This window comes from Petromyzon marinus, chromosome 31, assembly GCF_048934315.1.
Source record: "Petromyzon marinus isolate PM22_M1 ecotype Great Lakes invasive population chromosome 31, UKy_Petmar_22M1.pri1.0, whole genome shotgun sequence".
NCBI lineage: Eukaryota > Metazoa > Chordata > Hyperoartia > Petromyzontiformes > Petromyzontidae > Petromyzon > Petromyzon marinus.
The window spans coordinates 15,967,367-16,110,106 of NC_133697.1; the positions used below are offsets into that span (position 1 = coordinate 15,967,367).

Genomic DNA, 142,740 nt, shown 5'->3' on the forward strand with positions numbered 1-142,740 from the left:
AGTGTCACGTTGACAAAAGACAAATAGTTCACTACTTTAGCCCACCGGTGTGTTGAAGAGTGAATCCACAACATTTACAGTTTGAGTACGCCGTTTCGCTGGTAATTACATCCAGCATCATCGGGCAATTCGCCAGAATGGTCTCAAACTGTAAATGTTGTGGATTCACTCAACACACCGGTGGGCTAAAGTATTGAACTATTTGTCTTTTGTCACCGTGACATTTTTTGCTGATTGGCCGTGTCGGGTGGTGGAGGGTTACAACACATTTATAAATAACGCGATCCAACCCAAAAAAACCTTATGAATTTTATTGGTCGCGAAAGCCTACGTGTTAAACTGTATTGTATCCTCCATCAAGTTTTATGTAAATGTTTCAGTTGACGTTTCAGACATTTTACACTCAACTTTACATTTTGTAGCAGGTGAGAAGTTACTTTCACATTTAGCCAAAATGCTGTAATTTAAAATGAACCACAATCCATGGTTTCAGCGTCACACGTTTCCTGGTGACTATATTAACGTGAGGAAGATAACCTGGGCACATTGAACATGTTTACAAATCGCTGCACGGGTCAAAGCACTCAATATGATCGGTCTATGAAGCCATCATTTCAAAAGCTTTTTATTCCGCTGCCAAAACACTCCACATGTCGAGCCAAATGTTATTTGCCACTAGCCAGTGAAATGCTTGGATCTTCGGGAGACATCTTCCTTGGGTGGCCTTCCCCTCATGTGGAGGAGCGCACACTTTATTTCTGGGTGATGGGGAATGAGTTCTGGTCCATGAGCTCGCCCACTCGCTCCTGCAGAATGGGCACCACCTCAGACGCGATGAAAAGATGCGTCTCGTCCAGGTCGTGAATCACAAACTTCTTCCCCAGAGCATTGGTTTCATCCAGAAAGAGCAGGAACTGCTTCATGGGAGGATCACTGAAAAAACAAAACGCAGGTGAATCTACTGCATCGCAAAGTGCCAAAGGAAACCTCATCTACACTGTAGTTACAGCAGAATGTCATTTACCCAAAACTCAAATGAGCATTTGGTGGTGCTCATATCTCCATTGGTAGAAATTCCACGTTGCTCTGGATATGTCCCCCGATAAAATAGGCCAAACATTATGGACCCCTCGATACACTAAACTATTTAAACTAAATATACAATTACATTTTGATTTAAAGCTTTCGTGACTGCAGGGATTCATATTCAATATATATTTATATTTGTATTATTTTATTGTTTCCCTTCTACGTGACTTTACCGAAAGAACCAAGAATATAAATATACATTTTTTTATTTTACCGGGGAAGGACCAGTCAGCTATATAGGCGTTTTTCAGAAGCGACCCGGCCACAAATGATATCTCACCTTAGTGGCGTATCATGTGGAAATGTATCGCAGCCAAATTCTAAAAACGCATATTTCTAAATGTGGAGGGTAGGACCCGGAGAAAAAATCCACGCGACTACGGGGAGAACATGCAAACTCCAAATATACAACAGGCGTTCGAACCCACGACCTCCTGCACACCAGGCGATGTAGCTAACATCTCGCCACCGTGGCGCGTTGACGTAAACTGGTGGACTTCTCACCGCGGGTGAGTTCAGGCAACACACAGCAGTGTCAGATACCCACGTCGGATCATTCAGTGGCATTGCCCAGGGCTCCAGGCCTCGCCGCTGGACTCGCGATGGAGACCGCGGGGCGCTGCGCCCCTGACGCCACCCCATCCCCTGTCCCCTACCCATGCCCAGTGCCTCTCTCACCACGCCACGATCACGCCCTTCAGCACGTTCACCATCGCGGATCAACGGGCAGCTCCGGCTGCCGCAGGCAGAAGCAGCAGCGTGAGGCGAGAGACGACGCTCAGCGCAACCCGGCAGGCGAAGGGCGGAGCTCGGCGGCGGACATCTTTGGGCGGGACACGGCCCCACGCGCGTGACGTCACCCCACGCGACACCCGCCATGCTGGGTGGGGGCCGCGCACCAGCGACGATTCCTCACGCAACATGGCGGCTGTGCGTGACGTCACTGCGCGGCACACCGACGGCCGCACTCTCGCGACAGTCCGCAGTTGTGCCACGAGGGGCTCGATGGCTCCGCTGCTGACTCTCCAACCTTTATCGTCCGTGCCGGTCGTTGTGGGATGAATGACGTGAGATGATGTGAGATGACGTGAGATGATGTGAGAGTGAACGCAGCGAGTACACCCCGCTCTGGAGCACGAGGAGCTGTTAAGTCAAACTCATTACCCGCCTTGCACTCACGCTTGACGAATTTCAGTTTAAAAATGAGCACAAATGTTTGACAATTAAATGACAAAACAGATGCGTCATAATAGTATTTTCATTTTATTTCAAAGAGTAGATGTTAAGGCGAAATTCCGGACAGATTTTGCTAATTTGTGAACTACCAAATGATTATACAGGATTGATACGTTCATCCAAAATCATTTCTAACAACTTCATATAATCAGATGAAAGTCGTGCACGGTTAACTCTGGATTATCTGTATTGCGATTAACCGCGTGCCAAATTCATAGCACAGTGTACGAACCGCGAAAAAAACTGATAAACACGGCAAGTAACAGGAAACATTTAAAATAATCAACTCATGAACTGGCTCACGACACCAATAACGGAATTCTTTAAATCTCAAGTGACTCGAAACAAATCTTGACTTAAAGCTTTCGTGACTGCAGGAATTCATATTCGTTGGGTCTTTCGGTAAAGTCACGTAAATAGATTCCAAGAAAATAACAAAAAACTACGTTTTCCTGATGACGGCCGCTCGTAAGCGGCGTCTCGTTGTTATCGTGCGATGCAGACCTCGTTAAAACATTGTATCAACCACACGTGTTTGCATAGCATTCGTCAAAAGCCAGGATCGATCCAATGCTGGATGTAACGTTCTTACCCCCCCTCCCTACTGGACATGTGATAAAGAGCGTTATAGCTCATCAGATTCCTCCAATATAAATATTCTGATTCTGATTGTGTCGTAGTTTTTTTGTTGTCTTTGAACCTATCTACGTGACTTTACCGAAAGACCCAAAGAGTAAGATGACCCTAATCACCCTAAAGCACACGCCTCAAGGGGGTGCTGACGAAGCGGCTTCAGCGCTTCGCTCGTGGCGCTGCTGCCCCTCTCCTCACGAGCCCCGTCAGCTCCCTTCTCGTCACGTCAGTAATGTTGCCATCCCACCGCGTCTCGCGAGCTTCTAAAACTACTCCGTTCCCCTCCATTTATGTAATTTCCATTCCAAACTGTTGCTGTATTTTAAAACGTTAATTGCAGTGTGTGCAGGTTTCCTGTGGGGATCCTGTCATCATGTATGTTGAACTTCTTTCGCACCATACGTAGCCAACCGTGCGAATCGAATGTGGTGTCAGAGGCAGTGAGCATTATAGAAAAGAATCGCAGAAAGCGTGATGTATATGTACTATTCCATAGTCATCCCCTCGGCCGACAAGGGCAATGCTACTGTCATTATGGATAAAAAAAAACTAAATCCAGGACCTTCTTAATGATGGCAGTTACACCAAAATCAACAAAGATCCTACTAACCGCCTGGCTACAAAAACCAACAATATCATTACCAGTTCGACTTCTCGAATCGAACCATTCAAAAGGCTCTCCCTAAAACCTTCTGCTGCTAGACCACCCAGATTCTATGGTCTTCCTAAAATCCAGAAAGAAGGTACTCCACTTAGGCCCATCGTTTCCACTATCAACTCACCTACCTACAAGCTGGCCTGTTTTCTGTCTGACACCTTGCTTCCATTCACGGGCAAAACTACCTCAGTACGTAACTCAGCTCACTTGGTCTCTCTAATCAAGGGCATTTCACTGTCCCCAGATGATTTTCTCGTCAGCTTTCATGTAGTTTCTCTGTTCACAAAGGTTCATGTGCCTGACACCTTAGCAATAATTGAAGATTTAGTCCAACATGAACTGAATCCTGATGTTCCTACTCTGGTTAGGCACTGCCTTACCAACACTTACTTCACCTGGAATGGTACAATCTACAAACAAAATAAATGTACCTCCATGGGTTCCCCCTTATCACCAGTGATAGCGAATGTTTTCATGGAGAAATTTGAAACAGATGCCATCCAGACATCCACCCTACGTCCTTCCTTGTGGAAGAGATATGTAGATGACACTTTCGTCATTTGGCCACATGGCCTGCCAGCATTGAACCAATTTCTCAACCACATTAATTCCATACACCCATCCATTAAATTCACCATGGAAGTGGAGAAGGATTTTAAGCTACCATTCCTGGATGTTTTGTTTGAGAAGAGACCTGACGGCTCGTTGGGACACTGTCTACAGGAAATACACCCACACAGATTCCTATCTGAAACCTGATTCCCACCACCATATGGCACAGAAGAATTCCCTCATCAAAACACTACACCATAGAGTCCACTGCATTTCTGACCAACACTACCTAGCCAGTGAACTGGAACACGTACACCAGGCCCTCAAGATGAATGGGTACTTGGACCGCATTATTCGCAAAGCTGTTTCTCCAACCATGGAGAAACAACCCCCTGAGATGCCGATCAAAACCATCACGTTACCATACATAGCACGTGTTAGCAAAAAGATTTCCAAAATATTAAACACAAGATCCAGGTTCGATTCAATACAGTACACAAAATCCGTGATCTAATCCCATCTGTGAAGGATGTCATCCTGACATGCAATATCCTGGAGTCTACAAAGTTGCACCTGTGGTGGCTGTTACATTGTGGAAACTAAACGACATATCTCGGACCGTGTTCTTGAACACAGGGCAGATCTGAAACACGGCAGAACCAATACCTTTGCCGTGGCTGACAATTGTTATAATGCTGTGGGCTCGCATGATATTGTTTTTTTCTGATACCAAGGTACTCTGCAAACCTTCGGGCTACTATCAAAGGTTTGTTCATGAAGCCATCCAGATATATAAGCATAGACATAACTTCAACCGAGAAGATGGATACAAATTGAGCAATAATTGGAAGGATGTTATTAACCAGGTAAAACCCTAACTGCTTTGTAGTGGTTGTCGTCTATCATATCTGCCGGGTACTACTACACCACGCAGCGCTTGCCCTCCCCTTACCCCACACCCCCACCCCTCCCTCTCCCCCTTGCTCCTCCCCCTTTCTTGCCTATATAACCTCTTACCACGGCAACTCTCCCTCCCACTTCAGCAAAAAAATTATTGCTGTGGTTTTCCCACCTGATGATGATTGCTTGTGTTGCAATCGAAACGTCGTGATTTAATTTAATTTCTACCTACGTGACTTTACCGAAAGAACCAAAGAGTATGGATTTCTGAAGTCACAAATGCTTCAAATCAAGTTAGATTCGTGATGTATATGCTTTCTACGTTTTCCTGAATTAAAAATTATTATTTTCGATTTTCTATAAGAATATTCGATCATATTTTCATTGGTATTCGCCGATAATTATATAACCTCGTGTCATGGCAGCTCTCGCCTACTTCAGCAGTTTTCTTACTGTAGTTGTCTCACCTGATGACGATTGCTTGTGTTGTGATCGAAACGTCGTGATCTATTCTTTTTTATACCTACGTGACTTTACCGAAAGAACCAAAGAGAATGGATTCCTGCAGTCACGAAAACTTCAAATCAAGATAGATTCGTTCATAGTGATTCTTGACTCGGACTTTGAGTGACCTGCAATCTCTATTATCTGGAATGCTATCACCGCCTTATGGCACAAACCTCGTAGCGAAAGGGATTCCAAACTATGCCTGACTTTGGGGTAAGGTCAGGCATAGGGTGTCCTGGCTGTCCCTGAAATGAGAAACGTTGTAGAAGAGCTGTGAAGAAGAGGAAGACTTCCATCCTGGCCAGGTTCTTCCCGAGACAAATTCGGGGCCCTAGTGTCATAAACACACAAACACGTGGCATTATTTGTAAGAGGAGGTCATTGTGTCAAAACCTGAATTGTAATTATTTTCACATGTCTTATTTGCAAATTATATATAACTGGGCTTTTATTTGGGTACATTGATGACAAGACCTTGGATTTATTTTAAAAGGTGTCTTTTCATGTTTTGGAAGCTGTAGATTGTATTGCTATTGTTTTATTTTACAATTTGACCAATGGTGTATCAACCTCACTGTGTGAACTTCAAATATCCATCATCATCCTACAGTGACTGATGAAAGCCGTATCCAGACAGGTTGATTAATAAAAAAACATTACCTGCAGAGAACGCCATAAAATCATTTCGGTTATAGAAGTTTCCATCGATGTCCAGGAAATGGCCTGGGTTGAACTGCTCGGGTGCTTCCCACAGTGACTTTTCTCTCAGCGCCGAGTGGATGAGAGCAATCACTTGTGTGCCCTGAAAGTAACAGATTTTATTGAGAAAATTTAGATTACAGCACACTTTGCACATATAAATATATGGAGGAGACTTGCAAGATTTGATTATGGGGAAAAAACAGAGACGCTAAATCAGGTGAATACACAAACTCCATCGTCGAACGAGAAAAAGTAAACAAGGCTGTCGGCTGGGAACATCACGTGTGCGAGGTCAGATGATAGTTGAGATCGGAATTTCTGCTCAGAACAGGGTTGAGTTGTTTCAAGGTGATGATGAACGAATGTGATATTACTGTTAATACCCTCGATGTTGCAGAAATTTATAGAAAAATATGTATGATGATTGGCAGTGGAAGCCTTCATGTGTGCCGCAGTAGAGCAATTAACATTATTTTTCAATACAGAATCAGATTAGAAGGAAAGATAATTGAAGGACATTTCACCCGAATTAACTATTCTAGTAGAACCAGTACACCTACAGGCAATGGCCACTCTTCTGGCCTCACCAATACCCCCGATGTCATCGACTTTTGAGTTCCCTCTGATCACCAAACGCATAAAGATGACCCATGCTTACTCATTGACCTTGCTTAGTAGTGTGCTACATTACTGCACTGTTGTAATCTGACTGTGCCATTTTTGCATTGGATTAATTGACTAAATGCTTGCATTTTTACTTTCTTCAAAATTTTCTGTTTCCGAACTTTTGGTGTCCAACTTTGCGGCTCTACCGGCAGGTCAATGACACTTAAAAACAATTTGCTGACTGTATCAGTTACGTATAGTATATGGCCTCAGAATGTTTATCTCATGCAGATCAGAACAACTCTCTTTTTCAGACTCTGCACTATTGTCGTTGAATGGGCAACTGGGTTAAAAATACATAAATGATGTTTTTACACATTCCAGTCTGCTCGTGCATCTGCAATACCGTATTCTGAACCTTCTGATAATGCGTCCGGCCAGGTGGATCAAGTGGTATAGCCAGTGGCTCGCACTCGGACGTTTGCGAGTTCAAATCCTCTTTGAGGGTTGACTCATCCCTTAACGGTTGGCTACGTACGGTGTGAAAGAAGTTCAATATAATAAAAAAATATTCTGGGTTCAATGAAACAAGTACCATTATGTGGGGCAGTCAACGGTGATTTTCTTATAAACTAACCCCTGCCATATGAATGTGGAATTTAAACCACTGGTTCAGACTGTAAACAGATGAGCACCGCCTCACTGTTCACTTGAGCAGGGAATCACTCCGATGTTTGTTTTCATATAGAATGTGTTAGCCAATCATCGTTTGTGACAGTTCACGTTACGTGGACACACCTTGGGCAAGAAATAACCGCGCAGTTTTGTGTCGCAGGTGGTAGCGTGTGGAAATGCCATCGGCAGGATGTTGGCGTAGCGCTGAATCTCATGAACCGTGGCGTTGGTGTAGGGCATGCATGCTCGATCGGCACAAGCCGGCCGGCGATTGGATCCAACAACGCGATCTATTTCTTCCTGAACTTGTTCTGCAGGTAGAGAAAATGGAAACATAGCCAGTGAATACCGCGTGTACATAATGATATAAACTAAAAGAAGATGAATCATTGCAGTCACGAAAGCTTTAAATCGATGGTTGTTACATAAACTCGTGCTACGTCAATTGAGATAAGGATTATGAAAAATGACTACTGTACTTTATAAACATGTCTCTGCTACAAAGAATACATTCTCGAACATTAATCAATCGAGCCATTAGTTTCATCAGCCAGATTGCATGCAGCGTAATTTTTCTTAACTGATTTTGGAGCAGTTTTTAATGCATTGAAGGGACAGCACGAATACCATCTCAAGGGAAGTTTTGTAACTGGGAGATCCTTCTGCTGGGGGAAGCATGTTCCACATATTGCTGCACAACTCTGGCACGGAACGACAATGGGCTCCAGTAAACGTGGAGGATTCCTCCACTGGCAATGCACACGCACGCTCTGTTGCTACACGTGGCGCACTGCGGGATGTTTGACTCTGTTGTCATGTAAATTGACACGTCAGAAGATTGTCATACACTGCAGCTACTTTTCATTGAGTGAAGGTTTCAATAGTGATATGAACATTCTCTACAGTCACTACTGGACCACCACCAAAGACAATTCAGTCAGGATGACATGCACACAGTACAGTAAATCCTCGCTATGCATTAGTTCTGGATTCGCGAGTTTCGCATATTCGGGAGTTACTCAAGTATCGCAGTAATCCTGCTTTGAACTCGCTATTGTATATTTTTACATTATACGTATTTTCAGTCAACTCGTTTATATATTTAGGTATAAACCAAGCGACTGTGAGGTCCATTCAAGATGACATGAGTGCAATCAGGGGAAGTGTTGCGGCGAGCGCTCCCCAGAGGTCTAGAATGAGAACTCCTGCATCTCCCGAGGAGTAGTCCTCCTGAATTCCTCACCACCACCTCCATCGTTATCAGATCATCATCAAAGGTAAAAATATGCATTGTTCTTTATAATTCATTATTTATCATTCAATATTATTTTACCATTTCCCCCCCTATGTTCACTTGTACCAGAAACGTAACCCCATTTTTAAAAATTATTTTGGAACAAGTTTACTGCATTCGCAAATTCTGCATTCGGGAGCATTTTCAAGAACGTAACCCTTGCGGATAGAGAGGGTTTACTGCATATGATTCCTAACTGATTGTTGGGTTAAGTGACTTACTGACCTGGCCATATCATAAGGTCCCTCTACCATCTGACACAGCCAAGCAAATTGAACCGTCACATGTACAAGCATTTAACACGCCAACTGTTACTGTTTCAGCTCACTCACCGGTAGATTGAAGAATGCTTACAACCAAATTAGCAACTAGATACGATGTTACACCAAGCATGTTCAGGACAGAACCCAAACTTGGTTGTGAGGATTGTTTTCAAATTACTGGTGATCTTAATGACTGGCTTGCTAAACACTTATAAACGTGACAATTTTGTATGGCTGTGTTGGGTGGTGGATGGTCTTTAATTTAACCAGATTATTAAGTGGCCTAACACAACAATCATGAACAATATTGTGTGCGAGTACTCATGTACTCACCTTGTACTTTGGGATATGTAAGCATGAGCAGGATACCCCATTTAAGTGTGGCGGAGGTGGTCTCAGATCCAGCCACAAACAGGTTAGCTGTCGTGTTAATAAGGGCTATGTCAGAGAAGGCTGTGTCTGGATTCATTGAATCCTACAAGAGCAATGGAAGAAAGTTATTTAAAAAATCAAACACCTTGACAAGAGGAATATAGCAGCACTCTTATCATTGAGTAATATGCATACGTTGTCTGTGCTTCAGGATTTAATCCTGTAAGGTTTGGTTATTGCTATATTTCCATTCAAAATGGTGAGAAGAGGTGATCTTTGACACAAGATCGAGGAAACACCAATTGTAAAATGAAATGTAATGAGGCTAAAACCATACAAACAGATGGTGCAAGATTCCAATGTGTGATATTCTACTGGATCATTAATGAAGACCTAAAACATGTTTGATGTCAACATTTTATTAGATATGACATATGATGTATACATCTTTATACTGACATTAAGGAAAGAATCCTACTGAAAATCAGACTATAAATGTGGAATGTTTTATCGAAATCCAGTCTGTGTTTTTCAGACAAACACTACCAGTTTACCGTTACATTTTACACCAGCAATGCAATCAATGAGATGATAATCTAATCTCATGCGCATGCTGCTAAAAGACAATTTTAAAGTACCTAGTAAAGCATTAGCAAGTCCTTTATTTACGTTCCTCCTATTTACGTTGCACGACAACGTCGCCAACAAATTAATACTATGTAAAAGCGGTGATTCGCTACGTTGTTTTTAATTTAAAGAACGCAGTAGTTTGGGCAGCGTGTGTGATGACGCACTACGACACCACCGTGTCCCCAAGGGGGCTGTCCAGCCTCAGTGTTTACAACATCGCCATACTGGACTCGGTACCACCCTCACGTGAGGTACACAAAGTCTGTATTTACTTTTATTATTTATCTAAACTTGTATTATATAATATATTTTTGAGTATCTTGCGTTAACCTTTTTAGTATTTATTTAATATTTTTTCAGCAAAATTTTACCGAAAAATTACTGTCAGGAACGTAACCTACATTTATAGCATTAAATCAGTGGTAAAATTTTTCGACTTAAGTGATTTTGTCGAAAGTTTCATTTTCCAGGGAGCAATGCCCAACGTAGATAATTTTTAGTGCTGCATGTTTGATATGGATTGTTTCAATATATCGAAAAGAACCTCAATCCTCTTGTCAATGAAGGCGTCCAAATAATCTCGGGGCTCTCCTTGAATGCGTGCCATGTCATGCTCTTCAATCCTAGCTTGAATAAACGCATTCAAGACAACTTTATTCTTGTTTATTCGTTGGTGGGGTCCTGGGAAATACTTCAGCACAGGAAAAGAATTGAAAATCTGTGGAAAGAAAATAAAACGCAGAGAATAATTATTGAAAACGAATACTAAGATCTGTTAACATCGCCATTTAAACCTCAATAAAATTTACTTATCGTCCCACCAACACTGCTAAAATGAGCACCTACTTGGTGTGAGGTAGTAATCATATTTACTCAGGAAGGTGGAATGTCCACCACTGACTCAGGGCCACAGAAAATGTGTACTGCACAAATGTTTGAGATTGAAGTATTGGAGTAAATACATTTTTAGACTTAAAACTTTCGTGACTGCAGGAATTAATATTCTTGATTCTTTCGGTAAAGTCACTACAAATACATATTTTCCACTTTTCGTGTTAAACAAACTTATTCTAAACTTTCCACCATCAAGTTTTCTCCATTTGCATGCAGAACATGCAGGTTATATGGCATCACTTCTTCATTCTATATGTTTAACTGTTCCTTTCAAGGCTTGTAATATGGAATAGAAATTCTGTGTAATGTCCATGTTGCCATCACACTACTTCGAATACAAATAGCTGTGGAAATGAGACCTAGGTGTGTAAATACTTCCACTGTGGCAGACAGAACAATGATCCAGACCATACCCACTGCAGCCTTGCTGATATAAGCAAGACGAGCAACATAAAACATAACATTGGCAGTGTGGTTGAGTTTTTTTTAATTTGGTAGCCTTAGTTATTACTGTAAATTCCCTGAGAGCATCCGAGAGTGTGATTAGGAATACAAGGTTGCAAGAATTCTCACACAATGGTATTTAATTTATCAACCCCAGAAAATGAGGGACTGAGTCATCCCCAGAACCGGAATGAAGCCCTCAAACTTGCGACTGCTCGCCACTCAAGCAGATCGCTACATCCATGCATACATCATAGTGCCATGTCTCCGGATACTGCAGTAACATTGCCTATTTCGCTTAAAGTTCTCGTGACATCACTTAAACTAACTTTGAGTCGTAAAGTGGCCTGAAACCCTGTCTCATGGTTTCCAGAATTTGATGTCACTGGTCCAGAAATGTAGCTTTGTTGCCATAGTTGAGTGTCATGAAAAGCTCCACCCTCTGATTTCCAGATGTCACTCTTCAAACTAATTGAAATCAAATGACCGAGTTCAAATTGCACACACTTGACCGTCTCCTATCATGGTGCAGCGCTTCTGTATTTAGTGCTGTTGTGGTAAAAACAGTCCAGGATCCAGTCATAACCCCCATCTTGTTTACAAACCAAATAATAGAGCAATACATATACTACCAGAGCATGTTTTTGCTTGCATGTTCACCACAAGTATATGTGGCTTATGCAGACAAGATTCCTTGCACGAGGTTTCAGTTTGGTGTTTTAACATCTCAACACCTGTTTTATTGCCAGAAAGGGTTAAACCTATTCTTATATAGAGCATATTTGTCCACACAGAAACATATATAGATGCAATGATTTTAAACATGGATTCGTGATTGCAATAACACTACTCACCTGGGACCAATCATTACCAGACAGTTCTACATTCTCAGTGATAATATCCATAAGCTTGACAAATGTTTTATTATTCCAGTCATAGCGGTCTCCAAATGTGATGGAGCATATTACATTTGCCGCTGATTTGTTGATTTCGGAATGTGCATCAAAAGGTTTTTCTAGTGCATAGGAAGAAGTTGGGAGAAGTAGTACAGTCAAAATAATATATAGACATCATTACCATAATAAACACCTTCTCAACTACTAGATGAAGACTTTTCCATGCAAACACCACAACACCACATTCTCCTAACGTTGATGAGGTAGAGGACTTTGTGTAGTGATGCGGTGAGGTCCACAATGCAGGGTGCTGTGAGGAGGTACATTGCTTTAGCAAGCAGGTGTTTGATGGGCTACGGAAACCACTTCGTAAGAGAAGAGAGGTGAGTCTGAGTGTGGTATTGGAGCCACACGAGTGCTCTATCCGTGTTACTGTGCGGATCAGAGAGGAGCAGGACGCTCAGCGGCTCAAAAATAAGTTGTCGGCGTCCGAGGGCAGGAGTCCGACACGGATGCTGGGAATTCCGTGACAGTGCAGGAGGAGCGACACAGAGTCCGGAGGAGAAGAGGGCAGGCGACTGCTGTGGATGTGATTCGGCGTGGACGGTTGCGCTGGGCGGGACGCGTGCAGGGTGGGGGAGGGACAATTGCCGAGACGGACAACAAGTGGCGAACGCGCGCTACGGCTGGACCACGTCACCACCTCTAATTTACGAATACGCACCTCAGCACGATTATAATGCTGTCAGAAACAAACGCAACAACCACTGAAATACACTCGATATTAATGCTGACATTCGCCCATGAAGGTTTTATACAGGTACAACATTCCTTTATTGCGGTCGTGCTTTTGATACCTTGTTTGTTTTCTATAGCTCGCACAAGAAACTCGGCCTCCTCAGCGATCTTCTCCTCAATGCTCTTCGTGCCCATCCCAAAGTTTCTCAGCATCATAAGGGTGAAGCGCCTCCTCGCCCTCCACTGCCACCCATGACTCAGCAGCAGCCCTGTCGCCAGTGAGCGGAGAGTGTTGAGAGATCACGATCGCGTTATAACAACCCTTAGCTTTAGTATTTGTATGATCATTGTATATGCAGAGCCCATCATATGATGTGTGAATAAAATGAATCTTAGTTACGACTATTACACAAGATAATCATGTATGATTAAGATGTATGTAGCAGACAATGCACTACCTGAAATCAACCTATAAATGTTCTCTTATCCATGTTTCTGTCTTTCAATTTTATTATAGGCATGCACCTTTGCACACTTTGTCAGTTTTTGTTGCATGTTGTTTGTTAATGGCCATGTTTCTGACCCGTGCGTACATCACAGGTTAGCCGGTACGCACATCACAGGGTGGCCCATACGTGCTTCACAGGGCGACCCGTACGTGCGTCACAGGGTGGCCCGTGCGTGCGTCACAGGGTGGTCCTTGCGTGCGTCGCAGGGTGGTATCCGTGCAAGCGTCACAGGGTGGCCTGTACGTGCGTCACAGGGTGGCCCGTGCGTGCGTCACAGGGTGGCCTGTACGTGCATCACAGGGTGGTCCTTGCGTGCGTCACAGGGTGGTCCTTGCGTGCGTCACAGGGTGGTCCTTGCGTGCGTCACAGGGTGGCCTGTACGTGCGTCACAGGGTGGCCCGTGCGTGCGTCACAGGGTGGTCCTTGCGTGCGTCGCAGGGTGGTATCCGTGCGTGCGTCACAGGGTGGTCCTTGCGTGCGTCACAGGGTGGCCCGTGCGTGCGTCACAGGGTGGCCCGTGCGTGCGTCACAGGGTGGTCCTTGCGTGCGTCGCAGGGTGGTATCCGTGCGTGCGTCACAGGGTGGTCCTTGCGTGCGTCACAGGGTGGTCCTTGCGTGCGTCACAGGGTGGCCTGTACGTGCGTCACAGGGTGGTCCTTGCGTGCGTCACAGGGTGGTCCTTGCGTGCGTCACAGGGTGGTCCGTGCGTGCATCACAGGGTGGTCCTTGCGTGCATCACAGGGTGGTCCGTGCGTGCATCAGAGGGTGGCCCGTGCGTGTGTCACAAGGTGCTCCTTGCGTGCGTCACAGGGTGGCCCGTGCGTGCGTCACAGGGTGGTCCTTGCGTGCATCAGAGGGTGGCCCGTGCGTGCGTCACAGGGTGGTCCTTGCGTGCGTCACAGGGCGGTCCTTGCGTGCGTCACAGGGTGGTCCGTGCGTGCATCAGAGGGTGGCCCGTGCGTGCGTCACAAGGTGCTCCTTGCGTGCGTCACAGGGTGGCCCGTGCGTGCGTCACAGGGTGGTCCTTGCGTGCGTCACAGGGTGGCCCGTGCGTACGTCACAGGGTGGTCCGTGCGTGCGTCACAGGGTGGTCCTTGCGTGCGTCACAGGGTGGTCCGTGCGTGCGTCACAGGGTCGCCCATGCGTGCATCAGAGGGTGGCCCGTGCGTGCGTCACAGGGTGGCCCGTGCCTGCGTCACAGGGTAGTCCGTACGTGCGTCACAAGGTGGTCCGTGCGTGCGTCACAGGGTGGTCCGTGCGTGCGTCACAGGGTGGTCCTTGTGTGCGTCACAGGGTGGTCCGTGCGTGCATCAGAGGGTGGCCCGTGCGTGCGTCACAAGGTGCTCCTTGCATGTGTCACAGGGTGGCCCGTGCGTGCGTCACAGGGTGGTCCTTGCGTGCGTCACAGGGTGGTCCTTGCGTGCGTCACAGGGTGGTCCTTGCGTGCATCACAGGGTCGCCCGTGCGTGCATCAGAGGGTGGCCCGTGCGTCACAGGGTGGCCCGTGCCTGCATCACAGGGTAGTCCGTACATGCGTCACAGGGTCGCCCGTGCATGCGTCACAGGGTGGCCCGTGCGTGCGTCACAGGGTGGTCTGTGCGTGCGTCACAGGGTGGCCCGTACGTGCATCACAGGGTGGCCCATGCGTGCGTCACAGGGTGGCCCGTGCGTGCGTCACAGGGTGGTCCGTGCGTGCGTCACAGGGTGGCCCATGCGTGCGTCACAGGGTGGCCCGTGCGTGCATCACAGGGTGGCCCGTACGTGCGTCACAGGGTGGCCCGTGCGTGCGTCACAGGTTGGCCCGTGCCCTCTGCGTATCCTTCCTTAGGCCGTGATCGTCACCCAGGTCACGTGTCTGGTGTAAGGGGCGGTTCCAAACGTACTGCCCATTCGCCCTAAGCCAATGGCAACCCAGCGCTCTACGCGCCACAAATTTAATGAGGTACAAAGAATGCCTTACCTTCGTAATTTCCCAAAGACTTTTTGAAGACGGGTATTTCAGGGCGGTCAATAAACATCTCAGCTTGGGTAACGAGAGCTTCCTTTATGATTTCATTGCCGACTAAAACCACAACTCGCGTCTGTCCTAAAGATACACTGTAAATTGGACCATAGGTCTCTGAGAGCTGAGAGCCAATGGGAGGGACGGCACAATGAGACCAAAGGAAGCATTAGACTCTTTTTTTGTCAGAAACGATTATTGAACATAAAATAATAAACATAATAAGTTTAAACATCGTAATTTCCAGATGGTATGTGAACTGGTATGTGGACATATCTCATTGATTAGCACCTACGATTAGCACGATTGGCTATATACGGTGCGAAATTTTAAACATGCATACATTTATAGCAACTCAGCTAGGCTGGTGATTAAGTGATGGGAGTTGTAAAATGTTTGGGCAAAATTAGAAATACGAAATTGGAAATATATTATTTAAATTGGTGAGGTAGGTGGGTCATGGGGTTTACAAATGCACAGCAGTATTGCTTTCCAGGCCATGAAATTACATATTTTAAGTATGGAGCTTCATTGCACTTTAGGCTCCTGGATTTAGGGCCAAGGATATAGGTTTATGCAGTGGGGTCGACTGAGTGAAAAGCAGCCTCGATAACGATAACGTAAGCTACCCACAGTGAACCCCTTGTCTTGTTTGAATAATAGCAAATGTACAATCCATATATCTGTTTGTGTGCAAGTATTTGTGATGAGAGCGAGGCTATCAACGAACTGCACTTGAGAACCCGGGTGAAGCGTGGGTCGTTGGCCTGATATGACCCCAGAATCTCAGCACTTTAACTTCTGGGCCGCCAAGCCACTCGAGATACACATTTTTTGCTCAACCGAAGCCTACAGAAGTTTGTAACTTGACCATTCGAAGGTTGCTCATTGAAATATGACAAATATTTTCAAGTCGGAAAACTATATTTTACTTTGTTCCTCCACATATTAGGGCTCCCAAAATGCATGAACCAGAAAGCTAAAATGTTAACATTTATAACTGTTATGCCGAAAAACATCCTGAAACGACGTTTTTTGAAGCGTTCCAACAGCATCTGAAGACAAAAAAAATACATTTTTGAATAAAGTCGATGCCACATTTGGAGCGTTTTGAATGATGCTAAATACGTATTTGAGACCCTTGAATATTGCGGGGAGTTACATTCTCGGAAAGTGCCACGAAAGCTAAACCGCAATATTCAATACTTAAGCCGTACCTCAATAATGGCAACCAAAAATAGACATTTTACAATTGAAATATGTATTGTATGCCAAATAAACTAAAAAATAATTGAAATAAAGTAAAAGCCCTTTACAAAAACATTACTAGACAATAAATAGCAGTATAAATACTGAATAAATATTGTACTTACCGATTATGATCCAAAGCGGGTGTTTGTCCGCAAGTGGGGAGCGGCAGGGCTACGGTGATCGTGCAACGCTCCGAACGCGGCGACCCGAGTTCAATTCCGGCTCACGGCCACCACCAGTGACGATTATCTGAATCGGTCCTGGGCCTCCCCTAAGTCGACCCGGCCTCAAATGAGTACCTGGTGCGATGTGTAAACATCGCCACTGGGGAGACAAAGGCGGCCGGGCGTGGTGCTGCCCACCCACCCCCTCGTGTGCAGTTCCGGCCTTAATAGGTCCTCGTGAACAGCATGGTTGGCTACGTACGGTGCGAAAGAAGTTCAACATACCCCAACAATCTGTGAAGCCTTTTCGGGGGATCTTTGTTTTTGCGAGATGCTTGTGAGGTGCCACTGACTGCCTCGCCCCCGTCGCTCCAAGGTATCCGCCACTGACACTACTTTCGGGTACAATGTACCCGCGAAAGGCCAAACCGAACCCCCACGATAGCTAAATTGGTACAAGGAGGTTGCCGTCTTTAGGTCGAAACCGCGAACGATAAACCCGCGATATTCAAGGGTCTGTATTTAAGGTGAATTTTTTTTACTAAAGAACGGAAACCAGAAATGTGCAACGTAGTTGAATTTCTCTCAAACATTTACACTCATACGGGTCCGATCGTGACAAATTGAACGAGATGGAATGGATACAAATACACATTTAAATTTGTAGAAAAAAAAGTGTTTTTATACCATTAAGTTACCAAAGTATCTCTAGAGACATTGAACGTGCATCCACTCGCAGTGCTGACCGAGGCGAGTGTCGGGGAGCTCAATGTGTGTATGTAGTTTTGACTTTTTTAGCACCGTACGTAGCCAACCGTGCGAGGAAGGACAAAAAATAAACACGTACCTTGTCTAAGGACGCGGGCAAGGCTTTGAGGTCCAACTGGAAGAGGTTCCCCACAAGCGGCAGCCCTCTGGGACCAGGCGGGAAACCGCGTTGCTCCCTCCGAAGCCACCAGAATCCCAGCCACAGAAACAGCACGGCCACCACGCGCAGCAGCACCCACGTGGGCATCTTGCTCGTCGACAGCTGTGAGCCAAGAGCCATAAAATCTATCCACTCCCACGATAGCATTGTTGCCAGCCTATGGGACTCGATATTAATACAACTACAGCAGCACTGTGCAATTACCGTGATGTAGCTGCAGTCCTCTTTTACAACTGAGCTCAGATCTGCGTAACTTCTTGCCCTCGGGCAAATATGCAGTGTTTCGATTCAACAGGAGACGATCATTCCCAGTGCCCGCTGCGAGTGACGTCACAAAGATAGCCCCCTCTCGCTGTAACGCGCGCGTGCGTGACGTCATTTAGCGTATTTGGTTGGTGACGTCACGGGGATGAGGCGGCTGCGCGGTCGCCATGGAGGGCGAGGAGGAGGCTCCGCCACCGCTGTGGCTTCCCGTGGGCGCCGCGCTGCTCGTGGTCGCCCTTGCGGCTCTGGCTGCCAGGGTGATGGCGCGGTGAGGGCAGCGACCGACCTCTGTGCGTGCTCAATGCGCGTGTGGATCGTGCCGGGCGCCGTGTGCGTTGCGTACGCTGTGTGGTGTGGTGCATCTTGCCAGTCATCTCGGGCAGTCAACCCATGGGACCTGAGTCTGACGTGTCGGCGACCCTCCCACGCTTCACCTGGCTTCAAAGTGCACCTAGCCAGGCACAGGCGCCGTGGTGACGTTACCGCCACTTCGTTCGGGAACGGCGTGTGTGTTTACGATTGATGGGGCAGTTGTGTAGGGAGTGGAGGAATTCCCAAAGCTTTGCAGTGTGCTTATGATTAATCTTGATTTGAAGCTTTCGTGACTGCAGGAATGCATACTCTTTGGTTCTTTCGGTAAAGTCGCGTAGGTATCAAATAAAATTGATTTATTTTATTTTATACCTACGTAACTTTATCGAAAGAACCAAAGAGTATGATTTTGATTAGTTCCGGGTTGGCAGCAGTGGCTTCCGAATCAGTTGAGCAGCGTTATATTTGCATCGGCTGCCTAACGCTACGTGGAAGCTACCTGGCCTGTCGCTCCAATCGATGCTCCGGGTCTTCTCGGCCACAGTTATGCCCTCTACGCTTGCGAAACGTGAACCCCTCTGAAGGAACATTGGCACCGGGTTGAAACATTCAGGCAGGCCTGCCTACGATTCTTCCTGGGTTTAACCAGACTTGATTGTGTGAGCTCACAGATCCTTAAAGGATCTGAACAGTCCCATCATTGAGCTCCTCCAGCAGGCGAGGCTTCGTTGGCTGGGTCACGTAGCCCGCATGCCCAGCTACCGCATGCCCAAGAAGCGGCTATTTAGCTGGATAGAGAGGACTAAATGGTGTGGCACGGGCAAGATAAAAGATGGACTGATCTGGTACAGAAGATGTGGAGCTGAGTGAACTTGCCGATTGTACCAGCGGTGTCGAGATCTGCATCTAAGGAGGAGGCTGGTGACGGACACTACTGGTCAGTTGGAGGCGGTCGCCCTCCAACAACGGAAGGCAGAGGAGCGACGCTCACAACAACGAGCGGAGTGCCGGGCGGCTAAAATTCAGAAAGTTGGCACAGTAAGGAGCACAGGTGGTGCATTATGCCAGGCACCTCAGTCAACCTATAACACCTAGGTCTGCCCCGTGACCTGTCAGCAAATCTTCGGCACTTCACGTGGCTCCAAAGTGCACCTAGCCTGACACAAGGACTTGTGTCAGTGGTGACGCTGCTTAGTGCCAAATGGCAGCTGTTGTTGGTGTGTGTAATTGTATTTGAATGCCATCGCATCCCAAAGTGCCTTGCAAGACAATATAAAACAATTATTTGGTGCTTTGTTCCTGTGTGCCTGTAGGAAGCTATATCTTGTAACATGATTGTGTGTGTGTATGCACGTGTGTTTGTAGGCTGTATGGGATAGAAACGCCATAGGCAGGATAGTCCTACCAGTGATGGCATCCTCTTAATGTGGGAGCCCATTTTAAGGGAGGGGGTGGCAGTGGACGCCGTTTTGTATCAATTCCCTTCACGTTGCGGTGGAATGGACACTGGAATGCCTCCAATAGCACCAAATGCGCCGCCAGACCCACTTCAGAGGAACCTGGAATATTATATTCGCTGTGACCTTGCCCCATCCACTTTGCACCAATTTGCAAAGTGAGATGCAGTAGAACGCAGTCCGCTAGTTGTGGACATTGCCCTGTATGATTCCAGGGCCAACCTGGTGCAAAGTTAGCCAGCATAAGCTGAAGTAGAGGCTAATGATGGCAGAAACCCTTTATTATTAAAAATATCCTAATTTATACGTAAACATTTAAAAGTTGACTTGGTGTGGCACGGGCTAGATAAAAGATGGACTGATCTGGTACAGAAGATGTGGAGCTGAGTGAACTTGCCGATTGTACCAGCGGTGTCGAGATCTGCATCTAAGGAGGAGGCTGGTGACGGACACTACTGGTCAGTTGGAGGCGGTCGCCCTCCAACAACGGAAGGCAGAGGAGCGACGCTCACAACAACGAGCGGAGTGCCGGGCGGCTAAAATTCAGAAAGTTGGCACAGTAAGGAGCACAGGTGGTGCATTATGCCAGGCACCTCAGTCAACCTATAACACCTAGGTTTGCCCCGTGACCTGTCAGCAAATCTTCGGCACTTCACGTGGCTCCAAAGTGCACCTAGCCTGACACAAGGACTTGACACAAGGACTTGTGTCAGTGGTGACGCTGCTTAGTGCCAAATGGCAGCTGTTGTTGGTGTGTGTAATTGTATTTGAATGCCATCGCATCCCAAAGTGCCTTGCAAGACAATATAAAACAATTATTTGGTGCTTTGTTCCTGTGTGCCTGTAGGAAGCTATATCTTGTATCATGATTGTGTGTGTGTATGCACGTGTGTTTGTAGGCTGCATGGGATAGAAACCCCATAGGCAGGATAGTCCTACCAGTGATGGCATCCTCTTAATGTGGGAGCCCATTTTAAGGGAGGGGGTGGCAGTGGACGCCGTTTTGTATCAATTCCCTTCACGTTGCGGTGGAATGGACACTGGAATGCCTCCAATAGCACCAAATGCGCCGCCAGACCCACTTCAGAGGAACCTGGAATCTCTAAGATACCCTGGGTTCTTCATATTTAGAGCTACAAGATATTGAAGGATGAGTGGAGCACTCTAACGTGTCGCATATGTACCCGTCAGGCTGGGGTGGCACTGGGGTCTCCCTGTCATTCTCGAGCATCATTCAGGAGATCTTGGCGCCTGGCCCGTTGTACCCGAGACGAGCATGCAGCGGGTCTCCAGCGTGTTTGCCCTGGACATAGCAGATTCAAATACGGCCTCCCTCGCAGGTGAGTTGCAACGTGTTTGCACCCTAGAGGACAACACATACATGTTTTGCTAAAGCATATATGCACAATATTTTACAATACATCTCAAATTTTAGGACTTTTTTTTGAACTTCTATCTACTCCAACATTGTGGCATGAATCGAGCGTCAGTCATGGGTCAACGAATAGTAACACGCCACTTCTGTCACACAATAGATATCCGTGCTGTGTTGCTGCTACTCTCGCGTCACACATCTACACTGCTGTCTCTACCTCTCCCGGCTCTGCACACATCTACAATCTGTATCCATCTTCTGCCTCCTTCCACGTAGTGTGATGGTTGCTAATGCTGCATCGTGGCTTCTCTGTGCTGTGCTTCTCTCAATCGGTGCATCTCCCACACTGTGCTGTCTCCGCCTCTCACCGCAGACTTATGTGGTCACTGTGACATGTCTAGTACCGTGCCACATAGAGAACCAGTGGAGACAAGTGCAGTTTGGGAATGTGTAAAGTGAGCAGTATAAAATGCATACATTGAGAAGCATGCAGATGATGCATAGAGAAAGGGAGGCAGAGATGGCCAGAGCGAGAGATGTGTGGATTGGACGAAGCAAAGACATGGCATAGAGAGAAGTGGAGATGGGTTCCGCATGGATATACGTGGAGCTGACATGGCACAAGGGATATTTGGAGTGAGAGAAGCAGATTGCATGGGAGGTGCATGAGTACAGCAAGCGGAGAGGCACGGCATGGAGTGACTTGTTGGGAGAGAACGCAGTTCCATTGTTTGGGCAGCCACTGGGCTGGCTACTATCAGTGGTCAAATGAGTCTGCGTGAAGGGCACAGCGTAGGTTGCGCTGTTATGCCCCACAACATCAATCATGTCCTATATCTTGTTGTTTATCTGATCTGTTGTGTTTCCCATGTCCTCGTAAGTCACGTGGATAGTCTGTGGCACGTAATTGATGAATGGACACAACCCCCATTGTGTTTGGCTTGGTGCAGGTGGCGTGACGCTGTCCGTGCACTGCCTGGTGCCGTGCGTCCTCACCTGCTACTGGGGCTGCGCGCTGGGCGCCGTGCACGCCGTGCTGCAGGGCCACGCGCGCCGCCTCCCAACGCTCCGCTCCCCGCAGCAGATGGAGATGGCGCTGGGAGGTGATTACCTCCACAGGGAGCAATTTGCGTATCCTTCAGCGAGATTCAATCTCACCTGGTCACGTTGCTCATTTCACAGCTCCTCCCGCTGTTATATAGAATGTTGTTTGTATATTTATTTTTTTATTTTTACAGCATGATCTTTCCTACACGTCACAAAATGTCTTGGGTTTTTACACAGAAAATACATTTATCCTGTGTTGATGGCCAATCTGATGCGTATTGCTACAAAATGCCATGAGTTGCTTGCTGATGACTCATGCCACATGATTTACATATGGTATAAAACACCTTTCCATTTCCAAATTAATTAATTTGCAGGTTATTTTTAATAATGGGAATCTTTGGCAAATACCAGTTGCAATACATGTTTTTTTTGTTTGTGACGGGAGGAACTCCTGGAGGATACCAATGCAGAATAGGGGTAGAACATACAAACTCCACAAAGGCACCCAAGTTGAGAATCGAACCTGGGCCCTTCTTGTTGTGACACACAAGTATTACCAGAGATTGAATTAATAGGCATGTTTTAACTGATAAAGACAAATAACAGTGTTTTGCAAGTCTCCTTAATGCCTTTTGTCAGAATATCAAAAGATGAGAAGGTGCTGCAGAGAGTGGAGCTGCCTGACGCTCTGCGGGGGGGAGACCTGGGCGGCGTGCCCAGACTCCGCTACCCGCTCGTCGTGCTGCTCACCCACGCCGAGCACCGGCCACAACCGCGGGCTCCGGACATGGTAATGGAGATGGCAAATTCCAGATACCTCGCACACAGCGTACTTGCAGTCATTTGCCTGGAGTCATTTAATTTGAATCTGTAAATAACGAGATCCATCACAATAGAAACAAATGCAGATGGTTGTGCTGGATTTTCTCATAATTTACAGATTTTAATTATCATTTCTGTAGCAAGTGCTAATAGGTGTTCCCATAATGTAAAAGTACAAGTCCTCTCTATATATGGGGCTCTAAGAGGCATTTTTCAGCAGTGAACAATGATGACTGTACTGTGCTGATCAGGACAAAACCGATCTACATTTGTCTTCACTACTCCTTGTTGGGATGACCATATTTTCTCAGCTCTTTGAGTTGGTAGTCAAAATGAGAACAAGGTCACACATTCAGTTGAGCTGGTGGTCTGGATAATTGTAGATGCAGTTCTGTACACCTCTGTGTTGTTGAATCTATTTGAGTAACTTGCAGGTGAAATGCGTTATTATGGAAAGGAGAATTCCAAACCACATAGGCAAGCATAGTTGCATATTTCTCTTATGGATGAATCAGAACCAGGGAGTATGGTATCCCACTGTCGCATGTATGAAAAAAGACTTAGAGAATGAAAGACAACACATTCATAGTACAAGTGTACCGCTAGATCGAGGCCGGAAACCTGAACCAGGTCTGAACACAGCACAGAGCCTCTTCGCAATACCGAGAGCGTAAGGCGGTGGTCCTCGGGCAGTCATGTAAGATACCGATGTGACGGGTGTGCACAGTGTGAGGAAGCTGTGCATAGACATTCTGTGCGGTGTCTTTTGTGTGGTTTTAACGGTGCCACTGCATTACAGGTGGCCTTGCTGACATGCGTGCACCTGCCAGACCCTGTACATAGCGTGTCCTGCCGGGTGCTGCACCAGCTGTTGCTCACACACTCTGGGCTCTCGTATGATCTGAAAGTAAGTAGTAAAATAGATGAGCAGCAGACCATGTATCCTGCATATATCCATCTTCACATAAAAATAAAAGTATTTCGTCCACGACCCATCAGCTTCATGGGCTTCGATTTAAAGCTTCCGTGACTGCAGGGATTCATTTTCTTGGTTCTTTCGGTAAAGTCACGTAGAATGGAAATACTATACAATACTAGTGTATAGTAGTCCAGTTTATAGCATAGTTATAACGCAACACAGGACAGAGCAGCGCACCGTGGCTGTTTCCTCCTCTTCCCCCCCCCGCCCCTGCTCCGTTCCGAACATAGATGGACTCGTCCGTCTGAACACAAGCTTGTCCCTCATACTAACATGCTAATTGATGTGTTAACTCCTTTGTCAAGGCGCTCTGTTCCTCCCTCACTGCTTAAAAAACGCTGTCCATGCTTGGCAGTGTTCACTCAAGCGCTGTCTTCTGGACAGTCCTGTTTCTTCACCTGAGGAAGGCTACTTGTGTTGTGGCCGAAACGTCGTGAGAATTTTATTTAATTTTGTTTTATTTTTATTGTTTTATTTCCATTCTACGTGACTTTACCGAAAGAACCAAGAAGACTTCACCGAAAGAACCAAGAAGGCTTCATGGGCTTCTTAATTAATTCAGCAAAAGCATACTCTGGACCAGTCAGGCTTGCAAGAATCAATGCTTTTAAACTATCAGATGTTACAGCAAGAACCCTCTTTAAGAAATGTTTACAAGTTCAATACAAAATCATATACATAATACAAAATAATGATGTGGAGACATATGAAGGATAAATTGTCTGGTTATCCATATTGCTACTCTTTGGTTCTTTCGGTAAAGTCACGTAGTTAGAAATATAATCAAATAAAACAAATCACGACGTTTCGTATTGTATTTGTTTTATTTGATTTCTAACTACAGTGACTTTACCGGACGAACCAAAAAGTATGGATTCCTGCAGTCACGAAAGCATCAAATCCATATTGCTATTTCCATGATTATTTTGAAAACATTCTATGCTGATTACACACAAAACACATAGAGAATATGCCATCATGAAACCATGTCTCTTCAATGTTGCCACCGTGTCGAATTTCCTCCAAGGTATTGCTGAGGTACAGTGGTACCTCGGTATACGTCGTTAATTCGTTCCAGAAGGTCGGACTTATACCGAAAATGACGAATACCAAACGAATTTTTCCATAATAAATAAAGGGAATGGAAATAATCCGTTCCAGAGTATAATAAATGATATTTTATATGGCATATTATACATTAATGGGGTTGTATAACATAATGGAGACACTACTTATTACTAAAATGCATACATACATTAAATAAATGCATAAATAAATTAATATAAATTGAAATAAAAATAAAATGTAACATCACTTTACCTTGCTGAGGAGTTAATAGCCTACGAGGATGGTGGTGAGGAATGGGATGAGGAGATGTTATTTTTCGGAAGGAGAGTCCCCTTCCATTAAAACTTCAGGAAGCTGACATTCTGGGTTTTTTTCTCTTTTCTGTCTTTTTTCTTGACTTGGACCTGGTTGAGGCTCACCAGGTTTGAGTTTTACGAAAAACTTGTCCATTGAAGTTTGTTTTTGCCTTCTTCTAAGAATGTTCCTGAAGTGTGACATTGTCTGGTCATTCCACACAATACTGTTACGGCTTGTTAGAACCGTAACAGTATTGTGTACGCGGGTACTGTACGCGGTGACTCATCCCGACCCATACAAGTTCTAGCAAGCGCGTCGTATCCCAAGCAAGACGTCGTATCCCAAGACATTTTTTTCCTCGTCAAAACACGACGTATACCAAATTCGACGTATTCCAAAGCGGCCGTATACCGAGGTATGATTATATTCATGTCTCTGCTGTAGAGTCTCTGTATACAATCTCTCTTCAAGTTTCTTTACAATTCTGTAGCAAACAGGCTTCATGGTTCTAACTTTCCTCTTCAAAAGCTATTATTTGTGATTTACTAAGAAGATAACCTAATGAACGTCTGCCATGCACCTATATTGTGACCTCTTAATCAATCTTTTGTGTATTCCCTGATGGGTGTTCTCATTGTTTCGTGATTTATTTTACAAAGGTCTGTTTTATTTTAACTTGTTTGCGATTTTCATCCCCTTTTAATTTTCCTCATTTTCCTAATTTTCATTATCGTGATTTTATATTCTAAAATATCAAGACGTAACCTTTTTGTTATTCCATTTACAGAGGCTGTTCATGTCAACAGATGCGCCCGAGGATTCGCAAAGCGATGAGGGCGTGACCTCACAGGTGTTGCCCGAGGTCAGGGCGGAGGGGCAAGTCGCTGCCCAGGACGAGGAGGACGGTGATGGACGGGGAGGCGCATGTCGAGACTGCGTGGTTTGCCAGAATGCCAAAGTGAACCGGGTGCTCCTGCCTTGTCGGCACACGTGCTTGTGCGATCACTGTGTGCAATATTTCAGGCAGTGCCCAATGTGTAGACAAATGATACAGTTTTCCTTCCCTTTAAACCCTGATTAATAACAAGAGATGTTCTGCTCAGTGGACCGGCATCGAAATCGTGAAAGAAAGAGGTGAATGAGAGCAGGTACTTTTGGAAAGATGAACGATTTTAATCAGTGCGTGATAACCGTGGTGACGTACGGATCAGAAACACATTAACGATAAAATTGAATAAAAATTGAAAAGTCCCCCAATAGGCCAGGAGAGATGTAAGGTTACAATTACATTGAGGAACGAAGGTGGAATGCGTGGATTAGAGAACAGAGGTTAATGACGTTGGTTAGCACGATTGGCTACTAACAGTGCAAAATAAGTTCAACATACATTGACACCGTGAAGAAAAGTGAGTGGAGGTGGGCTTGGCCAGAACACTCTGGGAGAACAGATGATGGCTCATGGTCAAGAATAATAATGGGGTTGCAACCAATGAAATGTGTCTAAGAGCATGTCCACAGAGGAGATGGGAGTAGTAAAAAGTATGTGCAGGTATTATCCTCATTCTTACATTGCAGGATCGTGAGAGGTGGTGGCGACTTGGAGAGTCCTTCATCCAGCAGCTAATTGGCCATGGCTGACGATCATATTAGATTTTACGACTAATGCACGCAAAGGTTTTGTTTCTCATTCAACCGACTTGCCCTAGATTATGTTATCCCCTCCTAGAAACTGGCATGCCTTCTGGTACGAGTATATTGTTTTAACCAGGTGAGAACTCAAGGGACAATGAAGGTATAATTTGCAAGAGTGAATTAGTCTTACGTGGATACACAGGGTCTTGAAATTGAACTTACAACCGAGTTGATGCCAAGTAAGATTTTTCTCAGGAACGTTGCTGTATTTCAAGGTGTTGTGTTTTTTGTGACATCTAAACGAGCAATTTTGCACAGAAGCATCAGCCACCGCTCCTTGCAGCTGAAGCACAAGCACGAAGCGACCCCGGTCGCCATTCACATCCTCCTCCCCCACTTGGCGTTGAAGGTTTGAGAGTCCTATTGGTTTGTTTACCTCTTTATGCCATCTATCTCGACTCATTTTCCCCTGGCACGTATCTACCATTTTAAAATAATGTATTCCATTAGGGGCCGTCCATAAATGACGTCACGTGATTTTGGACGATTTTTGACCCCCCCCCCTCGTCACACGGCGTCACAAAAAGTCAGACCCCCCCCTCAAATATGATGTCACAAAGCTCTGCCCCCCCCCCCCCAAAACCATATTTCCATTTTAAAAATAAAACATGCTTCAAATCGCTTTACACTATTGTGTATTTAATGTGGCGCTGTACTCTGTTGTATGAGAAAACATTTATTAAAAAGTCTATTTAATTAAGTAGAACGTGTTGTCTATATTTTTTTAAAGTTGCACATTTTGATGTGGCGTCACATTTCTCAAACCCCCCCCCTCTCGTCACACATCATCACAAATGTCTGACCCCCCCTCCTAGGTGCGTGACGTCATTTATGGACGGTCCCTTAAGAACATTGCATTGATGTTGTTTAGACATGTAAACCATCACCCAGTAACACGTGTTGCATGTGATGCTTTATTAAATCAAAGAAGATTAGCACATGCTTACCAATGTTTTAATTGAAAATCTAAGTTAAAATGTAAAGTACAGGTATTCCGAAGCAGATTTCCATGGAGTGGAGTTAAAAATTTAAAGGAATATGCGAAACCAAACTCTTATGCGCAGGGGCGGAGCCAGGATTTTGACTCTGGGGGGGCTGACTTCAATATTCTGAGATATCCAGTGTATGTTTTCCAATGGGCGCCACAAATGTATAAAACAAATTTTATTGGATGTGAACGTGGAGTTTATTAATAGGTCGGAGCCGCTGATGTGCCTAATAAGTTCGATAAGTTCGAAAGCTCAAGCAGCCTGCAGCATTTTGCAGCCCCCCCTGTGGCTCTGCCCCTGCTTCTGCGTGTCCCATCCTCTTAGAACGTAGGAGAGTTGGTCTGCTTTGAAAGGGGAAGAACTGTAATGATTGGCAGAATCATTGAGAGCTACGGGGAAGCAGTGAAACGGTAATTTGTACGAGGGAGAGAGACGTAATCCCAGCATGCACTTAGTGTGGCGCAGGACAGTTTACTGGTGATGCTCGTGGAGACTGCTTCACCCTGGCCAGGTTAGATTGTGAAAGAGCTGAGGGGACATGCTGGAGGAATCAAAAAACAATGAAGTTTCAGATAATAAGGAAGAGTTGCCACAGAGCTATTGAAGGATGTGTTGTGAATTGTACAAGTCATTTTGTAGAACATTACATTTGTCTTGCAATCATTTTATATTAAAACTGCATTTTAAAACAATTAGAAAAATGCATTCCAGTTTAAAACACCATGAGAAACAAATGTGAAGTCGTATGCAACACCTAAAATGCTAAAATTACATGCAACCTACAGCCCAAAAAAGACAGTATTTTATGTATTATTTTCTTCCTAGATTTGAACCTTTCGTGACTGCAAGGATTCACTGTTTTTTTTTTCGGTAAAGTCACGTAGGTAAAATAAAATAAAACAATTAAATCACGACGTTTCGGAGGCAACACAAGCTTCCGTCTTCAGGTGGAACAGTCACAGCAAGATCTTGATGCAGCGATCTTGCTGTGACTGTTCCACCTGCAGACGGAAGCTTGTGTTGCCTCCGAAACGTCGTGATTTAATTGTTTTCTTTTTTATTTTACCTACGTGACTTTACTGAAAAAAAAAACAAAGAGTATTTTCTTCCTGTTCAGTGATATTTTTTTTAAGATGAGAGAATTGTAGAATGTTTCAGGCCTGGACCACATGGTCACCTTGTTTTTTGTTATCAAAACGTTTTAGGTAGTGATACTTTATTACTGGTAAATACTTATCGTATTTCACTCGACGCAAGTTCTTACATACTGATGGATTTTGTCATGTGAATGTGTTGCACTTATTAAGTATTTCAGCAGACAAAATGTTATAAATAAACATTTACTAACAAGTAACAGTCTCATACCTTTGTAATTGTACATTTTTCTGGAATTCAGATTTTGGCAGGTAATTAAAATGGTTGTTGGCTAAAATGGTTGTTAGGAATGGTTTTTTACACTTTAAGAGTGATCACATCATTGAAACAATCCAATACTTGTCAACATTTCCAAACACGGCTATCAGACCAGCTGCATACATATCAATACATCGACAATGTCTGGAAGTCATCTTCTTGGTTCTTTCGGTAAAGTCACGTAGAATGGAAATAAATAATAAAAATAAAACATAAATAAAATTCTCACGACGTTGCGGTCACAACACAAGTAGCCTTCTTCAGGTAAAGGAACAGAACTGTCGAGACGACAGTGCTTCAATGAACACAGCTAAGCTTCGCAACATCTTTCAAGCTGGGTGGGAGGAGCAAAGCGCCTTGACAAAGCAGTTTACATGTCAACAGGAATTTAGCATTGAAATAGCTGTGTTAAAGTGTTGGATTAGCAATATGTTAAAGTCAGAAATTAGCATGTAACTGGGAGATTAGCATGATGTTAGTGTGAGGGATTATCATGTAATTGGTCACGGAAGTAGCTATGTTAAAGTCAGAGTTTACATATCAACAGAGGCATTTAACAGTGACGCTAAAGAACTGCAACTACCCAACTAGCATACAATAAGCCGATGTGAAACACTAAGTATAAACTACATCAATACAATAAATGTACTCAATATATTCAATAAGTTGAGCTATTAACATAAAGTAACTGGGTATACACTACACTATATAATGAATACCATATAGTAAACTGATAAAAAACTAAAATATAAACTACATTAATGTTATCAATAAACTCAATATACTCTCCAATCAGCTGAGCTACTAACAATAAGTCGTTATACATTACAATTCTATGTCGAAAAAAGTGGCGTTTTTTTTTTCTTTTCAACGTTAGCACCACGGAAAGCGACGAGCTTTGTTCAGACGGACGAGTCCATCTATGATCGGAACGGAGGAGGGGGGAGAAACAGCCACGATGTGCTGCCTGTCCTGTGTTCCGTTACAACTATGTTATAAACTAGACTACTATACATTACAATGTTATACCTTCCAATCTAAACTACATTGTATAATATCGTATACACAGCCCAATGTAAGCTCTAACATTATGCATTATATTGATATTTTAGTTTTTTTATCAGTTTACTATATGGTATTCATTATATAGTGTAGTGTATACCCAGTTACTTTATGTTAATAGCTCAACTTATTGAAGACGATATTGAGTACATTTATTATATTGATGTAGTTTATACTTAGTTTTTCACATCGGCTTATTGTATGATAGTTGGGTAGTTGCAGTTCTTTAGCGTCACTATGTTAAATGCCTCTGTTGATATGTAAACTCTGACTTTAACATAGCTACTTCCGTGACCAGTTACATGCTAATCCCTCACACTAACATCATGAGCTGCCGTTTTGTATTTACAAGAGGTGGTCCTTTTTTGAGCTGCCGTTTTGTATGTGTAAGATGTGCGTGTTTGAGCTGCCGCTCTCGCTCTGGCCCCTCCCCCCCTCCAACCGTATTTCCTATTTAAGCTTCTGTTCATCCCTCCGCCCCCCCCCCCCTCTCTCTGCCTCCCTGTTCGTCTTTCCTCCCTCCTTACCTCTTGGTGGACTTGTATATGTATTTCTACTGACCGTGTACCTCGTATTTTTCATTCTATCTATGCTGGTATGTGCAATCCAAAGGTTGAACACGAAAATTAACACTCCTGAAATTCGTGGTCCGCCAGGAAGTGTCTAACTGTGTTGTTGGCCTGACTGGATGTGCTTCACGTAATGTTTTTTCAGGTTTGTTGAATTCTCGTCTCTCATCTTTTTGTTGTATTTACCTCCGTGATTTGTTCTTGACACCTGATGAAGATCGCTTGCATTGTGATCGAAAGGTCGTGATTGATTTATTTTAATATAATTTTATTGTATTTCTACATACGTGACTTTACCGAAAAAACCAATGAGTAATCATGCTAATCTCCCAGTTACATGCTAATTTCTGACTTTAACACAGCTATTTCAATGGTAAATTCTTCTGTTGATATGTAAACTCCTTTGTCAAGGCGCTCTGCTCCTCCCACCCAGCTTAAAAGATGCTGCGAAGCTTAGCAGTGTTCATTGAAGCGCTGTCGTCCCGACAGTTCTGTTCCTTCACCTGAAGAAGGCTACTTGTGTTGTGGCCGAAACGTCGTGATAATTTTATTTTATTATGTTTTATTTTTATTATTTTATTTCCATTCTATGTGACTTTACCGAAACAGCCAAGAAGATGAATCCTTGCAGTCACGAAAGCTTTAAATCGAAATGTCTGGAAGATGTTGCCAAACAATGTTACTACTCTTCCACAATGAGGTAAAACAAAAATGACGGCATATCATTTTCAAAATTTTCCAAATATTTAAAAACCCACACTTGAGTTTTTGTCTATTACGAAAACACAAAAATCCATACACAGGGCACTTTGAAAAATTAAAACCCATGGCGGCAATTATTATGCGTATTTACCCAAAAAAGCCTCACTTAGTCTCAAGACTTTCAGGTTTTGTAGTAGGGGGTGATATTGCTCTGTGTAATCCCAATTGAATGTTTGGTCAACATTAAGCTATGGATTTTTCGCTATGGAAGGAAACCGGAAACCCATGCAGGACATGAAGAGAACATAGAAACTCCACACAGAAAGGTGCCTGAATAAGGAATTTAACCCAGGTTCTTCTTGCTGCGAATCATGAGCATTACCACTACATCACCCTGCCGTGAAAATGGCTTTTGATAGTGTTAAAGTTACGAAGTTATCCTGCACACCAAAGAACAGCTGCGGTTGCGGATTGAAAAGCGTGTTGGTATCGACGTCGCTGTTCTAAACACAAGCCAGCATTGCCGTCCGTGCTTCCCAAAGCAGGCGAGCAAGGGTGTCGCCGCTTGTCAGGCTCGCACGGCCCAGGGCACAGAGCCAGCTTCTTCCTCCTGGGGAACCTGCAAAATAAAGACGTTCAACAGAGGGCATTGAATACTAAATTACGGTGGCATCCCCATGGTGCTCGTGCCCAAATAGCTGCACTTTGAGGTCACGTGATAAGCCTCTCCCCTAAGTTATGACTGGCTGTCTGATTTGGTGCAGATGGCATCACACTCTACTTCGGGACAAAATCGATGATAAATTGCTAATGAATTGGGCGGAATAACTTTTATGGAAGATTTGCTGCTAGCAGATTTTATGGAAAGGTCATACAAAAGTTAATACATTTGGCTTTTGAGTATGAAAATCTAAGTAGTTTTCGCATTTGAAGTTAAATATGGCAGTGAACAGGATAACAATTTACTCAAAAAAGCCACACCGAGTTCAAACCCTAATTTTCAGCAGAGTTCTATGTGGAGATGTTTGGTTAACACAAACTGCATTGCTTCATAACGGCTCTTTTTGGTTCGACCAAGAAGTAATCTGGCCAGATTTTCATCATGAAACTCTACCACCTGAAACAGGCAAACAAATTAAATTGTCACGTGCTATGTTTAATACGTTATTCATTGCTTCAAATATGCTTGACGTAGTTTGAAGTGTTGACACACTGCACACAGCTGTGAGAATTGTTCTCCAAATTACCAGTGAGTGAGCTGACAACAGCAATTGGAGCATTAAATTATCGTACGCATGTCAATTTATCTACGTGGGGCGGAGGGTCTCGAGACCGCTACATGGCATGACCCAAAATCCATAGTGAACTGATGTGTGTGTGTGATGGCACCATTTTGGTGAAGCGGTCGGGGCAGGCCATCCGAACACGCTCGGGGCTGGCCGGACTGTCCAGGCAGAAGGGCCCCGCCAGGCCTGCATCAGCTCGGGCGGCGCGGACTGCGTCCTTGATGGCGTAGAACACGGAGGCGGCGAGGAACAGGGGTGGCTCGCCCACGGCCTGCGTGCCGCACATGGGACACGGCACGCCCGGCAATGCGCTCGCGAAACAGGCACGGAATGAGCTTTCTTGCTATGCGCTCGCGAAACAGGCACGGAATGAGCTTTCTTGCTATGAAAATGCATCAATGCCCAGACAGGGCAACTACTCGTGGATTTGCCAGATTGGCATTTGCTGCGTAATGTATGTATGTAAGGTTGCATGCACGGTGTAAGAGATCTCTATGTTTTGTGTGTGCTCTACGTATGACGTATCGTATGGGAATATCACGCATCTCTCGGGAAGTGTTTCATGGAACGTCTGTCGTGCTGAAGAGACAGGGTTCCGTCAGAGTACAATGTACTCTTAGAATTCTGGACCCTATCTTGTTTATCTCGCCCACGTGAAATCGCTCTTAATGTGCTGACACACTGCACACAGCTCCTCTCGTGTTTAGTGCAGGCGTCGCGTGCGGGCCGTGCATCTTCGCTGTACCTTGGACGAGTACACGGCGCGTTTGTTGGGCGCGCTTCGCAGGAGCGACACGTAAAGGCGCTCGGGGGCGTCCCCGAAGGCAGGTATCTTGTAGGAGCCGGGCCCCCGTGTGAGCAGCGCCCCCTCGGGAGAGTAGCGCAGCTCCTCCAGCACAAAGAGGCCCAGACCCTGCATGAAGCCGCCCTCGATCTGCATACACGCCCATGAATAGGGGAATGGCTCTCACGCGGTAGGGAATGTCCAAGAAGCGTTTCATCAAAACTACTCCATACTATGTTGCCCTTTGCTACCCCCACAAGCAACTTCTGAGCAATTCAGGAGGTGCTCCAGTAATGAAGAAGTTCTGCATGAGATTTCGGCACCATGCGTGCAGTGTCGGTGCAGAATGCTGATTCATGTCCTGCGAGCGAGTAGATCAGACTGCGTGTAGTGCTCTGAGGAAATATAAAATAAGAACTGATGCAGGATGGACGCAAACCTGGCCGATATCAATGGCTGGATTCAAGCTGTTGCCAACATCCATGACGATGTCGGTGCGGAGAGTCTGCAGAGAGAGACGAGCTTGAGTGTGACTGCAGCACACAGAGTACAATGCTAAACAGAGACCTCACACATCAAAGCAGCCACGGGGCAACACTGTTGTGTCCTTGTGATAGCAGGCTGTACTTTGCTACTTTCCCACGGAGAAGGCAAGGTGCCCATGGACATTGAACTATATTGCCGTGTGTCTGGTCCCATGGTGAGTCCACAAAACCTTAAAGTGCTCACACCCTGGACTCGGCTTGTTTGGGTCTTGTTACACGATAACTAGTAAACCTCAGAACTGATAACCAGAAGTTGTTCTGTGATAAAATCTTTACTTAAAGCTTTCGTGACTGCAGGAATTCATACTCTTTTGGTCTTTCGGTAAAGTCATGTAGATAGAAAAATAATGAAGAAAATAAAAAAAATCACGACGTTTCGATCGCAACACAAGCAATCGTCTGCACGTGAAAAAAGATAGCAGTTCGAACTGCTGAGGCAGGAGAAATTTTTCTCCTGCGTCAGCAGTTCGCCTGTGATATCTGCTTCCGTGGGCTGTTCTCTAACAGGAAGGGTTGCGGGTGCTTTGGGAGATTCTTACAAATTATTTGCCTAATGATCCCAATAGCATGATCGGGGCACAGTTGGAGAAAGAGATAGAACTGTTTTAAACTGAGTTCTCGAACCTCACCTGGGAGGCTCCGGTGAGGCAGTCCACTTCCACCTCCGAGCAGGCCACGCCGATTGTGAAGTAGTTGAATGGCTTGCCTTCGTTCTTCTCCCAGTCATAATAAATGTCTGGAGTCCTGTGAATGCAGCGCACGCAGTGTGCATTGTCATCAGTCCTGTTCTCTCCACGTCTGGATGAGAGTTGGCATCCCTCATGGTCCTACGACATCTGTCGTGCTCCTGCAACATGGGCCGATCTTATCACTCAATCTCCACGGTGGTCATTCTCTTTTGTGTGAATACACTGTGTGCGTGACTGCAATGTTTTTCTTTCAAACAGAACTCCCATTGTAACAATATCAGGAAGTAACGCAGTCACTTAAGGTATCTGACTTCATACCTGTAGAAGCCAGTTGCGGACAGGCTTATGCGGTTCATGTAGGCCTTATTCACCTGTGAGCACAAGCCAACCACATTACATAATTCAGTAAAATGCCAATTGGGGTACAGTATGACTTATAAGGTACATAAATAATAATTCACAGTCAACATTTTGATTACAATAATCACTTAAAACCGACCACATCATGGTCAAAGATGAATACTAATAGCCAAGGGTTTGTGTGGCAGTTTGTTAAAAGACGCATGCTCCACGTTCGTTTTTTGTTTTGTTAAATATTTCACGTAAATTACATTACTTTAATGATGTGTCAATAACTGGTTTTGTGATCAACATTGGTGTTGCACAGCACTGTTACTGACAAATAGTTGACTATCAGTGGATTGAGCAACTCGATTGTGGCAGTGTTAGGGTAAGGAACTCAGACCCAGTCACGCCAGGAGCCTGAAGGGTTCTCTTCTTTGAATACGGCCAAGCGCTCGAGCAGGGTTGAGCAAGCGATCTGCACAGGAGACACAGCCACTCAGATTCTACAGCAGCTGCACACAGTTAACCGGCATGGGCAACAACGTCCAGAGTTGCAGTTTGCTGCGTCTTAATTCTTGATATTTCACCTGTCAACAGAGAGGACAAGTTGGTTGTACAACCAAAAGAGAATAGGCATTATGAGACCTGGATTAAGCACAACATTTTTATCTTACTGAGCAGTTGTCCAAGCAGTAGATAGAGCATGCCGTGCTGTAGAACACCCTCTGCAGTAAAGCATCACTGGGTGCCACGGCTCCACGGCCACTGCCCACCGAGCCGACCCCGCTCATAGACCGAGCAAGGGGCTCGGTCTGGATTCCCACTCCAGTCTCACAACCGGGACCGAATGTGTGGCCACCTTGCCTGAGGGAGCTGCACGGTTAATTGCTGCTTAGGCCGATTCCAGTGCCACGTTTTTGAAAAAACAAAAAGAACCTGGTAAAGAGTTTTATTAAAGAATTAAAGCTTTCGTGACTGCATAAATGACTTATTTGTTTTTCGGTAAAGTCACGTATGTAGAAATACTATATTATATTAAAATAAATCAATCACGACGTTTCGAAAAGCAATGAATAATTTATGCAGCCACGAAAGCTTTAATTCTTTATTAACACACTTCTACGGGGAAGTTACCTTTACAATTCTGTCCTAAACTTATTGCACCCCTTGTTTTCTCCTACCCCTCCCCCCTCTTCTGCTGCCGTGCCCCTTGCTCTCTTCGGCCCCTCCCCCCACCTCTACTGCTTATTTTAAGCCTCTGTCTGTTCATCCCTCCGGCCCTTTTTCTTGCTTCTCTGTCCGTCTTTCCTCTTCTTGCCTCTTGGTGTCCCTGTATATGTATTTCTGCTGCCTTGTACCTCGTATTTGTTCACTCTGTCTATGCTGGTATGTTCAACCCAGAGGATGAACACGAAATTTAGCACTCTTCTGAAATTCGTGGTCTGCCAGGCAAGTGTCTAACTGTGTTGTTGGCCTGACTGGTTTTGCATCACATAATTTTTTCTTAGGTTTGTTGAATTCTCATCTCTCATCTTCTTGTTGTATTTACCTCCGTGCAGTTTAACGCTCTCTATGTGTTGCGTTGATGTCACCCTATATGCTCCCTCGCTATTTTTTTTTTTACACCTGATGAAGATCGCTCGTGTTCATCTTCTTTGGTTCTTTCGGTAAAGTCACGTAGAATGAGAATAAAATAATAAAATAAAATAAGACAATAAAATTCTCACGACGTTTCGGCCACAACACAAGCAGCCTTCTTCAGGTGAAAGAACAGAACTGTCAGGACGAGCTTGAAGCTCTGTCGTCCCGAAGAACAGAACTGTCATCCCGAAATTTAATCGCTTGTGTTGCGGTCGAAATGTCGTGATTGATTTATTTTAATATAATTGTATGCTATTTCTACATACGTGACTTTACCGAAAAACCAATGAGTAAAGAGTTTTATCTTTGGGGAGCCTAAATATAAATTTGTATAAATTTCCAAATAAGGTTCAACACCTGCAGTCAAGATTTAAGGTTCAAAACATTAACCTTATTAAGCCTGCCCATCTCTTTGTCTAAAATATGAGGGGAGTACATAACTCGATGAAGAAAACTTGAGTTTTAAGTTGTGTTGCTATGAGGGACTTTCCCTAGAGACAATAGCCACTTTGATGATCAAAGGATCGCTCAAGGCCAGGACACAAAAACCAGCGCTAGAAGCATTTGCCTCGGTCTTGGCTCTATAATGGCTGAGGCGTTCTGGCCTCCCCTCCATCTTCCCTCTCCTCCTAGTAGCATCACTGTGCGTTACATTATCTCGCACCGTCACGCTTCATGAGCTCCGTGAAATTGTCTCGTTATGTGGCTTGAAACGTAAGATAAATACTTCCGAGGACAAATGAAGGATGGAAAGCGTGACAGAAGCCATGCATTAAGCGTGATTTTCTTCCTTTACAATCTTCCCTCTGGCCATGAAGGGAAGAAGAGGGGTCTTGGAGAGGTCCGGGAGGCTTCAATGCCACAGGGCAGCCTGGCTCTTGAAGCGTTGGTTTTAGCGATAAGCCGTGTTGCTGGGCCATTCTCACAACACCCCACTGTGACTTGGGTCTACTTAATGACCACTAGTTTGCATGCATTCAAAGTGACAACAGCCATACAATCGTGTATTATTACATGCCATACCTTCACAGCCATCCCATTGAGATCCGAGCTGACAGAGGCTGCCGTAGGGGATGTGTTGGGAACGGTGTTTGTGCTCGTCTCGCTGATATGAATATCAGAAATCGGGATACCCAGGCAGTGGCTGGCTACCTGTGATACATGTACACACATGCACGCATAAATGAGCACAACAATGATACAGGTAACTTTACAGTGCGATCACAACTACATTGCGATCACAACTATCAGCATAGCAATGTATTGCAACAAAGTGTAATAGGTAAATTATGAACAGAGACACCCCTTCTTATTATTTTGCTCCTTGCAAACTTCTGTGTCATTTCCACCGGCAGTGGCAGCCATGCTGGCACTATGCTGGGCGGTGCCGTTCCCATGGCAGACTGATCCTCGTTGGGACTCTACGCTGCCCTTGGCTACTTTTACGAGTAACAACGACTGCGGACCAGTCGTGATGATGCAAGGGTCAAATCAGAAGCGAGGCGCAAGTCTCACAGCGTTGCCATGTCACTTGGCTCAACATCTCATGAGAGCGTCACAGTTCCTGGGCGAACGATTGTACAGAAAATAACCCCTCCACATTCAACCGTCGCTCCCCTTGGTTGAATGTATAGCCCCTGCCAAGGAGGAGCAGTTGTAGGCCACATACCTGAAGCATCTTGGTGTGCAGGCCCTGTCCCATCTCTGTGCCTCCGTGCGCCACCAGCACCGATCCGTCTTTGTACACGTGGACCAGCGCGCCGGCCTGCACGGAGCACACAGAGGCACTGTGAGAGGACAGCAGCGCACCGTTGTGACGGAGTCTAGCACTGTGAAGGGGCCACCTTACCGTGTGCGCTATACATCCATGGTGGTTCGTGCACACGTTCAACCGCGACCCTTTACCACGCGTCGCCATGAATGCTACCAGTGCCACGTGATACACACCTGGTTCAAGAACTTGGCGGTGAAACTGATGCCGAACTTGGTCGGTATGACTGCGATGCCACGCTTCCTCCACCGGTTCTGCCTGCCAAACACGAAGTCTGTCATCCTGAGACTGTCAAATTCTTTACAATCATTACAGGAATGGTTGCACTTTGTTACATTGACTAAATACTCTCAAGATGCAATTATGTTTTCAAGCTTCATTCCATTGTCTCTTTCTAACCATGTGCTGGCTGAGATTCATGGTCTCTTCAGCAAGGCAGACATGGGAAAAAAGAAATGGAGTCGGGATCATTTGTTAATATTATTCTTGTTTACCCAGGAGTCTTGGAGGGTCCTGCCAGGTTTTTGCAGGCAGGGGGAAATGTTGCCGTGTGTAATCCCATTGCAGTGAATTTCCAGCATTTGGATGCTTGGGCAATACCGGAAGAAACCGAAGAACCGAGAGGAAACCCACTGCAGAAGAGAAAATAAAAACTCCACACATAGAGGTGCCCGAGTCAGGTATCGAACCCAGGCGCATTTCCCCACTGCGCTATCCTGCCATCCCATGGTTACCTCGTGACACCAATAAATGCACTGCTGTGCTTTGCTTGTCAGTGGCGTTGCTGCTGCTGATGAAGCTGGGTGGCAGCCTGCCGTGCTATGCCTACCACACAGCAGCAACGTCAAACGCGCTCATATTCGTCATTTCTAAATTTTGTTTGGATTGAAAAGTCATCCTTGCTGCTTAAAAAAATGGTCATGAATAAATCAGACAAATGCTCAATGTTAAAATGGCGTGGCGATCTGTAATAGCTGGTGTTAATTTGGGATCGCAGGTTTCTTGGTGTGTATGTGGTGCGCCGTGCATCACGAGAGTAACACGTGGCTGTGGCTTGAGCGTCAGACGGGAGGTACCTGTTAAAGTCTTCTATGTCCACACAGCACTGCGTGTAGTTCGCTTGCTTCAGGCACTCATTCCAGCAGCGGTCCAGCGTGAAGTCCGTCAAGTGCTGATTAAAGTGCGTCAAGTCCCCATCTTTGTACATGTTCACTTGCCGCACCTAGAGGCCAATTGCCAGGATGTTTTGATGGGATCAAGGGTGATCACGAGCCGACATTCGTATTCATGACTTGACACTTGAACCAAGCACGGGCCCAGCTTCTATCGGATTGGGGGCTACCATATAAGTTATTCACGGCTATGGAAGGGAGAGACCTTGGGTCGTGCCAAGAGACATTTGGTGATGCAGGGCCCACCCCAGTACCTCCTAGTGCCGACCCTAAGTGGAAATCCTCGTATTAGTGGCCCCTTGTCCTTTTGCCCGGGCCGTTACACGAGTCCTCTGACGATATGCAGGATATCTATTCCAATTACCTGTGTGTTGTTAACACCTCCCATCTAGGGTTGAATTAAATAACACATCAACTTTGTTTATCTGTGACTGTAGTGGATACTCAATAACTCCCTTAAAGATGCTCAAATGGCAATTAAATGCCTTGTTAAGTTGTTTTTCTACTAGGGGCTTAGCATTGGGTGGGACTCTCCTTTAATTATCGTAAAAAAGACAGCCATTTCTGATGGAATTGTGGGATTTCCACACGGCAGTTTCTCTATGAGTACGAGTATAGGGGCACCAAATGTGCTCAATCGTAAAGTCATGTTGAAGCTTTACACAATGATTAAAATCCAGAATTTTAGCTTCTCCACTGACCTCATGGGGTGGCAGACTGAGGGTCATGGCCACGTCCGTGATCCAGTTCTCCGCGATCAACATTCCCTGCGGGGCCCCGAAGCCACGGAAGGCCGTATTGGACGGGAGGTTCGTACGACAAATGATGCCTCTGCCACGGATGTTTGGGATGCGGTAAACGTTGTCCATGTGAAACAGAGCGCGTTCCATCACCTGCCACGCAGAGCACTCGCACCGCTCAGCACAGCCAGGACACAGCTTGCATTGTGGATTTAGAGACATTGTCTTGTCTGAATTGGTACAGTAACTCTGACACTTTTCTAATATATGAATGAGGAGAGTGGCAAGGGGAGAGTGATAAGCAGCAGTATCAGTGGTGCATTGACCATCGTGTAGCCAAGTCACAGCAATATACAGCAGTAGACATGACGCACAATAATACATAATTCCGGGAGGGGAAGGACCCAAAGTGATGTTTTGAAAAATATTCCATTTGTATACCCAGGAAAACCTCACTGAGTGTCAAGACTCTTTTCATGAGGGTCCTGCCAAGTTTTCATAGCAGCAGGCGATGTCGCTGCTGTGTGTAATCTCAATTTGCAGATATTGATTTGACATTGGGATATTTGGCCAATACCAATTACATTGTATGTATGCAAGCCCTTCTTGCATTGATCCACAAGGGTTACCAATGTCCCACATCCTGGTGGCCAATTTTCCAAGGAAATATTATTTTTAGAAGCCACTAAACTCCACATACACACACACACTAACACTCTCACTCACACACCCTGCAGAACAGAGGGAGAACAAACTCCACAGGAAGGTAACTGCATCAGGGATCGAACCCAGGACCTTCTTGCCACGAGGAAAAAGTGTTACCACGATGCCACCCTGCCACCCAGGATGACTGGGGATGTTGATATGCTACCTTGATTGATTTCTGGAAAGGTGCGCAGAGTGACTGGGCAGGGACCGGTTAAGACTCAAGCCGTCTTAACTGTAATCTACTGTTAGATTTAGAGCCAGCGAAAATATTCAAGATAAAAAAAATCCACATTTATGGATGGTCACTCAATTCTATTTTGGATTATTTAGATTTTTTAGGTGCGAGGTTTGAGAAAACCATGTATGTACATTATATATTGAACTTTCTTCGCACCGTACATAGCCAACCATGTTAATGGGAGCAGTGGGAGTTACATTTGGCAGCACGAGAGGTGATGGAATCATTCCCAGCAGTGAAAGAGGCAAGAACTCGAGAATGAGGTTCCTTGCTTTATATAAAAACCAAAGGTGGTGTGAAGATGGCACCATGCAGAGTTGGGATACGTACGGAAGCTGACAGATCCAGGCTGTTGCCGCCATTGCTGTACATAACCACATCCAGTGCGACCACTCGACCATCGTTCATGAACCCCACCTGCAACACAGCCATGAAAAATAGACTCTGTCCTCTTTCCACTTTGGATCTGTGCAGTAACTATAATGAGATACAATGTAGCAAAGCAGCAGAGGATCTGCACGGCGGCACCTTATACTTCCCCAGGAATGGGTGGCGGCCCCCGGTGATGAGCATGTCCTCGTCGCGGTCCAGCATGCAGCGCACCGGTCGGCCCAGCCTGCGCCACGCACAGCAGCACAAAGCACAGTGGATTCATGGCTCATGCTCGCTCGTGTTTCACCGTGGGCGTCCTGGTGCCGGGGAGAGTTTGAGACGCAACGTCACGTGGGCGCGCTAAACCCCAGCTTTTGAAAAGATCGCCACTGAAGAGCTGAGAGATTTAAATCCGCATGTGACGAGAAAACCTTTCCCAATGGAAAAATAAATGCGGGCTCCACAACTTTGTGTGTCGTAAACTCTAAGGGGCCGTCCATAAATGATGTCAAGCACCTGGGGGGGGGGGGGGGGGGTCAGACATTTGTGACGATGTGTGACGAGGGGGGGTTTGAGAAATATGACGTCACATCAAATGCGCAACTTTAAAAAAATATAGACAACACGTTCTACTTAATTAAATAGACTTTTTAATAAATGTTTTCTCCTAGAACATCAGAGTGCAGCGCCACATTAAATACGCACTATAATGACAATAGCTTAAAGCGATTTGAAGCATCTTTTATTTTTTTTCGGGGGGGGGGGGCAGAGCTTTGTGACGTCATATTTGAGGGGGGGGTCTGACTTTTTGTGACACCGTGTGACAAACGGGGGGGGGGGGGAGTAAAAAATCGTCCAAAATCGCGTGACGTCATTTATGAACGGCTCCTAATCGCAAAAGCCGAGTGTTCAGTCAAACAAGCAGAACAAGCTCAAGTGAAGGCATGAAACAAAAGGTAAGAGATGTGTGGCGACGTTGCTGATACCCACCACTCTGGAGGAGTCCCCATGTGTCCGAGCCTGGACGTGAGATCGCTATCTTGAGCTGCCATCTCTTGGCGTCAGTGTCTCACGTGACGCTGGGAGGAACTAGAATCTCAATTTCCACTACATATGATGAAGCACAGATGTTGTATGCGAGATATAACCCTTGTGCTCAAGTGAATTTCCTCATGTGTGCCGGGTGTAATTCTCAATGTAATACTTTGTGCATATTCCTGTTATCCAGCACTGTGGAGGCAGTGAGGGTTGGTGAATCATTGACATTTTGTCAAACTTCCTTCCCCTGTCTTCTTTGGTTCTTTCGGTAAAGTCACGTAGAATGAGAATAAAATTGATAAAATAAAATAACACAATAATATTCTCATGACGATGTGTATGCTCTGACTTTAAACATAGCTATTTCTGTGACCAGTTACAAGCTAATCACTCAGCTATTTCAATGCTAAATTCTATGCTAATTCCTTTGTCAAGGGGTGCCTCTGCGGATGTGTATGCTTTAACTTAGCTATTTCAATGCTAAATTCTATGCTAATTCCTTTGTCAAGGGGTGCCTCTGCGGATGTGTATGCTTTAACTTTACATAGCCATTTCTGTGACCAGTCACAAGCTAATCACTCGGCCATTTCAATGCTAAATTATATGCTAATTCCTTTGTCAAGGCGCTTTGTTTCTTCTGACACAGCTTAAAGGTCGTGATCTGAACGTGGCTTTTTTCACTCCAGCGCTGTCCTACCAGACAGTCTCGTCCCTTCACCTGATGAAGGCCGCTTGTGTTGTGGCCGAAACGTCGTGAGAATATTATTGTGTTATTTTATTTTATCAATTTATTATTTTATTCTCATTCTACGTAACTTTACCGAAAGAACCAAAGAAGATGAATCCTTGCAGTCACGAAAGCTTTAAATCGAGATTCCTTCCCCTGGGCTTTGAGGAGGAGCCGTACCTTAGCTCGCCAGGAGAAGGCAGGAGAGACGAAATGTGGCTTCCACCTGTTTTGTCCGTAAGGGATAAAGCGTTGCCCCCTCTGGGTACTCTGGTGTCCTCTACAAATACTTTAATTTAGAGGAGCGCAGAGCTTTGGCAATACTTGCTACCACCTCCTGATCGCCCGGCTACTGCTGCCTTCCTGCTCGTCTGTGGATCCTCCTCCTTGCGCCTCTGAGTTCTCCTCTCTCTCTTCGAGAGCGAGCGAATGCCGTGCAGCGGCACCACTCACCGCACCGCTGCCACCGCCACGGCGTTGGAGAGCATGCAGGTACGGCTCTCCTTGCCGCCGAAGCCACCGCCTAAGCGGCGCACGCGGCAAGTGACGCGGTTCGCCGGCACCCCCAGCACCTCCGCCGCCTCCAGCTGCACACCCCACCCCCCCAGCCAGCACGATTGTTTAAAATCACTGTTGTTAATGTTGTTATTGTTGCGAGTCTGCTTGTTTACCCAGGGAAGCCAGGCTTTCGTAGTAGGATGTCACGGTATGTTATGTCAACTGAATAGTCTGCAAGTAATTTGTTAGCATTGGGACGTTTGGCCAACGCTAGTTGCATTGAACAATTTTAGCTGTGGGAGGAAACCAGAGAACCTGGAGGAAACCCGCGTAAAATTGGGGGAGAACGAGTTGGGGATCCAATGCAGGCACAGTGGTAACACTCGTGCCTCATAGCAAGAACCCCCTGGGTTAAATTACACGTAGAAACATCGACCCGTACTGTGAACATGTGGCAGGACCCTCATGAAAATGAGTCTTGAAACTCGGTGAGGCTGTGCAGGCAATCTTTCCTGTGTGAATGTGTAAATGTGTATGTGCACACGAGGGCAGGACACACCTGTGTGGTGGTGGGCGATTGAGAAGAAGAGAAGATCTCTATCTCCCCATTTTCGCCCTTGGGAACGACCAGCGAGCACTGCGTTTCCAGGTAGAAATGCTCTTGCCCCCCGATGTGTATCTCTCCTGCGAGGGGAAGCCAGCACGTCAGACCAACCATGTGCACAGATCGGCTCCTCGGGGCAAATACTTGCACGGATGTGGCTACATTGCAAAACCTCCACATTGTTTATAATTTTATGCAATACTCAATTATAGTAAAATTACAGGTAGCTTTATTACTCCAGAATAAAATGCGATATTCGTCCGATCCACACGCCACACGAGAACACTGTCCATCGGTATTCACCACAGCACCAACACCGCACGTCAATTTTCACCACGGTACCGACACCGTATGTGAACATTCACTATGGCACCAACACCGCACGTCAATATTCACCACGGCACCTACACCGCACGTCAATATTCACCACGGCACCTACACCGCACGTCAATATTCACCACGGCACCTACACCGCACGTCAATATTCACCACGGCACCTACACCGCACGTCAATATTCACCACGGCACCAACACCGCACGTCAGTATTCACCACGGCACCTACACCACACGTCAATATTCACCACGGCACCTACACCGCACGTCAATATTCATCACGGCACCAACACCGCACGTCAATATTCACCACGGCACCTACACCGCACGTCAATATTCACCACGGCACCTACACCGCACGTCAATATTCACCACGGCACCAACACCGCACGTCAATATTCACCACAGTACCTACACCGCACGTCAATATTCACCACGGCACCTACACCGCACGTCAATATTCATCACGGCACCTACACCGCACGTCAATATTCACCATGGCACCTACACCGCACGTCAATATTCACCACGGCACCAACACCACACGTTAATATTAACCACGGCACCTACACCGCACGTCAATATTCACCACGGCACCTACACCACACGTCAAGATTCACCACGGCACCAACACAGCACGTCAATAATCACCACGGCACCTACACCGCAAGTCAATATTCACTACGGCACCAACACCGCACGTCAATATTCACTACGGCACCTACACCGCACGTAATATATTCACCACGGCACCTACACCACACGTCAATATTCACCACGGCACCTACACCGCACGTCAATATTCACCACGGCACCTACACCGCACGTCAATATTCACCACGGCACCTACACCGCACGTCAATATTCACCACGGCACCAGCACCGCACGTCAATATTCACCACGGCACCTACACCACACGTCAATATTCACCACGGCACCTACACCACACGTCAATATTCACCACGGCACCTACACCGCACGTCAATATTCACTACGGCACCAACACCGCACGTCAATATTCACCATGGCACCTACACCGCACGTCAATATTCACCATGGCACCTACACCGCACGTCAATATTCACTACGGCACCTACACCGCACGTCAATATTCACCACGGCACCAACACTGCACTGGTTTTTCAGGAGACACGGGAGCACATGTCACCCTGTACTGCGGTTGTGTGGGTATACTGGTCAGGCTGTCAATGGAAAATTTAATATTACGCTTGTTTACTTGGGAAAGGGGCCGTCCATAAATGACGTCACGCGATTTGACGATTTTTTACCCCCCCCTCACCCTTTGTCACATGGCGTCACAAAAAGTCAGACCCCCCCCTCAAATATGACGTCACAAAGCTCTGCCCCCCCCCCCCAAAAAAAACATGCTTCAAATCGCTTTAAACTATTGTCATTGTAGTGCGTATTTAATGTGGCCCTGCGCTCTGATGTTGGAGAATATTTTATTAAAAAGTCTATTTAATAAAGTAGAACGTTTTAATTTCAAGCTTTCGTGACTGCAGGGATTCATATTCTTGGTTCTTTCCCTTCTACGTGACTTCACCGAAAGAACCAAGAATATAAGTAGAACGTGTTGTCTATATTTATTTGTCTGACCCCCCTCTAGGTGCGTGACGTCATTTATGGACGGCCTCAAAACCTAATTGAGACTCAAGACCCTTTGTTAAGATGGTCCTAACCAATCAGGATATTTGATGATCATTTTATTGCATTGGGATGATTTGGCCATTACCAGTTAGGAGTAAACTGGAGAACTCGGACAAAACCCATGGAGAACATACAGACCACTCTCACTCACTCACTCGCTAACACTCACTCTCACTCACTCACAATCACTCACTCTCATTCACTCACTCACACTCACTCGCTAACACTCGCACTCACTTACTCACTCACTCTCACTCACACTCACTCGCTAACACTCACTCTCACTCACACTCACTCGCTAACACTCTCACTCACTCACACTCACTCGCTAACACTCACTCACTCTCACTCACACTCACTCGCTAACACTCTCACTCACTCACACTCACTCAGTCACTCGCTAACACTCACTCACTCACTCGCTAACACTCACTCACACTCTCACACTCTCACCCACACTCGCTCGCTCACTCACTCTCACTCGCTAACATTCTCACTCACTCGCTAACACTCACTCACTCGCTAACACTCTCACTCACTCACACTCACTCGCTAACACTCTCACTCACTCACACTCACTCGCTAACACTCTCTCTCGCTAACACTCTCACTCACTCACACTCACTCGCTAACACTCTCACTCACTCACACTCACTCGCTAACACTCACTCACACTCACTCTCTCACACTCTCACCCACTCTCACTCGCTCGCTCACTCACTCGCTAACACTCTCACACTCACTCACTCACTCGCTAACAATCTCACACTCACACTCTCACCCACACTCACTTGCTCGCTCACTCGCTAACACTCACTCACTCGCTAACACTCACTCACACTCTCACCCACACTCACTCGCTCGCTCACTCACTCACACTCTCACCCACACTCACTCGCTCACTCACTCACACTCACTCACTCACACTCTCACCCACACTCACTCGCTCGCTCACTCACTCACACTCACTCACTCTCTCACACTCTCTCACTCACTCGCTTGTACTCTGCAGAACAGGGTGAGAGACTATAGAAACTGCACACAGAGAGGCACCTCAGGTGGTAATCAAACATCGGGCTTCTTTGCTGTAAGGCACACGTGTTACTGTGGCACCATCGTGCCTGGTGAAGGACCAACCTTCCACAATGTGGTCTGCCTCAGCAAAGCCGGAGTCCAAGTGACCCTTCAAGATCTGCTTCTGCTGCTCATAGAACGAACCCTGGGCAATGGCGTCCTGCAGGGAGAGCGATCGTGACAATTGGCTCGCAAGCGCGGTCGCGTGCGCCGCCACTGTGGGGAGATCACACACAGTCACAAACGACGACACGTCGCCTGCACTGTGTCTCAGTTCAACTGCTCCCCAACATACGCAGAGTCAGAAAACGTCGTCCCACTCGTACAGCTGGACAGTGGCCGAGCGCCATAACAGAAGAGACAAGAGATGTTTAACCCTCCACTTGTGGGGGCTCACAATTTCCAGCTCCACAGTGGATTGTTCACGAGCATGCCCAGCGAGTGTCTTACCTGCATGGTGATTACGACGGGTTGCAGATCTTCGTATGTGACCTTCACGGCTTTAGCAGCACGCTGGGCGTGCATCTGTGTATCGGCCACCACAGCCCCAATCACATGACCTATGCACGTGACCTGATGCACAACACCCGCAAAACCAACTCAATATTGATGCGACATTTCACAATGTATTCGCTTCGTACTACGGACTGGAAAGTGAAGTATATTCCACGCACAAACAGGTTTGTATTGTCAAGAACCCTCCACCGCCCCCCGATCCAGCCAAACAAGTTAACTGTCCACCTGTAGGAGCGTTAACTGCGCCACTTATCACTGTTTCATCTCACAGCGGTGAGTCGCCTATAATTGCTATGTCTAATCCAAATTGAGTAATTATATTTAGTGGTATAATCGTAGAATTTGGAAAATTTGGACCCTGACGCCTGCACAGTGGCATCCTCCTCAGTTTCAAGGACGTTGCGGGATCTTTAACGTATGCTATGAAGCAGACGTCGCGTATTTTGATGGTAAATAAAATTACAGTTTAACAAAAAGCCCCACGTTAATGCTGAACACAAGGCTATCCAACGCAATTCAACATGATTTCACTTGCCAGTTGAAGATATAGGACAAGGATGGACGCTTATTTTCATTAAGCAAGAATTTTAGATGTACCCTGTGGATTATTTCCCTCTCTGTTCGGGTAGGAGATGCATGGACGGGCCAATGAGGAGACATGCGCCGTTCAGCTGCAGACTCACCTTGCCGTCTGCGAAGACCATCTCGTCCTGGAAGATGCCACTGTGGTTTATCCCAGGCACGTCGCGAGCGCCGATAAACGCCTCGACCCCCGGGAGGCCGAGCGCCTCCTTCGCATCGATCGCCCTGCACGCAAGGGGCCATCGGTAGCAAATGGAGGTGGACACGGAGCGTGGAGCTCGCCGCTCGTGAAGCGACAGAAGGTGTGCGGCGAACCCGCTCCGGGCACACAGCGAGGGTTGGTGAATTGTCCGCTTTCATCAAACTCCCAAACCCGCTGGGCTGCAAGGTCGTCATCTCATGGCTCGCCAGGGTATGATGGCAATACAGCAAGTGGGTACATTTCAATCCATATTCTATCTGTACGGGGAACGAGTGTTAGCCCCTGAAACGTGTGGGTTTCCTCCCAAATGTATAAACACTTATTCGTGGAGTTGGCCAAACATCCCAATATAGGGCCACAGGGCTTGGCCGCCTCTGAATGTAATGAAACTTGCAGTGCGTGACAAAAACATAACATTGCCCAATGATGCAAAACTATTGGCAACTATGTAAAACAAAGCGTCTTCCTTTGTGATAACGTTGCATTATAAGAATGGTGCAAATACCAAATGTGGTAAAAGATTTATTTATTTATTATTACTATACTTATTTACCCAAGAAAGTCTCACTGAGTCTCAAACTCTTTTTTAGGAGGATCCTGCCAAAGGCAATGTCGTTCCCGTAATCCAAACTGAGTAATTTGCAGGTGATTGTTCAGCAATTACATTGCATGATTTTAGCTTTGGAAGGAAACCGGAGAACCTGAAGAAACCCATGCAGAACAGGGCGCCTGCGTTGGGAATCGAACCTAGGGCCTTCTTACTGCGAGCACAAGCGTTACTGAACGTCACAACTAGGCCACCCTAATAAGCCGGGCGCTCGCTGAGAGGGCCTACGTGATGGCGGCGTGCGGCCGGGAGCTGGTGACAAGGGCCATGTAGAGCTCGTTCTCCAGGTGCGGCAAGTCGTCGCAGTACTCTGCCTCCCCGCTCGTGTGCAACGCCGCGGCCACGTGCGGCACCGGGCGGCCCACGGCGTCCTCCGCTCGCTGGCTGAGCGGCACCTCCTGCGGAGAAAACAAACTTCGCGTCAGCGGCTGCTATGGCACCGTTACAGGCCGCAGGGGAAAGCACCGTTAGCAACAAGGCCGGCACGACGCACGGGGCGTGGGTGGTCAGCCGCCCTTGTCTACCTGGTAGTGATGTTTGCGCCGCGCTCGGTACTAATCGTTATTGCTGCGCTCGTTTACCCAGGGAAGTCTCAGTGAGTCTCAATATTTTTTCAGGAGGATCCTGCCACGTTTTACCAGTAGGGTGTGATGCTGCTATGCATAATCCCAATTGAGTAATTTGCAGCTACGTATCTGCATTGGAATGCTTGGCCATAATCAGTTACATTGTGTATTCTTTTAGCTATGGGTGAAAACCGGGGAACTCGAAGGGATGGGGGGGGGGAGAACACAAACTCCACACAGAAAGGCGCCCGAGTCAGGAATCAAACCCAGGAACTTCTTGCTGTGAAGAACGAGTGTTACCACTGTGCCACCTTGCCACTTAATATATGGCACGAGTGTTCTTGTAAGTCGGAGTGTGCTCATACCTGGTAGAGTTGCATGCTCTGTAGCAGCTTCTGCTGGTAGGGCTGAGTGGCACTTATGTGCTCTGGTGGAATCTCTGAGATGTCCTCGTCCTACAAGTATCAGGAAACATACACACTATTAGGCACATGCCACTGAATTGATTCATTGATTAAAATCGATTCATAAGCTCACAATACACGTATTTTTATAATGTGCATGAAAACTGACTATTTGCTATGAATACAATTTACATGCTAATTTTGCATTTAAACTCATGGCACACAACCGTACAAAAAAGTGACGGTAAAAACAAGTTGTGTCCCTAAGCCATGGGAATTCGCCAACTTGTGGGGATGAATCACACAAACTCACATTCTCTGTTGTGTTTTGGAGCTCTCACCATGCAGATTTGTACTTCTTCTCAAGAGCGTTGTTTACTACGAGTTTCATTCGAGCCTCTACGAGCCGGTGCAGGGCAGAACGAGCACGAAAAGACCAAAGGGGAGATGGCAGGATGAATTGGTGGAGTGAGATGTGAGGGTGGTGGACTAGTCTGAAGAGGAATAGTTTTCAGTTTATTTATTTTGGTATAGCCCTGTGAGCCATTCGGCTCTTGAATCGGGTGCAACCACAACAAACAAAAAAACAAAAACACGAACAAGAAGAAGTTCATGGAGAGAGAAAATCTGAGCAGCTGCCCCACGCAGTGGGAGCTTTGTCTTGCCATGGGAGAAAACTGGTGAACCCGGAGAAATCCCATGCAAAACAAGGGGGGAAACATAAAAACTCTGCACAGATAGGCCCCCGAGTCGGGAATCGTACCAAGGCCCTTCTTGCCATGAGACACAGGGTTACCAACACGCCACCAACTTGCGGCCCAATTTTTTTTTTAGAAGTCACTACATTTATCTACGCACCTGTTCACGCAGCTTTCTTAGCACGGTCCAGTAAAACTTGAAGAAGAAGCTGGGAACAAGAGTTTGTCGAAAAGCCACCATGCCTCCTGGAGCTGAAGCAGAGAGCGGCAGTTCCTTCACCAGCACGGCACAAACGTCAGTGAGCAGAGACTCGTCCCACAGCCTGCAGCCGACGGCACACATCATACACACATAACGTCAAGCTGACAGTAGGGTGCGTGGTGCTAACACTGGTACCTCACAGCAAGAAGAGTCTGGCTTTGATTTCCAATTTGGGCGCCTTTTTGCGTGTAGTTTGTATGTTCTCCCCTTGTTTTGGGTTCTCCGGTTTCCTCCCATAGATAAAGAAAAATATAATGTAACTGGTATTGGCCAAAGATGAAAAGGCTGAAAATTAACCTGCAAATTACTCCATTGGAACTGCGCGTATCAGCATTTCCCCTAAGTCAGGACTACCGACGCGGCTTGCCTATCGATGAAGGTCTTGGTGGCCGCCTGTGAAATGGCCCTCGTGGTGGGTGCCATGCCCCCGTAGGCCAGGCTGAGCTCGGCGACGCGCAGTGAGGCGGTGTGCAGGCGCACACGCATGCCGGCATTCACGATAGCGATGTCGTCCTCGTGTCGCTGCGCCTGCTTGAAGGCCATCACGTATTCTCTCTGGAATGTCACGAACACGAACGTAAATGAGGAAAGTAAAGCTCTGAATTTGAAGCATGCAGAGTGTAAAATCGGAAGTGAAAAAATTACTTCACATTTCAGATTAAACATCAAACACATGGAAATTCTCACTTACGATTGTCACCTCTTTATCTTCGCAGTTTCATAAAACGTGAATATTTCAGTGACTCGTCACAAAGACAGATACATATAAATCTCAACATTATTAAAATCTCTCATCAAGTCCTGGCAACCACGAATGTAGCTCGTGGCATCAGCGCGAAGCCAAGCCAATGGCCAAATACAACACGCAGAAATCCCAGAAATTCCCAAAGACACAAGATGAAGAGCAGAGAGAATGCCGAACAGAAATAAAACGCAGAATTGCACAGACAGACAGCGACACGGGCGAGAGAAGCCAGGCACCGGTGGATAACGCATGGCGCGGAGCGGCACGCACCGGGCGGGAGTAAGGCACGAACACAGCCAGCAGCAGCTCGTCACTACTCAGCAGCGTCTGCCTGTATCCCGTAAAAAAGGAGCAGTCCATCGGGACGACCCGTTTTCCGGCTGGGGAAGGGGGGGGGGAGTCAGGGGGGGGAGGTGGGCGACAATGCAGAGCCAACATCAGTGACGGATGTCTGAACCAATTCTCGGCTTCCCTTAGGTCAACTCAGTCTTAAATGAGTACCTGGAGTCGTGAGTAAAAATTGCCACCGGTGAGACAAAGGTGGCCAGGCATGGTGCTAGCCACATCACCCTGTCGTGTGCCTTGCCAGCCTTGATAGGTGCTTGCTAACAGCACTTTCCCCAACAGTCTGTTCAAGCCACATAGGGAGTCTTTGTCTTTGATGGGCAACACGGACCGCAGGCGTCGCAGGGGGTGCGAGGAGATTGCGCAGGGTGGGGGTGCAGGCGAGGATGGACGAGACGGTGGGCCACGCAGCACGCGTGTAACACGATGCTACACATGAGCTTCGTTGTCTCACCTCCTGGTACCTTCTGTATGACCTAAACACAGCAATATCTATATCCTCCAAACAACGTGGACAAGATGGGAATGGATGCAACAGATGGGAAGCTGATAGGAAAAAGTGACTACTTACAGAAACTTTGTGTAGCAAATAAAATACAAGGATCTCCTATACTTCATTGAAATTGCAGATGCTATAGTTGGGGTACAAAGGTATGAAAGCATACTTAGGGCATTCGCTGCTCGTTCAAAAGGTTCATGGCTTGCATCCAGTTTCTGCTCTGATTTAATACTGCAGGTGGCATGTTAACCATAAATATACTACGCAACGTCTGCTTCCCAGTGGACTTTCAAGATCCTGTGATGCATTTCGCAAGACTAGGCCATAGTGTGCCAGCATCATGGTCCAAATTTCCCAAGTTAATCAAATTACAAACATATTACTCAATTGGACTATACATAGCAATCTCGCTCCCTACTGTGAACTCTTGACAGGACCCTCCTGAAAATGAGTTATGGGACTGAGTGAGGCTTTCCTGGGTAAGCAAGCAGAATAATAATAAATAATGCAGAAACATTTTGTTGAACCAGCGTCGTGCAGCACTGGACATCACGGCGGATAGGTTTCCTGACTCTTCAATCAGACAGCGGAGATCATCCTCATGTGCGGGTAATGCTGCCATCATCTCGAATAATTTGCTGCTGGAGAGTGGACACGGGAACGGACACTTCACCAATTTGTATAATCTTCTGGTTCGTGCTGCGCGATGGATAGGGTGGATCGCTCACGACGGGTAAAGAAACACTCACCGGGCGAGACGAGGGACAGCTGTGCACCAGCAGCCATGAGCACAGGATTCAGGTCAGATATGGGGCTTGCTGTGATGATGTTGCCTCCGATTGCCTACAGGGGGGTGAGTGGGAGGACGTACGTCACAACTGCTCGTAAACCAGAACGAGGTATTGAGAACTGCAGGTGTGTGAAACCATGAGTTATGACACCGTGCAGCCTGAATATTTAACAGAGCATTCGGTGGCGCCATGGAGGATCATAAGAATTTGTTAAACTCCCACAAACAGCTGGGCTGTGACGTCGCCATCTCTTGGCTTGCCAGGGTGTAATGGCAGTACAGCAAGTGGGTTCATTCCCATCTGTATTGCATCTGTACGTGTGGATTTTCTCTGGGTACTCTGGTTTCTCCCACATGTATAAAAATGTATCATCGGTGTTGGCCAAGCATCCCAATCGAGGACCACAGAGCTTGAGCAATTATTGGCACCGGTCCTGGCTGCCTTCCCGCTTGTCTGTGGTTTCTTGTGCCTCTGACTTTAAATACAACTGTGAGCGGCATTCCAAAATTATGTTATATTCTTGGTTCTTTCGGTAAAGTCACGTAGAAGGGAAACAATAAAATAACAAAAATATTAAACAATTAAATTCTCACGACATTTCGACTGCAACACAAGCAATCATCATCAGGTGTGAAAACCACAACAAGAAAATTTGAAAAAAGTGGCGTTTTTTTAACGTTAGCACCACGGATAGCGATTTAACAGTTTGTTAAGATGGACGAGTCCATCTATGTTCGGAAAAGAGGAGGGAGACGAAAAATAATGCAGCGGTCTGAAAGCCACCTTAAGCGTGATCAATCAATTAAGACCTGAAATGGTTGATCAAATCCTTCCAACGATTGCTAAGCCAGAATCCATCTTCTCGGTTGAAATTGTCTCTGTGCTTGTATATGTGGATAGCCTCATGAACGAATCTCTCATGGTAGCCAGATGGCTTGCAAATAACCTCTGTCTTGGAGAAGTCAATGTCATGTGAACCTACTGAATTATAACAGTGATCTGCCACGGCCGAAGTGTTGGTCCTACCATGTTTCAGGTCTGCTTTGTGTTCACGAATGCGGTCGGAGACATGTCGTTTGGTTTCTCCAATGTAACTACTACCACAGAGGCAACTTAGTTTGTAGACGCCAGGGTAGTGTATGTCCGGAATCACATCTTTTACAGACGGCTTTCAGACCGCATGCATTATTTTTCGTCTCCCCCCTCCTCTTTTCCGAACATAGATGAACTTGTCCATCTGAACAAACTGTCAAATCGCTATCCGTGGTGCTAAGGTTGAAAAAACCGCCACTTTTTTCAAATTTTCTTGTTGTGGTTTTCACACCTGATGATGATTGCTTGTGTTGCAGTCGAAACGTCGTGAGAATGTTATTGTTTTATATTTTTATTATTTTATTGTTTCCCATCTACGTGACTTTATCGAAAGAACCAAGAATATGGATCCCTGCAGTCACGAAAGCTTTAAATAAAAAAATAAAATTATGTTGTTATTTAATTCACAAAATACAAATCAGTGGGAGTTCGGCGAGGAGTTACGCCCTCAACAAAGTTATTCCGTGAAGATCATATTCCTGAAAATTTAATTGGAGGAATGAAGGCATAAGCATTCATGTTGCCATCTCAGATTTGCGGAGGACTTTGGTCATTATGGAAACTGAGGGGTATGAACGGCAGGACATGAAAGGGTGTAATAAAGAAGGCTATAAAAATGGGCTCCAGATAAATGTGAGTACAAGATGCAAGCAAAATAAGTATTTTCTTTCGGTTGCCATTCTGGGTGACCTCAATCTCGGCTTGCCCGTGTCCAGCCTCGAGAAGCTACTGTTTACAGTGATGCAAAGAGTTCGTATTCCTAGGATTCGGTGAAAGTGTCTCAGAGTCAACTAAGGGCACATTATATTCTTAGCTCTTTCGGTAAAATCACGTTGAAGGGAAACAATAAAATAATCAAATATATATAAAACAATATATATTTTTCGATTTAAAGCTTTCGTGACTGCAATGATTCATCTTCTTTGGTTCTTTCGGTAAAGGCACGTAGAATGATAATAAAATAATAAATTGATAAAATAAAATAACACAATAATATTCTCACGACGTTTCGGCCACAACACAAGCGGCCTTCATCAGGTGAAGGGGGCGAGACTGTCTGGTAGGACAGCGCTGGAGTGAAAGAGCCACATTCAGATACGGCCTTTAAGCTGTGTGAGAGGAACAAAGCGCCTTGACAAAGGAATTAGCATATAATTTAGCATTGAAATGGCTGAATGATTAGCTTGTGACTGGTCACAGAAATAGCTATGTTAAAAGTTAAAGCATACACACCCGCAGAGGCACCCCTTGACAAAGGAATTAGCATAGAATTTAGCATTGAAATAGCTAAGTTAAAGCATACACGTCCGCAGAGGCACCCCTTGACAAAGGAATTAGCATAGAATTTAGCATTGAAATAGCTAAGTTAAGGCATACACATCTTGACAATGGAATTAGCATAGAATTTAGCATTGAGATAGCTGAGTGGTTAGCTTGTACCTGCTGCAGAAATAGAGCTTGTACCTGCTGCAGAAATAGCTACGTTAAAGTCAGAGCATACACATTCACCGAGGCCCTTAGTACAAATCAAACAGGAGAATTTAGCATTGAAATAACTAGGCGAATCCAGCATTGAAACAACTGAGTGATTAGCTAGTGACTGGTCACAGAAATGACTACACATCTGAGCTATTCACAGTACTATATAGTGAACCAATAAAAACTAAAATATAAATTACCTTCATGTTATCAATAAACTCTATATTCTCCAATCAGCTAAGCTACCAACAATAAGTCGTTATATATCACAATGCTATATGGCGAAAAAATGGGTGGATTCTTACCCTCAAATTTCAGCACCACGGATAGCTACGGGTCCCGTTCAGACGGACGAGTTCGTCCATGGTCGGAACAGAGGAGGGGGAGAGAGACAGCTGCGAGGCCCTAGTATGCTCCATATTGTAAAACTATACCATTAACTGTGGTGTGAGAGGTATTAAGAGGCAATGCTGGCGAAAGAGCTGCGGTCTGAAGGTCATCGTAAAAATACAATTAATTAAGAACAGAAATTATTTAAAACATCTTTCCAGTGGTTACTAAGCCTGAATCCATCTTCTCGGTTGAAATTGTCTCTGTGCTTGTATATGTGAATGGCCTCATGAACGAATCTCTCATGGTAGCCGGTTGGTTTGCAAAGAACCTCCGTCTTGGAGAAGTCAATGTCATGTGAGCCCACTGAATTATAACAGTGATCTGCCACGGCAGAGGAGTTCGTCCTACCGTGTTTCAAGTCTGCTTTGTGTTCGCGGATGCGGTCCGAGATATGTCTTTTGGTTTCTCCAATGTAGCTACTACCACAGAGGCACTTTAGTTTGTAAACGCCCGGGTACTGTATGTCTGGAACAGCATCTTTTACAGATGGAACTAAATCACGGATTTTATGTACTGTGTTGAATCGGACCTGGATCTTGTGTTTGTTCAGGATTTTGGAGATCTTTTTAGTGACCCCTGCAATGTAGGGTAAGGTGATGGTTTTGAGTGGCTCCACAAGAGGATCCTTCTTCATGACTGGAGTGATGGCTTTGCGGATTGTGTAGTCGGAGTAGCCATTAGCCCTGAGAGCCTGGTGTACGTGCTTGAGTTCACTGGTAATGTGTTCCTGGTCGGAAATGCATTGGGCTCTATGGTATAGAGTCTTGATGAGGGAGTTCTTCTGGGATGGATGGTGGTGGGAATCCGGTTTCAAGTAAGCATCTGTATGGGTAGCTTTCCTGTAAACAGAGTGGCTCATTGAACCATCATGTCTTCTTTTAATTAAGACATCCAAAAAGGGTAGTTTGCCATCTTTTTCGACCTCCATGGTAAATCTGATGGCTGGGTGTATTCAATTGATGTGGTCGCAGAATTGGTCTTGAGCAGGCTGGCCTATGTGGCCAGATGACAAAGGTGTCATCAACGTACCTCTCCATAAGGTCGGGCGTAGAGTGGCAGTCTGGATGGCGTCAGTTTCAAATTTTTCCATGAATACGTTGGCTACAACCGGAGATAGGGGGGAGCCCATTGGGGTGCCCTCAGTTTGTTTGTAGAAAGTTCCATTCCAGGTGAAGTAAGTGTTGGTTAAGCAATGTCTCACCAGGGGGGGTACATCAGTATGCAGTCCTTGATGAACCAGGTCTTCAGTGATAGCAATGGTGTCAGGTACCGGGACTTTGGTGAACAAGGACACCACATCAAAACTGACAAGCAGGTCGTTTGGGGACAGGGAAATGCCTTTGATTGTCGATACCAGGTGAGTAGAATTTAGTACCGCAGAGGTGGTTTTTCCAGTGAAAGGTCGCAGTATATCAGCAAGAAAACGTGCCAGTTTGTAGGTGGGGGAGCTGATATTATTATCATTCTACGTGACTTTACCGAAAGAACCAAAGAAGATGAATATATATTTTATTGTTTCCCTTCAACGTGACTTTACCGAAAGAGCTAAGAATATGAATTACTGCAGTCACGAAAGCATTAAATAAAAATGTAAGGGCACATTGACAACAGCCAGAGTAGCAGATGAACGATAGTTTTCGCTCATCTAATCTGCCATCAGCCACAACATGAATGCTTCCGGCACAATCGCAACAAAAATGCCCTACACCACACCGCCATGGCATCTATGGGCAATGCACTTTGCAATGTGGACCATGACCCTAACCAAACAGTGTAACAAATTGCGCAGAACAACGTGTACGCACCCCGTGTGTGCGCGTGCAGGATGTCTCTGGTAGTCGGTGAAATCATGAACTCTATGTTTAACCTCCCATCTATGGGAATTGCATATAACACCAACAACAACAGTAATAACAGAAGCATGTCCCCTTACCCAGTCATCCACAGCCGGGGGAGTCTCAATACCCATTGTCAGGATGATCCTGCCAAGTTTTGAAGTCGAGGACAATATTGCCGTGTGTCATCTTAATAGAGTGATTTGACAATGTGAGGAAACTGGAGAACCTCGAGAACCCGGAGTCATTAATTATATTTAGTGTTTTTGGGTTGTCCCACCAACGGGCTGCCTCGTCACGTTCGGTGGCTCCTCAAATTGATAGATTCCTGGCGGGGCGCGCGGTGACAGCGGCAAGGAGCCCTGGGAAGCGACTCACTGCCACGTTGCGGATCTGGGAGGCGACTCACCGCCACGTTGCGGATCTGGGTGCCCGCAAAGGAGTGCAGCACATCGAGAAGCGCGCGGAACGTCTCGTCGCTGGCCGTGGGCCCCTTGCCCAGCGCCGCGCCCAGCACGGCCCCCACCCGGCTCAGCGTGCACGCGGCGCCCAGCCAGAGCCCTGCTCACAGACCCATCCAGTCACGTCCAGACACCTCCTCGCTTTTTATACTCGTGCTTTAAAATATTGCCCTTGTAGTTTTAGACGAATATATTGACTTTTAAGTGTATTCATAATTTCATTATTTGTATTATTACTACGCTTGTTGACCCAGGAAAGTTTCGATGAGTCGCAAAGACTGTTTTAGGAGGGTCTTGCCAGCTTTTCGCAATAATGTGCAGGGGGAGAACATACAAACTCCATGTAGAAAGCCGCCCACCCAACACAAGAATCGAACCCAGGTACTTTTAGCTTTGAGGCACAAGTATTATCACTGCGCCACCCTAGCACCCAGATATATATTTTAAAATAGATCTATTTGGCATTTTGTGGAGTAGGGTTATGCAGTGACATTATCACAGCAGTCATACAAATTAAGATATTTCATATCAAACAAGAGAAATAATGCATATGCATGTCATTGCAAATGCTTTCCAATGTGCGTTTACTCCAGAAGTATTTATTTATGCACGAAATGCGGTCACCTCTCGATGCGTGACGTCGCGAGATAGTGTCACGCATAATGATGTCATCGCCTTGGCTAGCGAGGTTACGCCTTTAGCACTGTTTTTATGCCATTCGAATGGAATCTGCAATAAACAGAGAATGTGATGTAGGACGAACCAGTGTCAGAGAAGAGAACTTGGTTGAGTTCAGCTACACGAGCAGGAGCCAGCAGGCAGGGATAGTGCTTGTTCTTGAACTTCACTTCCACTCCTGAAAGCACAGCACTCATTACCTCCCCATTGTAATCGCAGGAGACGTCGATGCAGTAACACCTGTCATACATCGCACCTGCAGAACGTGTGGTTTTTTTAAAGGTTTCATTGTATGAGGCTTGTTTTGTATTCGTATTGTTACGCTTTTTTATCCAGAAAAGCCTCACTGAGTCTTAAGATTTCCTTTCAGGAGGGTCCTGCCAGGTTTCCGTAAAAGATATCTTTAATATCCACTGTAAGCAGATGGCGTGAAGCATTTTACAGTTACTACACCCGCACTAATAACCGGGGTGGTCTACCGGATTTGAAACGTGGACCTCTTCAATGAACGGTGAACGTGCGCACCGACTTCTGTGTTCCCCACGACGATGCGCGCGTCCGGGAATCGCGAGCGCAGCTCCAGCAGCTCATGGAGGTTGCTCGGCTCGTACCACGCGACGCGCTCCCCCCGGAAGACTCGCATCCCCTGCTCGAGGTCCGTGCTCAGCTGCGGGGAGAGGAACCACAGGAGCACACGCGGCACCAGCTCTGCTCGTTTAACACTGCGGGAACTCGGGTTGTTATCTCCACTCCCAAGTCCCGTAGGGATTGTACGCATCCTGCGCACCTATGTGGGAGTCTCAGTGATTAGTCTCTGGCATATGCCTGAGCCCAGACATGCACCCCGGTGTGCCCCGCGGTGGCGCCACGGTCATGCGGCCTCACGGTGGCACGCGTTCGCCGCTCGTTGCAGAGGCTTGCGGTTCGAGCCCAACAGGCTGCCCTGGTTAATTACTACATTTGTAATAACTGGGAAAAACGCTACGCGCCATCCACTTCACAGTGGACGTTAAATATCTCGTGGCATTATTTGAATCGAGTAGGTCATTGTGTTCCGGTGTCAGGGTCCAAATTTTACATTTTGAAAATGACCCGAAATTAATCAATAGGGATGACATATAGCGATCAACACCTCGTGATGGACAAATTTAAGCCCATTTTTAGGTGCTGAGTTATAGGAACAGCCTTTGGGGTGCTCTTTGAAATGCATCAGATGCGATGTAAAGCAGTGTGAGACGCCCCAGTGTATAGCGTGTTCTCTAAAAAACAAATCGTGACCACATTCTCCTTACCAAACTCGTACAACTCGAAGGCAGAAAACCAAAAGGACAATCAGACCCACCGCAAGAGAACTGGCCTAGACAAACACTCGATGGGTAAATTTCGCTGGAAGTGGAGGCGCTGAGGACATGGAGGCAAATGCGAGGAGGCAACCGAGAGACGTTTGAGCCGACGACTTCCAGGGGCTGCCTCCACAAGCGGTGAGGAGGCTGCCCTGAAGGGGATCCACAACCCCACACTCATAGCTGGGTTTACGTTGCTATTTATTGGTCGCTGAGGAACCACAGACAATCTGTCTGTATCACTGGAACTTACTTGTTTATTCAGGAGTGGGAAGCTACTGCGTGATAACATTATGCTCATTGTTAATTCAATGGTATGCGTATTTGAACAGGAAAGCCTCACTGAGTCTCAAGACTATTTCAGGAGGATCCTGCCAAGTTTGCAGGTTGTTCTTCAGCAATTGTGATGTTTGGCCAATACCGGTTGCATCGTGTTTTTTTTTTTAGGTATGGGAGGAAACAGAAACAAGATAAAATCCAAGCAGAACAGGGGGAGAACATACAAACTCCACAAAGCAAGGAGCCCAATACTGATATCGAACCCAGAGACGTTTTGCTGTGAGGCACAAGTATTACTCATAATAAAGGTTTTTGGGTTAGATCGCGTTATTTATAAATGTCGAAACCCTCCACCACCCGACACGGCCAATCAGCAAAAAAAGTGTCACATTGACAAAAGACATAATTCACTACTTTAGCCCACCGGTGTGTTGAAGAGTGAATCCACAACATTTACAGTTTGAGTACGACGTTTCGCTGGTAAATACATCCAGCATCATCGGGCAATTCACCAGAATGGTAAAGCCCTCGCTTGCTCCCGGTCTTAAATAGAGCAGCAGGGTGACATCATCATTTAACTCATATCAGGTGCAGTGATGTGAGGCGGAGGGGGGGTATTGTAATTATATAATCGATTAGTAATCAGTCAATGGTTATGATTAGTAATGAGTTGTAGATTAGTAATTAGTTGTAATGTGTGTTAGTGATTATATGCTATGTTAGTAATCCGTTAATTAGTATGTGTTTCCCCTATAAGGAATTGTAATGTGCATTCATATTCTTAGCTCCCTCGGCAAAGCCACGCTGAAGGGAAACAACAAAACAACAAATATATACATTCTATTATTTTATTGCTTCCCCCCAACGCGACTCCACCGAAAGAGCCAAGAACATTAATTACTGCAGTCACGAAAGCTTTAAATCAAAATGTAATGTGTATTATTTAATAATACGCTTCCAGGCCGCACTAAGCCTGTAGCTGTCAGAGCGATTAAAGTTATTTTTATTCCTCTCAATTTCAATGGATTCTCTAATTAGTGTTTGCCAGTAATAATTAGTTTTACACAACACTGCAACATTATCAAAATCAATTGAGTGTCGTTGTTGACAAGCATGTTCTGCCACTGCCGACAGTTGTGTTTGAGATAATTTAATATTTCTCTGATGTTCTTTTAGTCTTACGCTGATGTTACGTCCTGTCTGTCCAATATAGCATCTGCCACATAAACAATTAATCCAATATACACCTTCTGTTGATAATTTAGGTAATGCGTCTTTAGTGCAAGATACTAGTTTTTGAATTTTGTGTACTGTACCAAATCTTACTGTAATGTTTTGCTACACGGGCTAATTTGTCAGTTACTCCTGAGATATATGGAATTTTTATTGTTTTAACAATCTGATCGCTTTCAGCAGTATTGCTTTGCGATCGTGATTTGGCATTCAGTGCTCTGTTAATTTGAGCATTATTGTAGACATTCTGTCATAGTGCGTCTTTAACGTGTTTGATCTCTCTCACTAGACTCTCACCATCTGACACTGTTTTAGCCCGATGTATGAGTGTCTTGATAAGAGAGGATTTCTGAGCTGGATGATGATGTGAATCTGCATTCAGATAGGCATCAGTGTGCGTTTGCTTTCTGTAAACGCTGTGTGTTATTTTACTGTTTAGGCCATGTCCAAGCAAAATATCTAGGAATGGGAATGTGTTATTCACCTCCATTTCCATGGTGAACTGGATGGCCGGGTTTTGTGCATTTAGATGATTTAGAAAATCGTTAAGTATATCTTTACCATGTGGCCAGACAATCAAATTGTCATCCACATATCTAAACCAAAAGGATGGTTTTAATGTGCTCGAGGCAAGTGCTCTTATTTCAAAGTTTTCCATGTACAAATTTCCTATAGCAGGGGGTAAAGGAGAGCCCATTGCTGCTCCTTCCTTTTGTTTAAAGAAATCCCCTCTCCATAAGAAGTAAATGTTATTTAAACAATGGTCAGCAAGTTTCGGAATATCTTTTGGTAAACCAGTATTCTTTACTAGTGTATCAAGTAATTTAAGCGATTCGTTCACTGGACACTTAGTGAATAGAGAAATAACATCAAAACTTACCAGAATGTCATCAGGAGTAAGTTTAATATCTGTAATCACATTCACAAGATGTTCTGAATTTTTTTATGAATGAAGATGTCCTACCGATGTAGGGCTGTATTTGTTTGTGTATATCGGATTAATTGTTTATGTGGCAGATGCTATATTGGACAGACGGGACGTAACATCAGCGTAAGACTAAAAGAACATCAGAGAAATATTAAATTATCTCAAACACAACTGTCGGCAGTGGCAGAACATGCTTGTCAACAACGACACTCAATTGATTTTGATAATGTTGCAGTGTTGTGTAAAACTAATTATTACTGGCAAAGACTAATTAGAGAATCCATTGAAATTGAGAGGAATAAAAATAACTTTAATCGCTCTGACAGCTACAGGCTTAGTGCGGCCTGGAAGCGTATTATTAAATAATACACATTACATTTTGATTTAAAGCTTTCGTGACTGCAGTAATTCATGTTCTTGGCTCTTTCGGTGGAGTCGCGTTGGGGGGAAGCAATAAAATAATAGAATGTATATATTTGTTGTTTCCCTTCAGCGTGGCTTTGCCGAGGGAGCTAAGAATATGAATGCACATTACAATTCCTTATAGGGGAAACACATACTAATTAACGGATTACTAACATAGCATATAATCACTAACACACATTACAACTAATTACTAATCTACAACTCATTACTAATCATAACCATTGACTGATTACTAATCGATTATATAATTACAATACCCCCCCTCTGCCTCAAATCACTGCACCTGATATGAGTTAAATGATGACGTCACCCTGCTGCTCTATTTAAGACCGGGAGCAAGCGAGGGCTTTACCATTCTGGCGAATTGCCCGATGATGCTGGATGTATTTACCAGCGAAACGTCGTACTCAAACTGTAAATGTTGTGGATTCACTCTTCAACACACTGGTGGGCTAAAGTAGTGAATTATGTCTTTTGTCAATGTGACACTTTTTTTGCTGATTGGCCGTGTCGGGTGGTGGAGGGTTACGACACATTTATAAATAACGCGATCTAACCCAAAAAGCTTTATTATGAATAATATTGGTCGCGAAAGCCTACGTGTTAAACTCACAAGTATTACCACTGCACCACCACACTGTCACCAAACTGATGAAACAAAGACATACATTTGAATGGAAAAGTAAGCAAGGCTCTCAAGAGTTTCTGAAGACATAATGCGCCTCGTCATCTTGACGCATCTCGTTGGCTGCTGCTACACGGGACTCGCCTGCAGCTCTGCAGGGAAGATGAGCTCCTGCGTGGGGTCCAGAGGCAGGGCCCCGGGAGACTCAGCTTGGGGCGCCTCCTCGTTAGAGCCCTGCAGCACATTCGGCAGAGCACAGCGTGAATACCATTCACACGACACCAGGGGCCTCAAAGGCAGCATGACAGCTCATCAAACAGCTCATCTAGATCACCAGCCATGATCAATCCACTGCTGGTCGAAGGCTTCCCAGGCTGTGGCCATCTCTCACTATCCTTTGCTGTAATAATCCACGTAGCACCTATACACGAGCTGGTTTCATTGCTCCGTATCCTCGGTGGACGTCCACTTGGGCACGTTCTATTCCACGGCTGCCACTCGGTGACTCTTCCTGACGATCGTTCCACTCCATCCCTTCCTTCTTCAGACGTGTCCTACCCATGCACGTTTGCTTTTCTTAACTGGGGGGGCTTCAAATTCTGGTTTAGGATAAATATGAGAAAAGCAAAAGGAATTAAGGGAAGGGGTTATAATGGATGGCAGATTTACAATCGGGTACAACCGTGATAGGCGGGACAAACGTGATAATTCCCAGCAAGCCGAGTGGCTGATGTAGGCATCCCAGTGTGGAGTACCACAGCGATAACGTGCGAAGGGCGACGAGCACTGCGCTACTGCCGTTCTGTCTCTGGGGGGGGGGGGGGGGAGGTGTGACAGGTGGGGGGGCTCTCGGTAGCGCTGCTCGAGTGTCCACGCCGTGTGCCACCCGGGGGTGCGTGCCAAGCGGAGACCTCACCACGGCCGCGTTTTGTTCTTCCTTGCAGCAGCCTCCAACTCGAGATGCATTTCCACAGCAACCTGAGGCCTGCGTTCAGCAGCAGAGACGTTCAGCAGAAGAGGCGTTCGGCAGAAGAGGCGTTCGGCAGAAGAGGCGTCTCTCCGTGAGGCACCATGAGGGAACGCTCACGGATTGTGCGACAAACTGTGCACAGATCTCCGAGCAATGAAGCAAGTTGGGTTTTAGGTGCTTTATGAATCGTCGTGAATCAGGGTCACAATTTGATTCGTCAGTTAAATACTTCTTGCCACTGTGATAACTATAAGGCTTCTCGTGGCTGTAGGGGTCGACGAAAGCCATTACATACAGCGTATACGAATACATTATCATCGACTTTCACACGTGGTTAAATGCGAATATCAAGAGCGAGGAGGGATAGGATCCTACGTGAGTGGTTGAAAGCATCAACTCCAGTCTCCCTCTAAACCATGACTGGATGAATTTAGTGGCTGCCATGATTTCTGGGTGACCCCTCATGAATAATAGGAAGAATTCACCTGCAGATAACAGGAGTTTCCATGGATGAAGTCAGGGTCAAGGATATTGGAGGAGAGGTGAAAAACAGGGTTGTGGACTAAAGGCGTTTCACTGGGCATAGTGGGCGCAACAACGAACTCTCCTCAGCAGGGACAGGGACCTTGGGGTTCCTGCACCATCCCCTGTGTAATGCGTCCTGCCATGCACGTTGGGGAAGTCTGCAAATAATCGTGGAAGTCGCTTGACAGCTATGGGAGGTGATCGATAGTTTAAGTTTATAGTAGACGTATGATAGTCGTGTCAGCAATGGGCAGTGAGAAGAATGCAAACCCTTTCCTGATTGGTAACCCCAGCTAATGGGAAATGCACCCTTATACGCGATTACTCATTATATGGCCTGAAAGTCTACAAAATGGAGAGTGACCTTATTTCGCCTAATGCCTTCTCAATATGAAAGATTTGACAATATACAGAGGTGTGCAGCACTGTTTGTACAGGTCACAGCCTTATCAAGACCACCAGTTCAAAAGAACGGAATGTATGAGAAACTGTAGCCACCCCAGTTCAATATGATGTAGAAACCTGAGCTGGTTGTGGAACACGCGTGCATCATCTCTACGACCTGTAAACATAAGGGAACGAGCCAGGCGGGGTGCCGAGTGCTGCAGCAGTAGCAACAACAGCAGGCAGCTACACCGCTGCAGGTGTCGGGATTTTTTCCCAATTTTCACCACGAGGGATAATCCAGGTAACACAGTGACCAACTCGACATGCATCCTGTACCTTAATAAATGGCTTGTATCCTTCAATAATAGCACGGTATCCTGTGCATCTGCAGAGATTCCCTGAAAGGAATGGGCATGTGAAATTATTAGGTGGTACAACATAATTTTACTTTACTTACAGTGAGGGAAAAAAGTATTTGATCCCCTGCTGATTTCGTACGTTTGCCCACTGACAAAGAAATGATCAGTCTATAATTTTAATGGTAGGCTTATTTGAACAGTGAGAGACAGAATAACAACAAAATCCAGAAAAACGCATGTAAAAAATGTTATAAATGGATTTGCATTTTAATGAGGGGAAAAAGTATTTGACTCCCTCTCAATTAGAAAGATTTCTGGCTCCCAGGTGTCTTTTATACAGGTAACGATCTGAGATTAGGAGCACACTCTTAAAGGGAGTGCTCCTAATCGCAGCTTGTTACCTGTATAAAAGACACCTGTCCACAGAAGCAATCAATCAATCACATTCCAAACTTTCCACCATGGCCAAGACCAAAGAGCTCTCCAAGGATGTTAGGAACAAGATTGTAGACCTACACAAGGCTGGAATGGGCTACAAGACCATTGCCAAGCAGCTTGGTGAGAAGGTGACAACAGTTGGTGCGATTATTCGCAAATGGAAGAAACACAAAAGAACTGTCAATCTCCCTTGGCCTGGGGCTCCATGCAAGATCTCACCTCGTGGAGTTGCAATGATCATGAGAACGGTGAGGAATCAGCCCAGAACTACACGGGAGGATCTTGTCAATGATCTCAAGGCAGCTGGGACCATAGTCACCAAGAAAACAAATGGTAACACGCTATGCCGTGAAGGACTGAAATCCTGCAGCGCCCGCAAGGTCCCCCTTCTCAAGAAAACACATATAATGCCCGTCTAAAGTTTGCCAATGAACATCTGAATGATTCAGAAAACAACTGGGTGAAAGTGTTGTGGTCAAGTGAGACCAAAATGGAGCTCTTTGGCATCAACTCAACTCGCCGTGTTTGGAGGAGGAGGAATGCTGCCTATGACCCCAAGAACACCATCCCCACCGTCAAACATGGAGGTGGAAACATTATGCTTTGGGGGTGTTTTTCTGCTAAGGGGACAGGACAACTTCACCGCATCAAAGGGACGATGGACGGGGCCATGTACCGTCAGATCTTGGGTGAGAACCTCCTTCCCTCAGCCAGGGCATTGAAAATGGGTCGTGGATGGGTATACCAGCATGACAATGACCCAAAACACACGGCCAAGGCAACAAAGGAGTGGCTCAAGAAGAAGCACATTAAGGTCTTGGAGTGGCCTAGCCAGTCTCCAGACCTTAATCCCATCGAAAATCTGTGGAGGGAGATGAAGGTTTGAGTTGCCAAACGTCAGCCTCAAAACCTTAATGACTTGGAGATCTGCAAAGAGTGGGACAAAATCCCTCCCGAGATGTGTGCAAACCTGGTGGCCAACTACAAGAAACGTCTGACCTCTGTGATTGCCAACAAGGGTTTTGCCACCAAGTACTAAGTCATGTTTTGCAGAGGGGTCAAATACTTATTTCCCTCATTAAAATGCAAATCAATTTATAACATTTTTGACATGCGTTTTTCTGGATGTTGTTGTTGTTATTCTGTCTCTCACTGTTCAAATAAACCTACCATCAAAATTATAGACTGATCATTTCTTTGTCAGTGGGCAAACGTACAAAATCAGCAGGGGATCAAATACTTTTTTCCCTCACTGGTTTTACCCAGGAACGCCACACGGAACCCGAAGGGTCTTTTTTTCAGGTGGATCTTGCATGTTTGGCCAACATGAATTGTTCTATCTTGATTTGAAGCTTTCGTGACTGCAGGAATCCATACTCTTTGGTTCTTTCGGTAAAGTCACGTAGTTATAAATAAAATAAAACAAATCACGACGTTTCGACTGCAACACAAGCTATCATCACCTGATCACCTGATGATGATTGCTTGTGTTGCAATTGAAACATCGTGATTTGTTTTATTTTATTTAGAACTACGTGACTTTACCGAAAGAACCAAAGAGTACTAATTGTTCTGCCTCGCGGCAGATATGGGGGGTGTGCGTACACAGGAATTTCCTGATATGGTGTTGAGTTTGGTCACGTGACCAGGAAGTGACGATTGAAGATTCTGTAAGCCATGAGGCAGGGTGTCAGCCATTAAACAGAGTACAAAATGGAGGCACAAATAGCGTCTCAGTGAAGACATGTGCATCTGTTCATTGTGGGACTTTAAGAAGCATTGTCTTTAAGTTCGTTTATGTTCTTATAATACTGGAAATGCTGTTATAATGTTAGGATTGCCGTTATAATGCTGTAAAAGCCTTTATAATGCTGTTAAATTGTTACGATAAATATGAGGCCTAGTTAACAACGAAGCCTGCCACTTGCATTTTTGTGAATGTTACTTGTAATTGAATAAATCCAGTCAGATGTGTACCTATGTAACTTTAATGCAACCTTGAGAGCAAGGATGAAGAAGTATCTCATCCAAAGTTCACTGTTATGTGCAGCACTGTACATTTAGGCTGCAGTATGGTGATTACACGAAATGACCTTATTTAACACAGTAGCTTATTCTCTTGTATAGCTGTTCAGTGCTAATGTACGTGCCTGGTCCATCCAGGACCTATTGTTGAGTTTCATGTTATCTAAGACAATGTTATGTTGATGCAGTGTTCATTCATTGTGTAGTGGGTAAGCAGGGAGAGCAAGACTTGCTGGAGGCAACACGTTTATTATAACTAAGGGAACATAATACAAAGGGGCAACGCCCCTTATACCCGATATCCTAAGGAGGTAGCCCCTCCGGACTAATGTATCCTCGCTCTGGTTATAGCTCTACCCGAGACTGGTAAGCTCTGAATCCGACCCTAGCCAGGGGTTTGGGTTCTGCCCTTTGGGCTCTTCGCTTCAGGTCTTCAGAGTGGTTCTTCAGATCTCCAGGTCTTCAGAGTGGTTCTTCAGATCTCCAGGTCTTCAGGTGGACGATAACTGCCGAACCCGTTCAAAGTCTCTCCGCCCCTAGCCACACCTTCCTTCTCGAACTCTCTAGGTGGCCCTGGAATGTAACGGCATCCCCCCCAGCCCCCCTCTTGGGGTCGGGGGTCCCTGGTGGCCCAACGGGCCGACTCATCCCACCTATCCTGTCTACAACCCTCTGTTGGCACATGTCCGCTACTGCAGGTAAGAATCAATGGTGATAACCATTCCGCCTAACAATGGCACTACAATTGTATTGATATTCCAAGTATTAACAGATGCTATATTTTGTGCTGTGTTTTTCCATCAGTTTTACCTCGTTCAATTCATTAAATACGTTTGGAGTCGGATGTTCAGCCTGGTTCTGAAGGTTTATTGAATGCGAGGTTAACTACGCAGCACACAGCGAGGCCGAGACACTAATCACTCTATGGAGGAAACCCATATAGAACTGGGGAAAACATGAAAACTCCATATAAAAAGGTACCCGGGTCGGGAATCGAACCCAAATGCTTAATTTCATTACCTCACCACCAAAATAATGACCAGTTATAATGCCTTCTGCATCAAGGAGCCCGTTTGATGTTAGACAGACCGTTGTTAGACAGGTTAGCAAACAGGTACACCGTGTGTGCACATACATGTAGACGTGTGTCAGGTAAATCAGAGCCAGACTGGGAATATATACGTTACTGAGCACTGCGACTTTACAGAGCCCATCGCCCTTCCCATCACTGGGGAATTGTCGGCGCTGGAGCAGCGAACTGAGTGTCCCATTTACTTCAGAGGGCAAACGTCATGGGAGAACACGTGTTGCATTGACAAAACGCCATTACATTAATAAATGACTCCACTTGAGACACAAAGTGTGACCAATTGCAATAAATTGCATGTTTGTGATGAAGGTCAGTTGCAGTATGAAACTGGTTTCATATAGGAAATGTCGCTGGACTGCACACATTCTTTACACGTTCGGCTTTTACTGAATCAGGGCTCTGCGTGTGTGTGTGCTCTCAGTCTACCTTGGAAGGTGTCCTGCAGCTGCTTGGCGTTGGGCTGGGGATGTGTACGCAGCAATGCGTACATGCTCATCACCATCCCAGGTGTGCAAAATCCACATTGTGAGCCATGGGCATTGGCCAGCCGCTCCTGCCGTGTGCACATTCATCCACAGAGATCCACAGAAGAGCCGCTGTTCCACATCACGGCACTGCAGTACGCTGCCATGTGGGCAACGGCACGCTGGGCTTCATCGCGCGGGTTCTCGATGGCACGCGGCGTAGACAGTAAGAGCACTGTGCACATACTGCTCGGACCAGACCCAACATTGGCACTCGCCAGGGCCCCTGCCCCTCCTAGGGGTGGAATTGAGAGAAGTGATCGCGGTGGATTATCGGGTGCCGTCAATACCTGCACTTGGTGCAGCTTGGTGCGGCTGCTGCCGATGCCCTCGACGGTGGTGACGGCGCAGCCGTACACGGTGCACACGGGGGTCAGACACGCGTTCACAGCAAGGTGGCTGCATTGCCCGTCAAGGTCAAGTTGCCTCGTTTGTGTTGAGATTTGATCTCACTTATTAAAATAAACGTCACTTATGCCACCTTTTGACTCGTTACAGTTTTAACCTTAATGCTATCATCATACATTTTGTCAAAGTATGTTTGTGGCATGTCATGTTGTGCTTGTGTGTATGAGCAAATGCCACGTAAATAAGGATACGAAATTTCACGAGTGTCGTGGTCATAGCGTGAGACCATGACTGTACAGGCCCCACAGCCTCCCTCCGCACAGCCCAGCTTGGTTCCCTTGAGCAGCACTGGTTCGCTGTGTTAAGGAACACGTGGTGACTAAACCTGACATCTGGACCATGCATCGCAATATCAAAAATAACAAGCGATTAAACACAAGACTCATTACTATAATATTGTTATGTCTATCTTAAATTACCGGTCGGAAACAAAATATCAGAGATCATCTTGGCAGTAGAGAGTGGTTACTGACAATCAGAAACAATTCACAACATCAGCGCACTTGTAGAAAGCTTTATCAATGCCCAAGTGGAATGAATGATTGACCCGTTCGGATGGGCTGACTTAATGTGAACTGCAGATAACATAAGTGTGTTGATTTACATTTGCATTATGTGGAAACATCACCATGGCCTTTCAGCGCTCTGCACACAATCTACGCCACCAGTGACTGATGCCATTGGGCACCATCTTGCTGGCATTGAATCAGAAGCAGTGGTACTCGGATATATTTTTCAGAAAAAAAATCCACAAAAACTAGATCACATCCCGGGCCAACAGAATCGCTATTGCCCCCCCCCCCTTTCCTGTGCTCAGTCACGTGTCCACTCCGTTTCCCTCCGGATTCCCCTCCATTAGAATAAACTCCCACTTCACATCAAACAGTTGTGGGGGCTACCGTCCCCCGCCATCACTGAATTGTCGAGGCCGTTGCCCACCGACTCCTCCGTTCCATTCATACCGCTACCCTCCGGCTGCTCTGTCAGGTCCAGACTACCGACCCCTAATGCCTCGCCCCCCTGTACCTCTGCCTGGGATGTCGACCGCGTTTGCGTAGCTTAATTAGCGGCTCGTATACTTTGCGCTTGCGATGCGCTACCCTGTTCAACGGCGGCGTGTCGCGGTGAGCGCGCTCGCAAAGTAAAACCCCGTCCTGCACGGGAATAAACAGGCGCGGCGCGCCCCCGTGGGATTCCCTCCCACCCACGCTCCACGCGCTTAAGCAAAAACAAACACGCCGCGATTACTTTGCTCGATTTAACGGGCTGTTTACACAGCTGCGTATTCGCGCGAACATAAAACACTATGTACACACTCGTACCGGTATGCGAACACCAAACACTCCGTCTCCCTCCTCGCACTCACAGTGACCACGACACAGCTTTATCCTATTAGTGGTTTTATTCCCCGCGAGTATCGAACTAGACTGTGCATGTCAGTACGGACCAGCAGGACAGGTCTAACCTATCTCGCTACTGCCTGATACTTAATCGACCTGTCTGCCCTCTATTTTCTCTCCGAATTTCGTCCCTTTGTCTTACCTCTCTCCCTCGTACTTACGGTCCGACCTCGCAGCGATGGAGGTTGCGGATAGATGATGCTGTAAACAGAATCTGGCTGTTCTCTGCCCTGTCTCACGGACGTGCGAGTAACAGTCAGGTGACGGCTCCGCGATCCCTCCCTCCTGTTGATCTCCAGTCAAATAAAACTGGCCCCGTGCTTCCCCAAAGCGTCCCTTTTTATGCTCCTTTCAAAGCCCTCGCACTGCCCATCCGCGGTGCATCATGGGTAGGGCCGTTAATCCGCGGTGCATCATGGGTAGGGCCGTTAATCCGCGGTGCATCATGGGTAGGGCCGTTAATCCGCGGTGCATCATGGGTAGGGCCGTTAATCCGCGGTGCATCATGGGTAGGGCCGTTAATCCGCGGTGCATCATGGGTAGGGCCGTTAATCCGCGGTGCATCATGGGTATAGACGCTACCCCGCGTGCACCATGGGTAGAGACGCTTAACCCACGCTGCCCCTCTCCCCACCTGTCTGTTGGTCCGCGTGTGTCTTGAGCATCTCCTCACTGCGGTTCTCAGTGAGTTCGCCATGGTCATTTAATTCTAAGTTAAGCCATGGCGCCGCAGTGCCATTTGGCCTGGGGGGGGGGGTGCCTGCCAATCCCCTGACCCTGAGAAACCGTGGAGCACCCCCACGAGGGGCCTCTCGGGTAAAAACTCAGGGCAGGTGCCCCCCCCCCCCCCCATGAGGCCCTACTTGAGTGTGTGTGTGTTTAAGTGGGGGGGGGGGGATAGCGGGGAAAGTGCTGTGATGGGAACCGGGTGGCTTCTCGGTCGCAGTAGCACAGCGACGGTCCCGGTTTCGACGGAGCGGCTTCGCTGTTGTGGCACCACACAGGCAACTTCACTCGCCATTTTTCCTTCCTCCCTTAACATTCATCTTTTTTCAATAGCGCATCTTTAAAACCTTAACCATCCTCCCCCTTCCTAACCTCGCCAGCCCTCCATTTCCCTATCACCACCCTTCCCCTCCCCAACACTCTAACTCCATCCCTTTTCCCCATCAGCCAACATTAATGTACAATTTCTAATCCTTGTAAAGCGCATTGACAAAAGCGCTAAATAAAATCCTAGATAAGATAATATATGTTCTACTTGTATTACTATATATCTATCATAATTAACAATATCCACGTAGGTGTCACAGATTCAAGAGGCCATAAGAGTATTACTCGAAGTAAAACTCTGTTATCAGCCGCTCGCACATGCAATTGGAGCATCACAACTCAATGAAGGGCGTAGATCCCTGTTCCTCTCATATTGAAGCAATTGCTTAAAATCCCAAAGAATAAACAAATTCCCGTTCAGCAAAAAGGATACACTTGTTCCTGATGTAGGTGAGCAGAGTCATCTCAGGATCCACATGATTGTCCACCACCTGTCACGAGGGGGCATCAGACATTATTCGTGTCAACGCAAGTCAATGACACGGCAATAACAAACCTTGCATCGAGTGAACACAGTACTGTATAGAGAGAATATAGAATAATTTAACATTTAACGTTGTGGTCAAGCATCTACAAATAATTCATTCATATTGCTGTGAACTCTACAAATAAAGCTAAAGGCGCATGTGAACAGTTTCACTGCTGTCGACTGCTCAGGGAAACCATCTCTGAGAGGTAAATAATGAGAACGGTTCTCCAAGTTTGAGCATGGTGCCTCCACCCACACGGTCTATTTGCTCTCTCCTGTTAATCATTTTAAACCTTTGTCGCACAGTACTTTCAGACTGTGAAAAAACATGCACGAAGCGTCGTGGCATGAACTGCTATGAAGTGTTAAACAGCATGTGGCATTGTTGCTATGAGGATGGTGTCATGCAGCAGTCGTAGCTCGGCAACTGTGTCAAAATGTCTCCACTTTATTGCGCGCGAAACAGGCATTGCGAGGACACCGTGGTTCGCTGAGAAATAACAGTTAATGATTCTTTATTTTGTTTATCCTCCCAGCGTGGCCTCGCTCCGCCCCGGCCGTGCCCCCTTTCTCGAACCTACTAGCGGGTTCCCGGACTTCCCTCAGATTCCCCTTCTGGAACCTTTCCCCTACATCCCTATCTCTGGTCTATCACGTGACCTGCTGTCAGTCAGGGCTGCTGAGTTATTAGGGGAATTCGTCTGCCAGTGGAAGTAATTTGCGAATGGCTTAACGGGATCTTTAACGTGATCTGTGTAGCATCATTGCCGTTATTACAGCCGCAGAAACTATGGGGCGGCAGCTGAATTGGAACTTTGCACCTCTGCAACAAAGAGCGAGTGCCGGCCACGTCACCAGAGTGCGGGTCTGCATGGCTTCGCATAAGGTCACATACAGGGCATCAACCAACAAGTCAATAGCCGTGATGTTGTGATTGTTGTACTTTGAGCAAGAACTGATTGATTTCGTTGGCAATGTACAGTATATGTAAAGTTACAGGTTATAACTGAGGATCCTTAATGATAATAACCCAAGGCTTCAAAACATACACACACAGCATCGACATAAACATTGTGATAGGATTAAAATTACACCACCTGCTAACCAATGATGAACACAATGAACACATCTAATGCCACAATTTTGCTAATTTTGTAGATTCACTTGTCAATATGGTTGAGTTTTTCTCCGAGTCGTTCATTTATTGATGTGTTATAGCATCAGCTGATTCATTTGGATGCGGTCATAATGCCCCGGATTTGAGAACAAAAGGTTAAATTCATAGTTCATTCATAGTTTCATAGTTCCATTCATTAGTCATTAGGTATAGCCCTGTGAGCCATACGGCTCTTGAATCGGGTGCAACCGCAACAAACAAAAAACACGAACAATAAAGCATCTTAAATTGACTATGTGTGACTGTGCAAACAGAAAATCCAGGAAAAAACAGCAAAATATTCCTGAAAAACCAACGTACACCCACGCTGTGTGCAAACAATCCCATGATGGTTGTAGTGGTGATGATGATGGTAGTGGTGGTGATGATGGTTGTAGTGGTGATGATGGTAGTAGTGGTGATGATGATGGTAGTGGTGATGATGATGGCAGTGGTGGTGATGATGGTAGTAGTGGTGATGATGGTAGTGGTGGTGGTGATGGTTGTAGTGGTGATGATGGTAGTAGTGGTGATGATCATGGTAGTGGTGGTGATGATGGTTATAGTGGTGATGATGGTAGTAGTGGTGATGATGATGGTAGTGGTGGTGATGATGGTAGTGGTGATGGTTGTAGTGGTGATGATGGTAGTAGTAGTGATGATGATGGTAGTGGTGATGATGATGGTAGTGGTGGTGATGATGGTTATAGTGTTGATGATGGTAGTAGTGGTGATGATGATGGTAGTGATGATGAAATCCAGATTCGTTGGTTATCGTACTTGGCGACTTTAACAAAGGTAATCTCAGCCACGAACTCCCCAAATACATACAATTCATTAAATGCCCAACCAGAGAAGGGAACACTCTGGATCACTGTTACACTACAGTCAGTAGAGCCTACCACGCCGTCCCCCGAGCAGCACTAGGACACTCTGACCATGCCATGGTCCACCTGATTCCTGCATACAGGCAGAAACTAAAACTCTGTAAACCTGCTGTGAGGACATCTAAACAGTGGACCAGTGAGGCTGTGGAAGATTTGCGGGCGTGCTTAGACTGTACTGACTGGGATATGTTCACGACTGCTACCAATAGTCTGGATGAACTCACAGAGGCTGTGACGTCCTACATCAGCTTCTGTGAGGACTGCTGTATCCCAACACGTACCAGGGTGAACTTTAACAACAATAAGCCCTGGTTCTCAGCAAAGCTCAGAAGGTTGAGGTTGGAGCAGGAGGAAGCGTTTAGGAGTGGAGATAGAGACAGATTCAAGGAGTCGAAGAACAGGTTTAGCAAAGCGGTGAGAGAGGCTAAACGACTGTACTCAGAGAGACTAAAACACCAGTTCTCTACAAACGACGCTGCTTCTGTCTGGAGAGGGCTCAGGCAGATCACCAACTACAAACCCAGAGCCCCCCACACCACTAACGACTCCCGCCTAGCCAACGACCTGAACGAGTTCTACTGTCGATTTGAAAGACAATTGGACTGTCCTGAACCACCCCTTCCAACCCAAGAGGCCCCATCCCCCACCAATACTACAGAGACGACTATCTCCTTTCAGGAGGGAGAAGTTAATAGACTTTTCAAGAGGCAGAATCCACGCAAAGCAGCCGGGCCGGGCTCTGTCTCTCCAGCCACCCTCAGGCACTGCGCTGACCAGCTGTCTCCGGTGTTCACCAACATCTTTAACACCTCCCTGGAGACATGCCATGTACCAGCCTGTCTCAAGTCCTCCACCATCATCCCTGTGCCCAAAAAGCTAAGGCCAACAGGACTAAATGATTACAGACCGGTCGCCCTTACATCTGTGGTAATGAAGTCTTTTGAGCGCCTGGTCCTGGCACACCTCAAAGCCATCACAGACCCTCTCCTGGACCCCCTTCAGTTTGCCTACAGAGCCAACAGGTCTGTGGACGATGCAGTTAACATGGCCCTCCACTTCACCCTACAGCATCTGGACGCCCCAGCATCCTACGCCAGGATCCTGTTTGTGGACTTCAGCTCTGCCTTCAACACCATCATCCCTGCCCTGCTTCAGGACAAGCTCTTCCAGCTGAACGTGCCATACACCACCTGTAAATGGATCACAGACTTCCTGTCTGACAGGAAGCAGTGCGTTAAGCTGGGAACACAAGTCTCTGGCTCCAGGTCCATCAGCACCGGAACTCCTCAGGGCTGCGTCCTTTCCCCTCTGCTCTTCTCCCTGTATACCAACAGCTGCACCTCCAATCATCTGTCCGTCAAACTATTGAAGTTTGCGGATGACACCACCCTCATTGGGCTGATCTCTGGTGGGGATGAGTCTGACTATAGGTGGGAAGCTGACAATCTGGTGACCTGGTGTAGCCAGAACAACTTAGAGCTAAATGCTCTAAAGACAGTTGAGATGGTTGTGGACTTCAGGAAGAATACAGCACCACTCACCCCCATCACCCTGTTAGACTCCCCAGTAAAAATTGTAGAGTCCTTCCGCTTCCTGGGCACTATTCTCTCCCGGGACCTCAAGTGGGAATTGAACATCAGCTCCCTCACCAAGAAAGCTCAACAGAGGATGTACTTTCTACGGCAGCTGAAGAAATTCAACCTGCCAAAGACAATGATGGTGCAATTCTATACAGCGATCATTGAATCCATCCTCACCTCCTCCATAACCGTCTGGTACGCTGCTGCCACTGCCAAGGACAAGAGCAGACTGCAGCGTATCATCCACACTGCTGAGAAGGTAATTGCCTGCAATCTACCGACCCTCGAGGACCTGCACACGACAAGGTCTATGAGGCGAGCGAGGAAGATTATGGCCGATTTCTCCCACCCTGGTCACTCTCTGTTTCAGCTACTCCCCTCCGGCAGAAGGCTTCGGTCCATCAGGACCAAAACCTCACGCCATAAAAACAGTTTCTTCCCATCTGCTGCTGGCCTGTTAAACAAGGCCAAGGGCTAACACTGTTTTTAACATTTGATCTACATAACGACACGTTGCTGATATTAACTATGTTTCCCTATTTGTATTTTTAAATTATATCTTAAAGCTATTTTATATTCGATATTTATTTAATTTTATATACTTCAGCCCCTTAGTGTTAGACTTTTAACCCTTATTATAGTAAGACTTGTTTAAAACTTATTTAAGATTTTAGATTCCTATATGTTGAATGTATGCACCATCCTGCCAAAGTAAATTCCGTGTCGGTGTGAACTTACATGGCGAATAAAACCCTTTCTGATTCTGATTCTGATGATGGTAGTGGTGATGGTTGTAGTGGTGGTGATGATGGTTGTAGTGGTGATGATGGTAGTGGTGGTGATGATGGTTGTAGTGGTGATGATGATAGTAGTGGTGATGATGATGCTAGTAGTGGTGATGATGGTTGTAGTGGTGATGATGGTTGTAGTGGTGATGATGGTAGTGGTGATGGTTGTAGTGGTGATGATGGTAGTGATGGTTGTAGTGGTGATGTTTGTAGTGGTGGTGATGATGGTAGTGGTGATGGTTGTAGTGGTGATGATGATGGTAGTGGTGATGGTTGTAGTGGTGATGGTTGTAGTGGTGGTGATGATGGTAGTTTGGTTGTAGTGGTGATGGTTGTAGTGGTGCTGATGATGGTAGTGATGATGGTTGTAGTGGTGATGATGATGGTAGTGGTGATGATGGTTGTAATGGTGATGGCTGTAGTGGTGATGGTTGTAGTGGTGATGGTTGTAGTGATGATGGTGGTAGTGGTGATGATGGTAGTGGTGATGGTTGTAGTGATGGTGGTGGTAGTGATGATGGTTGTAGTGGTGATGGTTGTAGTGGTGATGGTTGTAGTGGTGGTGATGGTTGTAGTGGTGGTGGTAGTGGTGGTGATGATGGTTTTAGTGGTGATGATGGTAGTAGTGGTGATGATGATGGTAGTGGTGATGATGATGGAAGTGGTGGTGATGATGGTAGTAGTGGTGATGATGGTAGTGGTGGTGATGATGGTTGTAGTGGTGATGATGGTAGTTGTGGTGATGATGATGGTAGTGGTGGTGATGATGGTTATAGTGGTGATGATGGTAGTAGTGGTGATGATGATGGTAGTGGTGATGATGATGGTAGTGGTGGTGATGATGGTAGTGGTGATGGTTGTAGTGGTGGTGATGATGGTAGTAGTGGTGATGATGATGGTAGTGCTGGTAATGATGGTTGTAGTGGTGATGATGGTAGTAGTGGTGATGATGATGGTTGTGGTGATGATGATGGTAGTGGTGGTGATGATGGTTGTAGTGGTGATGATGGTAGTAGTGGTGATGATGATGGTAGTGGTGATGATGATGGTAGTGATGATGATGATGATGGTAGTGGTGGTGATGATGGTAGTGGTGATGGTGGTAGTGGTGGTGATGATGGTTGTAGTGGTGATGATGGTAGTGGTGGTGATGATGGTTGTAGTGGTGATGATGGTAGTAGTGGTGATGATGATGGTAGTGGTGGTGATGATGGTAGTGGTGATGGTTGTAGTGGTGATGATGGTAGTGATGGTTGTAGTGGTGATGTTTGTAGTGGTGGTGATGATGGTAGTGGTGATGGTTGTAGTGGTGATGATGATGGTAGTGGTGATGGTTGTAGTGGTGATGGTTGTAGTGGTGATGGTTGCAGTGGTGGTGATGATGGTAGTGATGGTTGTAGTGGTGATGGTTGTAGTGGTGCTGATGATGGTAGTGATGATGGTTGTAGTGGTGATGACGATGGTAGTGGTGATGATGGTTGTAATGGTGATTGCTGTAGTGGCGATGTTTGTAGTGGTGATGGTTGTAGTGATGATGGTGGTAGTGGTGATGATGGTAGTGGTGATGGTTGTAGTGATGGTGGTGGTAGTGATGATGGTTGTAGTGGTGATGGTTGTAGAGGTGATGGTTGTAGTGGTGGTGATGGTTGTAGTGGTGGTGATGGTTGTAGTGATGGTGATTTTTGTAGTGGTGATGGTGGTGGTAGTGATGATGGTTGTAGTGGTGATGGTGGTGATGGTTGTAGTGATGGTGATTTTTGTAGGTGATGGTTGTAGTGATGATGATGGTAGTGGTGATGGTTGTAGTGATGATGATGGTAGTGGTGATGGTGGTAGTGATGATGGTTGTAGTGGTGATGGTTGTAGTGGTGGTGGTTGTAGTGATGATGGTGGTTGATGGTGATGACGGTGGTAGTGGTGGTGATGGTTGAAGTGGTGATGATGGTGGTAGTGATGATGGTTGTAGTGGTGATGGTTGTAGTGGTGATGGTTGTAGTGGTGGTGATTATGGTGGTAGTGATGATGGTTGTAGTGGTGATGGTTGTAGTGGTGATGGTTGTAGTGGTGATGGTTGTAGTGGTGGTGATGATGGTGGTGTTGATGATGGTTTTAGTGACGATGGTGGTAGTGGTGATGGTGGTGGTGGTAGTGATGATGGTTGATGGTGATGATGGTAGTGGTGATGATGGTTGCAGTGGTGATGGTTGTAGTGATGATGGTTGTAATGGTGATGTTTGTAGTGATGATGGTTGTAATGGTGATGTTTGTAGTGGTGGTGATGGTAGTGATGGTGATGTTTGTAGTGATGATGGTAGTGGTGGTGATGTTTGTAGTTATGATGGTAGTGTTGATGGTTGTAGTAGTGATGATGGTAGTGGTGATGGTTGTAGTGGTGATGATGGTTGTAGTGGTGATGGCTGATGGTGATGTTTGTAGTGGTGATGGTTGATGGTGATGTTTGTAGTGGTGGTGATGGTAGTGATGGTGATGTTTGTAGTAATGATGGTAGTGGTGGTGATGTTTGTAGTGGTGATGATGGTTTTAGTGGTGATGGCTGATGGTGATGTTTGTAGTGGTGGTGATGGTTGATGGTGATGTTTGTATAGGTGATGGTTGATGGTGATGTTTGTAGTGATGGTGATGGTAGTGATGGTGATGTTTGTAGTAATGATGGTAGTGGTGGTGATGTTTGTAGTGGTGACGATGGTTGTAGTGATGATGGTTGTAGTGATGATGGTTGTAGTGGTGATGTTTGTAGTGGTGATGGTTGTAGTGGAGATGGTGGTAGTGGTGGTGATGTTTGTAGTGGTGATGGTTGTAGTGGTGATGGTGGTAGTGGTGGTGATGTTTGTAGTGATGATGGTTGTAGTGGTGATGGTGGTAGTGGTGGTGATGTTTGTAGTGGTGATGGTAGATAGTGATGTTTGAGGAATGATGGTTGTAGTGATGATGGTTGATGGTGATGGTTGATGGTGATGTTTGTAGTGATGATGGTTGTAGTGGTGATGTTTGTAGTAGTGGTGATGGTTGTAGTGGTGGTGATGTTTGTAGTGGTGATGATGGTAGTGGTGGTGATGTTTGTAGTGGTGATTATGGTAGTAGTGACGATGGCGATGCTTGTAACAATAACAACCAAACATGTGACACCAGTGAGAGCCAATGGAATGGGCAAACAGGTGGGAGGTATTGCCACATAATCTTCACAATTGTGGGTCCGCCTGTATAAGCAACGGTGTGTTGACTCTGCATCCGTAGCAGAACTCCAAAGAAAAACGAGAGTTGTATAACCGCAGATAATCCCCAGGTCACTAGAGTTGTAGGCAAGATTACCCAGCTAGATGTACAAGTGTTTAGCACAAGACAAAGTTAAAAGTTCTAGCGCTCATAACGGTCTTTATGGACATTTTCACATAGCTCCAGCACTATTTTACAAGGCGTGCACTTGTGTACAACATCTTCACAAGAACCTCATGAAAATACTTTACAGCAGGCAAGACCTTTGATCGTGTTTATAAATGTGTAATGACTGACTCAGAGACACTAAGAGTAGGAGGCACTCTGTTTATTAACAGCCTTAACAGTTCACACTTAGTAACTACAGCTCCCAGTCAGGACAGCTAGCAGACTGCCTGACTGACGACACCGAGATGGTGAAGACGAAGACTCCAGTAGGACGACGGGATTTCACTCCAAACGACAGCCCCGAGCTCCTGCTCGGGGCCCCCTTTTACCCTCCCAGTGTGGCCTCGCTCTGCCCCGGCCATGCCCCCTTTCTCGAACGTACTAGCGGGTTCCCGGGCTTCCCTCAGGTGCCCCTTCTGGAACCTTTCTCCTACATCCCTCTATCTGGTCTATCACGTGACCTGCTGTCAGTCAGGGCTGCTGTAACAGCCGATCCCCTGCCCTGCCAGCAACAAGCGCTATGCTGCTAAGTGACCTATCCTATGTCACTCCAAATGTATGTGCATTGAAATGTAGGAGCAGTCTCAAAGTCACAGTGCACTGGTTACCTGTATATTTTTTTTGCTGAGCCCGATGGTTTTCCTTTGTTATCCCCTTGTAAATAAAGTTGCCCCCCGTTTATAACTTTATTCCTGCCAGTCAGTACATATCTCTGAAGAAACTTGTGAAATAGATATTGTTCCCATCTCTTCTTAGACATCTCCGACTTGTATTAAATGTATGTTGTCAACGGGTCTGAGCATTATAATTAAACTGGCTGTTTATACAAAAGGCTTGAACGCCACTGCAATCGCAAGACATATAGACTATGGTGAATCCTGATTCGAAAGATATAGTATGTTATCCCGGGGAGGTTCGTACAAAACAGGACAAGAATAGGTTACCTAAAGGAAAAAGTTGGTCTAAATTGATGATGCCATGAAATAATAGAGTGCAATACAAGATAGATCATAAATCATTTATCTGGCTTAATGATAGCCACGTGTTCATTCACTCTCGAAACCTCTGGGTTCGACCCTGTGGAATGCTGCCTGACAGAATGGAGATGAATGAGTACCTACAGCAGACATCGCCTCCAACCCCACAGTGGAACCCTCTGGCTTCGATCTGACAAAAAAACCCCGAATGTGACCGCGTCCTCAACCGCCCCACAAGGTCGCTTCACAGTGGTGCGCAGTAACTATACACGGCCTCCACAAATCCCAGCCATCGGCTCAATAATCTGCACCTAAATGACTGCTTCTTGACTTTTACATTTGGCCGTACGCGGGGAGAAGAACGGTAAAGCCATAAGGTGTCCACCTGCGTCTCTGCTAACTCCATTACTAACCCATCTGTGAACACAATCGTGTTCACTTGGGATATGTGCCGGTTTTCCGGAGCGAGTTTGGCTAAATATGCAAATGTTTCACTCCTTTTTCCGAAAAAAAGTGCTAATTAAAAACTACTCCCATGTCAAATCTAAATTATTTAGACGTTGATTCAAAACATTGACGTGGCAATTCATAACTATTCAAGTATCAACTCCGAACTGTCACGATAATGAACAACTCAAGCTAATTTTTTACCATGTCCCCTTTGTTCGTTAAAGAATTACAGTCTAAAATGTGATCTCCACCTGCTTTACGTCATTCTCTCATGCCCGAAAGGCATAGCTTATGCCTGTCGCATATGCCCTCTTATCATACAGTGTTAGTATCTGGCTTATGCGACTGTGATTCATCATTAGACCTTCTTTGCCAGTACCAAAATATAATAATAGGGGTTTCCCCTTTTTTTTCTGGTAGCAAAACTGAAACCTTTTTACAAGGATTCATGTCTGCATTAACCACGCTGAGGTTGGAAGTAACCACACCCCTGTGAATGAGGTGGCTGAACGAATCAAGAACAAGAACGACTGCATCTGTGCACCATTAATCACTTTAAACCGATAACATGTCTATATAACTAAAGACGTATGTCTCAAAAACCTCTAACGTACTTCCCGACAAGGTAGAAAGCTGAAATTTGGGACGTGGGTAGCTTTTAGGACACAACAGGGACAATCGGAACATTCGAGATTTTTTATTTTAAGGCCCCCAAATCTCGATTTTAAGTTCCCCATGAACATGTTTGTGCCTGGTGTCATTCAGAAACCGTTCAAAATACAATATTGCGGTTGTTTTCGTTTGAGGGAGCATCAAACAGCAAATAAAGTTAAAGCGAGAACCATTGTTCTATCTTTTGATTTAAAGCTTTCGTGACTGCAGTAATTCATATTCTTAGCTCTTTCGGTAAAGTCATGTTGAAGGGAAACAATAAAATAATAAAATATATATAAAACAATAAAAATTCTCACGACGTTTCGACCATAACGCAAACGGTCATCATCAGGTGTGAAAAAACAACGGCAAGAAACATTTGAAAGAAGTGGCGGTTCGCATTTATTTATTTACTTATAAACGGCGAATTTATTTATTAAAAAAATACGTTAGCGCCACGGGCACCGATTTGGCAGTTTATTTAGAAGGACGAGTCCATCTATGTTCTGAAAAGAGGAGGGGGGAGACGAAAAATTAATGTATGCTGTCTGAAAGCCACCGTAAGCGTGAACAATCAATTAAGACCTGAAATGGTTTATCAAATCCTTCCAATGATTGTTAAGCCAGAATCCATCTTCTCGGTTGAAATTGTCTCTGTGCTTGTATATGTGGATAGCCTCATGAACGAATCTCTCATGGTAGCCAGATATATATTTTATTATTTTATTGTTTCCCTTCAATGTGACTTTACCGAAAGAGCTAAGAATATAACATTGTTCTATCTGTTTTTGTTTTTGATATATTTCGAATTCAAGCGGTTTTGAACGAAAAAATACGCATTTTATGATGTTAAAATCTGAATAATTCGAAAACGGTAAAATATAGGAGCTTCCCTCATAGAGCATTACGTTAATTATTTTTTTCTAATAAAAAAAAGAACGGAATCTTTAGAATTGAGCGATTTCCGATAGGTGCATCTTTAAATATAAGAAGTTGACTCAAGTCAACACATTTTTTTTGCGGAAGAATACTATTTTTCGGAGTAGATAGTGTTTGTTGGTAGACAAAAAAAATGTAAAAAATCATATCAGGTTAATTATTATATTTATTGAAAACTTTTTCCCGGCGAAGACAGGCTTTATGAACTAGTAAAAAATAAAGTTACACTACAGTATTTATTCAATCTTGATTTGAAGCTTTCGTGACTGCAGGAATCCATACTCTTTGGTACTTTCAGTAAAGTCACGTAGGTATAAAATAGCAGCAGACCATGCTTTCCCACCTGATGACGGACGCTTGTGTTGCGTTTGAAACGTCGTGATTTATTTTATTTTATACCTACGTAACTTTAACGAAAGAACCAAATAGTACAGTATTTATTGATATTGCTGCGTTAGCAATGGTATACTTGTACAAATAACAAAAAAAACCCAGGCATTCAGCAATAACATTGCCTTCAAAGGTCTATTGTATGTTTCCTTTTAAGACAGTGTTATTGACCAATACATCTGATAAGCTTGGCAAGCGAAGCATTCCCAACACATTAAGGAAAAGGGAACTGAGTCAGGGTCAATTTAGTGGTTAACCAACCACGAACGCACACTTGTTTCAGAAAGTGATTTCTGCCGTTCGTCACAAATGCTGGACGATCGAGCATATTTCAGAAAAGACAAACGGACATGAAACATGATCAAGCCTTTTATTCGTAAAATATAAAAATAATGCAAAATCATTTATTCAGTGAAAGCCAAGGCCTTCATAGAGATGTATAGAAATTACCAACACCATGTATACCATGGGAGAGCTACCCTGAGATTGCGCACTTAAATAAAATACATTAAGAAGAGTTAAACAATGGCATAGGCTCTCACCAGTAGCATACAATGCAGGGGTTATTTTTCTAAATTTGTATTGGAGAAATAAAGGCAGGAAGGTAAATAAAGAGATGACAATTTCAGATGCACTGATGACAAAGTCACTATCACAATGAATCAAAAAATTAAGTTAAAAAGCAAGTTTGCTGAATAAAAGTAAATTATTGTTGGAGGGACACAAATAAAAACCGCAGCAGCATTTGTATACCAAGGTCAATGTTTGACAGCAGCCCGGGATCACAGATAATTAGAGGGGGGTGACCACAGCGTGCAGTGCTTTGGGAAAATGAAATGTGATCATAAAAATTAGCATGGCCATGCGTTTAGAGGAACATTTTTACCTGCCACGGCATGTGGATTAGAAACAGAACACGGAACAAGAGTTGAAGAGAGAGAGAGAGAGCATGGAAAGCATGGAGAGAAAGGCATGCAGAGCTGCACGCTTAGAATTAAACGTAATCTTGCATGTTAAGAAAAGTGGGCTTTGGTAAGACACGTCTCCAGAAGAGATGTTGGCTGATGGAGGAGACTGGTAACGGAATATCAGCCAAAGGAGGAAAACGTGACCATAAAATTCCGCCACCGCAGAGATGGAGCGATGAAATGAGCTTATTTGCGCGAGGCGGATTGTAGCATTGCGGGGCCGTCAGGAATAGCGACAATGTGAAGCAGCCATCATCCAGCAATGGATAGATCATGGCTGATGTATTCAATGCTTTGAAATTAAGTTAGGTAAATCTATCGAAGATATTTGTTTCTTAGTGTTTACAATAAATATGATCATGCTCAAACTACTCGAGATAAAAAAGGCATTAAAATTACAACAACACGTCATACAAATGTTACCTAGTTTTCAAAGGCATAATTACACGAAACTTTAGTAGGTGGCAGGTGAGTTTTGTGTGAAAGCATGTCTTACTAATGCTGCTAACATTGATTAGGACTCTAATCCCAGAGCCATTTTTACTTTGAGCAGAGTTGTGCGAATAAAATACTCAGTTAATTTACAGAAGCTGTTCACCTCCCCTAGCATAGCCCTGGTGAAGGTGGTAGGAACGATCTCCTTCAAAAGACGATTCTCACCTTCCCTAGACGCACTATTCCTCAAACGGAGCTCACGATATTACCGCTAGTCTTCCATTCTCGTCTGTGCGATATTTAAATCCTTGCTGCGTCTCTCACTCTGCACCTGCGCTCGTGACCAGAGCCACAATCGGCTGTAGCCACGTGAAACAGCCTCTATACCTTTTTGCCGTTGATGAAAACCAGAAAGGTCGTGGAAGAGAGACTCTCGGCCATTGCTCCGGACAAGATTTCTCCAGGGTTCTTGCGCGTGGAGCAGCTTGAGGGGATGCGGGTGAGTTCAGGGATACGAGCGGTAGGAGGTATGGGGGCAACAAGAGGCGGTGAGGGAGGGGATGGGGGTGTCCGAGCAGGGGGTGGTGCCCTGTCGCATGGGACTCTGGCTCATAAAATGTTTACAGACCTTTGACCGTGAGGAACAATTACATTAAATGTGGACGAGAACTCCACGCACACCAAATTAATGAATGCAAGTTTTTCATGAGCTTCATGTAAACAATACCTTTTACAGTACTAGGTGTGTTCCAACGGATACCCCAGCAGTAGGGGCACTTAACTCTTGATTAGTTGATCGTTATTACCTGCTCGAAGAGGCTCCTTGCCTCACTGCCCATGTACACATACACATTTAAACTTCATCTTAAAATTCACAAACCTGTTTGTGTGAATGTTCCTGCTCTACAGCTCACATTTCAGTCCTCGCTCGGTCATGCAACTATCGTGAGGCACTGTTCACATTTGTGAATACGCAAATAATTATTTTTAAAGAACCCCAATAGACTATCACGTGGGCCATTAATGGGCATCATTCTGCATGTTTTAATAAACCATTATCATGGTGGAATGACTCGCAATTTCTGCAGCCCTTTGCTGCTCCCTGGTAACAATGTAATCTTTACCATCGGGCGATTTCCATGTCAGCTTGCACGACTACTTCTGTTCAAACGGTGCTATAAATATTGAATATATTGTTGCTGAAAGCCTCAAGTCACCTGGTCCCATTGCCATTCTCCTGTCCTATTCCATGACCTACCTGGGGATTATTATTAAAGACAATAATTGTGTAGTACAATGCCACTACAATTGTATTAAACTCTTCAAGTACTGTAGTAACTTGGGTACATGCCCAGAACTGACTGTAGTCTATTGTAGAATTGCTCCTTGGTGTCTTTCTGTGATATCTCAACGAGTGGACTCAGCGTGGCATATACTGGCAAACTCGTTGCAGCTCTTGCTCTGCTCCACTCGCCTGCAGCTTCACCTGTTTAGGTCTGACTCCTCTTCCATTGCTTCAGGTGACGGCGCGCGCACCAACTACACATCTAAATAACACAATAATAACTAGTACACTCCTACAACTACAACTGCACAATAACAACTGCTACACTGCAATATCTATTAGACTACATAACTCAATGCAACAACACTAATTTCCCGACCCCTACTGCACAACTACAACAGAACAATAACTACTGCGCAACATCTACGACGCAAAAATATCACACGGGGTCACACGGCGACATGCAAACCACAAGGGACTACAAGGACACAGCGGGAGGGGGTGCTTGAGGTTGAGCCAGACTCATGCGTGAGGCTCACAGAGCCAGGGTAAAATAGCCTGGCGGTGCACCGCAATTCGCCCTTTCTCAGAAATTAGCAGGGCTCCAATGAACACCTCGAGCTACGAACCTAACTTCTCACACCGATCTAAATGATATACCCGGCCACGGCTAACATCAGAGATGAGTGATTCTCCGAAACGTTTCTGGGTCCCACCCAATGATAGTACATTTTACCCAATGCCTGAAATGAGAATACATTCCTGGGGAACTCACAGATGCCCTCCCCCGCTAAATCACCCCCCCCCCCCCCGCTCCTATATAGGCTTGGGAGATTCAGTGTGACCGACGGACACTTACGAATGATCTATCTATAAAATCTACCCACCACTACACTTGTTAATGGTTCCTTCCAGAACGCAGTCGGGTTAAAATGTTCACTCATATCACCACCAACCACAGCGTTCCAGCTCGTTCTTGCCCAGTTCCAGCACTATATGAGCACAACATTGCTCATTGCGGAGTGCAAGTACAGACATGGCGGCTTTTGTTGTGGTGGTGCCAGTCGTGGTTGCACTGGTGTTCATTGGGTTGTAGAAGTTAATGAGACATTCTAAGAGGGACAAAGACTTCCTCCCAGAGGGAGATGGATGGTGGGGTAAAGGCGAGCCATCTCAGACTCCTGCTGACCAGACAGTCAGGCCCTTCAAGGTCCCCTACTCACCTGAGACCATGTAGGTAATATGCATTGGTGGTAGATGTTGCTGATTCGGGTTGTTGATTAGATCTGGTTTGGTAAGACACTGTTATACAACAGTTTATTCATCTGGCTTCTAATTATCTGTTTGAACGTTGTACCTTATAATTCGCTTAATTAAAGCTGCAGTTATGATATGATTTTAAATTACAGGCATGTTTGTTTTTCATTACAAAATCTGCAGAGGTGTTGGCGGATGATGGTTAGATTCTTTGAAAGCAGATGTTACAAAAATGCAAAATTTATGGGGGAAAAAAACAGTATATAACATGATATTCTTGGTTAAACATAGACTGACATTACCTTGCAATTTTTTAAATTAACTTTTACTTGCTTCTCTCATCAAAATACATATGCTAATCCTACATGCTAATCTGAGCTCTTATGTGCTACGGGAGCTCATTAACTTTGCGCTTTAATCCAACATGCCAATCTAAGTTCATTTCCTTTAACACACCACGATATTTATTACCTTTACACTATAATACTCCATTAACACTACTTCGGCTACCTTTGTTCTCAAAAACGTATGTAAACTCTTGCTGGTAACAACTTCTCTTCACATGGCAGCAGACATCGTGCTGCTCGCAGCAGATATCGCGGCTAACGGGCACTTGTGTTGCGTTTGAAACGTCGTGATTTATTTTGTTTTATTCTACCTACGTGACTTTACCGAAAGAACCAAAGAGTATGAGTATAAATTTCGATTTAAAGCTTTCGTGACTGCAAGGATTCATCTTCTTTGGTTCTTTCGGTAAAGTCACGCAGAATGAGAATAAAATAATAAAATAAAACAATAAAATTCTCACGACGTTTCGGCCACATTCTGCGTGACTTTACCGAAAGAACCAAAGAAGTATGAGTATAGTATATACTGTCCTTGTCAATATGCCAGTGGATAGTGTTATCAGTGAGTATGTGTATCTGTTATGCTAGTTTGCGCAACGGCTTGTGTTTAGGTGAATGTGTGAGCTCTGAGTAGCCTGCAGGATGTTCGTTGTCGCCTGGCATCGGTCCGTCTGGCTGAGCCTCTGGAGGGGAGTCGCTTCCACTATGGCTTTAACTCCACGTACCTGCAGCAAGTGCTTAAGTACAGAGTTTGACTGGGAGTGCACGGTAGAAGTGCTGAACAAGTACCCCCAGTATATCAGCAATATTGAAGGTACAGTGTGATTGTGGTAATACTGGCCTTGGAGGCATTGATTGAAATCAAAGTTATCTCGGCCACCGTTTTATCCTGTTAAGATAATGATAGGTGCTTGCAAGAAACACTATTCTCTATGGCAGAATGTCTAACAAGAGAAGATTTGTTTTTTGCATGTGTAAAGGAGTTCCCGACGACTCACTCGGAGGCTAAGATAAGGTAAGGGCTTCCGCCAAGGTTTTATTACAAATCTTTAACAATACACAGGGGTGAACAACTCCCCAGGGGTTAGGGGCCCCGGGCTAGGTCCCGACACAGCCGGCTGCCCTGTGCTGTCTCCTCTGCCCCGGCCGTGGGATCAACCAACACCGCCGACTGAGGAGCACAGCCACGTCTAGCCTGGCACTGTGCTCTCCCCTATCCCTACCCTCTTGCTCCTGGCTCCCCGTTCCACCCTTCTCAGACCCTACTCTCCAGCTCTGACCCCCGCTTACGTCACGGGGTCCCCCTTTTTATCCTTGAGGAGCCGTGACGTCACTCTGCTGCCCCGAGCGCATGACGTTACGTCATCGCCCTGGACAGCACAAGTGATGCCACTTCCCCATTCTACTCCTCTACATTACCCCCCCCCTGTGAAAAAAAAACAGCCGACCCGGCTGCAAGAAACCCCAACCTTAGGGCAGCACGGCATCCCAGGCATCACAATAACAACCAAATGAACGGGAAAAAAGTAAGACGGCTTCTTCCGGCCGGCAGTGCCGAGTGGGCGCCGGGGCTGGGTCCGACGAACAGCCGCCCAGGCCATCACCGGAGCCGCATCCCCCTTGAACGGGCATGCGCTGCCGGCCCGCTTCCCCGTGTGGCGTCCGCCGCCGGTGCAGGTGGGCTGTCCGCAGGCAACAGGCCCACCGCCGTAGCCTCCGGTGGCCGGGGGGTCCTCGCCGGCGCTACTTGGAAGGGCCCTGGGGGCACACAAACAGGGCGAACGCCGCCCCCGTCAACAGGACCCGGCCGGACAGGCACGACGGACGCATCACCCGCCGGCCGCCCCGGAGTTGGGGGTGGATCCCCCAGGGTAGATGGAATATAGCGTTTGAGCCGGGATGGGTGCACTATCCACCGACGGCGTCTGAACCGAATCCGGACGCACTGCGGCCGGGGGACTTCCACGACCTCAACGGGACCCTGCCAAGGGCGGTGCAATTTGGCAGATGTGCCAACCGGGACCTGGGGACAATGCACCCATGCTTTCTGGCCCGCTACCCACGGGAGGCCCGCTGCCTGGTGTTTGGGCAGCCGCTCATTAGCTGCCTGCCGGCCGGCGGAATTCTCAGCAGCGGCCTGCCGTGCCTCGCGCAGCCGGTCAAGCGCGACTTTCAAAGGGACCGGCACAGCCGACCCCTTACTGGAGGACCCCACGTCCAGTTGGACGTGCACCGGGGGCTCCGGCTCCCTCCCGTACACTAAATAAAAAGGCGAAAATCCCGTTGAGGCGTGAGGAGCCAACCGATACGCTGCCAAGACCCCCGGGACGAACAGGTCCCAGTCCGATTGAGACGTGTTCACATGGTGGCACAGCATGGAAGTGAGGGTGCGGTTCAAGCGCTCTACCATCCCGTCCGATTGGGGGTGGTAGGGCGAGGTGCGGATTTTCCTAGTGCCAAGGAAGTCACACACCTCCTTGAGCAGCTTAGACGAGAAATTCCACCCCTGATCCGTCAACAATTGTTCCGGCGCACCCTTGTCCAACACGTACCCCTGGATGAACGCCTCGGTGATAGAAGAGGCCGACTGATCGACCAAGGGCCACGCCACAGGCCAACGTGTGAGGTACTCAACGCCCACCAAGAGGTATTTATGGCCCCGTTGGGATGCAGGGAATGGGCCGAAGATGTCGAGCGCCACGAGTTCATTAACGCGAGAAACCCGGATGGACTGCAGCGGGGCCCGGTCCTGGACAACTGGGGCCTTCCTCCGCGCGCAGTCGTGGCAACTCTTCAAAATCAGTGCCACGTCACCCTCCACACCTGGCCAGTAATAGTCCCGCTTAAGGGTCAATAGGGTCTTGTGGTAGCCAAGGTGCATAAGCTTCTCGTGAATGGCTCGGGTTAATTTACCACGTAGGCTAGTGGGCACAACCACGCAATAGCGTTCCAACTAGTCTGTCATGCACGGCGATCGCTGGGGCCGCCGACGAAGCTGAACCCCGGGCCGTATGTCCGACGCGTCGCCGTAGCTTCAGCAGGGAGGAATCCTCCATCTGCAAGCTGGACCATACCTCCCGGGGGAGTCCCAGGCCGAAATCCGCGGATGTCGCCGCACCCGGGGGGGTGGCCGTCGCGGCCGACGCGACCAACTGGGCCGTAACGTCCCCTGGGGCCTTGCAATGGCTAGAGCCCAGGGCGCAAGCACACCCGCCGCCTGCCGGCAATCTGGACAAGCCGTCCGCATTTCCATGCAGTGCCCCCTTTCTGTGGATTACGTCAAAGGGCTAATCCTGGAGCACCTCGAGCCAGTGGGACAGCTGACCCGAGGGCTGACCAATCCTCATCGAATATTGCAGGGCCGCGTGGTCGGTTTGGACTGTAAACTGTCTACCGTACAAGTAGGGCCTATACAATTGAACAAAAAAACTATGGCCAAAAGCTCCCTCCGAGTCACGCAGTATCGCTGTTCCGTCGGGGACAAAACCCGACTGCCGTAGGCTACCACCCTCTCCACCCCGTCGACCACCTGGGCCAGGACTGCCCCAATGCCCATGTCGCTGGCATCAGTATCAAGCAGAAAGGGCTTTGAGAAATCGGGGTACCCCAAGGGCGGCGCATCCGCCAAGGCCGTGCGAAGCGTCGCAAAAGCAGCCTCCTCCTCCGCGCCCCAGTAAAACCTTTGGCCTTTGGCGGAGAGGGCGTGCAGCGGCTTCGTAATCGTCGCAAAATCGCGGACAAACCGGCGAGAGTACGATGCGAAGCCGACGAAGCTACGCACCTCCGCGACAGATGTGGGAGTCGGCCACGTCCGTACACAAGCCGTTTTCTCCGGGTCCGTGACGACACCTGACGCACTAACAATGTGTCCCAAATATTTCACCGATGGTTGTAGCAAATGGCATTTCTGGGGTTTAAATTTCAAGCCCGCAGCGCGCACTTTGACGAACACAGCCTCGAGGCGTTGCAAGTGCTCGTCAAACGTACGCCCAAAAACAATAACGTTGTCCAAGTAGATTAAACAAGATTCCCACTGCAGCCCCGCCAAAACCATCTCCATGAGACGCTGAAAGGTGGCTGGGGCCGAATGAAGACCCATAGGAAGCCGATTGAACTCGAACAGCCCCTGGGGCGTGCGGAACGCTGTCTTGGGTCTAGAGGCTTCGTCCAGCGACAATTGCCAGAAGCTGGAGAGCAAATCTAGAGTCGAAAAGAACCGCGTGCCCGAGAGGGCGTCCAGGGAATCATCCATGCGAGGCAATGGATATGCGTCAGCGACCGAGATCTTGTTCAATTTAAGGAAATCGACGCAGAACCGGAGACTCCCGTCCCGTTTCTTGACTAGCACAATGGGGGCACCCCAAGGGCTAGTGGAAGGGGAGACGATGTCCGCCGCCAACATTTCGTCGACAACCGAGCGGACATGGTCCTTTTCCGCAGGGCTAAAGCGGTGGGAATTAAACCGAATAGGGGCTGAGTCGCCCATATCTATGTGGTGTTCCAAAAGAGTAGTGCGACCCAGATCAAATTTACTTTGGCTAAACACATCGGTGAACCTCTCGATGAGTTCGCGGAGTTGCTGACGCTCCCCGGTGGACAACGAGGCATTCTCGTCGCACAACGTGGCGATCCACGATGTGTCAGAGTCCCCCGCGCGCATCACGCCCGCCACGACTCCTCCATCCAGGGCAGCGCTCTCGGATGGGGGAGCCGGGGTCGCGTGCGCCAGGACGGCACCGGCCGGGATTACGATCGGCGTGGGCCCCGAATTGAGGACCTGTAGAAAAAGGTCCTGGCCCCCCGACACGGCCGTCAAGGCGCCCACCAATCCCATCGTCCTTGAAAAGTAACTCGACGGGGACAGGAGGATACCTGTCTCCGTGGAGCCCCCTTCGAGCGGTCTGCGCAACCTAAGGGGTAGCAAGATTTGTGACGCAGGCGGCACGGTCCCCGCCGCCCTATTCAAGGCCCGCACACTGGCAACCAAGGGAGACAGGACGGTAGGCGATTGTAGGAATTGCAGCCGCCTCCCTGACGGCAATTCCACACAGCCCTGGTCAACGATAATTCGAATGGGCATTCTAGACAAAAAGTCGGTCCCCAAGAGGCATAGAACTGCTAAGGTCTTGGAGACCAAAATAGGCCCGGCCAACTCAATCTCGTCCACCCGAACCGACGCTATAACTTGGCCCAATATGTCCAAACTGCTGCTGTTCACGGCGACACAAGCCCCACGAAGCGGCCCTAACGGACCGACGCTGCGGGGTAGGAGCTTGAAAATGGCCTCTGAAATAATGGTGGCAGACGCCCCCGTATCCACCAAGAGGCGAACTCGCACCCCCTGCACGCAAGCCGCCAACGCTGAGGAGCCAGCAGCTGCCACCACCACCATCCGATGCGCCAGCGCGTTCCAGTGGCGGGTCAGCCTGGGCCATCCAGTGGGTGACAATGGTGGTGCACCCGACCCCTCGAGGACAACCCCCTGACGATGAGCCCTAGCTCCGCTAGATGCATGAGGTGAGGGGGGCGGCCGCGCGGGTGATGCGTCGCGACTCGCCTGGGGCCCTGGGCTCGATGCTGATGAAGGTCCGGGAGGAGTTGGAGCCCCCTTGCTGAAGGCCCCCAGGGCATTCCTACACCCCCGCTCAATGTGGCCCTGCTGACCACAACGGAAGCAGGTCACCGTGGCAGTGTCCTGCGGGCGGGAAGGTCCCGGCTGCCCCCGCTGCTCCGGACGGCGACCACCCGCCCCCCTCCCGCGACGACCGGGCATCGCCAGGGCCGCGAGGGTGTCCACACCCTGAGAGGCGGCCTCCTCTTCTGGCGCCGAGATCCCCGCGCACGCCGCCATCCGGGGCTGTTGGCGGAGGGAGAGGTGCGCCTGGATGTTTTCGGCCAACGACGTGATCTGGCGATCGCTATTTATGGACAAAGCGATCCCCAGCTCACGTGCCAGGTTGAGTAGCCATTCCAGGGCCATCGAGTCCTGTATATCAGGGTATGCGGCCTGTGCCAAGGCCAGGAGCGAGCAGCGGAAAACCAATGGAGATTCCCCCTCCTCCCGCCGCCGTAGTGAAAACTTCTGGCGTGCCCTGGACGGCGGCTCGAGTACATCGGCCATCCGGACGTACACTGTCGGAAGCGTAGCCTTATCGGCCGGGGGAATGGACATGAAGACCTGCATCGCCTTCTCGTCCAGGTAGGTCGGAAGGGCCCCCAACGCCTCCTCCATGGACCATCCGACCGACATATACGCCGCGTCGAACCGGTCCTGGAAGGCGAACCAGTCGCCCACTTTCGTGACAAACGGCGCGATGTGGGGTAACCGGCGCAGCCCCTGGCCGCGCGGTGCGGCGAGGTATGGAAGCCCCTCGACTCCCTCGGGCCACCCTGCAACCACGGCGTGGTGCGGCAGCGTTACAGCTCCCATAGGCCACACCGAAGACGCGGCAAGGTGCGGTGGCGCTGCGGTCCCCGTAGGCCACGCCGGAGACGCGGCGGTATAACACGGCCTCGCGGTGGCCCCTATGGGCCACCCCGCAGGCGCGGCGACGGATCGATCTGCAGCCGCAGCCACAGCAACCTCCCGCGATGCGGCGAGGGGCGGCGGCGTTGCGGCCTCCCCGGGCCATGCCGTAGACGCGGCGAGGTGCGGAGGTGCAGCAGCGGCCGCCGCCAACCCCGCCGGCGCGGCGGGATGCGGAGGCGCACTAGCGCCCGTGACCCACCTTGAAGGCGCGACAAGGTGCGGGCCCGCGGCATCGCCAACGGCCAGCCCCGCGGCCCCGCCCGCGTGCTGAGCCACGGCAGCCCCTGCGGCCCCTCCCACAGACGCGACGAGAGCCGGCGGCGCTGCGGCCTCCGTGGGCCACGCCGCAGACGTGGCGAGGTGAGGAGGCGCAGCAGCGCCTGCGAGCCACCTCGGAAATGCGGCGGCATATGGATCCGCGGCCCATCCCGCCAACGTGGCGTGGTGCGGCAGCGTTGCGGTCCCGGCAGGCCACGCCGCAGACGCGGCAAGATGAGGAGCCGCAGCGGCGCCCGCGAGCCACCCCGCAATTGCGGCGGAATCCACGGCCCGGCTCGCCGGTACGGCGAGGTGCGAATCCGCGGCAGCGACATCCGCGGCAGCCTCCGCGGCCAAGCTCGCAACCACGGCGAGGAGCGGAGCCGCGGCAGCGACATCTGCGGCAGCGACATCCGCGGCAGCGACATCCGCGGCAGCGACATCCGCGGCAGCCTCCGCGGCCAAGCTCGCAGCCACGGCGAGGCGCGGAGCCGCGGCAGCGACATCTGCGGCAGCGACATCCGCGGCAGCCTCCGCGGCCAAGCTCGCAGCCACGGCGAGGTGCGAATCCGCGGCGACATCCGCGGCAGCCACGGCCGCAACAATGGCTGCCGCTTCCGGCGTCGCAGCGGAAATTACGTCCGCTTGTGGCTCCCCCACCAACATGGCCGCCACCTCCGGCGGCGCATGAAAAATGGCGCCAACTACCAAATTGGCGGGCGGCAAAACGGCGGGAATCCGCCGGTGCCACGCGGAGTGTGGGCCGGGTGGGTGCATCCGCGCTCCCACCTCTGTAAGGGTGGCGGTGAGCTGCTCGATCGCCCGCAGGAGCAGCTGCGACCGCTCCTCGGCATCGCCCCCCACCACCGGCGGTGGTGCGCTGGGACCCCCAGCCGCCGACACCACCTGCCCCGCCGAGTCCATCTCCACGGCGACGGACTGCCCCTGGGTCGCAGCCGGAGCCTCCCTGACGTCGTCAGCACTCTCCCGGCGTCCCACCGGTGGATTCTTACGCTGCCCGCCCGATTTAGGCATAGCGACGGCAGCGTAACCACTCCTGACACCAGTTGTAAAGGAGTTCCCGACGACTCACTCAGAGGCTAAGGTAAGGTAAGGGCTTCCACCAAGGTTTTATTACAAATCTTTAACAATACACAGGGGTGAACAACTCCCCAGGGATTAGGGGCCCCGGGCTAGGTCCCGACACAGCCGGCTGCCCTGTGCTGTCTCCTCTGCCCCGGCCGTGGGATCAACCAACACGGCCGACCGAGGAGCACAGCCACTTCTAGCCTGGCACTGTGCTCTCCCCTATCCCTACCCTCTTGCCCCTGGCTCCCCGTTCCACCCTTCTCAGACCCTACTCTCCAGCTACGACCCCTGCTTACGTCACGGGGTCCCCCTTTTTATCCTTGAGGAGCCATGACGTCACTCTGCTGCCCCGAGCGCATGACGTTACGTCATCGCCCTGGACAGCACAAGTGACGCCACTTCCCCATTCTACTCCTCTACACATGCATACCCAGGGAGTCCCTGAAAGTACAAAACCCAAAGTGCTCCTCATGGCACATGGCTGGCCCGGCTCCTATGAATTCTACAAGATCCTGCCACTGCTGGTTGAGCCGCAGGGCCCAGGTGCCACCGAGGTATTTGAGGTCATCTGCCCTTCCATCCCTGGTTACAGCTTCTCGGAGACCCCTCATAAACAAGATGAAGACGACCGTTTGTGTTATGGTCAAAACGTCGTGAGAATTTTTATTGTTTTATATATATTATTATTTTGTTGTTTCCCTTCAACGTGACTTTACCGAAAGAACTAAGAATATGAATTACTGCAGTCACGAAAGCTTTAAATCTAAATTTAAGATGAATTGTGTTTTTTATAGTGATGTTCAAATTAAATGTGTAATAGTATTCCCCGGCTGTTAACACTACCTGTTGCTTTTAATGTATGTTTAAAACCCATACCTCAACTCTAACTGACCATTATTAGATTATCTGTGTTAAATGTTCCAAGGCACTTGAGTGTGTTTTCATGCTTCAGCTATCTGCATTGAACTTTGCAATGTAAACACTCTCCCCAGTGTGCATGGAACTTTATTGCTCTTAGTTCTTTTCCACATCAGAATTGTTTAATAGAGCTTACAATGCATGAATAATACTTACTTGTGATAACCTAGGTTATAAGAGTTGTGTGTTTATAAATGTACTTACATCAGTGCTGCCTGTGACACTTGATTCTGTTGTTTGTTTCACCGTCATTCGCTCTGTTGGTGTCCACGTCACCCGTGCGGCCGTTCCCACCTTTCTTTCATTCTCTGTATTTGTATACTCTCGTGTCCCACTATGCCGTTTGCTTGGCCAACCCATTCCCTTCATGAACAATTCACAACTGTTAGAATGTAAAAATAAATATGAGCAAAACACAACGGGTTCGTTAAACAATTGGAGATATTTGCCGGGACTCAAAGAGATGTGGACACGAGCAGATTGGACTGCTTTAGAAAGCTAAACTTGGACGTGAAACGTCACATAGTAATGTGTTTGAAGAACACAGGTTTGTTTTATCAATGCGTACTGCTTGCTACGACATGGTTCAGAAACACGGTCATTTAATAAAAAATATTGACAAAAATGAAAAAGTACGCAAAGAACATGAAGATATGCACGCTTGAAATTTCATTAAGAGAAAGGAAGAGGAACATGTAGATTAGAGAACACACAGAGGATAATGACATCCAAACTCTTAAAAAAAGTGGGCTTGAGTAAAGCTATTACTAAAACGGGCGTCAAAGTGAAGAATACAGGGTGTCCGCTATTCAAGATGAGCGGCAGTCTCAGGGCTCTGCTGCCGTCTGCAAATGGTGACGATGTTGCCTGGCTCGGCACAGCCACTGCATTAAAACATAGTTCAGTGCAAAAAAACTAAATTTCAAGTTCAGAAAAAATGTTCGTGCAGCAAGTTAAAATGTAATCTTTAAAAGGGTACACAATTAATATGTTAATACATATTTTACATTTGGATTGAAAATGCTATTATAAAATAATGTTTATAACAAAGGAGATGCATCGAGAGTGCTGTGGTAATTAATATGAGGTGATTATGCTGCACTGTGCTATCCTGTAATTTCTAGGACTGAGACTTTTGCTGCATCTTGTGATTGTGTGAACTATTTGTGTTTTTGTGTGGCGTGGATTTTGCAGGTTTTGACTCGCTGCGTGCAGCACTGTTGTTCTGCAAGCTGATGGAGAGATTGGGACACTGGGTGGTGACTGCAGTTCTCGCATTGGCACCAACATGGAAATCTTGCGACCTCGGTCAGCCTCCACTTTTTCTACATTACGATTCCATATCACTCCTTTCACATAAACTCATCTGAGAGCTGGGTCAATCTGAGAATCACTGCTTTCATAAATTGTATCTTCACAAACATTTTGGGTACTCGGTCCCCTGGTCTCAATGAGTCCTTACCCGGTCTTAAATAAAGGAAAGAATGAGCGAGTGTGCTACCGGCGTGTTTTTGCGGTGTGTATAGATAGAGGTGCGTGAAAGGTTTCCACCTAAACTTCTTGGTAGTCACAGGAAGCTTGGTACGCTTGGTGCCATCGATCTTAGATGCCTGGGCTTTTTGGCCTCACCCCTACTGACATCAAGAGTGCGTTTCCTTGTACTCGCATGCTGTTGTTGAAAACTTGCTGCATGAAAGTGGATTCATGCACATTCCGGATGGTAAAGTGCTGGATAACGGAGCTATTGCTGTAATTAAACAATGGCCAGCTACTACTTTGGCAGCCTTGTGTTTAATGGTTTTGGGAGAGGTTTGCGAGTAAAAGAGTGAATGAACAATGATCAATATTCGGTAGGTAGCGGGAGGCTTTTTGAAGCCCCGAATACAATAGTGTAACATGCTTTTGGCTGTATAGCATGGAAATACAGAATGGCTAATCATTGTAACATGTCAACCCCAAATGGTTAAAAAATTGGTGAGATCCCAACTGAAAATGTTTGGGAAAAGCCCAAGAAATTGAGAGAACCCTAAAAAATGGGGGAAATCAAAGAAACTGAAGCAAGGGCAAGTCTGCTTTAGAGAAAAGAGGGGTGTAGTGTTACTAAATCAGTTTGTGTAGCAGCAATTGGCTAATGTCACAACTTACTGAACAACCTTGATTTGAAGCTTTCGTGACTGCAGGAATCCATACTCTTTGGTTCTTTCGGTAAAGTCACGTAGGTATCAAATAAAATAAATCATGACGTTTCGGCCTCTTCACAAGGAAACCCACCTGATGACGGACGCTTATACCTACGTGACTTTACCGAAAGAACCAAAGAGTATTACTGAACAACCCGATGGTAAATGGAGTACTAAAAACCGTGAATAGTTATGAGTTTCCCACTTGTTTCTCATAGAAAGGCTGCAAGTAAAGACAACACTTTTGGATCTAATCCTTACATGAGACCTGAACCATCGGTAGCAGCTGCTGGTGAGACACTGCAGGAAATATGGCTGAGTGTATTACTGTCAGGTAAACAATAACGTGACAATCCATCGCATGACCATGAGACACAACATTGTGAGAAACCGTGTCAAGCGGAGTCGTTGTGTGCTACAAGCAATGGCCTGGCATCTTTATGTAAACTAATATGGTTGTGCTGGCATGCATTTTCATATTGTGCGAATGTCTAACCAAGTGTCATGTGTATTGCTACAATAGAAGTATTGTTTATTCTCCATGCTATTTATGTGTATTGTCTTGGTGTGTGATTTCAAGGGTTGTGCTCAGCAATTCTCCTGCTAGTCTGGCTGCTTATATCCTGGAGAAGTTCAACACCTGGACCAAAATATAAAACATAGACCAAGAGGACGGGGGGCCTTGAAACGTACGTGCAGACACAGGACGCGAGACCATTCACCATGTTCGGCATTGTTTTTTGGAATTTGACGACAAATGTTATCATTTGAGGGCAGAATCAAATCCCTAACAGCTGCTATGGATCGAATTCAATTAGTTAACATTGATGCTCCATATGGATTCAACTTAAGCAATTCTGAGTTGTAATTCAGATGCCACTATCCATGTGGGCGTTGATGGGTTACGTCTGTTGTGGCACAGTTTGTTTGAGCTGGATGAGCTCCTGTACATGGTGATGATCTACTGGGTGAGTGGCTGCATCACATCGTCCATGCGCTTCAATTAGTTAACAGTATTATGATTCACAATTGCGTCTGTATTAGGCCACTTATGATCCGATCAAATGTGTGCCATTAAAAATCTTTCGATTTAAAGCTTTCGTGACTGCAATGATTCATCTTCTTTGGTTCTTTCGGTAAAGTCACATAGAATGAGAATAAAATAATAAATTGATAAAATAAAATAACACAATAATATTCTCACGACGTATCGGCCACAACACAAGCGGCCTTCATCAGGTGAAGGGACGAGACTGTCTGGTAGGACAGCGCTGGAGTGAAAAAAGCCACGTTCAGATCACGACCTTTAAGCTGTGTGAGAAGAAACAAAGCGCCTTGACAAAGGAATTAGCATATAATTTAGCATTGAAATGGCTGAGTGATTAGCTTGTGACTGGTCACAGAAATGGCTATGTTAAAGTCAGAGCATACACATCCGCAGAGGCACCCCTTGACAAAGGAATTAGCATAGAATTTAGCATTGAAATAGCTAAGTTAAAGCATACACATCCGCAGAGGCACCCCTTGACAAAGGAATTAGCATAGAATTTAGCATTGAAATAGCTGAGTGATTAGCTTGTAACTGGTCACAGAAATAGCTATGTTAAAGTCAGAGCATACACATTCACCGAGGCACTTAGTACAAATCAAACAAGAGAATTTAGCATTGAAATAACTAGGGGAATTTAGCATTGAAATAACTGAGTGATTAGCTAGTGACTGGTCACAGAAATAGCTATGTTGAAGTCAAGGCCTACACATCTGAGCTATTCACAGTACTATATAGTAAACCAATAAAAAACTAAAATATAAATTACCTTAATGTTATCAATAAACTCTATATTCTCCAATCAGCTAAGCTACCAATAATAAGTCGTTATATATCACAATGCTATATGGCGAAAAAATGGGTGGATTCTTACCCTCAACTTTAGCAACACGGATAGCTACGGGCCCCGTTCAGACGGACGAGTTCATCCATGGTCGGAACAGAGGAGGGGGAGAGAGACAGCTGCGAGGCGCTATTATACTCCATGTTGTAAACCATACCATTAACCGTGGTGTGAGAGGTATTAAGAGTCAATGCTGGCGAAAGAGCTGCGGTCTGAAGGTCATCGTAAAATACAATTAATTAAGAACAGAAATGGTTTAAAACATATTTCCAATGGTTACTAAGCCAGAATCCATCTTCTCGGTTGAAATTGTCTCTGTGCTTGTATATGTGAATGGCCTCATGAACGAATCTCTCATGGTAGCCGGTTGGTTTGCAAAGAACGTGACTTTACCGAAAGAACCAAAGAAGATTAAAAATCTTGTTTAATTATTACATTTGGTGGTAAGGATCGTTCTTAAACTTACCGGTGAGTGTAATTGGCACATTAAACGCTTGTACACAATTTGTTCAGCTATATCCGGTGGAGGGTTCCTAATGGCACAGTTTTGTAGTGTTCAAGTGTGGAGTTTGTTCTCCTTCTGCTCCACATGGGTTTCCTCTTGGTTCTTCGGTTTTCTGCCTTTGCTAAAAAAACACAATGTAGCTCGAATTTACCAAACATCTTAAAGCTTCAAAATTACCTGCAAATTACTCGGAATTACACATTACAGCATCACCATCTACTGAATAAAAACGTTGCAGGACCCTCCTGAAAAGAGTTGTTGAGACTCATTGAGGCTTTCCTGTATAAACACGTCTAAATAAAAACGGTTGTTCACGTATTTAATGCTTAATAACGTTTCTCAATTGTATACAAGTGCTTTATTATACAGATATATATATGTATATATGTTGAACTTCTTTCGCAACATACGTAGCCAACCATGCTAATCAATAAATCTTGCTCCGGTGTTCACGGCATTTTAGATGCTATGTTTTTTTTTCATAAATACCATCATAATTCATAATATTGGACAACTCCAGTGTTGATTGCATTGACAGTTGCAGGAGTCACTACGGTACATGTCAATGGCTCGTAAAAGAATTCGAGTTTCGGGGAAGCGCTTTGCGGTGATAACGTGGTCGTTGTGCCCGACAGCATGCCCGTGTGGGTTCCCACGGGGGTGGCCCCAAAGTACCGCAGCATCGTCTCATGCCGCGCGGTGGCCACTTGGCCGCCTTCGAGCAGCCGCTGCTGCTGGCGGAGGACGTGCGGAGCTTTGTCAAGAAGGTGGAGGAGCTCGCCGTGCCGCTGCGAGCTGCGTGGGGAGGCAGTGCCGCACGATGGCCCATTCTCTGGCAGTGCCGTGAGGCCGCGTAGTGTCTTGGTGGTGATGTTATAATTCGTTTGGCTTTATTCAGCACACACAGAGTAATTAAGTACGGACACAGAATAAGAGTTAAGGCTACCAATCAATATTAATGTTTTGTTTAGCATTGATGTTAACCGCCTTTGTGAATGCGCTTTAAAACACAAATGGGAAATATGAGAATATGATATCAGAGAGAACCACACCTATTACATGAATAGGTTTCCATTGATAAACATGCATGCATTGAATGTGCTCGTGTAAAAGTATTCAGGTCCTTGGGTTTTTATGTTTCATGTGTTGTCATGGAATCATTCGCAGTTGCATAGTTCATTAAACCACCACTGCTAAGCCACGCCAGCTGATATTTCATGTTGAGAAAGGATACAAAAAATATATTCTTTGGTTCTTTCGGTTTAGTCATGTAGATAGAAAAATAAAGTGAATAAAAAATAAAAAAAACCCTAATGTAGACTGTAGCTTGGTTCTTAAGTTTGGTGAGTGTACTGGCAGTCTATAATGTAGACTGTAGCCTGGTTCTTAACCTCGGTGAGCGTACTGGCAGTCTAACACATTCCTGCGGAGGGAGCTGGTAGGAACGTTGGGTTGCTCGGTCAATGGCCAGGGTCAACGACGGCACCACGTGGTGTATTCCGCATATATGCCCTTCTGTGAGGGCGGGCACAAGCCGGCATGAGTAGGTTAAACGTTGAGTTTTATAAGGGCACCACGGGGTGACCAGCTCCTCCCCACCCAGCCCCACCCTCCCCACCCAGCCCCTCCCCACCCAGCCCCTCCCCACCCTCCCCACCCAGCCCCTCCCCACCCTCCCCACCCAGCCCCTCCCCACCCAGCCCCTCCTCACCCTCCCCTCTCCACCCAGCCCCACCCCTCCCATTTTTGGATGCACGACGGACGGATGGAGGGACACAATAATCCCCTGTGGGCCGGTGTAATAAAGAAGTTCCTACCAGTATAATGTATATTGTAGCCTGGTTGTTAATAATAAAAAATGTTTGTTTTGGAGGCTGATTTTCGTAACCGTCTTGGCTGTGGAGCCGCATGTGGGTCTTTAAGGACTGCTCCGTGACGATATTCACATGCATTGCGGTTCTTGAAATATTGAGGGTTTTTTGACCGAATTCCAAAAAAACGGCCCCTCTTGTTATTGTGTTTGCCGATCCCTGGCCTAACATAAGAGTCGCAGTAAGTGACGTCGGGAGGCAACCCCTATTAAATACATGATAAACATGTCACCCAGCGAGTAACACCTTGCGGGTTAAATAAAGGTCCTCGCTGACCATTGAGCTGTCGCTTGGGGCGCTCACCTATTGGGGATTCCAAGCACATTTGCCTCAATTCAAGTGCGTTTGCCTGCATTTTTCTGTTAAAAGGGAAAGGTGAAATCCCTCCTCCAATCGATCGCTCACGCATCTGCCACAGCCTCCACTAGAGAGCGCTCTGGGGATATTTGGTCGACTTGCACACTGACCAGACGTCTTGGAAGCGGGCCTATCCACACTTTACCCCACCACACGCGGCTGGTCGATAACCCGGTGTGCCCATTCACAGTGCTGGGCGGACAGAGGCAGGGTTCTTGGTGCGGGTCTCTGAGTGAGGAAGATCCGCGTGGCGCTCTCCCCACCTAAGATGGCGTCACTCGGCACACGCCTATCACGTGGGCTGGCTGCTCGTCACGTGGGATGGCTGCTGCTCATCACGTGGGTGCGGATCGGTTGGTCACGTGGGGCTGAGAGCTGCAGACGGCGCTGGACTCGCGCTGCAGGTAATCACGGCGCGCGCTTGCACCACCTGCAGCACCACCATCACCAACAACAACCATAAAACAATAACTACACAACAGCAACTTCACATTACACACCCACTACTACAAGACTTTAACTACACAACTTTACATTATACACCAACTACTACGAGACTATACACAACAGATACAAGTACAAAACAATAACGTGATGTAACTACATCTCAGCTACGACGAGACTATAACTACACAACAAATCGAACTAGACAACTACAAGCACGCACCACAGTCCGCGCACAGTGAATCTGCTGGAGACTGTCGCGCGTCGTGAGGGGTAGGGGAGCTGCGTCACGACGAGCACAGCGCGGGCGGGGCGAGGGGCTGCTGCATGTTGAGCCTGGCTCATCCTGCAGCAGGCCCTCGCCTGGCTCATCCTGCAGCAGGCTCTCGCCTGGCTCATCCTGCAGCAGGCCCTCGCCTGGCTCATCCTGCAGCAGGCCCTCGCCTGGCTCATCCTGCAGCAGCCCCTCGCCTGGCTCATCTTGCAGCAGGCCCTCGCCTGGCTCATCCTGCAGCAGCCCCTCGCCTGGCTCATCCTGCAGCAGGCCCTCGCCTGGCTCATCCTGCAGCAGCCCCTCGCCTGGCTCATCCTGCAGCAGGCCCTCGCCTGGCTCATCCTGCAGCAGCCCCTCGCCTGGCTCATCTTGCAGCAGGCCCTCGCCTGGCTCATCCTGCAGCAGGCCCTCGCCTGGCTCATCCTGCAGCAGGCCCTCGCCTGGCTCATCCTGCAGCAGGCCCTCGCCTGGCTCATCCTGCAGCAGCCCCTCGCCTGGCTCATCCTGCAGCAGGCCCTCGCCTGGCTCATCCTGCAGCAGGCCCTCGCCTGGCTCATCCTGCAGCAGGCCCTCGCCTGGCTCATCCGTGAGGCTCACGGTTGAGCGAGGCTCATCCGTGAGGCTCACGGACCCAGAGTAAAACACCCTGGCAGTGCATAATCCAACAACAGGGTTTGTGGGTTAGATCGCGTCAATATATAAATGTGTCGTTAAAACCGCCACTACCCGATAGACAATTAGTAAAGGTTGTAACGTAAACAGAACAAGCCACAACAGCAGAACATTCTCACCTGATGACGGACGCTTGTGTTGCGACCGAAACGTCGTGTTATTTTATTATTTATATCTACGTGACTACCGAAATAACCAGAGAGTATGGATTCCTGCAGTCACGAAAGCTTCAAATCATAATAAAACATGCCAATTAATTACTAGTAGAGCTCAAGAGCCAAGCCACAGCACTTACAAACGGAGTACGACGTTTCGCCAGTAATTACAACTAGCTTCATCAAGCGACAGCCAGATTTGTGGAGAAATCCTCCTGTTTCGTTCCTTAAATAGAGGCGTTGATGTGATGACAACACTTGAACAACATCTTGCGTGAAGTCGGGGGGGGGGGGGATTAATGAATGCATATAAATGACAATGGTTTACATTGTCGGTTGGGTTATTTGTATGGTAACACATGTAACACGATTTTTGTTCCTGGGTGTTATTTTCTAATTACTTATGCCTCAATAGTATAGAAAATGGCTATTCCCCACAAACTTTGCTTTTGTGACCAGGACGTTATGTGAAGGAATGACACAAATGCCCACGTTTTCTCATTGAAAATAGGTCAATTTCAAAATATCAATGTCCTGGTCACAAAAGCAAAGTTTGTGGGGAATAATATCCATTTTCTGCACTTTTGAGGCATAAGCAATTAGGAAATAACACTACCCAGGAACAAAAAAATAATACATTTGTTACACTGTTATTAATGGAGTGGATTATTAACTTTGCTTTTGTGACCTGGGGGTCTCCGGGTGCAGTGCGGGCACCCGAGGATCAGCTCACGGAGCACCACAATCCGCGCATTCATAGGAATTGGGCTCGAACTATGACCCACACTTATCGCATTGTTCTAAGGCAAAGTTCAAGGGAACGTTTAACTTGCGAAATTTAATTACAACAGGATCGCTGACAGTATATATTTATCTTCTTTGGTTCTTTCGGTAAAGTCACGTAGAATGAGAATAAAATAATAAATTGATAAAATAATATTCTCACGACGAAGTTTTGTACATTCTCACGACGTATATTTAATAAGCACTGTACTATGGACGTGGCGATCTAAGTTCTATCCCCGGCCACGGCTAAGATCATTGGCAAATTATTTGTCTGAACCGGTTCTGGGTTCCCACCAATGTGTATGAGCAGCTGCATTGCACATTCCGGTGTGCAGGTGAAAGACATGGCGGCAGGCGTTGTGGTGGCGGTAGTGCTGGTTGCACTGGTGTTCATTGGGTTGTGGAAGTTGCTGGGAGATTCTAAGAGGGACAAAGACTTCCTCCCAGAGGGAGATGGATGGTGGGGTAAAGGCGAGCCATCTCAGACTCCTGCTGACCAGACAGTCAGGCCCTTCAAGGTCCCCTACTCACCTGAGACCATGCAGGTAATATGCATTCGTGGTAGATTTTGCCGATTCGGGTTGTTGATTAGTTCTGGTTTGGTAAGATACTTTGTACAAGACTTTATTTAACTGGATTCAGCAGTTATGATTTTAAATGTTTTTAATTACAAAATAAGTTATCCGCATTCGCAGAGGTGTTGGTGAATCACAATGTGACGGTGAGATTATTTAAAATCAGGAATTTTCTAAGTAATTCAAAATCAAACTTTGCAAAGGGAGTATACACTGCCCTTGCCAACAACATGGCAGTGGGGAATGTAAATGTGAACACTTGAATGACAGGTATTCAGTGATTATCTGTTATGCTAGTTTGTCCAACGGCTTGTGTTTAGGTGAATGTGTGAGCTCTGAGTAACCTGCAGGATGTTCGTCGTCGCCTGGCATCGGTCCGTCTGGCTGAGCCTCTGGAGGGGAGTCGCTTCCACTATGGCTTTAACTCCACGTACCTCCAGCGAGTGCTTAAGTACTGGGCTGAAGAGTTTGACTGGGAGTGCACGGTAGCAGTGCTGAACAAGTACCCCCAGTATATCACCAATATTGAAGGTACAGTGTGATTGTGGTAATACTGGCCTTTGAGGCACTGATTGAACTGAGGGATAATTATTGTGAGTGCTTGCCATTTATTTTAGTCTTGCGAATCGAGGAAAACCGTCGCCTTCCTATTCATCAGGACCTCAATGATGTCCCTCGCCATCACTTGAAGTCACGCACGCCCATTTGGACCCATGCGCTTAACCTTAAACAATGCGAGTTCAGCCCTGATGAAGCTTGGAGAGATGATTGGAGTTCAAAATAACTCGTAGACAAACACCTTGTTGTGAAAGATCTCCGGTTTTGATCTTCCGCAAATATGGTTCACTCTAAACCGCATTTGCACAAACTATGGCAGATACCTGATGCACAAATGGAAAATTAAAAACTTTCTAATATGCAACTGTGGTCACCCAGAACAAACCATACAAAATAATGACGCAATGCTCGATACGTAGGAAACACTACAGCGATACACTCCATTGCTCCTGCCACGGTTATCTGGCTTGACCACCCAAATGTGAAATTGTAGTTATTGCTCTGCACCTACATCAGCTACACGAAAGAAAAAGTAGATTTATGTTATTAAAGCTTTCAAGCACTTTGTATATGTTTACAATCAAAAGTAAAAGTGCCTCCATGCTTTAATGGTTGTTGGACATTGGTCATCTCTGGTGACATCTAGTTGTGTAAATTGTACATTCCTATGGTGGAGGCCAGTGTCTCCAAAGGACCACTCGCTATTGGTAGCGGTATCGGTTTGGTTATTACCAAAAGGAAAAACATTTGTTTCACAGGAGCATGCCTTGTCGATGCAAAATTATGTTTTTATTGAGAATGAAGTTGCTTTTAGGTTTTGTGGCCAGGAAAGCCTCCACAGTATGAATCAACGTATCCTTGGGTGGCCCTGAAATAACAGAGATGTGCCCCACAAACTCCAAGCCCCTATGCAGTCCCGAGTAGTTGTATTGTCCGTGCTACCTGTTTGCAACATGAGTCACATTGGTAAATGCAAATACAGCATAATTACAATTGCGAAGAGATGTGGATAACTAGCTTTACTATCCGGCTTCGCCCGAGACTTGGATTCTTGTCTTGGATTAATACACGTCCTCCGCGGAGGGTGGGTGGGGGGATGCGTGACGTCAGCAGGCACACTGCGTGACGCTGGCGCATGCGGGTGACGTCACAGAGGTGATGTCACCACTCACTTGCCGTGCAAAGTATATCCATTATTGCGCCCCCCCCCCCCCCCAAAAATTCAAAAGTCTATTTCATACTTTTTGCATTGTGTACTTTCTGGAAGCTACCCATATGCCAAATTTCAAGTTTGTTGCATGTCGGGAAGTATGCTAAACATTTCGAACAGACACACATTCACAAATTTCCCTTTTATATATATAGATTCAGCACTCGGTGCTATATTTTAGTGATACATTTAATTAGCACCCTCTACTTGACTGGGATCACCCAAGCCCATGAAGTCAATTCTGCCTATTTCAACGTTTGACTGTGATGACCCATGACTCGTATGTGTGGTGCACATGGTCAAATGCACAGAGCTCCGAGACATATCAGATGTGTTATCATGGTTGTAATTAGGTTTGGCATTTCCAACCGTCTGTAGAATTGTCAGTGTTCCTAAAATAAGAGTGATAATCTTCTGGCTTGGCTCTTAATACAATCACATGCAGCATACAAGAAGACATTGTTGTCCTTCATTACGATGCTTCATCTTCTTGGTTCTTTCGGTAAAGTCAGGTAGAATGGAAATAAAATAATACAGGTGAAGAAACAGGTCTGTCCAGAAGACAGAGCTTGAACGAACACTGTCAAGCAAGGACCGCGTCTTTTAAGCTGTGTGGGCGGAGTTAACATGAATTAGCATGTTACCAGCCCCACCTCCGGAGCGGAGGAGGGGGGCTGGGAACACAGAAAAAGAAGAAAAACAGCCAAGGTGCCCTGCTGTGTCCTGTGTTGCATTATGGCTATGCTATAAACTGGACTACTGTACCAATACAATATTATACCTTCCAATCTAAACTACATGGTATAACATCACATCCATAGACAAATTCCACCTTTTAATTATACAATGCGTTACTTTACACTACCCTATACTTTAGACTATCAAATATTAGACTTGTAACATTACACTATGTCTTATTCTATGAACCCAACTATATACCACACTGCTGTATATTCACTATGCAATTACAAAGCTATATATTGCCTTATGAATTATGTTAAACATTACAATGTTATACTATTTATTATTATACCACATGTTATAAACCATACCATTAACCGTGGTGTGAGAGGTATTAAGAGGCAATGCCAGCGAATGGACTGCGGTCTGAAGGTCACCGTAAAATACAATCAATTAAGAACCGAAATGGTTTATAACATCTTTCCAATGGTTACTAAGCCAAAATCCATCTTCTCGGTTGAAATTGTCTCTGTGTTTGTATATGTGAATGGCCTCATGAACGAATCTCTCATGGTAGCTGGATGGCTTACAGACAACCTCCGTCTTCATTTCATTTGTATGAATGCTTCATTGTGAGTGTTTCATGCGAATGTTAGGTTGAAGCATTTATCCATTTTTTATGTTTAACTGGGCATTTTATTTGAAAGGAGCCTCACAAATAATTTGGTATTGATTGCACAAAAAATAAGCATTGCTGGCAGTGTCAGGACTTAGCTTCTGAGGAAGAGGCTGCTTGACAAATTCTGAGAGGCAATGGTGCCTTGCATTATTGAATGCATAACGAGTGGCTCAGATGCAGCAGATGGGTTTAGAGGGGATCTATAGTCATCAAGGTTAACTCGACCACCGTTTTATCCTGTTAAGATGATTGCTTGCAAGAAACACTATTCTCCATGGCATAATGTCTAACAAGAGATTTGTTTTTTTGCATGCATACCCAGGGATTGACGTGCATTTTGTACACGTACGTCCTTTGGGAGTCCCTGAAAGTACAAAACCCAAAGTGCTCCTCATGACACATGGCTGGCCCGGCTCCTTTTATGAATTCTACAAGATCCTGCCACTGCTGGTTGAGCCACAAGGCCCAGGTGCCACCGAGGTATTTGAGGTCATCTGCCCTTCCATCCCTGGTTACAGCTTCTCAGAGGCCCCTCATAAACAAGGTAACTTGTGGTTTTTATATTGCTGTTCAAATTAAATATGTAATAGTATTCCTCAGCTGTTAACACTACCAGTTGCTTTTAATTTATGTTTAAAACTCCTACAACTCAACTCTCACCATTATTACATTATCTGTGTTAAATGTTAGAAGGTACTTGAGTGTTTTTCTGTTTCGGCTATCTGCATTGAACTTTGTATTTGAAATGCACTTTGCATTGTAAACACTCTCCTCAGTGTGCATGGAACTTTATTGCTCTTAGTTCTGTTCCACAGAATTGTTTAATAGAGCTTACAATGTATGAATAATGCTCACTTGTGATAACCTAGGTTATAAGAGTTGTGTGTTTATAAATGTATTTGCATCAGTGCTGCATGTGACACTTGATTCTGTTGTTTATTTCACCGTCATTCGCTCTGTTGGTGTCAACGTCACTCGTGGGGCCGTTCCCACCTTTCATCCTGCATTTTTACAATTCTCTCGTGTCCCATTATGCCGTTTGCTTGGCCAACCCATTCCATTTATGAACAATTTACAACTGGTAGATTGTAAAATAAATTAGCAAAACACAACGGGTTTGTTAAAACAACTGCAAAACACTGCAGTGCATGTATAGTGTCAGCGGAGCGGGAGCACCTTATTTATCAACACCTTCAGGTTCACAGGTTCACCCTCACGCTCTCCTTAGTCGTCTAGCCTAGCCTTAACATAACCCTGACCGTGTAACACCGACGGCGCTGACCGAGACGGCCAACAACTATCCGACCGCGCAATATCTAGCGAACACGGCAGCCACGAGCTCCCGCTCTCAGCTGCTTTTATGCTACCCAGCGTGGCCTGGCTCCGCCCTGGCCGTGCCTCCCTTCTCGAACCCACTAGCAGGTTCCAGGGGCTTCCAGATGGTCTCCCATGACCCTTACCCCAGTTCCTTCGCCCTGCCGCCACACCCGCGTATATGTCCACCGCAGTTGTCGTTGCTGGACAAGAGACGGTGCTATTACACTACACATGTATCTGAGACAGCTACTGAAGGCAGCTGGGCATCAAATGGATAGAGGTGGACGAGAGCAGATTGGACTGCTTTTGAAAGTAAAAGGGGGGGGGGGATGTACGAGCCTGCTTTGGATATTAATGTGGTGATATTGCGCAATGCTATCCCATATTGCCAGGATTGAAACTTGCTGTATCCTGTGATTGTGAACTATTTGTGTCGTGTGGTGTGGATGTGCAGGGTTTAACTCGTTGTGTGCAGCACGGTTGTTCTGTAAGCTGATGGAGAGATTGGGACATGACAAGTACTATGTGCAGGGTGGAGATTGGGGCTCCTTAATTGGCACCAACATGGCAAACATGCGACCTTGGTGAGCATCCAACATTTTATGACCATTTTGGGTACTCGGGCCCCCTCGTCTCAATGAGCTTTTACCCGGTCTTAAATCAAGGAATGAGCGAGCGTGCTTGGAGCATGTAATAGTGCCGTTCCTTCATTCTTGTGGTGTTTACGGATGCAGGTGCGTGAAAGGTCTCCACCTGAACTTCGCGACAGTCACAGGAGGCTTGGTACGTTTGCTGCCATCTGCTGTGCTCGGGCCTTGGATGCCTGGGCTTTTTGGCCTCACCCCTACTGACATCAAGAGGGTGTTTCCTTGCACGCAGTTGTTGAAAAACGTCCTCCTTGAAAGCGGATACATGCACATCCAGGGCACTAAACCGGACACCGTTGGTGGGTTGCCCCTTGTTTTTACTTTCATAGTTTCTGTAATTGTGCACTTTAATTTGTTGTATGGCATCCCAGTTTCTATTAAAAATGTTTATTACTCTGCTGTCTAGATCTTATGTTGCTTAATCGGTGATTGCAAGACAAACACCATTAGCCATGCACTTGAGTAATTAAACATCCAACTACCACTTTGGCAGTCATGTTGAATGGTTTTGGAAGAGGTTTGCGATCATTATTTGGTTGGTAGAGGGGGAGGCCTTATCAAGCCCTGAATACAATAGTGCAACATGCCTTAGGCTGTATTGCATGGAGATACAGGATGACTAATCACTATAACATGTCAAAACCCAAAGGATTCAAATCAGTGAGATTCATAATGGAAAGTTTTGGGCAAAAAAGCCAAGAAAATCAAGAAACTTAATATTGTGTATCAGCAATAGTTGTCAACTTAATAAACACCCCCATAGTAAATAAAATAACTGTGGATAGTTAGGAGTTTTCTATTCTATATTTAAAGCTTTCGTGACTGCTAGGATCCATACTCTTTGGTTCTATTGGGTAAAGTCACGTAGGTGAAAATAAAATAACAACAAGAAGTCACAGCTCATCGAGACGCTGACCTTCCTCAAAAGATGCCGCGATCACAAGGTAATACCCATCGCTTTCACTCATTTCTGCTGCTGTATCTTCGAATTCTAAACAGATTCTGCTTAAGGCCAGCCTATCTTTAATCTCAGAGAGGATAAGGCTACTCCGATTTGAACTCGATACTTAAGACAGGACTCTCCTACAAGCTCATTTAATGTTAACACAAAAATGTCACCTTCTGATTGGAATCACGTAGGCAACATGACTGCTTCTTCTGCTGAGTCACTGTTAGTCAAATGTAAAGCTAACCTGATTTCTAAATTCAACCACCTATCAAAGAAGAACCCAGTTCCACATATAACAAAACTAGATGTTAACAAAATCGTCATTAATCAGAGTAGCACCCCGATTTCAGACAATCTGAAAACAGTACTGGCTAGGGGACTAAATTTTGCTGTCACCCCAAAACACATACCAATAGATGATATCATCTCTCAGGTCGATGTAGCCCTCAAAGGCGTAGGACAGATCCAAGCAGACGTTGCGAGAGCTGAAATAGCCACTATTCTTAAGAATGCTAAGAAACCCATTAGTAACATCAGCAAAAATTAACGCTCTGAACTCGCGAATTAAAAAAAACAAGTGATATAGTCATCCTCTCAGCCGATAAAGGCAACACTACTGTTATTATGGATAAAGATTCATACAACAAAATCCAGAATCTGCTCAACGATGGAAGTTACTCAAAAATAAAAAATGACCCTACTAATAGCCTAGCGATAAAAACCAACAAGATCATCACAAGTTCGACCTCCCTAATCGACCCAACTAAACGTTCCTCCCTAAAACCTGCTGCAAGACCCCCTAGATTATATGGTCTTCCCAAGATTCATAAAGAAGGCACCCCACTTCGACCCATCGTATCCACAATCAACTCCTCTACCTATAGACTAGCCCGTTTTCTGTCAGATACCTTGCTGCCTTTCACTGGCAAGACCGCCTCAGCAGTACTTAACTCAGCCCAATTGGTCTCTATGGTCAAAGATGTACTGTCCCCTGACGATATCCTTGTCAGCTTCGATGTGGTCTCTTTGTTCACCAAGGTCCCAGTACCTGATACCATTGAAATAATTGAAAATTTGGTCCAACATGGACTAGACCCCGACACACCTGCACTGGTTAGGCACTGCCTCAACAATACCTACTTGGAATGGCTCCTTCTACAAACAAAATGAGGGTACCCCCCATGGGATCCCCCTTATCACCAGTGATAGCCAATATTTTCATGGAGAAATTTGAATTGGACGCCATCCAGACTTCCACCCTCAGACCTTCCCTGTGGAAGAGATGTGGATGACACTTTCGTCATTTGGCCACATGGCCTCCCAGCTCTGAACCTTTTCCTACACCACATCAATTCCAGACATCCCGCCATCAAATTCACCATGGAAGTGGAGAAAGATGGCAAGCTACCATTCTTAGATGTTCTGTTTGAGAGGAGACCTGATGGCTCATTGGGGCATTGTCTACAGGAAACCCACCCACACAGATTCCTACTTGAAACCTGATTCCCACCACCACCCAGCCAAAAATAATTATCTCATCAAAACTTTATACCATAGGGCTCATTGCATTGCAGACCAACACCACCTGACCAGTGAATTAAAACATGTACACCTGGCCCTCAAAAGGAATGGTTACTCTGACCGTACCATCCGCCAAGCTGTTTCTCCCTCCATACAGAAACCACTTGATACTCCGGTCAAAACCACACTTCCATATATAGCAGGCGTTACTAAAAAGATTTCCAAAATTCTAAACACAAGATCCAGGTCCGGTTCAATACAGTACACAAAATTCGTGATCTGATCCCATCCGTGAAGGATGTCATTCCTGACTTACAGTACCCCGGGGTTTACAAATTGAGTTGTACCTGCGGTGATTGCTATATCGGGGAGACAAAGCGACATGTCTCTGACCGAATTCGCGAGCACAAATAAGATTTGAAATATGGCAAAACGAATTCTTCTGCCATGGCTGATCACTGTTACAACGCTGTGGGGGATCACGATATAATTTTCTCCGATACCAAGGTTCTTTGCAAACCCTCGGGCTTTTATCAGAGATTTGTTCATGAAGCAATTCAGATCTACAAACACAGACACAATTTCAACCGAGAAGATGGTTTCAAATTAAGCAACCATTGGAAAGATGTTCTAAATCGAACTAAACATTAAACTAATTTCAATGGTACAGTATATTTTTGCAAGTAGTGGTACCCCAAACTTTCGCAGCTCTTATAAATTCCCTTTTCACACCATCAATAGGTAAACTCCCCCTCCCCCCCGCGCCAAACGGCAAGTCCACCGGCACGTACACCACCTCTTTCCTAAAATCGGCCAATCAAATGCTAATTTTTATGCTAATTTCTTTGTCAGAACACCTTGTTTGCTCGCACACAGTTTAAAGGTCTGCTGTCTGAGCAATTCAGATCTACAAACACAGACACAATTTCAATCGAGAAGATGGTTTCAAATTAAGCAACCATTGGAAAGATGTTCTAAATCGAACTAAACATTAAACTAATTTCAATGGTACAGTATATTTTTTCAAGTAGTGGTACCCCAAACTTTCGCAGCTCTTATAAATTCCCTTTTCACACCATCAATAGGTAAACTCCCCCTCCCCCCCGCGCCAAACGGCAAGTCCACCGGCACGTACACCACCTATTTCCTAAAATCGGCCAATCAAATGCTAATTTTTATGCTAATTTCTTTGTCAGAACACCTTGTTTGCTCGCACACAGTTTAAAGGTCTGCTGTCTGAGCGTGGTTGTGTTTCGCTAAATTCTCCTGTTTGATTAGTACTAGGTGCCTCGGTGAATGTATATGCTCTGACTTTAACATAGCTATTTCTGTGACCATTTACAAGCTAATCACTCAGCTATTTCAATGCTAAATTCTATGCTAATTCCTTTGTCAAGGGGTACCTCTGCGGATGTTTATACTTTAACTTAGCTATTTCAATGAGCCATTTCAATGCTAAATTATATGCTAATTCCTTTGTCAAGGCACTTTGTTTTCTTCTCACACAGCTTAAAGGTCATGATCTAAGCGTGGCTTCTCTCACTCCAGCGCTGTCCTCCAGACAGTCTCGTCCCTTCACCTAATGAAGGCCGCTTGTGTTGTGGCCGAAACGTCGTGATTTTTTATTTTATTTTCACCTATGTGACTTTACCCAATAGAACCAAAGAGTAAGGAGTTTTCTACTTGTTTCAAATAGGATTTAAAGTAAACCTTTGTAGCTGATGCTTACATGAGACCTGAACCAGGTGTAGAAGCTGCTGGTGAGACTGCAGTAAATAGTGCCGAGTATTTTTTTCAGGTAAACAACATGAGAATGCATTGCATGACCATGAGACACTCAACATTGTGAAAAACTGTATCAAGGGTAATACTTAAGACTTGAAATGTGTGCTATAAGCAATGCTTGGCAGCTTCATGTAAACTAATATGGTTGTGCTGCCGTGAATTTTTATGTCCAAGTGTCTAACCAAATGTATATTGTTACCATATAATTGTCATTCATTTTCTGTGCCATTTCTATTTATCGTCTCGGTGTTTGATTTCAGGGGTTGCGCTCAGCGATTCCCCTGCTGGTCTGGCTGCTTATATCCTGGAGAAGTTCAGCACCTGGACCAAAAGAGAAAACATGGATCAGGAGGACGGGGGCCTTGAAACGTACGTGCAGACAGGACGCGAGACCATTCACCATTTCGATTTAAAGCTTTCGTGACTGCAAGGATTCATCTTCTTTGCTTCTTTCGGTAAACTCGCGTAGAATGAGAATAAAATAAGACAATAAAATTCTCACGTTTCACCAGAAGAAGGCTACTTGTGTTGTGGCCAAAACGTCGTGAGAATTTTGTCTATTTTATTTTATTATTTTATTCTCATTCTACTTGACTTTACCGAAAGAACCAAAGAAGACCATTCACCATGTTCGGCATTGTTTTTTGGAATCTGACGACAGATGTTATCATTTGAGGGCAGAATCAAATGCCTAACAGCTGCTATAGATCGAATTCAATTAGTTAACATTGATGCTTCATACGGATTCAACTTCAGCAAGTCTGAGTTGAAATTCAGATGCCACTATCCATGTGGGCGTTGATGGGTTACGTCTGTTGTGGCACAGTTTGTTTGAGCTGGATGAGCTCCTGTGCATGGTGATGATCTACTGGGTGAGTGGCTGCATCACATCGTCCATGCGCTTCTACAAGGAGAACTTTAGCCGCAACATCTTCAAAAGTAAAGACGCACAGTAAGTCAATGCGTAGGTTTTCCCAACCAGTATTGATTCACAATTGCTTTTGTATTAGGCCACTAAATGATCTAATCGAATATGTGCCATTACAATTCTCGTCTAATTATTACATTTGGTGGTAAGGATTCTTAAACTGACTGGTGAGTGTAATTGGCACATAACGCTTGTACACAATTTGTTCAGCTGTATCCGGTGGAGGGTTCCTAATGGCACAGGTTTTTGTGTTCAAGTGTGAAGTTTGTTCTCTTACTCCACATGGGTTTCCTTTTGGTTCTTCGGTTTTCTGCCTTTACTAAAAAAAACACAATCTATCTGAGATTGACCAAACATCATAAAGCTGGAAAATTACCTGCAAATTACTCACTTGGGATTACACATAGCAGCATCACCATCTATTGCAGACATTTTTTGCAGGACCCTCCTGAAAAGAGTTGAGGCTCAGAGGTTTTCCTGTATAAATGGTTTTGGACACATTTAATGCTTAATAACGTTTCTCAATTGCATACGTGCTTTATTATACATAGCTATATGTTATTTTGCAATATACGTAGTCAACCGTGCTAATTAATAAATCTTGCTATGGTGTTGACTACATATTATATGCTATGGTTTTATTATAAATACAATTATACTGGTAGGAACGAAGTTGTAAACTGAGTGTACCAGCCTGCAATAGATTGTGTCCGTCCGTCCGTCCCCTTTCAATACTTTAAACAAAGTGAAATCTCGTGCTGTTGGGTGTAAAATCAGCAATAGACAGCGCAGAGACTTGTCCTACCAGCCCACCCTGCAGGGACCTGTTATTTGATCACATTGGATAACTCCAATGTTGGTTGCATTGACAATTGCAGGAGTCACTACGGTACATGTCAATGGCTCGTAGAATTCGAGTTTCGGGGAAGCGCTTTGTGGTGATAACGTGGTCGTTGTGCCCGACAGCATGCCCGTGTGGGTTCCCACGGGGGTGGCCGCCTTCCCCAGTGAACTCGTGCATACCCCGCGCGCATGGCTGGCCTCCAAGTACCGCAGCATCGTCTCCTACGAATACATGCCGCGCGGTGGCCACTTTGCCGCCTTCGAGCAGCCGCTGCTGCTGGCGGAGGACGTGCGGAGCTTTGTCAAGAAGGTGGAGGAGCTCGCCGTGCTGCCGTGAGTGGCATGGGAAGGCAGAGCCGCATGATTGCCCACCCTCTGGCAGTGCCGCGAGACCCGCATAGTGCCTTGATGGAAGTGGTATAATTCAATTGGCTTTCGTCTGCACACACTAATTACGAACGTGGAGTAAGAGTTAAGGCTGCCAATCAAAATAATGTATTTTGTTTAGTATCAATGTTTACCATCTTTGTGAGTGTGCTTTAAAACACAAATGGAAAATGAGAATATTATATCAGAGCACCACACCTGTTAAATAATACTCTGCAACAGCAAATATTGAATTTTCAGAAAGCATGTCTGTATTGAAGGTTACATTGCCTCGTATGAGAGCCGCAGGCCAGAAATATTACAATACATCCTTTAATTATACATAACCTATATTAAGAATTGTATTAACCTATCCTGCATACTCTACACGCTATTTCTATAGCATCCATATATTAGTGAAACTTAACCATGGGGATACAGTGTAACTCGATTCAATTCGTGAAAATAACTCGTGCGCAAGGACACCCACTGATAAACGTGGATTATAGGAGTGTTCAATAGGCAGTTTCTTCCCTTTATCTGTGCTGTTTTGGTGGGATGATCAGTAGCAGGCAAATTAGTGTGCCTTGGTCAGAATCATCCCTCTACATGGAATATCACCACTGGAAGGTAATGATGCAGTTATCATCTGTGTCTCCAACTATCCGTCACAGCGCTGCACTGGTTACCATTGATACATATTGCTTGCACTATTTGACAGCAAAATTTTGCTCGTTAACATTGTTGAAAACACACTAACATGCAGCACTTACATGTGGTCTAATGCAACATTATTTTTTGGTGTTGTGCATCCCTGACTGCTCTGGACTTTTGGTTATTTAGCCATGAAGCTTAATTGAATAAAATGGAAAAAAAGTTACATTGTGGAAGTCATTTTAATTCCAAAGAAGCGTTTATATTTGTCAGGTGACAGATTAGTAACTAGTAATCCATGTGGCAGTCCAACAACGAGATGTAACTGCAGAGATGCACATGGGGGCACTTGTGTAAAGTGGCCCTTACAATAGACTTAGCAGCCTCTTGTGAACCCACCGAAGCTCAAACCATCAATTATTTTGTACATTTACAGTTGGCTTCTTGGGGACACTGAATTGCCCAGCCAAACTTTGATTCTCTAGAAATATTAACGTAATTTTCAGAAGACTGCAAGCAAACATCAGCGATGCGGTTCATAACCAAACGTGCTAATCACACCGATTAGCACAGTTGGCTATGTACGGTGCGAAAGAAGTTCAACAGTCAAACGAGCAACAGGGTTGTGGCGCAGTGGTAACACTCGCACCTTACAGCAAGAAGGGCCTAGGTTCAATTCCCGACTCAGGCAACCTTCTGTGTAGAGTTTGTATGTTCTCCCCTTGGTCTGCATGGGTTTTCTCCCAAATAATTAAAAAAGCACTGTCACTGGAATTGGGTGACGTAGAAATGTTGCTCCCTGCTGCAAAAACTTGACTGGACCCTCCTGAATAGAGTTGGAGACTTTCCTGGATAAAGGAGCTTGATAGTTTTGGCCATGCCTCAGCCCCTTTCACAGATGACTTCAATGACGCTGGTCTCCATGGGGATGGGCTGGATGCAGCGCTGCAGAGTGCTGGCCAGCACCTCGTCGAGAAGGGCATGAACCAGTGCCTCCTCGCTCACGAAGCGCCACAAGTAGAGCTGCAGGTAGTGGCAATCCACTTGGATCTGCTGCAGCCCAAACCGGCCAAATGTGCGCAGACGCACGCATTCCAGAAAGGTCTTCAGGCTGATTTTGATGATGCCTGTTAGCACTGAAACCTAGGTGCAGCAGACAAACAGTGCCATTAAACCATGCTTTGTTGAAACACCGTGCGTCCGTATACAGTTTGCACAATATGAACCTGATTGTCGATATAAATACGACACGAGATTTGTCTCTACACTTATTGAAAAAAGTTATTTTTCACAGGGCACCCGTGAGCATCAACATGATGACTCTCCACTTAAGTCACTATGAAAACGCATCCCATTGCTCTGCGAGCTTCACAAAATAGCAGCAGCACGGACTTGGCTTTGTTGGTTCTTAATCTGTGGCTGCCTCACGGCTATCACAGCCTCGGAACTGTAGAGCAGAGTCTGGGCTAAGCCAGAACTTCCCATCCAGTAGGGCCTGCGCTAGGGACTACCCAAGGCCACTCCTTTGAGGTGCTCCACTGTCATGGTGGCCCACCACACAACAGCACCACTGTCCCCACTCCCTTCTGAGAGGAGTTGGAGCCGTGGATGCCCTCTGAGCGTTCATCACGATCCGATTGTCCCACGTGCAGAGTGTGGCTGACAGCGCCACTCCCTCAACAGTTTACAGTTTCCCACGAATTTTAAGACTCATAAACAAATCTACCTCAGAGCAAGATTGCCAGAAGTTGAACCGTCAACTGATCTGCCACTTCATCATCACAAACACGTTTTACATTCCGATTGTAGCGAGTGCACTAATTTGGAAATGATGACGTGTATTTGATAAGAGTGCAATTTATGCTGAGGCATCTCAAAAGGACTTTACATGTGATCAGAGATTAACAAACGTTTCAAAGGCACCCCCAATGACTGCTGCCCCTGTGGTTAAAAGGAGACTCGGCACCTGGCCTGCAAGTGTGCATCAGTCTGCTCGTTAGGAGTAATGATTGCTGTGTAATGCCATTTGAGTAATCAAGACAAATTAGACCCCGATGCCAGCACACAATGGGCTGTTTCAAAGATATCAAGGGATCTTTAACGTCCACTCTGATGCAGACAGGATGTATTTATTGGTTATGACCAATAAATATTAACCAGCGCAGCCGCTGGGCATGAACTGCGACCCTCTGCAACAAATGGCGAACGTGCTACCACTCGGCTGTTGCTGTCGTTCAGAGCTGCTGCCATATCCCACCTTTGTTCAATACATCTCAATCATCTTTCCACCCTCTGGACAGATGTGCGTGGGTGCCACCATTTACAGAGATATATCTGCCATCTTGCAGTAAAATCTTTAAAATAAGATTGCACATGAGTGCCTGGGTCGTGCCCCCATTCACTAAGCTAATGCTGACATGTTGCAGGCTACAGAAACCCTCTTTAAACACCCTTGTATTTCGCTTGGACACGTTGTGTCTCTCATGCCGTAGAAATTTCAGAGAAATAAGTACAATGCTGCAAATCTCACCTTTGAGAACTCTACGGGACTGAAGATGTCCACACGTTCAGAAAACAACTTCTGAATGTTGCTTAGGAGGCTTGTGTCCATGGGTGCACTGAGACAGACAGGGAGGCACAGAGAGGGCAGAGACAAGCAGGTACACCTTTATCTCTCAATGTAATCAAAATACAGTAGGCAAAGATCCAAACTGAGATCGTAGTGTGTGGGTATGGGGGAGTGTGTGTGTATACCTTGGTGTATAGCTGGGTGCGTAGCGAGGGGGTGGTTGCTGTAGTTGCCGGGAGCTGCTGTGAGCGGAGAATGCACGCTTGCTGGAGTCGCTGCTGTGAGCCTTGCGCACGCCCTCTTCAAACAGTAACCCAACCTAGACCCACGGCACAGCTCCCTTCAACCTCAACGCTAATGACATTTATCCTATGGGTCTCTCAATGGACCCTCTGAGGTTATTTCTCTATTATTCAGCGTGTTTACCCAGCAAAGTCTAAAACATTTTTTTAGGAGGATCCTGACAATTATTTGCAGTAGGGGGTTGCTGACGTAATCCCAATTGAGTGATTTGCAGGTAATTTGTTAGCAGTGGGATATTTGGCCAACACCAGTTTCGTAATATGATTTTAGCTTTGGGAAGGATCTTGAGAACCCAGAGGAAACCAATGCGGAACAGGGGAAGAACATATAAATATTTCACAGAAAGGCACCCGAGTCAGGAATTGAACTCAGGCCTCCTTTCTGCGAGGCACAAATGTCACCACTGCACCATCATCCTGACTCCGACCTGCACATCGATGGCCGTGATGTCCTCAACCACGCGCTTCATGACGGCACGCACGTTCCGCGGCTCGATGGAGTGGACCCAGTCGCGTGTCTCCACGCTCTTGCGTAGCATCTGGGACAGCGTGAGGCCTTGCACGCGCACGTAGTGCGTGAGCAGCCGCGTGGCCGCTTCGCGTGCCCGCACGCACAGCGCCGACACCGACGTCATCGGGGACTCGTCCTGCGCCACCACACCCATAACACCATGGATGGCTGCATTCAAAAACACTTAAGCTTGGCAGCACTCTGCACACAGTGCTGCCGGGGTCCTGGGCGCCCCGACTGGAACAGCTATGTCACAGCTGTTAGCAGCAGTGGAGACGTTTCCTCTTTACGCTTATTCCATGTTACAACAATAGGGGGTGTGCAGCATTGCGCATACAAAAGCTCTTGGCCTTATCCAGACCACCAGCTCAAAATAAATTGGCCACATGTTCCGTTCTTTGCATTGGTGGTCGGGATAAAGGCAAAAGCTTTGATACATGCTGCAAACGCTCTGTTTAATCTATTTGTTTCTGTCCATTAACTTGTGTTGTGATGGGTTCTCTAGTCAATTATAGATTTGAATTACACCTAGTTGCAGATTACAGCATCGAGTTGCGTCCGTGACTAAAGAAGCCATGGCGTGTCGACTCCTTCGCACCTTCCCTTGCAGAGGGACGAGCGGGCAGTGCCCCCACTCCCATGCCGCACTGCGGAGAGCCCGACGCAAGTCCCTGTTTATCACATGGCAGCAAGGTCTCCGACGTCTCAACGCAGCTCTGCAGCCACTCATACGTGCTGCATCGCGGATTTCAGGCAAACGACACCGAGGGACCGAGCAAATGATGCAGGTCGGGCACAGCCTGCGAGTCGGCGCTTCGGCTACGCGAGAGAAGCCCGGGTGTTACCTGCACAAGGAACTGCTCGTCCGTCAGCGTGAGGATGTAACTGATTGTGGACGTCTCATAGTCAAGGCAGAGGCGCGACAGCAGCAACAGGAGAGCTGGAGGGGTGGCCCCACGCTCCCCGGGGCCCCCAGGGCTCCCCTCGCTGTAGTGCTTCCCCAGGGCACAGACGTGCTGTATGAAGCCCACGACCAACCCCTCCCGCACTCCCTGGCTGCAGAACTCGCCCTAGCATAGCACACAGCGGAGTAATCAGATTAGCAAATAATCAGGATAACAGGGAAAAAACTAAGATCGGATTTTGCCTGACGATGGTCTTTTTGTGCTCGTTACAATGTCTACATATAAAAAAGAATATTCAAATCGCATCAATACTGAGCGAGCGGTATTCTCATTCGGTTCAGGAGATGAACAAAGAGCGTCTCTGCAACGCGGTTCACATGAGCTCACCTTAAAGTACGGTTTGACTGAGAACGTGATGTCCTTGGCACAGAAGAGCTGCACCTCAGCCAGCACAGCCTTAATCTTGTTGAGAGTGGCACAGGAGAGCTGGGCCAGCAGCTCGGGTAGGCTGGGGCTGTCCTTTCCCACGAGGCGTGGGGCAGCCAGCGCCTGCCGTGCATCCGTCAAACAGTCCGCCAGGAACTCCTGCTCGTAGGTGCCACAGGGTCACAGCAGTGTCACAGCAGTGCTCCCACCGCTCCCGTTCTGACAACGCGCGCCCGGTGCAGTTGTGTAGTCGGAGACGACAACTCCTAAAACTAGAATGTGCTACAAAATATTAACAAACCGTGAAGATTTTGATTTAAAGCTTTCGTGACTGCAGGGATTCATATTCTTGGTTCTTTCGGTAAAATCACGTAGAAGGGAAACAAAATAATAAAAATATAAAACAATATTTTTATTATTTTATTGTTTCCCTTCTACGTGACTTTACCGAAAGAACCAAGAATATAAAACGTGAAGATGTTAACCTCAACTGCAAGTTGATGGGATGGCACAAAGCTTGGCATCTCCTTGCATCACATTACTTGGACATTAAAGCTCAGTTGCTGAACACAAGGCCAATAGCCAAAAATTTCAAGTAGCCAGCAATACATAGTACTATCAAAGTTGTAATAGACGAAAAACGTGCAAAACTTTCTTGAAGTGAGCTGAGTTTTAAGAGCTTTGAGAAAAGAGATGAGGGGGAATTTCAGTCAAGCAGCCTGGGAGAAAAACCAGAAAGAGAAGTGTGACTTGCAGTGTGGTGTGACTTGTGATTGAACAGTATAATGAGATGAAACGGTGTCAGGCAGAGCATCCTCAACATGGGTGGACGAATCAATGAGTGGGAAGAGTAAGGATGGTAACGGACTACTGGTAAACGAGTGACTGGAGTGAATCGGTGAGCGCCAAATCGCCATTCACCAAGTGCTTTACATTGTTTCTATCAGGTGAAGTGACGTAGGAACTGGGTACTCAACCCAGATGTGAAAGCAGGATTCCAACTTCAGCCAAAGTTATGCTTTGTATAACAGCAGGAATTGCTCAGAATTAGAGGCTTTGGCTCGGAGAATAAATCAAGATTCTTCGATGCCTCCTTCCCCAGAATGGTAACACAGTTCTTCTATGAGAGCTCAGATGAGACTGTTGTGCCAAGCAGAGAAATGGTGTGACAATGGCTAGGACTATTATTGCTCTAACGGGAGAGTTAGACGGTGATGCGGGCGCCCCGCCGTTTCTGCGGTTGTATGTGTGAAATGCGATGTGTGCAAGCGGCCGCATGCATCGCGATGCGGTCGGCGCACGCTACCTCCAGAGCGCGGGCATACTGCTGCAGGCGCGCGCGGGCAGACCGCTCGACGATGCCCATCCCCACGGCCACAACGCCCAGCCCCGGGAGCAACCGCGACAGCGCCTGCAGGCGGCGATGGAATCGGTCCAACGCCCGCACCTGCAACACGGGACGAGTCAGCAGTTATATGTGGCAGGCAGGGGTGGCTTTGGTGTGGACATGGCCACCTCTCTCCGAGAACCGCAGTGCTCCTTACACACGCAGGCGAACGCTCGTCAGGGAAGCGGTACGCACCAGCAGTGAATTGTCTCCCAGGCTTTTTTCCTCCTTGACGCGTGCCTCCACCAGCTCAAAGTATCGCTCCATAAGCTCGTTCACAAACACTTGCAGCTTTTCAAGGGCTTGTGCCGAGTCCCCATCGCTACACTGACTGATGAACAGTTGCTGGAAGGAGGCGATTGACAGGCACATGTTGCTAATGAAGCCATTGCAGCCCCGGTCAATAAACTCCAGGATGTCGGTGGGTGGAGATTGGACATTGCCACTTTCCTCAAGGCTGCCTCCAAAGTTTCCCGCATCGAGCTGCATCCTCCCTGTGTCTCCGGGCACGGACTGCAATGTCTCCAGGTCGCAGCAGAGCCGCGCACGAGCATGGGACAGAAACTCATCCCACAGGTGCGCTGGCGGCTCCCCGAGCTGCAGCAGCAGGTCCACACACTCCGCCAGCTCCTTGGCGCTCGCCTCCCTGTCCCTGCAACCCACGTGGGGCATCCACAGAGACCGAGTTGCGTGGCGGCCGCATTAAAAGCAAATATCACCGCAGTAATAAACATGCAAGGGGCTTTTCCAAACAATATTTTGATCCAAAGGCCCATGGCCCTTTTGATACCTGTGTTCCAAAAGTCGGTGTGGGCAATCCCAATTGAGTAATAATTTGAGTGAGTTTCGTGCATCGCCTGTATCGCTAGTAGAGTGGCAGTGCAATATCTGCTGCACGAACCGGAAGCGCTCATGCAGAGTATGCGCGAGCGCGGCCATGATGCTGGAGCAGTCGTCTTGGATGCCACGAAAGGAAGGCATGTGCTGGTACTGATGGAGCACCGCCCGCGCTTTGCTGTAGTAGCGTACTGCCTGACCCCACGCCGCCAGCTCGATGCATTTGTGCAGGCGTGCGGGAAGCTCAAACAGGAACTGCAGCTTGCGTAGCAGCACATGCACACCTGCGGAGGCAGGTTGCAAGTCTATTTTGTTGAACCATGTGAGAACTCCAGAGGCCAGGACAGTCTATTTGCAAGAGTGACCTGGGTTACCAATATGACAAAAGCAAAGCAAATAATCATAACAAAACCAAAAACAACTGCATCACATGAAGAACTAAAAATATTGGAAAAATAATTCCCTGCAGTGCAATTCGGCTCTGGAAAATAACCTGCATATTGAACACAGCACAAATTACAACACTAAGCTACAGAAACACTGAAATTAACCAAATGTATGTTGAACTTCTTTCGCACCGTACATTTCCAACTGTGCTAATCGGAGGTGCGGGTGACTAGCGCAAATATTGATAACAACACGAGGCACGTGTTTAGACACCTGCACACAGTGGCATGACAAACGTCACGTTTACCCAAATGCATTGCATGTAACGAATCACCAGCATGCACGCAGGAAAGCGAAGGCACGTAAAGCTGCTGTACTGAGGTCGAAGTTTACTTCTTCTATCACGGCAATTATAATCGATCTTCCTGGATGGACCACACAGCTCCCGTAGCTCTCGCACAGTTGCTACCAGGGTTGGTTCCAGGGCAGCTCTTGGAGCTGAGCAATTTAACGGCGCGTGCGAGGAGCAAAACCCAGGCCCACCTGGCTGCCGCCTACACCTGATTTGGGACTTGCGAGAACGTCGCATCGTGCAGCTGTGTGAAGACTTGGGGTGACAGAATACACGCAACGCACTGTCTGAAAGCGCTTGGTGGACGAGCCCGCACCTGACAGCTTGGTGATGTGCTGCCGACGGTCCTGCAGGGTGTCGCTTATTTTACCACTAAACTCCGTGATGGCAGCCATGTTGGAGGTGAGGCACTCCATCTCATCCTCCATCTTCTTAAAGTCGTTCTTCATTTTGCGAATTGTGTCTGCAAGGAGATGCGCGCACATTTTTTGTTTTCGAAAGCGGAGTTCATCACTACTGGGGGAGCCTTTGCCAAGACTCCCTTGACAAAACTCACATTCTCAATGACTTTTTTTTCCATTTTCCATAATAGGAGGGAATCCTGATATAACCACCATGGAGATGAAGCGATGATGAAATTAGATCATTTACATAAGCAATATGGAATCGCAAGACTGACACAGGGAGACCTTCCTCCAGGAGCGGATTCACCATGGCTGACGATAAAAAGCAACTGAGTAATGACTGAGTTTAATTTCTCCCTTGATAACATGTTTCGGTTTTTTTCGTCTGATAGGCACATGTACAGCGTCAAATCATCTGAGTTGCGATACCTGCCAGCACTTGTACTGTATATGCACGTGTACTTACACATGCTTGCACTCGTTAATCTCGGAGATAATTTCTTTTCACATACACGATGTATTCCATGTGAAATAAATTTTGCTAAATTTCTAATCAAGTGTCCATTCCAAATCCCATTTTAGTAAACGGCATGTGGAAGGAGAGTTCATAGAACTGCTTTTAAAAACAAATGTAAGTGACCTTTGATACGTACACGAGGGGGACGCTCTGTTCCACACACCGTGCTGCAGACGACGTGGGGGTCGTGGTGAACTCGTTACAATGCAGCGTCACACAATCAACTCCTCGCACCGTGATACGTGTGCATGCAGCACCGTGTTTAAATTTGTTTTGAGTTACGAGTTCCAGGAATTGATGGATTGAGGTCAATGCACACTGCAGGGTGATAGCAATAGCTCTGGTAAATGCTGCCCGCGTCTAACTAACCGAGTTCGTCGCACCTGTGGCAGAGATGAACTTGTTGTAGTTTTCGTAGACGAGCGTCTGCATGTCGCTGTCCAGGGCTCGGATTTGCCGCACCATGTCGGCCTCTCGGCCCATCAGCTCGGGGAGGCTGCACTCTTTCCGCAGCTGCACAGACGCCCTGGTGATTAGGACTGCACACAGATCGACTCCACGCCAACATTAAATACAAAATCTGGTGATGCCGCGTTTGCAGTGATGCACAAGCACAAACATATCACGAAACATTCGTTAATAAGACTGCCTTAAAAATAATGTATATAATGTGACGTTTCGGGCCATGTTGAACAGAGGCTAGCGGGGTATCTCCTCTGGCCTTGAAAGGTTGCCGATGTTTCCCTTTTCAAGATGAATGCGAGGTTTGTTCCTCCACCCCACGAGCTTCAAGACTGTCAATGCGAAATCATAGGTCTCTCCCTGGGAGTTTATAATGGTAGTCAAGAGACACTACACCAGTAACCGCTGGGACCCTGGGTTCCAGTCGAAGCAACTGCTCCCATCTGTTCTCATCTCCCGTCTATCTGCCCCGTGTGCCTCACGTCTGCTATGGCGAGCTATCCCCCGTGTGTCTCCCACCTGCCCCAGATAGATCTCGGGGTCGAAGTCAGCGCCGTCGATGTCGCAGGGCCCGCGGCTCTCGGGGTTTTGTGTGCCCGCGACGCCAGGGGCCTCTGGGCCGCCCAGGCCGTAGTAGCGCTGCAGCATCCCGTGAGCGCGCCGCCTCGCCGCACCGTGCTCGCCCGCGGCGTCGGCAGTTGACGTGGCCATGATGACAGAGACGAAAGGGACGAGGAGGAGGTGGTGGAGGAGGACGTGTTGTGGAGGTTGGTGGTGGAGGTGTTGGTGGAGGTTGGTGGTGGAGGTGTTGGAGGAGGAGGTGGTGGAGGTGGTGGTGGAGGAGGTGTTGTTGGTGGTGGCGGCGACGTCCACCCGGCTCGAGCCCCACCCGGAAGCCGAGGCGAGGACGCCTCGAAACGCCCAATACGCGGACCAATGAGCGCGGAGACTCCGACACGCGACCCCTGACCCAAGGTGACGTTGGATCCTCGCCCGTGATTGGTCAGCGCGTTTACATTAGCCTACGCCGATTGAATTTTTTTCCGCTTGTGTTGTGGCCGAAACGTCGTGAGAATATTATTGTGTTATTTTATTTTATCAATTTATTATTTTATTCTCATTCTACGTGACTTTACCGAAAGAACCAAAGAAGATACGCCGATTGGTTAACCTCGTTCATGTGAGCGTAACGAGGCTCGGGATTGGGTCGCGACTTGGAGCTGTGAGCCGCACGTGGAGCGGAGAAAAGGAGGAGGCGAGGAGGGAGAGGAGGAGGCCAGGAGGGAGAGGAGGAGGCGAGGAGGGAGAGGAGGAGGCGAGGAGGGAGAGGAGGAGGCCAGGAGGGAGAGGAGGAGGCGAGGAGGGAGAGGAGGAGAGGAGGCGAGGAGGAAATGCGCGGAGCACGCGGTTCGGGGGTGGAGCGCAGCCTCGCGCACCGCGTACGCGCCGTGAGACTCCCACTACTTAATAGCACAACACTTCTACACGACCCAAGTACTGTAACTACATTAGACAGTACTGTACACTGCTACAATGTATTATGCTCACTACTGCACGATGTACAGTTTGTTGAACTTCTTTCGCACCGTACGTAGCCAACCGTGCTGAACGGAGGTGCGGAGGAAGGACAAGCTAAATAAAAAGCATTTCTAAATAAATGAGTAATCCACCATTAACTCACCCACCTACAAACTGGCCCGATTTCTGTCTGAGACCCTGCTTCCTTTTACGGGCAAGACCACCTCAGCTGTACTTAACTCAGCTCACTTGGTTTCTCTAATCAAGGACATCTCACTGTCTCCAGATGATTTACTTGTCAGTTTCGATGTCGTCTCCCTGTTCACCTAGGTGTACCTGATACCATTGCAATCATTAAAGACTTGGTCCAACAGGAACTGAATCCAGATGTACCAACTTTGGTAAGGCACTGCCTTACCAACACTCACTTCACCTGGAATGATACATTCTACAAACAAAATGAGTTCTAGATTTGAAGCTTTCGTGACTGCAAGGATTCATACTCTTTGTTTTTTTCAGTAAAGTCACGTAGGGAAAATAATATAATAAAACAACTAAATTAAATCACGACGTTTCGGAGGCAACACAAGCTTCCGTCTTCAGGTGGAACAGTCACAGCAAGATAGCAGCTATCTTGCTGTGACAAGCTTCCGTCTTCAGGTGGAACAGTCACAGCAAGATAGCAGCTATCTTGCTGTGACAAGCTTCCGTCTTCAGGTGGAACAGTCACAGCAAGATAGCAGCTATCTTGCTGTGACTGTTCCACCTACGTGACTTTACCGAAAAAAACAAAGAAAACAAAATGAGGGTACCCCAATGGGGTTTCCCATATCGCCAGTAGTAGCGAATGTTTTCATAGATAAATTTGAGACGGGTGCCATCTAGATATCCACCCTACGTCCTTCCTTGTGGAAGAGATATGTAGATGACACGTTTGTCATCTGGCCACATGGCCTGCCAGTACTGAACCAATTTCTCAACCACATACATTTTATACACCCATCTATCAAATTCATCATGGAAGTGGAAAAGGATGGAAAGCTACCATTCCTGGATGTTTTGATTGAGGAGAGACCTGATGGTTCGTTGGGACACTGTCTACAGGAAAGCCACCCACAGGGATGCCTATCTAAAGTCTGAATCCCACCACCATCCAGCCCAGAAGAATTTCCTCAAAACACTACACCATAGGGCCCGAGCTGGAGCACGTTCACCAAGCCCTCAGGATGGACAGATATTTTGACCGTACAATCCGCAAAGCTGTCTCCCCAGCTATGGGGAGACAACCATCTGAGGATCCAACCAATACCATCACTTTGCCATACATAGGGGTTACCAAAAATATTTCCAAAATCATAAACACAAGATCCAGGTTCGTTTCAAGACAGTACACAAAATCCGTGATTTGATCCCATCTGTAAAGGATGTGATTCCTGATATGCAATACCCGGATGTCTACAAACTTGAGTTGTGGCTGCGGCAGCAGTTACATTGGGGAAACGACACGTCTCGGACCACGTTCGCGAACACAAGGCAGATCTGAAACACGGTAGGACCAATACCTCTGCCGTTCATTGTTTTAACGCAGTGGGCTCACACGAAATTGACTTTTCCAAGACGAAGGTACTCTGCAAACCCACCGGCTATTATCAGAGATTTGTTCATGAAGCCATCCAGATAGATAAATACAGACAACTTCAACCGAGAAGATGGGTACAAATAATTGGAAGGACGTTATTAACCAGGTAAAATCTTAACTGACTGTTTGCATCCTACCTGCCCATGTCAGCTGTTATTTCCGACTCTGTGTGTCTCTTTCTCTCTCTCTGTGTGCATCTCTCTCCGATCTCTACTCCAGTGACCCGGGTGCTGCCGTGGGGTCGACTGTCTGCCCCCCCCCCTTCTCCCCCCCTACTGCCGAGGCCTACTATATAACCTCGTGCCATGGCAGATCTCTCGCCTACTTCAGCAGTTTTTTCTTGCTATGGTTGTCCCACCTAATGACGATTTCTTGTGTTGCGATCGAAACGTCGCGATCTATTATTTTTCTACCTACGTGACTTTACCGAAAGAACCAAAGAGTATGAGTTATACTACTCACTACTATACTATACACTACTACACACGATTCACGATATGCTCCACACTAATACACTATATACAGTACTACACACTACTACGCTATATAATACACACTACTGCACACGATTAACAGCATAAATATGTCTTAAACAATTCTGGAGTATCAAACAAACATCCTTTCGGAAACACATCAAGGTGCACCTAGCCTGGCACAATCACCGTGGTAACATCACCGCCACCTCGTTGCGAACGGCGGTTGTTGTCGGTCTCCCCCAGTACCTCACTCAGACGAGTCACCACGTGAGCCCGGAGGTGATCGCCACAGATCTGCAGACGCAGTACCGGTGAGTCACGGCCCCTGTGGTGGCTATGAGCGTGGGCCCCTCTGTGACGGCCATCCACATTTGATCGTGAATTTGAGTCATGATTCCTGCCACGGGTGTGTTTGTCTTATAGATTAATGTAGACATTCACCCAATGCAGACTCGATGCCTTGAAAGGGTATCTATTTGGTGTATGAACATCTTAACAGCTGTTTTATTGCCAGAAAGGGTAAAACTGGTTCCCGGAGCTTCTCGACTGACTCCGCCCTTCACCTTTACCCCAGATACGCCCCCTTATAATAAGGCATTATGTAATGCAGCCATAACCGTAATTACCCTTACAGGCCAGGAGGTGTCACCCTGTCATTACACTTGCATTGGCTTTGTACTGTTCGCCTTTTGGCGTTCTCTGGTCTAATACTGGTAAAAACAAGGCTATAAAGAAGGCTGTCTCTGGTGTAGGCCAATCAGTTTCAAAGACAATGCGTATATAATTATTTATCAGAGCATGTTTGCGTGTTTTTCCACAAGTATGTGTGGTTAATGCAGACTTGAGGCTTTGAAAAAGGTATCTATGTATTTGGTGTTTGAACATCTTAACACCTGTTTTATTGCTTGAAAGGTTAAAACCTATTATTTTTAATAATTTCAGTAATCATGTTATAATATAAGCTAACTTTACAACTGGATCTGGAATGCAGTGGTAGCAAAAGTAGTTTGAGTGTTTTTGGAAAAGGTGTTTCTTAAGTTGTTAAATCTTACCTTGTGCAAATGATGTCATCTCGGTGCTCTAGGAACGACTATGGGAGACGGAAACGGACAGCATTTCGCATACAGGTGGAAAATGGTGGGTGCTGGGATCTTAGGTCTGTGTTCTTAGTTGTACCTTGGCTCTGACTCAAGTGTCATGCTTCACTTGAACCAACGCTGAGACTGATTTCCTCTCATCAAGGTGGTTGTGAGCTGCTCAACGCCAATGTTATTATCCTGTCCATGATGTCAATACATCACACACGATGGTGCTCGATTCAATGATGATGGAAGAATATTAATGATGGGAATAATCATGTGGATAGTGTTGATGTGGTTGGTTGTATTAATGTTTGTATAAATGATAATAATGAGGTTACTTATTAAGATGGTGGCACTGGGCTAGATCTACATTATTTGACCCTGGTGTGCATTGAAGAGAGACATTTAGTCTCAAGGGGCTGTTAATTGGTTAAATAAAGGTGATGTTTCTGGATCCATAGAGCTAATCTGCACACTCCTGCAATTTTCCTTGGATATTTGTGTGGTAAGTCTTATGAGAGAAGGTGTATCTATTCCACTATTCCCTGTGAGAGGGTTGTCAATGTAGTATGTGTGCGTGGGTGCTGTGTGGCACTAGTGTTACGAGCCATCGGCAGGGAGGACAAAGAAGAGGCGGATGGACTGAGTCCCCTGGAGCAGAGGCACATGGCGAAGCGGTTCAAGGAGAGCGGTGCGGGGTACGTGCTGCTGGGCGAGCAGTTCCCTGGTCCTCCCACACCACCTCGCATGTACCCCACACGACCTCGCATGCACCCTCACGACCTTGCACGCGTTTCCCATGACCTCACACGTGGCACGCGCCCCCAGTCTCGCTTTCCTAAATGCAGTACACATGTGCTGAAACTTCGCAATTTGAATGTACATTTAAAAATATTTTACCTGGATAATCCCTTGCAATGGAATACTTGTTTGCAATTTTGTCACATGTGTAGTGACTGTGATTGTCACTGTGTGGTGCCAGGCTTACGAAGCTACGGCAGATAATGTGTTGACATTATGTGTAGGCCGCTTACTGGGCATACTACCAGCCCTAGCGGGGCTTGGGTGAGCGCTGGTCAGCGCGGAGTCACCGCGTACAGTGTGCGGTGCGAGCTCCGGGTGAGGGAGCGAGAGGGAGTGTCAGCCAGCCAGGGTTACTTTGGGGCATGATATGCTGGTTGACCTGCCGACACGTGACCAGATGATATTTGAGGGGGGCCACCGGTGGACGGGGGCCACTGGGCGGTCACGTGATCTAAAAAAGCTCTCGGGGAGCCTATGGGAAAGAGCTCGAGAGATCTAGAAGGTGGTCGGGGCGAGAGGCAGAGCCAGCCCCAGCCCAAGCCCAGGCCGATATAACGGGGGCCCCATGAGGGGCTCGGGGTTCTTCGTGTTGCTGGTGATGAAGATCCACGTCAGGTAAAAGGAGCCTCTAGCCACACGGTCCGGGACCCAGCTTGTGGTCCGGGCCGGGATAGCGAACCGTGTCTAGTTCTGCCGTAGCGTGGCTAGATGAGCATTCAACACCCAAGTGTAGGTTGTGTTATGTTATGTTGATTTATTGAATAAATAGTGTTGCTCCCAAGATAACGTCTGCGACTCATTTGGACTCACTACACATGCATAAGTGTTGGTCACATCACCACCGGGCTTGTGCCAAGCTATGCGAACCTTGAGGCTTTTACGTGACATGTCGAATGCTCACTGGCAGGTCAGAGGACAAATTCTGATGTTTTGGGTTAACTGAATGAAATGACTGGCAGATGTGCCACCTGTACACCCCACTTTGCCAACATGGTTTGTTTTGGCCACCTGGTGTGCTGCTTGATTTTGTGAGCGTCGCTTATATTTTATTAGAATACCTTCGGTGCATTTATTGTGCTTCCCATGCTTTGTCACAGGTGTGAATCGAGCAGCAGCAGCAGTAGCAGCAGCAGCTGGGATGGTGCTGACAGCGTACATGAGTTTCCCTACCCGGTACTTGGCATTGCCACACCCTGCACTCACTGTAGTTGTTGGGGCTAAAACGACGGGGCCAAAAACTGAAACCTGCCAGCAGAATCTTTTAAGCTTCGTGCATTTGTTGTGCCGCATTTTGTGCTGAGTTACGGTGGAGGGATTATATGTTCGGGTGAATTTTTACATAATCACATGAAATAATACTTCTCTTTGTATAATATTGCTTTCTCATTTTTACAGAAGGTGAACCTGATGAATCGATCTCTGATGGATTTGTACAGACAAGGGGGGAGTAGGCCCACAGGCAGCGTGGAGGGGGCAGTGGCTAGGGGAGATGCGATGGCCGTGGAGGAAAGGCCGAGCACATCGACGCGGCCCCCACTCATGCAGGCAGTTGAGGAGCAGCCTCCTTCGTCGACTGGCTCGGTGGCGGCGCAATGCCAGCAGCCCAAGGCGAGGTTTGTGATCCCGGTGGCTGGAGAGCAAACGGCATCGTCGTCGAGCGAGCACGGCCACAACCGGAAGGATGCGAGGCCTGAAGAAAGGAACACTCGTGCAACAAAGAACGAGAGGGCTGTCGCTGCTGTACCTGCTCCTGGCTTGGCCCCGGGCAGCGCGAGCACTCCCAAGCATGGCGGAACCGGGCAGAGGAGCTTGTGGAGGGACCCCGTTCAGGTGCACCGATGCCTTCTCAATCGCACTGCCATGATAATACGTTTCACCCTCACGTATGTCACATCTGTGAATGAGGAGAGAACCTATTACAACAGCAAGATTAATGCAAGCTGGAAACGCATAGATTAAACAACACGCAAAGGTGTGCAGAATTGCAAGTTCCAAAGCTCGCTCTTGGCCTTATCTAGACCACCCGCTCAAAATGACTGTGACCATTTTGGTCAGACCACCAAACTCAAAAGCGTTGAGCAAACGTGGCGCATGTGATCCATGCAGCATGGCGTGCACATTGCCTGCAGTGTGGCACGCATTGTGCAATTGTGGGCAACCCCTCTTTATTCTTATCTCTGTGGCACCCCTACTTTCCACATTTGTGGTAAAGTTTTCCTATAATTCACATGGTGGACAGATTGTACAATGTTTGATAATAATTTAGATAACATGAGAGTCAGATGCGTGTGCATATGAAAAAACGCATGCAGGATAATCTTGCAACAATAATGTGAACCAAAGTTCCTCGTAATGTGATGATTTAAAATGTAAGTGCCGTTCAAATATGTCACTGCAGTGTTATAATGGTATTGACTATTGAGCAATATTTATGCTTTACAGGGACAGGCAATGGCAAATAATAACAAGAAGTTAAAATCGAATTCAAAGAAGAATTTAAAACCTAAATCAACGCAAGATGGAGATGTGGATGAAGAAATAAAGCAAACATTACTGGAGAAATCGGGTAAAATATAACTTCAGTGCTCACTTAGAGCAGACAATTTCATTGTCCATCGCTTATGATGCATTCTGGGATATTGTTGGCCACTTGCGTGGTGTCTTCTAACCGTGCGTTTCTGTGCCCCAGGGTTCGCCAGACTGCAAACCTCGACCTTAAAGTTTGCAGATGTTGGGGGAAATGAGAGCATGCTGCTGGTGAGCATTTTCTGCGAGGAGATAGTAATTTTACGTTCATTGTGTTTAGAGATGTTCCATAGCCCACGTGTATGTGTAGCTCTATAGCAGGAGTCGCCAACCAAAAACAGGAAGAGCCATTTTTTTTCAAGAGCTGCAATGTATGTGAATAATGTCATGAAGCCATCCTTAAAGAGTCACATGCGGCTCCAGAGCCGAAGGTTTCTAACCCCTGGTCTATAATTTTACGTGTCCATGGGGCAGCCAAATTTTGCCCTCAAGGAATTGGCAATGCATTTCAGTGGTGATTATGACTGTGTATTGGACTGAATCACCATTCTGGCCAGGTGGGATTACCATAGAAAATCATTCTATTTCATGCATCTTCAATGGCAGTATTTGCTTTTGAATCTCATTCAAATGAATGGGTATTTTAAAATTGGAATCACCCATAGAAAATCATGATTCCTCCTGAAATGCCCCAGGGTGGAATCCTAAGTTTGCACAGCCATTGAAGCTTTCGTGTCTGCAGGAATTACTCTTTGGTTCTTTCAGTAAAGTCGTGACAGCCCATGTCTGTGCCCATTTGCTGTATTGCCATGGCATTGTCTTACAGGATGGGAATCTCGCACGCAATGCTATCTGCATGATCCATCACCGCTCATTGTGATGTGTTTTTAGTATCATGACACATGCCTCTCTGCCTGTTCACAGGAGTTGTGTAAACAGCTGATGCACATGCGGCATGGTGAAGTATGGACGCACCTGGGTGTGAGCCCCCCTCGTGGGATCCTGCTGCATGGCCCCCCAGGCTGTGGGAAGACGCTGCTGGCTCAGGCAATCGCTGGGGTGGGTGTGCACGGTGCCATGTGACGCACTGGGGGGAGTGGGTGGTATATGGGGGTGTGTGTGATGTATGGAGTTAGGGGGGTGGTGTATGGGGGAAATTGTGCTAATCGGAGGACTGAAATGATAGCAAATTGTGCTAATCGGAGGACCAGTCATCTCGGTCAGCTCATGTCACCTGGGCCTGTCCTGTGACCTCCTGCTAGCAAGCCTTTGACACTTCACATGGCCTCGAAGTGCACTTAGCCTGGCCCAATGTGCCGTGGTGACATCACCGCCACTTTGTGGCGAATGGCAGCTGTTGTTGTTGAACTACTTTTTGTGTTTAGTTTGTCCTTGTACGTATGTTGAACTTCTTTCACTCCTTCCCCCGCACCTCCGATTAGCACTTTGCTACGTACAGTGTGAAAGAAGTTCAACATATATACATGCGTATGGGTGTGTCTGGAGTGTGTATGGATGTGTTTTATGTACGTAGCGTATGGATGCATTTAATGTGGTTCTTCTCTTGGCTCTCTGTAGGAGCTGGACGTGCCGCTGATTCAGGTAGCGGGACCTGAGGTTGTGTCAGGAGTCTCGGGGGAGTCGGAGCAAAAACTCAGGGAACTTTTTCAGGTGGCTTCGGTGAGTAGCGAGCGGGGTTTACACTACTGGGGTGAAGTGGTCGCAGAATGTAACGTTGGTTACAGGACGGGTGTTGTGAGTGTATGGATATGTGTCATAGCCAATACGATAGAATCCAGATTTATTTTTGGGTTAAGCCATGAAGTAGCTTTTATGTATTTCACCCCTAAATACTCTTCCGGGTGAACTACCTGAAGAAGTTAAAAGCAGTTTGAACGTAACGTTGTCGTACGTTAATGTTGAATTCACTCATGATCGTTCTTTAGCTACCGGTGAACAGGAGCTTTATTTGTCAGAGTTTTATTAATAAATTTGATTGTATAAATCATATCTTTGTAAATGTGACGATCTTGTCGGGTGGTGTAGGGTTGATGACAAGAATGTTGACATAACTACCACATGGTCTAACCAAAAAACAAACATAGATCAATTAAACTAATTGGCCAAGCACTCCAATGCTGAATATTACCTGCACTTTACTCAACAGAGATTATTCAGGTGGGTCCTGCAATAATTTGGCAGGACCCCCCCTAAAAATAATCTTGAACTCGATTAGGCTTTCCTAGGTGCAGCTCCACATGCGTTATTGTGCTAATTAGCTAATCTTAGTCATTATGTGATAGGAGAGTGCACCATGCGTGCTGTTCCTTGACGAGATCGATGCCATCACTCCCAAGAGGGAAATGGCGTCCAAGGACATGGAGCGGCGCCTGGTGGCCCAGCTGCTCACCTGCATGGACGGTGACCCTGGGCGGGGGGAGGGTGCTGTGGGGAGGGATTATACTGGCGGTTGCATGGGGTATATGGGACAGGGAATGGTGAAGCGTGTGTATTGAGCGCGAGCTAAAATGAATAATAATAAACGTGCTTTGTTGCCAGGCAATACGACAGAACCTTATTAACCTTCTTCTTTGGTTCTTTCGGTAAAGTCACGTAGAATGAGAATAAAATAATAAATTGATAAAATAAAATAACACAATAATATTCTCACGACGTTTCGGCCACAACACAAGCGGCCTTCATCAGGTGAAGGGAGCGAGACTGTCTGGTAGGACAGCGCTGGAGTGAGAGAGCCACGTTCAGATCACGGCTTTTAAGCTGTGTGAGAGGAACAAAGAGCCTTGACGAAGGAATTAGCATAAAATTTAGCATTGAAAAGGCTGAATGATTAGCTTGTGACTGGTCACAGAAATAGCTATGTTAAAAGTTAAAGCATACACATCCGCAGAGGCACCCATTGTTAAAAGGAATTAGCATAGAATTTAGCATTGAAAAAGCTAAATTAAGGCATTCGCTTGTAACTGCTACAGAAATAGTTACGTTGAAGTCAGAGCATACACATTCACCGAGGCACTTAGTACAAATCAAAACAGGAGAATTTAGCATTGAAATAACTAGGCGAATTTAGCATTGAAATAACTGGGTGATTTGCTAGTGACTGGTCACAGAAATGACTACAAATCTGAGCTATTCACAGTACTATATAGTGAACCAATAAAAACTAAAATATAAATTACCTTCATGTTATCAATAAACTCTATATTCTCCAATCAGCTAAGCTACCAACCATAAGTCGTTATATATCACAATGCTATATGGCGAAAAAATGGGTGGATTCTTACCCTCAAATTTCCGTACCACGGATAGCTACGGGCCCCGTTCAGACGGACGAGTTCGTCCATGGTCGGAACAGAGGAGGGGGAGAGAGACAGCTGCGAAGCCCTAGTATACTCCATGTTGTAAACCATACCATTAACCGTGGTGTGAGAGGTATTAAGAGGCAATGCTGGCGAAAGAGCTGCGGTCTGAAGGTCATCGTAAAATTACAATTAATTAAGAACAGAAATGATTTAACACATCTTTCCAGTGGTTACTGAGCCTGAATCCATCTTCTCGGTTGAAATTGTCTCTGTGCTTGTATATGTGAATGGCCTCATGAACGAATCTCTCATGGTAGCCAGTTGGTTTGCAAAGAACCTCCGTCTTGGAGAAGTCAATGTCATGTGAGCCCACTGAATTGTAACAGTGATCTGCCACGGCAGAGGAGTTCGTCTTACCGTGTTTCAAGTCTGCTTTATGTTCGCGGATGCGATCCGAGATATGTCTTTTGGTTTCTCCAATGTAGCTACTACCACAGAGGCACTTTAGTTTGTAAACGCCCGGGTACTGTATGTCTGGAAGAGCATCTTTTACAGATGGAACTAAATCACGGATTTTGTGTACTGTGTTGAATCGGACCTGGATCTTGTGTTTATTCAGGATTTTGGAGATCTTTTTAGTGACCCCTGCAATGTAGGGTAAGGTGATGGTTTTGAGTGGCTCCACAAGAGGATCCTTCTTCATGACTGGAGTGATGGCTTTGCGGATTGTGTAGTCGGAGTAGCCATTAGCCCTGAGAGCCTGGTGTACGTGTTTGAGTTCACTGGTAATATGTTCCTGGTCGGAAATGCATTGGGCTCTATGGTATAGAGTCTTGATGAGGCAGTTCTTCTGGGATGGATGGTGGTGGGAATCCGGTTTCAAGTAAGCATCTGTATGGGTAGCTTTCCTGTAGACAGAGTGGCTCATTGAACCATCATGTCTCCTTTTAATTAAGACATCCAGAAAGGGTAGTTTGCCATCTTTTTCGACCTCCATGGTATATCTCGGATCGCATCCGCGAACATAAAGCAGACTTGAAACACGGTAAGACGAACTCCTCTGCCGTGGCAGATCACTGTTACAATTCAGTGGGCTCACATGACATTGACTTCTCCAAGACGGAGGTTCTTTGCAAACCAACTGGCTACCATGAGAGATTCGTTCATGAGGCCATTCACATATACAAGCACAGAGACAATTTCAACCGAGAAGATGGATTCAGGCTCAGTAA

At 46.6% G+C, this 142,740-nt stretch overlaps 7 protein-coding genes and 1 long non-coding RNA gene across 13 annotated transcripts in view; 4 read left to right on the forward strand and 4 right to left on the reverse strand.

Moving 5' to 3' along the window:
- Positions 1-609: 609 nt before the first annotated feature.
- GTF2H5 (general transcription factor IIH subunit 5) lies at positions 610-1,939 on the reverse strand. Its single transcript, XM_032964257.2, has 2 exons — positions 1,768-1,939; positions 610-933 (listed from the first exon to the last, which is right to left on the reverse strand). The coding sequence occupies exons 1-2, from the start codon at positions 1,800-1,802 to the stop codon at positions 753-755; spliced, it is 216 nt and encodes a 71-aa protein (XP_032820148.1). The 5' UTR covers positions 1,803-1,939; the 3' UTR covers positions 610-752.
- Positions 1,940-2,336: 397 nt separating this feature from the next.
- Positions 2,337-18,264, reverse strand: LOC116947934 (cytochrome P450 2C23-like). The gene is made up of 9 exons (XM_032964258.2): positions 17,863-18,264; positions 15,559-15,724; positions 13,209-13,358; positions 12,310-12,470; positions 10,662-10,835; positions 9,449-9,590; positions 7,682-7,869; positions 6,236-6,377; positions 2,337-5,906 (listed from the first exon to the last, which is right to left on the reverse strand). Exons 1-9 carry the CDS (start codon positions 18,088-18,090, stop codon positions 5,728-5,730), a joined length of 1,530 nt encoding a protein of 509 aa, XP_032820149.1. The 5' UTR covers positions 18,091-18,264; the 3' UTR covers positions 2,337-5,727.
- A 55-nt stretch (positions 18,265-18,319) lies between these two features.
- CGRRF1 (cell growth regulator with ring finger domain 1) lies at positions 18,320-27,959 on the forward strand. 2 transcript variants are annotated; one of them, XM_032964259.2, is made up of 6 exons: positions 18,320-18,475; positions 21,168-21,316; positions 22,302-22,482; positions 23,041-23,191; positions 24,023-24,130; positions 26,355-27,959. In XM_032964259.2, the coding sequence occupies exons 1-6, from the start codon at positions 18,375-18,377 to the stop codon at positions 26,646-26,648; spliced, it is 984 nt and encodes a 327-aa protein (XP_032820150.1). In that variant the 5' UTR covers positions 18,320-18,374; the 3' UTR covers positions 26,649-27,959. The 2 variants fall into 2 exon arrangements, with proteins under 2 accessions (XP_032820150.1, XP_032820151.1); XM_032964260.2 differs by having other exon boundaries at positions 18,368-18,497.
- Positions 27,960-31,533: 3,574 nt separating this feature from the next.
- Positions 31,534-88,102, reverse strand: XDH (xanthine dehydrogenase). 2 transcript variants are annotated; one of them, XM_032964261.2, is made up of 36 exons: positions 87,940-88,102; positions 74,831-74,888; positions 72,136-72,232; positions 71,827-71,935; positions 71,439-71,565; positions 67,437-67,498; positions 66,135-66,203; positions 65,363-65,452; positions 60,910-61,051; positions 60,470-60,562; positions 59,655-59,806; positions 54,405-54,498; positions 53,082-53,191; positions 52,434-52,621; positions 51,965-52,127; positions 51,068-51,157; positions 50,365-50,534; positions 49,429-49,552; positions 48,680-48,802; positions 48,293-48,389; positions 45,108-45,232; positions 44,504-44,637; positions 42,442-42,529; positions 42,244-42,330; positions 40,929-41,120; positions 40,132-40,277; positions 39,232-39,313; positions 38,954-39,049; positions 38,308-38,436; positions 36,044-36,118; positions 35,617-35,669; positions 35,239-35,353; positions 34,504-34,569; positions 34,026-34,214; positions 33,384-33,551; positions 31,534-32,613 (listed from the first exon to the last, which is right to left on the reverse strand). In XM_032964261.2, exons 1-36 carry the CDS (start codon positions 87,991-87,993, stop codon positions 32,563-32,565), a joined length of 4,008 nt encoding a protein of 1,335 aa, XP_032820152.1. In that variant the 5' UTR covers positions 87,994-88,102; the 3' UTR covers positions 31,534-32,562. The 2 variants fall into 2 exon arrangements, with proteins under 2 accessions (XP_032820152.1, XP_075927283.1); XM_076071168.1 differs by lacking the exons at positions 71,827-71,935; positions 72,136-72,232; positions 74,831-74,888; positions 87,940-88,102 and adding an exon at positions 73,487-73,561.
- Positions 88,103-99,943: 11,841 nt separating this feature from the next.
- LOC142929590 (uncharacterized) lies at positions 99,944-104,192 on the forward strand. Its single transcript, XR_012945751.1, has 3 exons — positions 99,944-100,543; positions 101,996-102,104; positions 102,338-104,192. It is a non-coding gene; the product is annotated as an uncharacterized LOC142929590 (long non-coding RNA).
- A 2,101-nt stretch (positions 104,193-106,293) lies between these two features.
- Positions 106,294-121,310, forward strand: EPHX1 (epoxide hydrolase 1). 2 transcript variants are annotated; one of them, XM_032964267.2, is made up of 9 exons: positions 106,315-106,444; positions 108,707-108,916; positions 109,297-109,477; positions 112,397-112,618; positions 113,846-113,975; positions 114,126-114,337; positions 118,554-118,662; positions 119,120-119,245; positions 120,188-121,310. In XM_032964267.2, exons 2-9 carry the CDS (start codon positions 108,716-108,718, stop codon positions 120,399-120,401), a joined length of 1,395 nt encoding a protein of 464 aa, XP_032820158.1. In that variant the 5' UTR covers positions 106,315-106,444; positions 108,707-108,715; the 3' UTR covers positions 120,402-121,310. The 2 variants fall into 2 exon arrangements, with proteins under 2 accessions (XP_032820160.1, XP_032820158.1); XM_032964269.2 differs by lacking the exons at positions 108,707-108,916; positions 109,297-109,477 and having other exon boundaries at positions 106,294-106,444.
- VPS51 (VPS51 subunit of GARP complex) lies at positions 120,680-131,086 on the reverse strand. The gene is made up of 12 exons (XM_032964265.2): positions 130,663-131,086; positions 130,065-130,194; positions 129,077-129,223; positions 128,086-128,305; positions 127,380-127,836; positions 127,104-127,244; positions 125,759-125,956; positions 125,312-125,536; positions 124,384-124,602; positions 123,839-123,972; positions 123,615-123,702; positions 120,680-122,227 (listed from the first exon to the last, which is right to left on the reverse strand). The coding sequence occupies exons 1-12, from the start codon at positions 130,852-130,854 to the stop codon at positions 121,967-121,969; spliced, it is 2,412 nt and encodes an 803-aa protein (XP_032820156.1). The 5' UTR covers positions 130,855-131,086; the 3' UTR covers positions 120,680-121,966.
- A 64-nt stretch (positions 131,087-131,150) lies between these two features.
- The window catches only part of NVL (nuclear VCP like), a 32,081-nt gene continuing 20,491 nt past the window's right edge, over positions 131,151-142,740 (forward strand). Inside the window, exons 1-11 of one of the 3 annotated variants that reach the window (XR_012945752.1) lie at positions 131,151-131,591; positions 134,020-134,087; positions 134,861-134,913; positions 135,457-135,556; positions 136,760-136,835; positions 137,058-137,492; positions 138,105-138,228; positions 138,352-138,419; positions 139,113-139,247; positions 139,767-139,868; positions 140,492-140,609. Coding sequence is in view for 2 of the 3 variants with exons in the window: in XM_032964263.2 (XP_032820154.1) it covers positions 131,535-131,591; positions 134,020-134,087; positions 134,861-134,913; positions 135,457-135,556; positions 136,760-136,835; positions 137,058-137,492; positions 138,105-138,228; positions 138,352-138,419; positions 139,113-139,247; positions 139,767-139,868; positions 140,492-140,609 (1,336 nt within the window). In the remaining variant the exon portion in view is untranslated. The remainder of the gene's footprint in view (positions 131,592-134,019; positions 134,088-134,860; positions 134,914-135,456; positions 135,557-136,759; positions 136,836-137,057; positions 137,493-138,104; positions 138,229-138,351; positions 138,420-139,112; positions 139,248-139,766; positions 139,869-140,491; positions 140,610-142,740) is intronic. The other 2 variants (XM_032964264.2, XM_032964263.2) reach the window with 2 other exon arrangements.

What these genes read in the sequence shown, in the direction of transcription:
- GTF2H5 (XM_032964257.2), bottom strand. Translation starts at nt 1,802, where the DNA reads ATGGTGAACGTGCTGAAGGGCGTGATCGTGGCGTG. An exon ending in AAGGGCGTGATCGTGGCGTG is followed by an intron (nt 934 to 1,767) that starts GTGAGAGAGGCA and finishes TTGTTTTTTCAG; the next exon opens with TGATCCTCCCATGAAGCAGT.
- LOC116947934 (XM_032964258.2), bottom strand. Translation starts at nt 18,090, where the DNA reads ATGCTATCGTGGGAGTGGATAGATTTTATGGCTCTTGGCTCACAGCTG. An exon ending in GTCTTTGGGAAATTACGAAG is followed by an intron (nt 13,359 to 15,558) that starts GTAAGGCATTCT and finishes CACTGGCGACAG; the next exon opens with GGCTGCTGCTGAGTCATGGG. An exon ending in AGCTATAGAAAACAAACAAG is followed by an intron (nt 12,471 to 13,208) that starts GTATCAAAAGCA and finishes CCTATGCACTAG; the next exon opens with AAAAACCTTTTGATGCACAT.
- CGRRF1 (XM_032964259.2), top strand. Translation starts at nt 18,375, where the DNA reads ATGGAGGGCGAGGAGGAGGCTCCGCCACCGCTGTGGCTTCCCGTGGGC. An exon ending in CTCCACAGGGAGCAATTTGC is followed by an intron (nt 22,483 to 23,040) that starts GTATCCTTCAGC and finishes GCCTTTTGTCAG; the next exon opens with AATATCAAAAGATGAGAAGG. An exon ending in AACCGCGGGCTCCGGACATG is followed by an intron (nt 23,192 to 24,022) that starts GTAATGGAGATG and finishes ACTGCATTACAG; the next exon opens with GTGGCCTTGCTGACATGCGT.
- XDH (XM_032964261.2), bottom strand. Translation starts at nt 87,993, where the DNA reads ATGGCCGAGAGTCTCTCTTCCACGACCTTTCTGGTTTTCATCAACGGC. An exon ending in GCTGCAGGACACCTTCCAAG is followed by an intron (nt 67,499 to 71,438) that starts GTAGACTGAGAG and finishes CATTCCTTTCAG; the next exon opens with GGAATCTCTGCAGATGCACA. An exon ending in TCTTCCCTGCAGAGCTGCAG is followed by an intron (nt 61,052 to 65,362) that starts GCGAGTCCCGTG and finishes CTCTCCCCGCAG; the next exon opens with CTGAGCACGGACCTCGAGCA.
- EPHX1 (XM_032964267.2), top strand. Translation starts at nt 108,716, where the DNA reads ATGGCGGCAGGCGTTGTGGTGGCGGTAGTGCTGGTTGCACTGGTGTTC. An exon ending in GTATATCACCAATATTGAAG is followed by an intron (nt 109,478 to 112,396) that starts GTACAGTGTGAT and finishes ATGCATACCCAG; the next exon opens with GGATTGACGTGCATTTTGTA. An exon ending in CACTAAACCGGACACCGTTG is followed by an intron (nt 114,338 to 118,553) that starts GTGGGTTGCCCC and finishes GTTTGATTTCAG; the next exon opens with GGGTTGCGCTCAGCGATTCC.
- VPS51 (XM_032964265.2), bottom strand. Translation starts at nt 130,854, where the DNA reads ATGGCCACGTCAACTGCCGACGCCGCGGGCGAGCACGGTGCGGCGAGG. An exon ending in ACTCTGCATGAGCGCTTCCG is followed by an intron (nt 127,837 to 128,085) that starts GTTCGTGCAGCA and finishes CGTGGGTTGCAG; the next exon opens with GGACAGGGAGGCGAGCGCCA. An exon ending in TCACGGCCATCGATGTGCAG is followed by an intron (nt 123,973 to 124,383) that starts GTCGGAGTCAGG and finishes CCGTGGGTCTAG; the next exon opens with GTTGGGTTACTGTTTGAAGA.